The following is a 144,179-nucleotide window of genomic DNA, read 5'->3' as shown; positions in this document are numbered from 1 at the left end:
TGTTCAGGAAAAAGCTAAAGACCTGGCTCTGGAACCAGGCATTTGGGGAGTAGGCAAAATGGAATTCGACCTAAATGCAGCATTACAAATAATGATTATGAGACTAGGCATTATGTTTTAATCTGTTTCAATCATATTTATATGTTTTATTGGTTTTATTGTTCAGTGTGTTGTATTTGCTTTTTGTGTTTATAATGTGACATTGAATTTTGCCATAATCTGTAAGCTGCCCTGAGTCTCAGTCGGGGTGAGAAGAGTGGGGTAGAAGTATAGTAAATAAATAAATAAATGGACCTGCTTCTCAGATATCCCAGTTCTTTGAAGTCTAGTGAAAAAGAAGGATCAGCCTTTTAATAGACCCATAGAAAATACTGAGGAATCAAGCATTTGGTGCCCAGAGACAGCCTCTTATAAATCTCCCTGGGGTTCTTGCTCCTTGCAAGAAACTTTTTATATGGTGTACAGATGATATTTCAGGCTTTCTGCAATGTATAAGGACAACTCTAACAAATATTGAAAATGTGAGCACAATGTTGGGGCATATGTGGTAGAATCATAGAGTTGGAAGAGACCTAGTGGGCCATCCAGTCCAACCCTCTGCCAAGAAGCAGAAAATCACATTCAAAGCACCCCTGACAGATCTCCATCCAGCCTCTGTTTAAAAGCCTCCAAAGAAGGAGCTTCTGCCACACTCCAGGGCTGAGAGTTCCACTGCTGAACAGCTCTCACAGTGAGGAAGTTCTTTATGCTCCAGTGGTGATCTTGAGAAATGGCCCAGAAATATTGAACCCAAATACATTTGATGCGGGTTAAATTTAAGGTGTGATGAGAATTTTATTTCTTGGGAATGATGGACAATTGTTTAGAAAGAAACTTTGGGAGATTGCTACACTATATGATAACTGCTGCAAGAACTGTATGCACCCAAAGATGGAAGGAACCAGTTACCTCAATTCAAGAAGAATGGCCAATGAACATCTGTGAATCAGCTGAGATGGACAAATTGACTATGGCAATTAAAGGGGAAATCTAAGATTAACTTAAAGAAAAAATGAACCCTGTTCATCGCTTTTTCACAACAACTATGGGGCATTTATCATCTGGATGACTGATGAATTAGTAGAGTGTTGCCTAAAGTAGAAGTGTGATTAAATTAACATTTAAAGGAATTAAACCAATAAGGGATGACAAGTGTGAGGTTTGAATTCTTTTTGTTTTGTAGTTTTGTTCAAGTATTTTCTAATTTTTATTTGTTTGTATTCAGTAGTTGTTTAGTTATAGTGGAAAGTTCTACAGTTGTAGTTTTATACATATAAAAAAGTAAATTGTGTATTTTGTCTTTTCTTTTAATTTTTTTTCCAAAATGCATAGGAGTTCTTTTTGCATTTGGTTGCATCATAGCTGGCAGTCCTCACAGCTACTCTACATCAGAGGATGCTGGGATAGGCCCTTTTATGAATGCAGTCACACCTGCAAACGTCTCAAAGCCAAAATGGAAAAAAAATGTGAACAGTGTCTACCAGATACCAGAAATAACACTTTTTTGGCTTCTAGATATATATTCAAATGGCAGCAGCTATCCCATCACATTGATTTCTCATTTATGATGTGTTGTATCTGCATTTATTACTATCATGTGCACTCTCTCTCTCTCTCTGTATATATACACACACTAATATATATGGTGAATGTATATATAGTACCTTACACATAGATAAAGATGTATTGTATGAAGATGGAGGCTTTCTTTCCTGCCCAGATGGCTGTAGCAAACAAATTATCTGTAGTGATTGCCATAGGTATTTTGTATGTCACCACTTATTTGACATATTTATGGTGCCAGAAAATTATAGATTCTGCTGATGGTAAGTAGCTAAAACAACCCATTCACCTTGTGTCATTTAATTCAAGCTAGAAAAACATAGTCAATCAGAAACACAGTGATTGAATACTTCTTCAGTTATTTATGGAATGTGCTGGTGCCTCTTTCAGTCAGCTCTGTAATCGAATTTTTAAGCAGCAGAAATATATTCTAAACCAGAAGACTAAGCATAAATTTGTTCATCAAAACTTCTTATTCATGATTGGTTATATTCTGTATCTAAAATGTGGATTTTACATGATAAATTGACAAATCCCATATACTTTCTTTCTTTAAAATAAACTGCAACATACCTGCATTGATTAATAAAACCAGAATGAATTTGTGGAAATACTTGCAGTAAAGCAGAATGGCCCTCAAATGTATTTCTGCTTTCAATTCTGGCCTTAAAATAAATTGTCAGATAAGCAGCCTCCCATTCTCTGATATTTGAGAGCCAAAAGGTGAGACCTTGTTATTTCTCAGGAACTGGCTCTTGAAGATGGGTATTTTTGATGCGCAATGGAGCTCCAGAAATGTTTCTAGATCAGCAGATTGTAGAAATATGCAGAAGCACAACAGACCTAGAATTTAAGTAAATCCCAGCTAGTCTGGTATTATAGAAACCCAAGACGGAGAGGTAAAAACATCAATATCACAACGACTTAAAAACTGGCCTCTGCAGATTTTCCCTCTAAACCATTTCACTACGGTTGCCAAACAAAAATCGTGGTTTTCAATGCTGACACTGTTCTCCCTGTCTTTCTCCAAATAGGGGTGAAGCAGCCAAATGACTGCATTTACCATCTCTCCGCTCATTCCTCTGGTTTTCATTGCACTTAATGCACTGGCATGCTGGAATTTGTAGTTTGGTGAGGCACAAGCAATGGCAGTGTGCATACAAACACTTTCATTATGAATTATGTAGCCAGCTGGGAAAGTGTGCATAGGAGTGCAATAAGCCTATTCGAATTACAAAGTAATTACAGAGCAGCCAGGCAACAAACTTCCACAAAAGCATGTGAAAGGAAGTCCTTAATGTGCTTTAGCATTTTGTGATTTGTGTCATCACCATCCAGGCCTCAAATTGGTTCCAGGATTTCCAATGTAAAAATATGCACAGTGAAACCACTTTCTTCAATACCTGTTAAATGAAAAGTGTAGATGGGGCCTTAATGGGTTGCCTTCTCTTTTTTAAAATGGTTGTGATATTGGTAGTTCGCCTCCTGAAAGACTGTGCATATTTAAACAAACAATAAGGTAAATTAGTAGAACATAATTTTTTTCAAATAATGCTTGTTCTTTTAATGATCATACTGTACAATTTTACCCGAATTTTCATTGTAAGATACAGGTACAAGTTTTGCCATTTTACTAGTTGTGGAAAACTATCAGAAGTAATGAGGGTGAAAAGACAAATTGTTAATGTTGGTGAGATATGACCAGGAGGGCTAAATTGATGTTTTTCAAAATACCAAATGTCTACAGTTTTATTACATGAAAGATTATTTGTTTTTTATGGTGTGTTGATTGTAATAAAATATCTTACCATTTCTTATTAATATCATTAATTACATTTGATAAGGCATAGAGTGCAAGTGGAACAAAGGAAAGAAACTATTGTGTGTATGTGTGTGTTTTCAAAGTCTCGTGTAGAACCAGAACTTTAAGCAACCAGAATATTATTTGTTTCACACTTGGTTTCTGGAGAGGACTAGTTGTTTCTGTCCCTGGAGGAAATGCCAGTATGAAACTTGAAACGTCAGGGATAATTAAGACAAACTGTGCTTTTTACTCCAACATAAGAAATATATCTCCTAGAATAACTCCATATTGATGTTTCAGAACAACAGCAATGAGAGAGAGAGCTCGCACAGCTCTTTTTAGGCTGCTTACAATGCTAAATCAAATGTCAGCTTTTGCTAGGCTCTGAACTGGTATAGCTTACAATTTCACTGAATCCAGCAGCTATACTATTACCGGTGGGGACAGCTACAGATAAAATGCTGACTAGCCAAATGTGAAAGCAGTCAAGGTAAGAATCACACACACACAATACACATAGACACACACACACACACACACACACACACACACAGAGTTGCCCCATGATTCAAAAAGTAAACTGCTTAGGAAAAAAACCTAAATGTAATTACACAAGGCAAATATGCCTCTTATTGTGGATCTCCTTCTCATACTTTAAAGAGCTTTGGTAGCATCATAACTACGAAGCTGAATTGCAAATTGAAATTCACAAGTTTGAATCTCTCTTTTGCCATGAAATTAAATGGGTGGTTTTAGGCAAACATTTCTGTATCACTCCCCCTCATAGATTCTGTAATTTGAAGGGTAACTTGATACAACAGATGGGATGTGAATGGAGGTTGGATCTGGAGGAAAGTAATACAAACAAAAATAAGGATTTACGATATCCCAGGAAAGAAGGTGCATAATGGTAAACCATTGGGGATTAAAGGTAAACCATGGCATTGGATTATTGGAGTGTCATAGGCAGAACAGGTCTAAAAACATGCTAGTAGTTGAGATACAAAGAGCTGCAGATGTGTGCTGTCATCATATTGATAATGAAACCATGGCATTGAAGAGGACTTAGACAATTACTGACATCAAAGATATTATGCATTTGTAAATTCAGCTCAAAATGTGATTTTTATTATTACTTTCTTGAGGTGTTATAGCAGCAATGGGTATGTTTGGAGCACCAGATACCTCCAGCTCCACACAAACCTTCATTGAGCTGTTTTGAGGGGCCAGGAGTTTTACAATAGGGATGTAATTCTTTCCTAGGGAACTTCCAGAAAGTGCCAAAAAATCTAGGACAAAAATCCTGGGACCTGACAGCAGGTTCACACACAGACCTGTCAGTCCCGGGTAATGGTCCTTCGTCATCCTCACAGCATTTCTTTGTAATGGATCAAGATGGAGAGCAGACGGAGGACATCTGGCAGGACGGGTTTTTTTTTTTTAAATCACTTTCTTATGTGCTGGACCTCATATGTGCACATGAAAATATCTTAATGTAAACACAAGCAGATTCACATGTGTGCATATGAGGTCTAGCACATAACAGAGTGATTTAAAAAAAACAACAACACTGGCACATCTCTCTCTTCACCCAATTATTAATTCAAGCTCTCTTTAATAGTATCACATTTAAAAGAAAGAGTCTCAGAGAGTTCTAATTGCTTCCCCATTCTGCTTCCCTTGAGCCACCTCTGTGTCTGTTTCGGATTTTTAAAAAGTGCATGTGCACTGGAGCAGTCCACACAGGGGGAAGGGAAGAAAAGCACATGTTTTGCATGACTGCAGGGATATACTCATGCAAAGGTGTGCATTTTTCAGGTTAAATTGGGTTTTAAGCACACCTTTTCAACAGTGCTTTTCAGCTGTTAACCTGATTCATTGTTTAACTACCTCACCCCACCTCTTTTAACCCAGTTGCTTCCGGATTCTTGGCCATATGTAGAAGGGCCCCTAGTTTCATTCTTGAAGAAAACAAGGTATTTCTTTTCATGTCAAAAAAAAAGTCTTCAAAAAGACTTTGCATCCTTGAAAAGGGGCATGGTGGAGAATAAGTTTGATGGGAAAATTATGTCATTCAGTTGGGATTTGTTTAAAAGAAATAGGCAAACCACGGCTGAAACTGGTTATTAATTTCTTGGGAAACTAAAAATGGATGTGTAGAGTCATTCTGCTGCTAATAGAGACATGATGCTGGAGAGCACTGCACTAATTGCCTCATGGTCATTAGGTCAAAAGAAACAAGCAGGCTGTCCCTTTCGGCCAGGAATCTGAATGAAATGAAGCAAAGCAAAACCTTTGAGTGATGTGCAATTGCCAATCGAAAAAGAATATGTAAAAATGCAAAGGCACTTCCTGCTTAAAGTTTATAGTATTGTAATGAGCAAGAAATATTAGTGTGGCAGTCATATTTCCCTTCTTCAATAGAAAAACAAGTAAGCATTTGTGGTTATATGGAGCAGACAGCAGTAGCTGGTGGCTTCCATATCACTGTAGTGGTAAACCTGTTTCAACTTTTAGTCTTAACTTTAAAGGATGTATTTTGCAATGCTGAGTCCAGTCCCCCGAATAGGTTGAAAAGCTTTATTTAAATATTGATTAAAATACTGAATGGCTTCACCATTTCATTGAAAATGAGGTCACTTGCTGCAATCAGAATGTTGCTTTTAAGTAGAATGAACATAATGGCATGGTGAAGTCATTCATGATGTGATAATACTTTGACATTGCTTGCTTGAACTGGAAAATGGGGTGGAGGAGAGTGGACACCAGGATCAAAATGTATACAGAAAGTAGAGGAAAAATGTATTCTTCCACATTGGTTTGTCTGATTTATTACCATCCACACTCTGATATTGAAGGGGGAAATCAAACTTATTTTATGTATAAATCAGATTCTGAGTTGAAGACTGTAGTCTCATTTGTTACAAAAAGACTACAAAGGAAGAGAAAGAAGATTGGAAACCTAATGTCTGTAAGTTTTCCTGGAACTTTAAGTTGTTGTTTTGTTTTTCCCCCAAATTAGGATTCAGTGTTGCTTAAAAACTTTTAAAAAATCTAATTCTCTTCCAACGAAGAGACACCTTTTTCAGTCATTTTGATGGAATTAAGCAAAATAATTCTGCTACTAATTAATATCCATAGAACATGCATAAAGTAATCTTGGGTTACATATGCTGAATCTTTAGTAAGGCAAAAAAGTAAACTCTGCATGTGCAAAAACTCTCTTTTGTGTCATCATTGCATGCATGGACTAGTTTTGTAAGGAGAAGTAAAAAGTGAAATAGTAGTTTTATCTAGTCCTATTTTTTTCTTTTGTAAAAATCTGAAATGTTTCTCCAAATATAAATATCCTTGAATGTAATTATGCATGAGAAATGGGCCATGTTTTCTTAATTGAGAAGGAAAATCTGGTATCATGATTTACATCATCAGTAAGGAGAGTATTTCAGTGATATAGACAAAGAAAGCCTTTACACAAGGCAGGGAACTAAAAGCCTTGGAATCATATCAAGTTCTACATCATGTTCCCTGGGGTCCTATTTACTATTGCAAGATTGAAATTCAAAGAAAAACAATTATACTGGAAACATAGCATTTAAAAAAAATTCAGATAAGAATAGACTTGTCTTAAAAGAATATATATTTAGATACTCTCATAAAGAAAGGCAGAATGTAATCCCAAGTGTTTATCATGTGGGATTTACATAAATGTATGTCACAAGTTTCTTTCCCTCCTCACTTCAAATCTTGGGACCACACAAAAGCAAGCTATTGAAAATTTCATAGCTCTTCAGAGACATTGGACCTCATCGCAAAGGCTCGTGGATTCACTGGGGAGAGTGGAGAACCCATCACTCCATGCCCTGCATCACACAATTTACCTTTGCCCCCATTTCATGGGGGGAAGCATCACAACCCGGGTCCCCCCTGCCCCCAATTGCTGGTAAGGCAACATGGGAAGGCTCCTGTGTTGCTGTGTCAGCAGAATATGTCACTTGCTCTCCCCTTTCTGAGTGAAGCCCAGCCAGAAGTAAACATACATCATGTAATGGGCCCCATCCTGAAAGGAGAGAACAAGTGACGTACGATCCGATATTGTGGGGTGAGAGTGGGGGTGCACGAGAGTGTCATTCTCTTTCAGTTCTATGAGGGAATGTCTCCCAAAATGCATCTACACTGCAGAATTAATGCAGTTTACTTCAGTTTAGCTGCTCCAGCTCAATGTTATAGAATGCTTGGACTTGTAATCTGGTGAGGCACAAGCAGCCTGTGGCAGGAAAGGCCAAAAACCTTGTAAAACCACCACTCCCATAATTCCACAGCATTGAGCTATGTCAGTTAAGTGATGTTGAATAGTATTCTACAGCTTACATGCACCTCTACTGGATTATAGCCAAGATAAAAGATTTGAGTTCTATAAAGAAATGTTCACATATCAGCCATATATTGGTTAAACTATGATTCCCATTGTACTGTGTGGCCCTAATCAGCAATTTAACAACTTATTAAACTTTAGACTTGAGTTCAACTGTTTGTTCCAGTTACACTGGACCCATTGAAAACAAATGAGTGGTAAATCAGTACTTTATGAAAATCTAATTGCTTCACTTATGATACTTGGAGTATATTTGCTATCAAGTTGAAAACTAGGAAACAATATTTCCTGGTTCCAGTTATTGGATCAGTAATACAACACAGCTTATTATGGTCACTGTAACTTGACAGCATAGGAAAGAGGCCTTTCTAACATGTTTGGTGAACAATGTGTGCAACTGATCAGTCAGTGAAACTATGACTTGGAGAACTCAAGTTAATTTGTTTTTTATTGAGTGCCTTAAGTGGAAGACAGTAGAGTGTCCCGCCCCAGAGTTGGAAAGAAGCTGTTCTTTTAAAACACCAGCAAGATCCAAAGATGCTGAATCAAAGTGAGTACGGAGACAAATGTGGAGTAACTGGAGATGCATTAAAGTAGGGAATCTAGTGGAAGGACTTAAAAATGGGAATTGCTTGGCCATGCTGGATTCAAAAAAAAAGATCATGGCAAAAATGTGCTGATGTGAGGTGACAAAGACAGATTTGGATAATTTGGTACCAGAAAAAGCCTTATGTAATTCAGCTCAAGAAGCAAACTTTTTTGAAATAACATGAAGAGATTTATCATTGAATATTCCATTCTTCATGTACAATATGATAGGCTCTTATGTAAATATTCTATATTTTTATTACCCCATCATTGTAAATCAAATATTTTTCAAAATCCTAAGGTTTTTTGTTTTGTTTTGTTTTTAATGAGCCAGGGTTGTGATACAAAATAACATTTGTAAAGTCTATACCTGCTTCTATCCAGGTACATATGGAGAAAGGAAAACCCTCTCCCTGAAACAAATTGAGCAACTAATCAACTTAATGTGAAGTATCAATAATTAACTGACCCACTTGCAAGAATTTGGGGACCAAGTGAATAACTGTTAAAGTTTATATGCATTCCCACATGGTAGAAAATCTGTTACAATTCAACTTGTACGTAATTGTGGGAGAACTGTATTGAGTGATGTTACAAGCTGTCCATCTGGAAGCACCCCAGATCATCATTGAATTGTCCCTATTGCATTCTTTGTATAAACTAAGCAAATTATAACAGGAAGCTCCATTAGATTTGACTTGTCAGTGTGTCTGAAATAAAGGAGCTACCAGGAGTATTCCAGCTTCTTGAATTTTGTTGGTCGTAAACAACTGATTGAAATGGAGGATCAGACTTATGATGTCCCCCTGCCTATGGATAACACTGTACACTCTCACAGTGCCATAATATTGTACCTCAGCTGGACCTGCATCAAATTCCCCCATTTCTTTATTTAGCTCCAGACACAATTAACATATATTGGCTATAGGTGAAATAAATGGCCCTTGTTTAATCCATTTTCGATGTCTGGTCTCATCATTTCATGGCTGATCATCAGATTGCAGTCTAGACTGTGATAACTGGATAGACAAATACTTGATATATAGGACATTTCAGTTACTTGCGGATTCTTTTTTTCTGTTTCAGGAGATTACTGATCAGTTGGACTCTTTCATGATCTTATTGATGAAGGTAAAAAGTGAATAGTTTCCTCTCACTACAGTCTTAAAGAAATATACTACTGTGTGCATTGTTATGACCAACACCTGGGATTGCAATCTAGTTATAAATAGCTTTCTTAAGTATGAGTAAATTTGAGCACACTTGCTGCCAGCAAAGCCAGCAGTTAATTCTTGAAAAGAAAGTAGTGTGGGCTGGCTGAAAAGCTTCTGCCTCGCCTTGTCCTAGACTCTTAAGCAATTTTATTTCCTCCAGCTGTTTTACGCTCTATGCCTTTTCTGTCTCTGTACATCTCTATTTCTTGATAGCCTGATTGCTTCTTCCCTATATCAGCGACCTCCCTCAGGTGATTCATACCATTATGTTCAGAGAAAAGGTAATTTTATGTAGTACTCCAGCCTTAGGCTGTAATTTTAAAAAGCCCTACTAGGAATAAAGTCTTATGGATGTTTAATTATATTTATGTCTGTTTAAGCATGGATAGGATCAGGTTGTAAGTCATTTTGAAGTCATAAATTAAGAGCACAGTTCAAACCAAGTCAGTCATTGTCAAGTTCCATTGAAATCAATGGTATATAAATGTGTTTAACTTTAGCTGAATCGTTCTCCGTATAAGTACAACACTTCAGATTGAAAAAACTTAATAAGTTAAATATGTAACTGTTTTTAAAGAAAAGTATAATACACAGTGTAGCCATTTCATTGTTTTTCTTTTGATTTGGGAGATTTAAAAGAAAGTACAGGAAACATTTGCTCCTTAATGACACCATGTTGAAATGTCTGTATAAGATTAAAGGTCAGCTACATGGTCTAATGCCATCGCTTTGAAAGAAATTTGCATTGCTTCTACTAGAAAAGGACATTCAGACCTCTTGTGACCCCGAGCAAATTTGTCACAACATTAGTTGCCATTCTCATCACTGGCATGCCAATTTGGCAGCAATCTATTATGTTCCACCTGCATACGCTTGCACATTTTTTATTAGGAAAGATGAGACACATCAGGTCTGAATTGGCCTCCAGTTGTCTTTAGAGGTGACATAATTTTGCAAGTATCCAAATGTCTCTTCCAGAAAACAAGGTGGCTGCAGGTACAATCGAAGGTTAAAAGGCAATTTGTATGCTGAAGAGGTTAGCAATATGTCATAGTCACCTTGCATGTCAGCCATTGCAGAGCAGGAGCAATGTGGGGAAAAATAAAAGCAATTGTTTAACTCCACATTGCCATGTTGCATATTAATGTGTTTCCCTAATGAAAATCAGGCTGTTTCGAGAAAATTAATGTTTTAAAAACACCAGGTTTGCAGTTTCTTAGTAGAGAAAAGAGATATCCACAGAGGTGAGGTGAAGTGAAATCAAATCAGAAAGTAGCCCCCAAATGAATTTTGAATTCAAATAGTTCTTAGTATGCACAAATCATTAAAACGTAGTGTATGCTGAAGGAGTTGTAAATGTTCAATATTTCATGGGTAGGATTTTGATCTATGATTTATCAACCAGTTGGCAGCATTAAAGACAGAAAGCCCCCCTCCCCAAATCAGAATCAATTGTTCTCCCGATTCTTCTTTCTACCTCCGTCCCACCATTGAAAGCAAGAGTTGGGATATGTCTGTCAACTCAAATAACTTGTTATACATATAATATAAAATGTAACTTTTTCCCCTGCTCTGTAAAGCATGGCATGAGCTTGATAGTAGCACCTGTTTCTTTGATGTGTAAAAGCTGTTGAGTGGCAATGGCTTGTGTGAATTCTACATCTCTTAGCAAGTTTCTACATGGTAGATTTTTTTTTTTTAAAAAAAAACACTTCTACCAAGTGCTAGAATATTAAATAATTTTCACCATGTATCCATAATACCTTTGGGTATCAAACTATACAAGGAATTTAAACTAACTAAAACCATTTAATTTCTGAAATAGTGAAAATCCATACTGCTAAACATAAAACTACACAACAAGCCAAAACAAGAAGTTAAAAACATGTAGATATACAAAGCAGATAAACACTTTAAAGTGTTTAATGAAAACCATGCTTCAGCTTGGCACTGAAATGAAACCAACATTAGCACCAACTGAGCCTCCAAAAAGATGCTATTTAAGGCCCAGTTTGAAGATAGAATGCTTCAACACATTTTTTTTCCTTTTAAAATAAATAAAACAATATAATCAACAAAATAAGAGAAAATATTACCCTGCATGTATTGTGTCTGTTTCACCTAGACAAAGGAAGGGAGATGCTGAGCAAAAACGTAACATGGAGCAGTACAAGCTCACAAATTATCAAAACTGCAAGCGTGATAGTGGAAGAATGACTTTTCCTGTTGAGGCTCTGTACTTGCTCCATTTGAGCCAGCACAGCACAGGAAGCCACCTGTGTTGTAGGGAAAGTCTCCAGTGCTACTTTCACCCTGGTTGGGGGCAGGACCTCCACCAGAATTCACACAATGGTGTGGGGCTCCATCCATTAGATGAGGTGAGAGTATTCTAGGATGCTAAATTGCCTCATCTGATGGAGTCCTGTAATGCTTGGTCTATAATCTATCTTCCATCATCCTCTCTTTGGGATCCTGTTTAGCTATCCAGAAAATAGTGACAAACTAATTCCAGAAAGAGAAAATGCCACCACAAAAACATTATCTTCCTTTTACTTTTGAAAATGCAGAATTCATAGAAGAACCACAGAGCATAATAGCCAGACAACTACATTTCTGTGAGAGAGTGATCCTTCATCAGCTATTGTTCTGAACCACTTAGAGTTTTTGAATGGTGCCTAGAAATACATTGGAAGCTTGTGCAGATATGTCAATGTTGTTTAGATGGCAACATTCTATTAACAATTACGCCATGTTTTGAACAAGCTGGAATTTCTGAACAATTTTCAAGGGCAACACATTGTATACAACTCATTTGGTTGGTTAATGGCTTTATCTCAAAATTCAAGTGTTACTAGAAAAATACAGGTAAATCTAGTTGGCCGGAACACATTACTGATAAAAGTGGTTTGTTTGCATTACTTGTTATCTTGGTTATTGTTGTGAAATTACATTTTAGTTATCTAATATAACTGTACAATATAAATTTCTTTTAAACTCACAAATACCCCTCAAAATCCTCCCAGATTAAAGTTTTCAAGTATCTTTTAGCCCATTAAATATCATCATCAGCCCTTTGTTACAAGGGGGAAAAGCCATGTGTTGTAGGTAATGTGTTATGGCTTCCAAGTTCCATGCAAATTATTGTGTTCCAAATAAAGTACAATGGGTGCATTTGAACTCACTCAAATTTTGATTTTCATGGCCTTCAGGTAGGGTTTAGTTTAGGGTGAATGTGTGTACACTCATCACCAGGTGCTGCAGTGGGTTAAACCCTTGTGGTGGCAGGACTGATAACCTGAAGGTTGTGTTGCTGACCTGAAGGTTGCTGGTTCAAATCCAACCTGCGGAGAGCACAGATGAGCTCCCTCTAGCAGCTCCAACTCAATGTGGGGACATGAGAGAAGCTTCCCACAAGGATAGTAAAAACACCAAAAACATCCAGGCGTTCCTGGGCAACATCCTTGCAGATGGCCAATTCTCTCACACCAGAAGTGACTTGCAATTTCTCAAGTCACTCCTGACACGAAAAAGATCACCAGGTATTTAGAGTATTAAGTAATGTAGAATAAATGTGTTTCAAGCAATTGGTATCAAACTGCAGCCAATGTGGTGAAACTCACATGAGATAATTCTTACTATCCAAATGACTTTTGTACAAGTACTTTCTCAGCTGGAATATTGCTGCAATATGCATTTCTCCCCCTTCCACTCCATTAGACTGGAAAACAGGATGAGATGTCAGTAGCCAGCAATGTTCTTGCAGATTTCAAAAGCAATCACACAACCAGATCAGTTTATAAACTCATACATGCCATTTCTTTTATTATCAAGTGTTGCTCACAAGTCTGAATGACAAAGATGTGGTGTGGTGTATGCTAAGATTTATAAAAGAATCTTTGAGAAGAGAAGGAGGGAGGCAGCACAATTTGGCTTCGAAAATAATGTCTGTGGGTGATAATCTTTGTGTGCTCTATCTTCTTGAAAAAAAGGTGCCAGACCAAAGTCTATGTTCTGCTGGCACCTTTACTTATTTGGAAGTGACCTAGAGACATTGCTCATATTTACTGAGACTGTGGGAATGGGCACCCTGAGGTAACTGTGTGTCTGGCATTTTTAATAATGCCTCACTACTGGTGAAATTGGAAAGTAAGCACTAAGTTTGGGCTAGGCACTCACAGTGAACATCAATTTTAACAATGGCTTGCAATTTCTCAGAGAATTCAATTAAACCAGAGGCTTTTTGACAGTCCCACCACAAGTATAGCCTAAGAGGTCAAAGTGTCCAGGTTGGCAGCCTAGCTTTCTAAAGAGTGTTCTGAAGCCACTGATTGGGGACTATTTTTTCCAATCATTTGCTTTAAATAACTACAACTGTGCCAAGTTTGTTCTGTGCCAGGAAGACGACAAGGGTCAGAATGGTGTGGTCAGAACCTAATAACCTGCAGCAAAACTAGGTCAGTGGTGGGTGTTAAAACAACTGGCTGAAATCCTTTGCAGCTTCCTCTGCTAACTGCTTCTGAGTTGTCAGGGGACTCGGTCACTGCTGTTCTATTTGGGGAAGTAATATTTATGGCAGATGTGTTTTTGACAAATGAATTTGGTCTTCTCACATAAGGTTTCTGAAGCAGGCTGAAAAAATACAGCTGTGGATCTCAAATGATTTGGATTTTGAGTGGATTGTTTTCTGTATAAGCATAATCCTGCATCATTGGATTCAAATAGAATTTCTGATGCCCCAGATTCATTAAAAAAAAAAAACAGCACCCAGCTAGAAAATGGATATCGGGAATGGCAATTATCGGTGATGAAGCAAGGAAATGAGCAATTCAGACAGATAGTCCACTTCTCCCAACTTGGACTAAGTGAACAATATGGAATTCAGTACAGTGTGGGTTTGTAATTCCTACCCTAAGGCTTGTATTTATAGTAAAATTCACTGACAACTCAATTTATATTTAGTCAATTTCTTTATGAACTTCATTTTCTACAATACATTGTGCTCAAAGGAATATTGAAGTTTAAAGTCTGTCATTGTGCTCAAAATTCAATGGTACAATGCACTGGTATTGAATTATTATCCTAAAGTTTGGAAGCTGATTGTGTGTCGCTTTCAACATATATCTTTTTCTGTTTGATGCTGTCTGTTATACATTTAGCTATTGTTACCATGACTGTCAAGGATACCTTCCATTCTGGTTACAGGAAGTCATCTTTCAAGAAACCTCTAAATGATATTGTCATTAATTCTGGACCATAATTCAGTTCTGCAGCATTTTCAGTTTTCCTTGTTGAATAAATCCTTGTATATTCTGTCAGGAAGAGCTGTGGTTACTTCAAAATATTTCACTTTCTCAGAACCTCATTGAAAAGCTTCTAAAGTGTTCCCTTTTAAAAGAAATAATCCTAATGGAGAGTTAAGTTGCGTATGCTTAACAAAATGTTCTTTATTTATCACAGATTGACATTCCATTGTCCTACTATGTTACTTATTATAGTTATAATAAACTGCAATTCATACCAGTTAAAAGGTACCAAAATTGAATTAAAATGAAAATTAGCATCTATTAAAAAAAAACAACATTAATTTTAATGACTACCCATGAATACTCTGCACAGTGGTGTTGCATTTCCCCCTTCATTCTCAAAGGAATCTCTGAGCCTGAGGGATACTCTATAGCTACACCTGCTCATATCTTTGATAGTTTGTCACCAACAGTCTCCATGCCTTAGGCTGAGCTTCTCTGAGTGCCAGTAAGGCACCTGAAAGCTCTTTGAGTCAAAAAGAAATGTGTGATTTGGTGAATGATCAGAATTAATATTTGCTCCTGCTTCTCCCATGTTATCCTTCAGCTAATTCCCAAGAACTCCTCCACTGCCAACCTTCCTGTTTATTTTCCCTCTAGTTTGCTAGGAATTAGAACTAGTAAGGTCCTCATCTCTAGTTGTATAATTGCACCTGTAAGTCACTAATCAGACTTTGCTGAGTGGTGTGAAGTTTGATAAAGAATATTTGTTACAACATCTCAACAATATAGTGCAACAATAATAAGAAAATATATGCACTAGTCATCACTAGAGGACACAAACAGCTAAACGGAAGAGGAATCTCAGATGCACTAGTTCTTGGATGGCTGCATGACGTCACTTGACACACACCTTCCCTTAAGGCACATCTTCTATGAGCTTTTGAAATGAAGCACCAGATCGCATCAATGGATCACATGGATGCATGTTTCAGAACTGAGGTGATGATGACAACAAGCATGGCTCTGTATTGTTTCCTCAGATAAATCAATGGGCATACTCAGTAACTGTTAGCTAATTCTCCAAACACATTCAGTTTTAAATTAGCATGAGTGTTGGCAGCTAGCACTTTAAAGGGTTTTAAAAACTAGTCTGTTAGTAGCTCTAGAATAGACTGCTTTTGAAAAGTACTAAGATCATAGAAAATATAAAATTAAGGCTGAGATCTTACACCTCTTAATCTAGATGCAAGCTCCATTCACATAATGTGACTTGTTTCTGACAAGTTGTTTAGAAAACTAAGGTCATGAAGTGGTCTTCTGGGTTATACTAGAAGAGCCACACTAATTTATAACATTAAATTATGAAATGGTGACAGTAGCTACAAGTCAGTATGATTTCATCTAGCAGCATGGGTGTTATGCCTCTGAGTAACAGTTCCTGGGAGAATGAGCGTTAGCAGTAGGATCTTTCAAGTTTTATTTATGTGCTGCACATGAGCAAATGGTTGGTTATTATAGTGAACAGAATGAATTTCTTGTAGGATATGAATCAAATAAATAAACTGTATTACAAAGGCCTTATTACATAGCTCTTCTCGCATTCTTCTGAGCTTTGATTTCATTGACAAAAGAAATCAGTGTCTTCAGCTTTTTAGTTTTGTAAAAGTGCACGTGAGTTCCAATGCCATAAGCAAAGTTGACCAAGGGCACCTTGTCTGGTGAAATTGAAGGAAGTACAGTCATATTCTCAGATGGTTACTTGAGCTGCATGGCCCTGGGGCTTCCTAAGGCTAAGACGGATCTGAAAAAGGAAGATAAATTAATGTACCAAAGCCATTTTTCTGTTGGGTAAACTAATGCTTTCATCATAGACTTATGCATGGAGCTTGAATGATAGCTAGGAATGTTCTTTAATATTGTATGCTCTTGCATTGATATAGTGATATTAAACGATGCCTCAAAGATATGCAAGTACAGTGTGCTGAATGTTCTTAGGTCACACAGGGAAAAAAGCTATCACATAGTTATATGAGATACATAAACCATTTATATAGTTTATTTTAATAGTAATGTAGGAAAAATAGCTGCTTCATAGTTTGGAGGAGATCATTTATGAAGAAATATCTAAGAAAAAATATAGTACTGGAAGGAAGTAATAGTATTCATGTAATTCAGGATCATATGATTGTGATGCCAGAAGAAGACAAGAGAAAGAGCAAGGAGAAACACATTGACATCCTGTGTATATCACCATAGGCAGAGGGATGAGAGACCAACTTGCCAATATCCGCTGGATAATGGAGGAAGCCAGGGAGTTTCAGAAAAACATCTATTTATGCTTTATTGACTATTCTAAAGCCTTTGACTGTGTGGATCATAATAAACTGTGGCATGTTCTTGGTGGTATGGGGATACCAAGTTACCTTGTCTGTCTCCTAGAAATCTGTATAAAGACCAAGTAGCCACAGTAAGAACAGATCACAGAACAACAGACTGGTTCAAGATTGGGAAAGGAGTGCGGCAGGGCTGCATACTTTCACCTTCCCTAATCAACTTGTATGCAGAACACATCATGTGACGTGCGGGGCTTGACAAATCCAAGGCTGGAGTTGAAATTGCTGGAAGAAACATTAACAACCTTAGGTATGCAGATGATACCACTCTGATGGCTGAAAGTGAGGAGGAGCTGAGGAGCCTTATCACCAAGGTGAAAGAAGAAAGTGCAAAAGCTGGGCTGCAGTTAAACATCAAGAAAACCAAGATTATGGCAACCAGACTGATTGATAACTGGCAAATAGAGGGAGAAAGCGTGGAGGCAGTGACAGACTCTATATTTCTAGGCGCGAAGGTCACTGCAGACTGCAGCCAGGAAAATAGAAGACGTCTACTTCTTGGGAGAAGAGCCGTAGCCAACCTTGATAAAATAGTGAAAAACAGAGACATCACACTGGCAATGAAGGTCCGCATAGTTAAAGCAATGCTATTCCCCATAGTAACCTATGGATGTGGGAGCTGGGCCATAAGGAAGGCTGAGCAAAGGAAGATAGATGCTTTTGAACTTTGGTGCTGGAGGAAAATCCTAAGAGTGCCTTGGACCATAAGAAGATTCAACCAGTCCATCCTCCAGGAAATAATGCCCGGCTGCTCACTTGAGGCAAGGATATTAGAAGCAAAGATGAAGTTTTTTGACCACATCATGAGAAGACAGGAAAGCTTGGAAAAGATCATGATGCTGGGGGAAATGAAAGGAAAAAGGAAGAGAGGCCAACTGAGGGTGAAATGGATAGATGGTATCCTTGAAGTGACTGGCTTGACCTTGAAGAAGCTGGGGGCGGTGATGGCCAACAGGAAGCTCTGGCGTGGACTGCTCCATGAGGTCACGAAGAGTCGGAAACAACTGTGTGATTGAAGAAGAAGAAGTATATCACCATGGCAATCAGAGTCTGTTCCTAAGGAAATATGAATTGCAGCTATGTCCGTGTCTAGAGTTATTTGTAAAACATGATGACACAAAGTTTTAGTAGTAGTTGTGTGCCACTGCCTATGTCATTTCTTATTTATGGAAACCTATCATAGGTATTTTTTGCCCTCCAACCCCCCGAAATAAAGAGCCAACACAAGAAACTTGGGTTTAAAACTGGGCAACTTTATTAAATGTTACCTAATTAGATCTTTAATTTGTAACTTGAATCTAACTCTCCATTGTCATCTATGAATTTGGTGAGGCATAAAGCCCATATTGGTGGTCCTTCCTGACCTACTCTTTAACTGAATTTAGGGTGAAACACCAGGTCCCCAGTGTAACTAAATCTGGATGACCTAAAGGGGAATGTGGTGGAGAGTTCTGCCCCAAGGATGATTGAGGTCATAGTCTCCTGTTTCTAGGCTATAATTATTTACCCTCACCGAGGTTGTTTGAACCCTAGGCGAGGGTTTCCGCTTCTGGCCTACACCAAAACTGAGGTGTCTTGTGGTGCACATCAAAAGTATGTGATTCCCCTATGTATTCCAATGAAAACCCTATTTAATTGGCCACACCTCCCAATCTGCCACTATACACAGTATAGAGTAGGCAAAAAACCCTCCTAGAACATAAGAAGGAAAAAATTCCTACCTGGCCCCACTAGGCAACCACATAAGCTATAATGTTAGAGGTGGGCGGATGGGTTGACGTTCAAAAGGTGAGCGACAGTGGGGGCGGGCAGCTTCCTAGAAGCCCCATCTCTCCAACAATGCTCCCTTCTGGTGGGAGGGGGCAAAGCTACTTCCCTCCCCCAACCTTGCAGGGGGGGGTATTCTTTGCAAGATTTGTTGATGGGAAGTGGTGTTCCCTTTGTTTAAGGCTGAGACCATAGGACTTGTCCAAAGATCAGTCATTGGATTTCCATGGCCAAGCAGGGATTTGAACTCTGGCCTCCACGTTCATTGTCCATCATTCAAACTACTACACCATACTGAATCTAGGTATTTGTCCTCAATGTAAGTGATTTAGAGAGCCACTGTTGCTGAACATTGTCTGTATGTTTCACAAATCCTACTCATCCCTACCTTCACATTGTGGGATTAAGATAGTAACTTTCTTCTGTTTATCTTTTACCACTGTGTTTTGCATACAGTATCCTAACAGCTAGAGAATCACATTTATGGTCATGAAGATGACCCCAAAAAAAACTTTCTTCACAATCTAGCAGTGCCCAGACCAAAGTTCTTTGAGACACTGGACATCAGAGAAAAACAGTTGCAATAGGACCTTGAGGATCACTTTAAGTGCCTGTTCTCAAAGCATCCCATTATCTGGAACCTGTTGAGTTCTGATTTCCAGTATTTCTAAGATGCTTCTGGGCTCTAAACATAGGGGTAAAGTACTGTCAGGTATAAGTATGATAGCAGAACTTTGTAACCACAGTTTTGATGATGCCGGATCTAATGCGATATTATATAGATGCTCTTTTAGAGCAATTAAAAAGTACTACTGCCAAGAAATAAAATGGTCCAGTGATCACTTTGTTGGCAGCTGGTGAGTTGCAGTCTTAAGTTTAAAGAAACTACCCAAAGTGCTCGATCTATTTGGTAAATCCTCATCATGGTGACCTCCTTTGAAGTTTAAGCTAAAGCACCAAGAGATTCATCATTCCACCAATGTAGAAGCTACTCGAAGGTGGGTTGTGTTACAAGCATAGTAGTTAATAAATCTTTGAAGTGTTTGGAAATTAAAAACATCAGCCACAGATTGGCTATTGATCTTCCTTTTGCCTTGATTTAGGTTTGTTTGGAGCAAAAACAAATAGAAATGTTATTATATCCATCCATATGAAAAATATTTGGAATGAGGACTGAGTATAATTTGGGATTATACTTGGTATTAAAGAGTAACAGAGGATATCTGCCTACAAGTAGACTACCTGAGATGGGGACATGAGATGTGAGATATAGAAGACAAATGATCCATATCTCTTCAGGCTTGCAAATGTGGAATTAAAGATCTTCAGTAAGATATTAATTAAAACTATTACTTTCTGTAAGTCATTTCGTTTTTACTTCCTTGTTGACCAAAATGGCAACAACTGCCTAAAACTTGAATGTAGCCCGTGGGCTTATTTTAAACCACTCATATATGGTGATAGTTATTATTATATTCGAGGATCTAAAAGAAACAAAATTGCATTTCATGGGCTTTCTAGAAAATGACTGGTTTTTAAAATGAAGAAAATTGATTTCGCTTAAAATAATGTTACTTTCCAGAGCCATAAATGCCTTCAAAGAGGGACTTAATGAAAATGGCTCTTGAAACATAAATGTGATTTTCCTCCAACAAATCTCCAAGAAAAACCTTGTAAAAGTTTCTGGAAGTGTTACAGAAAAATTTAGGGGGAAAATAATAGTCTAGCTGTTATTCTTCAATTTGCACTTATTCTAATAATTGAACTTTTAAAAATTTACAATATTTGAGTATTATAAAATTATAAGATTTCATAAAGCACATCTCAGGTGTATTTCTCCCTGAAATCTGTATACACAAAACTGTCAGCACAGGGAAAAAAATAATGAATGCACACATTTTCCTCTCTCTGTTGACCAGATGAAGAAATGTAAGCACTTGTCCTTGATTTGACATTCACAGAAAATCACCCAACTTAAAGAGTAATATGAAAAAAAATGTGTCAGCACTTTTAGTGTAATCATGTATTTCAGTCTAGCAAAGTACATTTAGTACGAAGCCCTTCAAAATAAACCATAAGGATCTGGTATTCTCCCTGGCTTATTGCTGGAGACCTATAAGGGAAAGGACAAGTTCCTGCCCATTAAACCACACAAAAACTTTTGATGAAAAAGTAGATGTGAACATGAGAAACTTTGTCAGAAGCAGCTCTACTTAATAATGCATTTATAATTACAACTATATATATATATATATATATATATATATATATATATATATATACACACACACACACACACACACACACACACACACACACACACACTTAATATATTCAGGGTCACACTATGATTCAGAACCTGAAATCTATTGATGTAAACAAAGCAAGTATTTGATCTCAATCTCAATTGGAGCTGATAGTCATAAACCAGCTACTGAATATCCAAGGTTATTTAGCTTTCTTTTACTTCATTTATTTGTAATTTTGTTTTTTATATTTATGAAGCGGGCCTATTCTCTGTAAATAAAGTGAATAGAAAACAAATACTGCAAGATTCAACTGGGAATAGCACATTATCTTCATCTCCCACTGTCTTCGCCAGCTCTATTTGTCTTTTGGGGCTATTGCTTTATTTTCCTTTTACGGCAAGCATCAATTAATGTGATTCCTTCCTTCCCAGAGATGGAAATTTCTTGTGTGTGTGAGTTTCATAACAAGTGAGCAAGCAGCCAAAAATAAAAACCCAGCAAGTTTGCTTCTAATATGTTTTCAACTTTCAATAATTTATTAGTAACTCCCCACCCATCTATTTCCTTTCCCAGTTTTCTTAAGTGTTTTGTACAAAGCTAATTCTACAGAGAGCCAATGCAGTTTGGTGGTGTGAGCATTGAGTATGTCCACTTGGCTATGGAAATACTATTGGCTACTTTGGGAAGTCATTTTCTGCCCAGAAATGTTGCTATGTGCAGAAAACGCAGGAAACCACAATTTTCTGCAAAATGTAACCTTATTTTTGACTAAATGTCACAAACCATAAATAATCATCCTCAAAAATTCTTTTTCAGGTGTTTTTCACAGTAGGACAAAATTGCTGAAATTATGAATCACACCTGCAAAAGCTGGCAAAAATGTACATCCCATTAAATTTCTACACATAATATCTTGGACTGTAAAAAAGACAAGTGTAAGAAAAATTTCAGAAGGACCATTTGACTACACATTCAGCTCCCCCTTCCCTAGCCTTGTTCATTCCCTTGAATGCTCCTCTGAATGGTTAGAGCATCTTGCTGAACTGCATCGGAAGAATCATGGGGCCTCTGAGAGAGGATAATTTCTTCTCCCAATTTTAAGTGAGATTCTCCCCAGCCCACCCAACAATTCACAATCTCCATCACACTTTGTTCAAATGTCTCTCCAATTTTCTGTACAATTTGCTCATGAAGTTGCACAGAAAGTTGAAAAAAAAGATAAAGAACATTCTACAAGCTTTCAAAAGTTGAACTTTTAAAAAATTCAAGCCATTGTTTCCATTTATAAAATACTAGTGCAACATTGGACACTGAAGTGCAGGATACTATCACTAATGGGAATAGTTCCAAGCACCCAGTTCTAGTGTACTTTTATGAGCTGCAGATGCACATATTCAATTATTTTGGCCTGACATGCAAGACTTAATTATTGTCGTTATTTGATTCCTATTATTTATTCTCATTATTGGGTAAAACAAATATTCCTACACAGTATTGTCATTATTTGAATTAACTACAAAGTTCACTGAATCAGGAAATGATAATGGCTAAGATTTCACCTACAACTGGCCAATTTATCCAGGCTCATTCAACAGCAGAAATGTTCTGGACTGGCCACAGAGGTGGTCACACACACTTTCCTAAACCAGTGGTGGTGACACATTGGAATCCAGTTGGTCCAGCAAAGCCAAAACTGCATCACCTGCATCATTTGCTATCCATGCCACTATCACTGCTCCCATATGACCACAGAGCTCTGTGTAAGCATTGCATTCTGTACTGACATCAGCAGAGATATCAACATAACAGTACACTTCTGCCGATGTCAGTACAGGATGCCCACCATATCAGGGAACTCACATCAAATTGATATATGTAATTCCTTTTTGTGTGATATGGATATTTTATGGAATATTATTTTACAATATGTGGTGATGCCTACTACATGTGTTTTTAAGTGATTAGACAATAGATAATTGTTCAAAATGATTTTTGAAGGGTTGTCATCTCACAACCCAATATCTTTCACGGGATTGGTGTTAGGATAAAATAGCAACCTCCTTCAATAAAGTGTAGGAACACAGCATTGAAGTTAATTCTAAGACATATAGTTAATTTATGTCACTATGTAAAGAATCAGTATGGTGTAGTGGTTTTCACTATGATTTTGCCGACTAAGGTTTAGATCTCCTCTCACTATCAAAGTTCACTGGGTGACCTTGGGTAAATCATACTCTCTTAGCCTCAGAGGAAGGAAATGCAAGCCCCACTCTAAACAAATTCTGCCAATAAAACCCCATGACAGATTCACCTTAGGGTCACCTTAGGTTGGAAAAAAATTGGGGGCATATAACATCAAATTAGCTGGATATATTTTGAAATGACTCCTAGGTATTGCAGCTTAATGCACTCTACTCAGCATCCATCTACATATTTTCCCCAAAATGCCACTCAGAAATAAAATTTGATTTTATGTAAGGAGCTGCAACAGGAAGTGGAAATCATTGTCCTAAGTAGTAAAAAGGTAAAGGTTTTCCACTAAACATGAAGTCTAGTTGTGTCCGACTCTGGGGGTTGGTGCTTATCTCAATTTCTAAGTCGAAGAGCCGGTGGTGTCCGTAGACACCTCCAAGGTCATGTGGCCGGCTTGACTACATGGAGCGCTGTTACCTTCCCACTGGAGCGGAACCTATTTATCTACTCACGTTTGCATGTTTTCGAACTGCTAGATTGGCAGAAGCTGAGGCTAGCAGCGGGCGCTCATTCCGCTCCCCAGATTCAAATCGCTGATCTTTCTGTCAACAAGTTCAGCAGCTCAGTGGTTTAATCCGCTGCACCACTGGGGGCCTCTCCATGTCCTAAGTATATACCACAAAAATTCCATAAGTGAAAAACAACATACTCAGAAAGTATATTCAGCTGTACTCTGACTTCATGCAACCACTCTTACAATTAAACAAAGTTGTAGAGAAATAAGAGGTTATTCAATTGAAGAAGAATTTGGAATGTTGTGGAGGAAAAGAAGTTACTCAGTTCAAATCCAAAAGAAATCAGTGTTCTATTCCAAAACATTCAAAAATATTTCCAATGTAATAGAAATCTTGAGTAAATAATAGATGTAGAATATGAAGGCTTGAAATTATTAGGTGCAAATAAAACATTTAGAGGACAGCTTGTTCACAATATACCTGGCAAGGTGTTACCTTGTAACTCTGCTTCACTGATCAGAATTTTAACTGGGATTTTTTTTCTATGTTGAGTTTAAATATTATCATTTAATGAGACTTTAAGAACTAATTTGCATAATCCTCAAGCAAAATATTGTTCGGTATTGAAAAGAGCCATCAGTATTCCTTTTTCACAGCTTGTATTAATTCAGCTTCAAAAAGAGGATGTTTATGACACCTAGATAAGAAAATACAAATACAGTTGTTAATCAGTGTGTAATTACAGAAAGCCCTTCCTTAAAGTCACAGCACAAATAGCAAGTATGTATTTAATTCATATTCAGATGCCAATATTAATGTTCCCTATTTAACCTTTGCAAATGAAAGTTACAATAACTTATTTTGTAACAAATACACCTGAGACAATGAAAGAGATCATCTGCATAAGTCTGGGAAAAGATGGGGCTCATTAGAAGCTAACGTGTTTATGATGGTAGGAGATTTCACTGTCAATCACTTGCTAAATTCTTTGAATGCAATTAGAAAAGTGAGGATGCAAGCCCACACATACACTTACTAGGTTTGATCCCTTTTCTTTACATTTTGAGCTTTTCCTGTTTACTTTGTGAGGCAGGGGATTTGAGATGTTTTGAGAGGAAGGATCTGTGGAGTCGCAAACAAATTTGCCTTCTTTTTCTTTCATATTTTTCAGACAGACAAGAAAGAGAAGAAAGGAAAACTGGGGGAGGGGAGAAAAGGGATGGACAGAAAAGGCTAATCAAACCCACCTTATTTGTTACTGAGGGTTTTGTTTTTGTTTTTTTAAATTAAAAACATATTTGGTTGAGCAAGCTTCCATATTCAATTTAAGCCATCTATTTCTTGAAATTACAAAGCAATTTGAGCATTGTATTCTACAAAGTAAGGAGCCCATCCATCCATCCATCCTTAGGCTTCAATTTAGATCTAATATATAATTCAATTCATGAAGTGACTAAACACTGGACAAAGATGTACATTTTTACCCTTATCAAAGGTGAACACAGGCATTCACTTCAGTGAAATTTCAGGATTGGGGAGGGGGGCTTTTACTCTTAATGTTGCAAATCTAATGGCAACTTGAACTGAAACTTATCACAGGGTTTCCTTGGCAAAATTTGGGTCAGAAAGGATTTGTCTTTGCTTTCTTTTGAGGCTGAGAAATTAACCAAGATCACCCAGTGAGTCTGCATGGCAAAATATGGATTTGAACTCTGATCTCCAGAACTGTAGTCTAACACGCACAACTATTATACTCTTTCTATAGTGGCAAGAAGTACCTATTGAATGTGGTCCGTTCAGATGGTACAGTAAGGATGGACAAAGGGAAACCTTCCAGATGTTGGTAAACTGCAATATTCAGCATTTCTCACCATTACCTATTCATTTGATTGATTGATTGATTGATTGATTGATATACCATATTACTCCTAAAATGGGATTCAGAGCAGCTTACAATATCAATTGATTCAAAATAACTAAACCAATATGTGATATAAAAATGTGAAAGCATTAAATATTTAATTTAACTAAAACACTATATGTATTGGCTATAGCTAATGAATGCTGCATTTTAGTAACATTTGGAGGACTACAGTTTGCCACCAGTATAGTGTTTAACAATAACAACTAAAAAATGAAATATCTCCATAAACTTATGATGTTAAGTAACCTGAATATAAGAGAAACAAACTAACATATGTGCACATCCCTATGGGCACATACGTTAGTTTGGGGTTTCTGGTTTAAGTGAGTAAAGCATGCATTGCGCAAGAGGTTATATGAGTTTTACAAAATAGTCAACAATTCTTCTATATCCCTTATTACATGTGAGTGAATGAGACTCTATAACTGGAAAATAAATGGCTAATTTGGAAGCGCCTTCTATTAAATTAAATTTCTATCCCTCCCACATACATACCCACAAACACACAGATTTAAATGCATACCCACTCAATAAAACCTTTTAAATAAGAAAGTAATGCAGAGATTTTGCACACTTCACTGACTACATTTCAAAATTCCCATGCCAAAACTATTAACTGAAACTTTAAATGAATTAATGAATGTAAGATAAATTCAAGAGAAAAAAAAACCCATTGATGTGTGTTGGGTGCTGGGGAGAGGCACAGAGTAATATTGCAGCATATTCAAATAATATTGATTCAATCCGATCAGGGATGTTGAAAGCATGAAGCAGACGATCATTGTTGAAGAAAGAATTTAGCCTACCAATATATTTAAAACTGTGTTATCTCTGCAGGAGAGTGGGTCTAGATTGATATCATTGTGCTGTATATTTAAATTATATGTGATATTAAAGGCACTGATAGGAAAGCTCCCAACAGCTCGAATAAGAAGTGATTTGGTGTTTACAAGCGTTCTTGGTAAGCATGAATGGCTGGGAAAAACTTTTTTCATGATATTAGCAATGGCAATATTGTCAATTGGCATCAAAATTGATCAGTCCACAGAAATATGTTAAATAAATTCCCTGAGGAAAAGCAGAGGAAAGGTGAGTGCACACTCAGTAAGTGGGTGGAATGAAGAAATGGAAACAACATTCAAAGTTATCTTATAGGTTATAAGTAGACACTATAGTATAAACAAACACCCAGCTTACATACAAATGCCACTTGCTTACAAGTTCATGGACCAAGGGGAGGACTCAAAAATGTTTTGCTTAGATCACGAGCCCCCAGTGCATGCTGCAATTAGATGATCCTAGAAAGAAGACAAGTAATCAGACAGAGTTAGAGAGGAGACATATCTTTTGGTGGCAACAGTACAGTGTTTGGAAATAGACTGGTGGTATTGAGGAAAAAAAATCATTTGTCAGGAAGTTACATCAATTGTATTAGTCAGAACTTGACCAAATCACCAACTAATTTTGCTACCACTCAGAGATTATTTGTGAGAAGAAAGGAAACAAGCGGTGGCTAATGATAAAGGCAAGCCTCCTTGCTTTCAATTGACATCTCCTTTGCTGTAAACAGTGTAGGGAAAAGACAGTAAGGATGTAAATCTACTCAAAATTTATTTCTGAAATAGTGACTTAATTTTCTAAATATTTTTCCTATTATAAAAAACTGCAAAGATTTTGTTTTTTTAAAAATAGTTGAAGTTCAGGTGTAGTCTGTGCATCATTCCCATTCATGTTATCAATATATAAACTAAAAGTAAAGCCATTAGAAAGAAACAAATATTTCTATTTTATTTGCAAAAATGTTTTTTCTATGCAAAAAAAGAGTACACATTAACATTACAGTATGAAGATTGTCATTACTCCAGGATTCTTCTCAGCAGGGTTTCCTAACCCACACAACATACATTTTAAACAATTTTCAAATATTTTTTAAACATTATTTTAATCTCTAACAGCCACTCTGGCAAAATCTAAAAGAGCTTTTATCCACAATGAAAAACGTGATCACTTGTTTGTGTTGGTGTGCCTTTTGGCTAGTTCATCACCAGCTGCCCACTCATCGCGATCTCCCACTGGTAATTTTCTGTTGAAAGTATTGTTGTCTATTAAACTGTGGTTTGCCCTTGAAGATCATTCAAAATCATTAACTAGGATATAATGCAATTTTTAGAATTGCAGGTGGTATGAACAGGTCTTTCTATAATACATCTGCCTGAAAAGAATTAGACTGTATTTGCTTTAGACCCAATTTAAGGTGCTTACCTAAATAGATATCTAAAGATTCTTATTCTTATGTGCCTATGTTTTGAGGTGTTTGCTGAAATTCCTTTCCAACCACATTCCTCATCAGAAGTACTCTGTACAGTAACAAATAAGTAGCTGTTCAGCCAAGGCGAGGGTAGTATTCTAGCTGTTGAATACTTTCTGTAAAGAGGTGTACCTGTTATTATGGCTTCAGTAAAATGCATCCACATTACTGTTTTTTTAATGCAATGTCAGGTCAAGAGATTCTTATCTCCAGGCACACTTATTGAAAATAACATGTTGCATTATTTTAGTTGGTGCCTCGTTTTTATTTTTAATGTTAAGGCATTACAGGATTCCGTAGTGTTTTATGGTATAAATAATTTAGTCCTATTTATTATTTATGTTTGTTGTTCACTGCCCTGAATTGTATTGAATGATGGGCAGTATACACATATTTTAGACAAAATAAAAAGATGAGAATGCAATACAAATGTACATTGCTATAAAATAGTGCATGTTGCAACAAAGTACACTGTGATGACTCATGGGCCTTGTAGTCCTGTTCCTAGTACTATTGTGGCAGACGAAGAGGAAAACATGGGATTTTCGCCGGTTCAGCCAGAGCCGGAGCCTCTCCACCTGGAGGATGTTTGCCCTCAAGAATTCAGCCAAACAGGCCTTGGGCAGAACTCCCCCCCCCCCCCCGTTTTCCCGGAGGGACAATTATACTAGAGATAGAGGAGTCAGGGAGGCTAATCGCCGGAGCCTGAGAATCGCTGCCAAACAACTAGCTGATTAGGTCTGCTTCCCTTGGGAAATTCTAAGGAGTCATGCATCTGGACAGAGTTGGGTTTCGCTTCTCGTTCTCTAGGGAAAGTGTTCTGTTAGCGGGAAAACGAGACCCAATATAGGTGTTTGTCGCAAGGGGAACCTTGCGGAGTCAATTGATCAGCTTGAGGAGAGAGATTGTGTGTGGACTTCGTAACCCCAGTTCCTTGCTTCCCGGATCAAGTTTCAAGCCTGCCTTGTTTCACGTTTTGCCACGGACTTTGTTTCATGCTTCATATTTGCCTCGTTTCAAGTCTTTGATCTAGCCAAGAATCAAGTTTATTTTCCAGCCTTGTTGTTGTCAGGACCCAGGCTGCAGAGCACCAATAACCTTGCACAGAGACCAGTCTCTATCTAATATCTTTATTAAGGAAATATATAAAAACAATAAAAACAAGTGAAGAATATAGTTCAGAAGTAGACCTTTCAGATGAGGTCAATTATAGTCCAGAAATGTATTGTCCAATATAAGATATTAGAGTCCAAAGTTTTAATCCACTTGACCGAAACACACACTTTGCCAAGCAATAGTGTGGGGAAATAACAGAGTCTTTAAAGTCCAATGTAGCTAGACAACAAGGCTGGAAAATAAACTTGATTCTTGGCTGGATCCGTGACTAGAAGACGAGGCAAACATGAAACATTAACAGAGTCCAAGGAAGTCAGTGAGACAAGACAAGGCTGGAAACTTGATCCGGGAAACAAGGAACTGGGATTACGAAGTCCACACACGACCTCTCTCCTCAAGCTGAACAATTGACTCCGCAAAGTATCCCTGGCGCTAAGCACCTATATTGGGTCTCGTTTTCCTGCCAACAGAACTCTTTCCCTAGAGAACGAGAAGCGAAACCCCACTCTATCCAGATGTGTGACTCCTTAGAATTTCCCAAGGAAAGCAAGCCTAATCAGCTTGATTTCTGGCAGCAATGCGTAAACTCCTCCGCTGAGCCTCTCTGTTTCCCCTTTCCCGGGAATAAGATTCTTTTCTGGGAAACGGGGGGGGGGGGGGAGTTCTGCCCAAGGCCTGTTTGGCTGAATTCTTGAGGACAAACATCAACAACCTGCAGGTGAGGAGACTCCGGCTCTGGCTGAACCGGCAAAAATCCCATGTTTTCCTCTTCGTCTGTCACAATAGTACTAGGAACAGGACTACAAGGCCCATGAGTCATTACAGTTGTCAAGCTACATTGGACTTTAAAGACTCTTTCATTTCCCCACACTATTGCTTGGCAAAGTGTGTGTTTCGGTTAAGTGGATTAAAACTTTGAACTCTAATATCTTATATTGGACAATACATTTCTGGACTATATTTGACCTCATCTGAAAGGTCTGCTTCTGAACTATATTCTTCACTTGTTTTTATTGTTTTTATATATTTCCTTAATAAAGATATTAGATAGAGTCTGGCCTCTGCGCATGGTTATTGGTGTTCTGCAGCCTGGGTCCTGACAGTTTGACTCCGCCCCCTTAAGCACCAATTAACCTAAGGCCAGAATGTCTACAGGAACCGGGGCGGAAGCCCAACCACCCAGTTACACCATTTCCCAGGAAGAATTCAACAGGATCCGAGACACACTCCGTACGCAGGAGGGAGAAATACGGGGCTTGAAGGAACGCGGAGTGCGTCTCCCTGCCCTAGCGCTACCAACCAAGTTTTCTGGAGAAGCCTCCAAGGTTCATGTTTTCCGTCGCCAGTGCCAGGCGTACTTAGAAGCCCGCCAAGCCGAGTTCCCCCAAGAAGATGTCAAAGTGGCGTGGATCTACAGTCTCCTAGATGGACCAGCGGCCACTTGGGCGACGGCGCTATTTGATGCGGGTTCCACGCACCTAAGCTCTGCGCACAATTTCTTGAACCACCTTAGAAAGACCTGGGGGATCGAGGACAACGAGGAGGCGGCCGGCCATAAACTCCGGCGTCTCTTCCAAGGGGAAAGGCCGTTGTCCCGGTACATAGCCGAGTTCCGGGTGCTGGATCAGAACACCAGTTGGAACGATATAGCCCTCAGAGGACAGTTCCGCGAGGGCCTTAACTTCGAGATGCAGGAAGAAATCTCTAAGGTGGATCCCCCAGAGACTCTTGAGAGACTCATCAACCATTGTTTACGAGCCGAAGCCCTGCTTGCCAACAAAAAACAGTGGCTCCGAGGCCAGAGTGGAAGAGCCGGAGTGAAACCCCCCGCTTCTGCCAGTATTCAGCCACGTCCAGTATGGAGATCCCCACTGCCAGCCCCAAACCCCATGGGGTGCGAGGAGGAGCCGATGCAGTTGGGCAATGTGCGCCCCAGACTAGATGTTGCCGAAAAGGCCCGCCGCCAACGTTTGAATCTGTGTTGGTACTGCGGGAATGGGGGGCACTTCGCCAGAGAATGTCCAGCCAAAAGAAAGCCCGTCGCCCGCCTGGCGGCGGCGTCCTCCGCGGAGCCGGAGGTGGCCGTGGTGGCTGGAGCCAAGCCGGCGGGGGAAGCCAGCGACCGGGCGTAGAGAGGCTCGACAACCCGGTCAAAAACACCACTCAAGAGCCGCAAACCGGGGTCCTATTTCTTCTGGTGGTCACGCTGTGGTCAGTGAAAAAAGGACCCGTCATGATCCATGCCATGATAGACTCAGGGGCAACAAACAATTTCATCGATAGAGAGTATGCCGACTCTCTGGGATTACAATATCATGATTTCACGAATGCCTGGGTGGTGCAGGCCATAGATGGCCGTCCCCTAAAGACAGGTCCAGTAAGCCAATGGACTGAACCCACCAGAATGTGGATAAGGGAACACATGGAAGAAATTTCCTTCTTTGTTACCGAGGTTCCCCACTTCCCTGTGATTTTGGGAATTCCATGGCTGACACTCCACGACCCAAACATCTCCTGGTCCAACAGAGAACTACAGTTTGCCTCAAGATATTGCCAAAACCATTGTCTAGTAGCCAAGGTCTGTCATGCCACAGACGCTGAGCCCATCATCACCTTGCCCAAGAAATATTCGGACTTTTGGGATGTTTTCAATGAAAAGGAAGCCGAGAAACTACCCCCACATAGACCCTACGACTGTGCCATTGACTTGGTGGAGGGGGCCCCAATTCCGCGAGGACACCTCTACTCCCTGACTGAACCAGAGCAAGAAGCTCTCAGGGAGTTCATAGAGTCAAACCTCCGCAACGGGTTCATCAGACCCTCTCAATCCCCAGCAGCTTCCCCAGTGATGTTTGTGAAAAAGAAGTCAGGGGACCTACGCTTGGTTGTGGACTATAGAGCATTGAACAATATCACGAAGCGGAATCGCTACCCCCTGCCTTTGATCTCGGACCTATTAGACCAGCTCCGAGGGGCTCCAAGGTTTACATCAAGCTGGATCTCCGGGGGGCTTACAATCTAGTACGTATCAGAGAAGGGGACGAATGGAAAACCGCCTTTCAGACCAAATTCGGATTATTTGAGTCCCTAGTCATGAATTACGGATTATCCGGAGCTCCCGCAACGTTCCAGCATTTTGTCAACGATATCTTCCAGGATTATCTAGATCGGTTCTTGATCATATATTTGGACGATTTTTTGGTGTTTTCTAGATCACAATCAGAACACGAGCAACACGTCAGAATGGTGCTACAACGACTGCGGGATCATGGACTATATGCCAAGTTAGAGAAATGCGCCTTTGATCTGCAAGAGGTAGACTTCCTGGGATACCGCGTCTCGCCACTAGGGCTCTCCATGGAGCCGGCAAAGGTTTCAGCAGTATTGGAATGGCGGGCGCCAACCAACAAGAAGGAAGTACAGCGCTTCTTGGGATTCGCAAACTACTACCGCAAATTCATCCCAGACTTCGCTCGCTGGTCTGACCCAATCACCAGCTGCATCCGTGGGAAACAGCCTTTCCGCTGGACGGAGCAAGCAGAGAAAGGGTTCCACCAGCTAAAGCAGTTATTCACGACCCAGCCAATTCTACAGCACCCTGATCCTAAAACCCCTTTTGTTGTGCAGGCTGACGCCTCTGATGTGGCAATTGGGGCTGTACTCATGCAGCCAGTGGGAGAACATCTTCATCCTTGCGCCTATTACTCCCGTCAACTAACAGCCCCAGAGAGAAACTACACTATTTGGGAAAAAGAACTTTTGGCCATAAAGGCAGCTTTTGGAAATTGGAGACATTGGTTGGAAGGGGCCAAATTTCCTATTGAAGTTCATACTGATCATCGAAATTTAGAGCACCTAAGGACCGCACGAAAGTTAAATCAAAGGCAGCAGCGCTGGGCTTTATTCTTTGAACGTTTTGACTTCCAGATCCATTATGTGACCCCGGCTCAGACCAAGCAAGCAGATGCTCTATCACGGAAACCAGAGTATGCTGCAGGACGCAGAGAGACCTCAGAATCTCGATTGCTGCAACCCAAAAACTTTGCCACGCTCACAGTGGGAAACACCAAATCCACTCCAATTGAACCAACTCCCTCTAACCCAGAATCCCTTTGCACTCAAGAAATTAGAGCCAGTCAACAGGCAGATGCCTGGGCTCAAGAACAGATTCGCCAAGGACTACGTTTCCCATTCTCACTTAAGGATGGGCTACTATGCTACAGGAATCATGTTTACATCCCTCCAGGTCCCGGCAGATTAAAAGCACTTCATCTGTGTCATGACAGCAAGCCAGCAGGACACTTTGGGCTATTTAAAACTATGCACTTGATCCTACGAGATTTCTGGTGGCCCAAGATCCGCAAGGATGTGGAGAAATATGTCAATACCTGTCCTGTATGTCAGCGTTCCAAGACACGAAGGGAGAAGCCGTCAGGGCTACTACATCCCCTTCCCACTCCTTCTCGCCCATGGGAGATAATTTCTGCGGATTTTATCACTGACTTACCACCCTCCCTTGGATTCACTACGATTCTAGTAGTGGTGGACCTTTTTACCAAGTTGGCCCATTTCATCCCCTGCGATGGTCTTCCCACGGCCAAAGAGACTGCAGATTTATTCCTTCAACATATCTTCCGACTACATGGATTGCCCAAGAGTTTAGTCACTGACCGTGGATCTCAATTCACCTCTCGGTTCTGGAAAGCACTACAAAAACTATTGGGCATAGACTCTCGTTTATCTTCGGCTCACCATCCCCAAACGGATGGGCAAACTGAGCGCACCAATGCCACTTTGGAACAATACCTTCACTGTTATGTAAACTACCAACAGGAGAATTGGGCGTCCCTATTACCTCTATCGGAATTTGCTTACAACAATGGTGTCCAGGCTTCAACTAAAGAAACCCCGTTCTTTGCAAACTACGGTTTCCATCCACGTTTCTTTCCTTCTATCATTGAAACCTCAGAAGTCCCTGCAGCGGAGGACTGGCTGCAGGAACTCACAGCGGTGCAACAACTCTTGCACCAGCAACTGGATCAAGCCAAGGAGGACTATAAACGCCACGCTGACGGTCATCGCCAGCCGGGCCCCGAGATCAAGGTAGGAGATCGGGTTCTATTGTCCACTCGCTTTTTGCCCTCCCACCGTCCCTGCCGGAAGTTAGATGCCCGTTTCATTGGTCCCTATCCAGTGGTGGCGCAACTTAACCCCATGACTTTCAAACTCCAACTTCCGCGCTCCATGCGCATTCATCCGGTGTTTCATCGTTCCCTGCTCCTTCCGGCGGAAGGTGTACGCCCCGATGCGAGCCGGCCGGCCCCCGCCCCTGTTTTGGTGGACAGGGAGGAGGAATTCGAGGTTCAGGACATTTTGGATTCTCGCTTTCATCGCCGCCGCCTTCAATATCTCATTGACTGGGTGGGTTTTGGCCCCGAAGAACGCTCTTCGGAAGACGCTTCCACAGTCCATGCCCCCGACTTAGTCCCCCGCTTCCATCAGGCCTACCCTGCCAAGCCGCGGCCCCGCGACTCGAGGAGAGGGGCCATGTTTGAGGGGGGCCTTGAGGGCAGGGATAGTGTGATGACTCATGGGCCTTGTAGTCCCGTTCCTAGTACTATTGTGGCAGACGAAGAGGAAAACATGGGATTTTCGCCGGTTCAGCCAGAGCCGGAGCCTCTCCACCTGGAGGATGTTTGCCCTCAAGAATTCAGCCAAACAGGCCTTGGGCAGAACTCCCCCCCCCCCCGTTTTCCCGGAGGGACAATTATACTAGAGATAGAGGAGTCAGGGAGGCTAATCGCCGGAGCCTGAGAATCGCTGCCAAACAACTAGCTGATTAGGTCTGCTTCCCTTGGGAAATTCTAAGGAGTCATGCATCTGGACAGAGTTGGGTTTCACTTCTCGTTCTCTAGGGAAAGTGTTCTGTTGGCGGGAAAACGAGACCCAATATAGGTGTTTGTCGCAAGGGGAACTTTGCGGAGTCAATTGATCAGCTTTAGGATAGAGATCGTGTGTGGACTTCGTAACCCCAGTTCCTTGCTTCCCGGATCAAGTTTCAAGCCTGCCTTGTTTCACGTTTTGCCACGGACTTTGTTTCATGCTTCATGTTTGCCTCGTTTCAAGTCTTTGATCTAGCCAAGAATCAAGTTTATTTTCCAGCCTTGTTGTCAAGCTACATTGGACTTTAAAGACTCTGTCATTTCCCCACACTATTGCTTGGCAAAGTGTGTGTTTCAGTCAAGTGGATTAAAACTTTGAACTCTAATATCTTATATCGGACAATACATTTCTGGACTATATTTGACCTCATCTGAAAGGTCTGCTTCTGAACTATATTCTTCACTTGTTTTTATTGTTTTTATATATTTCCTTAATAAAGATATTAGATAGAGTCTGGCCTCTGCGCATGGTTATTGGTGTTCTGCAGCCTGGGTCCTGACATACACTGACTTTCATGCTCCATCTGTTATTAATGTGGGCTCATGGCCTTAATCTACAACAAATGCCAATTATCTCTTTAACGTGTATGTTCACAAGAACAGGAAGAAACTGCAGTAGATTTGATTAGCGGAAAGGGGAGGGGAGCACATGATTCTTTAGGCTGGAAAATGCATTTTTAAGAAAGCAAGTTGTATGAAAATAGAAGTCCTTTCTTAAATGTACTATTTCTTTTTAATCACCTGCATGAAGTAGACACATACCATTGAACTGTAAGTGTTAATTAACAAAACACGTAGACTGAGAATAATATAAATGTGATGACTATTGGCAAAATGCTGAATATGAATAATATACCAGAGTGGGAACAAGCCACCTGTTTCATGTACCTCTGTTTTGTCAGGGGAAAACATTTATTATCCTGATAAATGATTTTTTTTCTCATGTGAAATTTAAATGAACCACATCTTATTGCTTTCTATGCTTGTTAAAACCGTACTGTCCAGAAAGGGCATGCTCTTACAAGTCAAGCTGTGTGATCCTCTTTTGTTGTCTGGCACTCTGAAATTGAAATAAGTTTGATGCTTCCTGCACTCAAAGGGCTGAACTACTTAGATTTTGTGACTTTGTATCTGCACCGGGAGTATAAAACTGGTATGTGTTTGCCTATTCATTGATTCATAGGATAGGAGGGACCATTAAAGCAATCTGTTCTGTACTGCTGCACCCATTCTTCATCTGAAGACACCACATCATAATGAGCCTTGTTCATATAGTTAGAGTGTCCCAGCAACAAATTGCCTTGATGGATAATGATTTCAATAATTTTGCTGATGATTTCTGTAATCTTTTTTTTTTGCAACAATATGGGCTTCCAGCAGTGCTACTCATTTGCTATCAGCTTGTTCAGAATGTGGCAGCACAGCTGCTTACTACATTAGGCAACTGTGATAATTTCTTATCTAAAACCATGAATAATGTTATCTCAGCAAGTGTGCAAGTGGTTCCATTCTTTCTTGTCTGACCACATTGAGAGTGTTGGTCATTGACAATGCTATCTTGGCCTTTAAGAGTTTTCAGGGGCATTTTCTAAGTCAGATATTGTCACAAATGGTTTTAAACATCTATGTGAAGCTATTAAGAGTTCATTTGCACTTTAGATCATTGGAACAACATTGAATATTCCATTTTAGGCAATTAAGTGTGCCTTCATTACAGCTGGGTGAAATTAATCTAGTTCAATCTAGTTTCATGCCTGGCTACCCTGCTATATGATCTTTACTAGGTAGTAGACCATTGAGAGTGATGAAAAACCTCTTGGTTCTTCTTGGGCCTTTTACTAGGGTATAGTGGTGTTGGCATACATTCAATTTCCAATCCCAACTAGAGTGGACTCTGAACTGAGTATAGTCAGTCCTTCATATTTGCAGGTTTAGCTTTTGTGGATCTGATTATTCATGGATTTGATTAATATGTTCTTCATAGGAATGTCTATGTCCTCCTAGCCATAGAGTTGCTTTGGTAGATCTAGAGATTCCTAGAGAGGTATTTTCTCAGGTAAAAAAACTTTTATTCACCTTTTCACCACTTTCACAAGAGACTTTGCAGCCATATTCGCTTTGAACGTTGAGGTCCTACTTTAGTGATTATTATCAGTAATCAATTCAATAGAACATTTTTAGTTGAGTCTAGTTACAAGTGTGACATTAATTCTGGGTTCTTTATCAGGGATGGGATCTGGTGACACATTTGCAAGAAAGGTGTTCTCTGGTGTTTCTGGTTCCTTCTGAAGTGTTATTCACAGAAAGTAGAGGTGTCCCTAAAATAGATTCTTTCCAGTCTGTCTTCCAACATCAATCTAAATCACTGGAACAGGTCACCCATCCTTTGGAGTGCTTTATCACCTGTAATCTGATAATGCATAGTTAAATTTATTCTTTACAGATGTTTCTAGGGAAGTTACCAATGCTTTGAATTAAAATCTGTAGGTGGTAATGGGCCATGTGAGAAGCACAAGATAGAATTCTCCCAATTAGGAGAATATCTTGCCTGAGATTAAGCATTTAGTCTTTCTTGTATGGCATAGAACTCACCTTTGAATGCAGGTTTGTAGTGTGGGAAAAATTCTGGATTCAGCTCTGCGATGTGCTATACAAGTGATTGCCTGTGAAACATCCCAAAAAATGTTGAAAGATGATCACTTTATGTGGCACACAAATGGTATCAACTGTTTGTTTTTGTAAAGACCTAAAAAGTTAGGATAACAATTGTACTAAAAATCCACATACCTCATCAAAATAAGGATGTGCTTAGAAGGTTTTATGGACTCACAAAGCATTTGCTTGAAGTTACTGGTACAGGCTCTCTTTCAAGGAACATTAAAAATGAGCACTTTTAGACATAATATCCATGAAAGAAAGATGCAACTAATAAATAACAACTCACTCAGTTCAGATGTAAAGAATATTTTGTAAATACATACCAATTAAACCTTGAAGATATGACATAAAAGTGTAGTGGTGCTACACTTAAGGGACATTGCTTCTCTGAAGGGAGACATTTATCTGCGGTAGCAACTTGGTGCCCTATAGTACACCAGCTCAGTTGCAATGTGGTAAGAACACTTTTCACAATGGATGAAAGGTGGTGTAACACAATTATTTGGTCACCAGCTTTGGACTGCAATGTGTCTGCTAATTGAAATATTAATGAACATTGGCATCATTTGGCAGAATAAAATATGTATCTCCTCGCCTCCTTTTTTTTTTACATATATTGCTACTTCTTCAGCAGGACAGCAAATAACAAACTATGAAATGGTACATAATATGTAAAAAAAAAAAAAGCATCTTGAAGACTACTAAAGCACCCAACTAATGAGTTCTGGTTGTCTGTTACAGTTGTGTGCCTTCAAGTAATTTCTGATATGGTGATTCTAAGGAATCATCTACACTAAGCAGTTTAGTCCAATGTAAATCTGCCCCAAAGGAGATATTTTGCCAAACCTGGGGCTGTTGTTCAAACAGCCAAAAGGTGCATTAACTCCAATGTGTTGTCTCCCCTGACATATCGCTACTGCTACTAGCTGGCAGTGGTTATGGAGATCCATGTGAATTCTTAGCAGGGCCGGTCCAATGTGGAGGCTGTGATGCCTCATGGGCCTTGTAGTCCTGTGCCTAGTGTCACTGTGGTAGATGAGGATGAAAACATTGGGTTTTCTCCGGGTCAACAGCCAGAGTCTTTCCAGATGCCTGATGTTCTTGTCCAAGAACCAATTAAAACTGACCTTGACCAACGCTCACCTCCCTTCGCTAGAAAGCAATCCTTCTCGGCAGATAGGGGAGTGAAAGAGAGAATTCGCAGGAGTGCCCGAATTGCTGCCAAGCAAGATACTGATTAGCCATGTTTCCCCTGGGAAAATCCAGAGAGTCTCACACCTGCAAGTTGGGTTTCGTTCCCTGTTCTCTAGGGAAAGAGAACGCAGGACGCCCGTTTGGCGGGAAACGAGACCCAGATAAAAGTATCGGGCTCTGTTGATTCTTTGCGGAGACAACAGGTCAGCTTCAGGAGTGAATTCATCAGGTCAGCTTCAGGAGTGAATTCATGCTTCCAGTGCGGACTTCGCTAAGCCCGCTGTTCCAGTTTCCTTGCCTTGCCTATTCAAGTATCCAGGAATTGCCTTGCCTCTAGCCACGGATTTTGTTCTTAGAATCAAGTTTTGGATTGCCTTGCTTTGTTTGAGCCACGGACCCTGTCACCTAGATTCAAGCCTCATTCCCAGCCTTCTTGTGGATTTACCTTGTGCCTTGAAAGACTCTGGACATTCCCCACACTATTGCTTGGCAATAGTGTGTGTTTCGGTTTATTGGATTTTATCTTTGAACTCTAATATCATTTATTGGACAAACTATTTCTGGACTATATTTGGCCTCATTTGAAAGGTCTGCTTCTGGACTATATTTTCTACTTGTTTTTATTATTCTTATATACTTCCTTAATAAAGATATTAGATAGTTATTGGCCTCCGTGTCTGGTTCTTGGTGCTCTGCTGCCTAGGGTCTGACAGAGGCCCTTGAAGCGGCCGCTTCGGGCGCACGTCAAGGGGGGGGGGTGCTATCAAGGCCTTGTGTAAATTTACTGAGGAGGGAGGAGGGAGGCGGAGGTGGGGACCATCGCCTCCCTCCTCAGTGAAGAGCTAGGCCTCAAATGAGGCCTTCGCTGAGGAGGGAGGCGATGGTCCCCGCTGCCGCCACCTCCTCCCTCCTCGGCGAATGCGGAAGGCATATCTGGGGCCTAGCTATTCTCACGAGGTCTTGCAAGGACTCACGAGACCTCGTGAGAATAGCTAGGCCACAGTAGGCCTTCCCCGTTCGCCGAGGGTGGCAGCAGTGGTGAGACCATCACCTCCCTCCCAGGTGAAGGCCTTCCGCATTTGCCGAGGAGGGAGGCGATGGTCCCACCGCCGCCTCCACCCTCGGCAAACAGGGAAGGCCTACTGCAGCCTAGCTATTCTCGCAAAGTCTCGCGAGAATAGCTAGGCTGCAGTAGGCCTTCCGTGTTCGCCAAGAAGGGAGGCTGCGGCGGGGACCATCGCCTCCCTCCTTGGCAAATGTGGAAGGCCTTCACCTGGGAGGGGGGCGATGGTGCCCGCCGCAGCCTCCCTCCTTGGCGAATGCGGAAGGCCTACTTCGGGCTGGCTATTCTCGCGAGGTCTCGCGAGGACTTGCGAGACTTCACGAGAAAAGCCAGGCCAAAGTAGGCCTTCCGCATTTGCCAAGGTGGGAGGCTGTGGCGGGGACCATCGCCTCCCTCCTTGGCAAACGCGGAAGGCCTTCACCTGGGAGGGAGGCGATGGTTCTCCCCACCGCCGAAGCCGCCGCTGAAACAGTAGCCGAAGCCAGTATGTGCAGGGGGGGCGCAATTTCGGGGGGGGGCACGGCCACTAGGTTCGCTTACAAAGCGAAATTACCTAGGGCCGGCCCTGATTCTTAGTCATTGCAGGTTCTGCTGCTGATGTCCAAATGGAGTACAACACCACCAGCAATTTCCTTTCCTTTTTGATATTTACACGGATGCCCCATTTTGATATCAGCAGAGGTGCATGTGAAGGTTAGAGGTATCACCAGTTAGGAACAGCAGTGGCTTCAACACAGGCATGATCCATTCAATTTCCCTATCCTGGTAAGTGCAGGGAACAACACTATGTAAAATGATTTTTGTTCCGGGCTATAAATGTTGTTTCCTAATTTTTTTTCTATCATAAAAACATGGGAAAAGTTAATTAAACTGAAAAAACTTTGTTTTTTCAGCACATCCTGCAGCACATTTTGCTATAGTTTTTCAATTAATTTCTCATTGAGTCTTAACAATTTCAGCATAGTTTGTGACAGACACAAAAATGAACTTTCTGAAGTATAACAACTACTTTCTAAGTAAATGCCGCACAATTAAACAGGAATAATATTTTTAAACCAGGAACATTTTTTTCAAATTTTGTTACATAGTGTAATAGCAGACATCAGATTGGGCCAAATCAGACTTAATCCCTCTGTCCAAACTACCCCAAAGCCCTAAGATATTCCAATGTTTCCAGCAAGCTCCAGCGTATGTCCTGAAAAACATGTTCACTGGAAGCTGCTGTGTGTCATGAAAATATCCTGCAACCCACTCTCAGTGAGTCCAGGGTTAATGTAAGTAAGTCAGAGGTCTCAAAGGACTTTCTTGGCAGAATTTGTTTGGGGAGGGGACTTGTTCTTTCTTCCCTTTGAGGCTGAGAGAATGTGATCTACCTAAAGATACTCAGTGGGTTTCCATGTCTGAAGGGGATTCAACCTTTGACTCCCAATGTGCTAGTACAGTATTCAAACAACTACATCACACTGACTCTGTGGTTACCTTTCATTGGAGGATGTTTCTCACAATATCTACTGTTACTGTGGTAGAAAATTGCCAGTGCTATAATTAATGTTGTAACTAAAAACTACTAACTTTCTTCGGGAATTATGTCTATATCCTAATTTTCTGGATTACCAATAAATTAGGTTTTTTTTCAGTTAGAAATATCACTGGATGGTTGTTGTTTTTAGGATGCATAGATTATATCCGTTACATTTGTTGTGGAAGTAAAGAACCCTTGTCAGTTTCTCAAAATAAATGTTTCATCTAATTTGAACAGGTTTGTCTTTGGTTCTGTGTGTTAGGAATAAACAGAAAAAAATCCTGCAGATGGGTATGCAATATTTAATAAAATGTGTTTTTGCAGGCAATAATTCTGCAGCTCTTAAAGAGTATTTACATTCTCCAGGCTAGGGATACACCCACAATGCAGATACAAAGTTAGCCAGTCTGAATATAATCTTTATATTATATTTTCAGCAACTAAGAGAGGCTTGAATTTAATTATCATATTATTAACACATTTTATTCTGTATCATATTTGCCTGTTAGGATTGTAATCTAAACATGCTGTACATATGTATGATTTCGTTCTGACACAAAGACCAACAATGATAACGATAATGAGTTATGTGATTCACCTCTCACACTTCTTCATCACTATGATACTTCATCTTGTTGATGAGAAGCTTCCATTTCCGCTACCTTGGCAGCCACCTCTCCACAAAAGTCAGCATTGACACTGAAATACAACACCGCCCGAGCTCTGTGAGTGCAGCATTCTTCCGAATGAAGCAGAGAGTGTTTGAGGATGGGACATCCGTAAGGACACCAAGGTGCTTCTTTATAAAGCTATTGTCCTCCCAACCCTGTTATACGCCTGAGAAACATGGATGGTCTACAGATGTCACACTCAACTCCTGAAATGATTCCACCAGTGTTGCCTCCAAAAAATCCTGAAAATCTCTCTGGAAGACAGTCGGACAAATGTCAGCATGCTGGAAGAAGCAATCAACTTCGCTGGACTCCCCACATTGTCCGAATGCTCAATCACCGTCTCCCAAAGCAGTTACTCTACTCCCAACTCAAGAACAGAAAACGGAATGTTGGTGGACAGGAAAAGAGGTTTAAAGATGGGCTTAAAGCTAACCTTAAAGACTGTGGCATAGACACTGAGAACTGGGAAGCCCTGAACCTTGGGACTCTTAACTGGAGGTCAGATGTGACCAGCAGTGCAGTGGAATCCAAAGAGGCATGAATGGAGGGTGAAAGGGAGAAACGTGCCAAGAGGAAGGTGTGTCAAGCCAACCCTGACCGCTTCTAGATTCAGAATTAGACAAAAAGTAGTGTCTGCTGGAAGCTGAGCCATGTAAGGAGCCCTTGGCAATTTCTACTGGTCAAAATTGTTTCAAACAAGCACAGACCACATCACATCATTTCTGTATGCTACAACTGTGGTTTCTACTCTTTTCTATACATTGCATCATTGATTTCTTCTGTCACCTTAATGCCCTAAACATTTCCAGTTCTCTAAAAATGCCAGCTGTTTCCTCTGCATTAAATGAGAATTAGCAAGAAGATGAGTGCAATTTTGCCTACAGATGCAAGTAAATGAAAAGAAGAAGGGTTGCTGATCCCTGGTCTCCATAGGCGATCTCCATGATATGTTGAAAAGTAATAGTCAGATCTTTTTTGTCTATCTTGAATCTCCTCTTTTCAGAAAATACTGTCACTTCATTATAACCTTGAGGGCCTATCACTCTTTCTTAACACAGAGATTGTGAACTGACTTTTATTTAAACTCTATGTTGGGCCATTCATCTCTGCATGGTCATGAGATGCCACAACTGCTCTCAATCTGCAGCCACTCATAGGGGGTGTAAAGTGCTTTGAGGCAAGGGTGTTGAAACAAACTAGACTGAACTATCCATGGCCCTCCATTGAAACTTTAACGGTTCCTCCTTTAGCTGATCTGTCCCAAGAGCTATCCCACTGAATTCTAACTCTCTTGTATAAGAAAACATTCATTTATGCTTTGCATGTAAACACAGTGGGTAATTTCCAACACTCCAGATATTTTCAAGATATATTTTCCACCAGCCCTATTGAACATAGCCAAACTGTAATACATCAATATATCAAGGAGCAAGCAAACTAGCAACCAGTCAAGGACTACTTCAAATGAATGAAAATGAAATTAGTAATTTAGATTAAGAAATTACAAGAAGCAGAGATTGAAAGAAAGGGGAAGCAAAGAAAATAAGGGAAAGACAAGAGTTTGTCCTTTGTTTCTTTGTAAGTGCGAATTTTTGGAAAGACCACTAAGGAGTAGATGGAAATCAAATACACCCCCACCAGCTCTTTTTCTTTTGTCTTCTCTTTTTCTTTACCTTTTTTGTATTATTATAAAAAATATTTCTTCTCCCCTTTTTCCTCCCAACAATTCCTATTTTATTGAAATATAAATTAACCATGTGTTAGTAATAAAAAATATATTGAAAAAAAGAGCTGACCTTGGCAATCTCTGGTGTAGGTAAAGTAATTGTTACAGAGCGTCTTTACTTCATTATCAGCATTAGAGTCAAAGGTGCCAATCAGACCTAATCTATGTTCTATTTTTATTAATTATTTGAAGAGCAATTTGGGATTGGTTTATCAAATCTGCATTTTCATGGACACAAATAGATTCAAATTAGCATACAGGTTTGTTAAAGTATCCTAATTCTAAGTCAGCTTCAGATATTATTTAGGGGGTTGTCCATTTTAATTCAATTTGAAAATGTGACCTTTATTAATACAAGCACTGTTACACTGGATACAAACGTTATCATGGATGTAAGACAAATGTGGATAACTTCCCACTTGATTGGAAAAGCAACTTGGAAAGTCAGCATGGCAATGTGCAGATCAGACACAATTCTGTCCAACTGGCACAAGGTCTCCTGCCATTTCAGAAAGCTTTTAGTTTCATTATTCATTTCTTCTGCAGACTGCCAATTCTGACTCCAATTCACACATTTGCTAGTAGCCAAATGAATCTAGGGCACATGTTCCCATCCTGTTAGTATTTACAAAGGCTTACATTCTCAGCAGCTGCATTGTGGTGCTTCTGTATCCATTGACTTGAGATGTAAAAGAATATCTGGACATGATTTGCTCAGAATTTAATGGCAGGGGAAATACTGTGCTCACTGAATTAAAAACATAAACATTTAGATCAGTATTTCTAACAAATTTGTCAAGAGTACAGCCTCATACTTGTGTTTGAATTATTGTGAGGTCCATGAGACTCATGATGTAAATTGCATCCTATATCCTTCTAAGAATAAAGGGGCTAGGACAAAAAAGAATACACAGAACACTAGAATGAATTCTACTCATTACTACAATTTTCACATATTTAACTCCCTGCCATTTTGAACTATGGAAAATCATGATGGTCTTTTCAGTTGAACAATCCAGTACTCACTGTTTTAGGTTTAACCAAATGCAGCAGTCTACAATTGGAAATGTTAGGCACAATATGGTAATTCTTACAGAAGGGAGCTGGTTTCTTTTTCTAGTTCACAAGAACTTAAATCAAGCAGTTAAACAGCCTTGAATCATATCATAGTGACACATTATAAAATAAAATACATAAAAACTGGTTTGTTACACTTTATTGGTATTTTCAACCCTCCTCAATAAAAATGACTCAAGGTGTGGACTATTGATTGCATTGTTGCACATAGTATATTTCCCACCTCCTGGATGTACCAGCTTGATAGGTAAGTCATTCTTGCCCTATTAGAAACATCATCTACAAAATAACTTTCTTGAAACAAAAATCAACACAAATGCTAAGTTTAACTTTTAGGAATGTTGAGACCTGGATATTATGATACTCTAACTACACTCCTTTGCATGCCTCCTTCATAGTTTTTAGTAGCAGAAGCAAGCGATTGAGAGCATAGGGAAATTTATTCCAATTGGCTAAGACCTTCAAGATCCATAAGTTTATTATACCATAAGCTTTCATGGATCGAGTCTGGATCAGGGTGAGAAGGGCGGAATATAAATGCTGTAAAAAAATAAATAAAATATTTCATCAGATTCAAGCAGCCTTGTGAGTGGGAAGACACACATGCATGTACATGGAGTGGAATTAAATGTTAGTAGTGCTGCCAAAGGGACTAAAATAAAATTAAAAAGATAGTGATAAATACATTAAAGCTTGAACATAAATCGTGTCTCGATTCTCAAAGCACAAAACAAAGTATATGATAATCTGCTAAGTTTTTTCTGTACTTCAAAAATTATAGCGAGATTTGGAGTTTTAATATGTGCTATGCTATACTTATATTGGGGGACAAGAAATATTGGGGAACACATGTGACCAGCCATATGCACTTTTCTGTTCTGATTTGTTATGTTAGAATTGGTATCATGTTAGTGCTCTACATACACATAGATTCCCTTATTCAAGTGAGTAGACATTTTAGCTGATATATGTTGCGCATAAGCAGATTTCAGTCAGGTCCAACGCAAAAAACACACAAGCAAGAGGAAAAGGAATAGAAAAACTTTACTCTTGTCAGCAGAGTGAAAATATAAATTTGCACTATTGCATACAAAATCAAACAGTCCAACAAACTTACATAATAATAATAATAATAATAATAATAATAATAATAATTTTATTCTTATACCCCGCCCCATCTCCCTGAAGGGACTCGGGGCGGCTTACATGGGGCCAAGCCCGAACAGAAGAATATAAAAACAAAACAATAAAACCAATCAATCAGACAATAAAAGCAAGTCATAAAAAACCACATACAAGATAAAGAGTTAAAATCATGGCTTGGGTTCAAAGGATCTAGGCCAAAGTGCTAAAAGTGCAAATATATCATGTCATCAGGGAAGGGTGGCCACTTAGCTATGATGGCTATAAAGTGCCATTATAATACTGGGGAAGGCATACACTGTCAAATGGACAACAGGTCGATCATACAGAGATCAGTCACCAAAAGCCTGTCGGAAGAGCTAAGTCTTCAGGCTCATCCGAAAGGAGAGGAGGGTAGGGGCCTGCCTACATAGTCCTTGTAAGTAGCACAGAATAAGGTTTCTTCATCCAAATGAGAGAGTAGAACATAAAACAAATAGCTATTCCACCATAGCAAAGTGCATTGCTGTTAGAACATTGTTAATTCAGCATCTCATCTCTAAACTGTATTCTAACATCCATACAGTTATACCCCACCAGGTGTGATCCAAACTTGCAGCATCTGCCCATGATAATTAACATAAGGTTTTCTTTAACACACACACACATACTTGATCCTGATATGACTTACTGTAACAATATAGTTGAAGGCTATGAAACTGGAGAGTCATCGTGTGTTGCTAATATTGTGCATTATACATCATTGCACATTGATTTCATGGTTAGTCACTGAACGTACATCAAGGTTCTTTAACAAGATGCTGTGGTACAACTTGAGATGTATGTTATAATATTAAGGATGGAATTTTTGCTAATTTTTTTCTTGAAGGAAGTAACAATGTTAGTCATTTCTTTCTGTTGTGAGAACATCTTTTAAAATGTCATTTTCAGAGAAAAATAACCATTTCAAAGTTATTCCGCACAAGATTTACAACGCATCCACAAGGAGAGAGTCCGTGCAGCGAGAGGAAGAAGGAGGTGCATGCATGCAAAGCGAGACAAGCAGGGAGTCCACGTGTACCTCTTTCCCTCCTCCTCATTTTGGGTTGCTACGTGAAGAGATGAGTGTCCTGACAGAAAGGTTTGGGGACTTAAAGGACTTTTTTCAACCCCACTCCTTCCCGCCAGAACCCTCACTCAAGTATAAGCCAAGGTGGCTTTTTTAGCCTTAAAAAAGGGCTGAAAAATTCTGCTTATACTCTAGTATGTACGGTATATCTTAAGAAAGTTGAACCCAGTTTAGAATTAGTGCTTTACTCATTGATTCTCACACACAGGGCATCCTTAAAAGAACAGAAAGTAACTAAGTCATATCCAGCACAATTGATAGTGCTGATATGCAATTCACAGTGGCAAAGAATATAGCTATTTCCAAAGAGATATGCCAATATTACAATATACTAGTATTTAGCAACTGATGATGCCAAACTCTGACTTTGTTTAGTGGTAGATTCTGCCACTACCTTAGCATATCTCAATGCCTTAGTTACTTTTAGAAAATTTAAGAATGGCCTGTGTGTTGAAAGTCTGACATGGCATAAATGTAGTACTAGTGCCAAAGCTATGGGTATTATTTAAAATATTTTAAATAAAAGATATTATTTAAAATATTTCTTATTCCTTAGCCTTCTCTCCCAACTGCCCATTCATTGGTTCAAAACCAGACCTCTCTACCACTCTCTGATGTACATAAGGTCTCTTCTCTTTTAAAATTTCCTGATGAATTGTTTTTGTGCATGAAATAAACCCATCAACTGCATATAGAGAGATGTCCCTACATTACTTTGAGCCCTCAACAGATGCAATTTTATGCAAGGTAAATATAGTATTTTAACCAAAACTATGGATAGTCCCAATGCCACCACTCTATTGGACGCGGAAAGCTTTCAGCAGTAGAATGATGATCCTAAGTCCCATAGAATTTATACAGATGGTACTACTACAAAGTTGAATCAATGAGAAAGGAGCTTGAATTGCATAAAGTGAATAATGTACTTGTACGTCATCTACAATGTACCATGTATAATGTAAATATTATTCATATTATTGCAACACTTTGGATCTTGAGTGTACATAGAAAGTCCTTAACATGCAGATCAAAGGGCAAAGTAATTGAACGTGGAATATAACTGTTTATCTATTGTTATTTAAGCAGCCACCAGTTCTCCAAAGAATAGTCCTCTGAATCTATCATTTGAAGAGACCTGAAAACATATCCAGGTAAGACTTCTATAACAAAGAGTTAATACAGTATCTCGCACTGCTAGTTTTTTTTTCCCGTCCAAGAATAATTTGTGATCTTCTTAAAGTCTGTTTTCATGTTGTAGGAGCTGTAATAAACCAAACTTTATGCCGCTACTGAATCAGGGGAGAAAGTCCTTGATATATTTAACACCGTACTAGGTGGTCACTGGCTCCATCAATATCTCTTGTAAGCTGCAAGACTGACCTGCCACAGTACTATAAAAATAGTTAGTTTATTGACACATATAACTGCTGCTGCTACTCTATTCAATAGAAAAGTGCCATCATTTTCAACATGTCACCAGCACATGTATAACTCCATCAGTACATATATGTAGAGTTGTCTTTGAATACTATTCCGACCCTGGAATTAATACAAAATATTGCTACTAGTCTATAAAATGGAACCAGCTGCTCAGATCGTATCTTACCAGTGCATAAACAGCTCTCTGACTCCCTGATCCATTTGTCGACAATGGGAAATATTACTGCTTCTTTTCAGACTCATGAACTGAAAAAAAGAAGTGTCTCACAACAACCTGCCTGCATTCATTTAAAAAGACAATACAGAGTACCTTAAGGACTGTCTGCCTTAACCTCAATTTACCTATATATTAAGGTCATTTTCAAAATGCTGCTTGGAGGTGAAGGTGAGGCAGGTAGCAATAAAAGACAGGTACATGTCAGTTGTGAAAAAGTCTTCTAGCATCTAGAGTGTCTTTCAACCCTACCCTACCCTTAATTTCAACTTTTTAAAAATTATGCTCCTTTTAATATTTTTGTATGGCTGCTCAGGAAAAAATATTTACTAAAGAATGAGATGAAATCCTCCACAAATAAAAAATAATAGTTATACAGTATGATCCACGTTCCTGTGGGACCAGTACCAATGGTTTCACATACCCACACTCTTTCACCATCTCACCAGAGGACCTAGAAAATTCCAAGAGAGTTTATGTGCTTCAAAATCCCAAGGATATTAGAATGCTAAGAGATAAAATATATAAACCAAAAAGATTTTTGATTTTTGTCAAAATTCTATTAAGTCCTTGAATGTTTGAGATATTCTAAATTGATTTCAGACTTCACTTTTGATTAAACTCAATTCAGAATCCTTATTTATGTTCATACATGTAATGCCCTGCTTCCATAGCTTCAACTCAGGGCAGTTAAAGCTCTCTGGACACAAAATATTAAATCCTTCATACTGTAAATGCAATATCTCTTCCTTCAATAAAGAACCTTACCATTTTGTTTATTTTTATCAGCTGTAGCAATGAGGAAGCCTAGACAGGAAGCCTAGACATTCTTCATACTAGACAGGTGCGATCCATAAAAAATGGTTCTGAACTCCTTCCAAAAATAGGGGGTGTTCTGTCACGCACTGGGCCTGTAACTGATTGTCTGTTATATAGGACGTACACTTTACGCTCAGCGGGAAGCCAGGGTGCCTAAAGAAAGGTAGTTGAGGATTTCCTTAAAAAGATGGCCTTGAAGTAACAAAGTCTTTATTGATGAACAAATAATAAATCTTCAAGGAGTCTTGTCCCACAGGACAGGCGATTGGCTTTGAATAACTGTGAAAACCCTCTTATAACCCCTCCCAGGCTATCTGTTATCTGGGCCTAGCTAGTCTGGGACCCACTGCCAACTCCAAGTGCATCTGGTTGTTGAGTGGACCTACCAGCCAATGGCTTGCAGATGTTTCTGTGCTGTTGTCCTGTATCCCCGGACAGTCTTTATCCCTGGTGTTCTTGAAATATGAAGCTTTTTACGGGACGAGCTGGTCTACGTCCTATAGATGAGCTTCCTAAGTAAGACTAACTTAAAAATGGCTCCTTCCCTCCCAGAGCCCTGAACAAGGGGTGGAACCAAACTTAATGGTGATTGATAGGTGGCCTGTCCTATGATTGCAAACATTTGCAGCAAGAAAGTAAAGTAGAAGGTTCTGGTACAGCTGTACCAGCACAGGGGGTGCTTCTATATTATTTCCGAAATCTTCTTTCTCTCCCAGCGCTTTCTCCCTTTCTTCTTTCTCTCTCCCCCCCCTAATATCTCACCCTAAATCACTCTCTCCCAATCTCTCTCTCTCAAAAACCTCACTTCCTTCTCTTATTTTCCACCAAGCACAGCACCCAGCAGCAGCCAACCACCCTCCACCACCTCTTGCCCTGGAGCATTGAGACTTGCTTGCCATGTGGTTGGGTTTTTAAAGGCTAATGTTGACTGGACTTGCTGATAACCCCTCCCCCTCCCTCCAATCTCAGCCCTCATTGGCTGAGAGGCAAGCCTTCGTTAGGCTTCACCTCCTAAACAGCAGGCTTGATTGACTTGCACAGTTATAGCTGGGTTATATATCCAAAGACATCCAAGAGATTAAAGAGGTTCAAAATCTAAATATTGTGGTGGATGCATGCACGCACGCACATTGGAACCCCATTCGAAAGTGCTAAACTTCTGAATAAACATATGAGTTCTGAGACTTCCAATTCAAATGCACAAGCCTACTTCATACACCTTGAAATTTGTTACTCATATAGTTTGCTTACTGGAAAGCAATGAAAAAGATCATGATATAAGGGAAACTGGTAGTCAAATTTATTAAAAAAATTAACTTCAGTGAAATCCCACCAAATTAAGCCATAACCATATATTTTTGTATTTGCCAAATCCCATCAAAGAATCTTTTGTTCACTCTGAAGTCATTTGCAGAACTAATTTGCATCATTAACTGCAGATTACAAAAATACTGGAATAATTCCCTTAATCATTTGGCCAAAGCAGGTGGAAGCTGCTTTTATAACAATCCATTGTTCCTCAGATCAAAGATCTACATCTGATAAGCAAAAATGTAGCTCTTCACTATTTTAATGTTTGAAGTTTTTAACTTCATGCACTAATTCAATGATGAAAGGCATCTAAAGATAACTATCACTTCTCAATTTTGGTTCATTTTAAACACTACATAAATGATCCAGGCTGCAATTCCATATACATTTACACAGAAGCAAGTCATTTAAGTCCAATTAAACTTACATGTGAGTAGATGGGCACAGGAATCCATTGTTAGCAAGGGATCTACCAACCAAAAGAAACAATTTCCTCAAATTAGAGCTCAGCATTAGATACTGTCTATAAATTGGGGAAAAATTAAATGAATAAGCAACCGTTTTAACCTTTTCTTTACCAGGGACCTCTTTAACTATATGTTGTTGCCACAGACTACCAAGACTTAACTCAAGATTTAAAACCTTAAAGGTGCATAAATATTTATTTAAATTCCTTGTTAAAGGTCTTCATATTTGGAGAGAAGGGAGAAATACAAGTAAATACACTCCTATTATAATATTTTATTGAAATGATTCCATACACATTTATAACAACAAGCAACTGTAACATCTCCATGATTATTTTCCCACTCTCCACTTATGTCAGTATATGTGATTGGTAATTCCTTCCTCGGTGTGATAAGACACTTTACATTCCAGAACAAATCAAACACTTCACCATCCACTGTCACAGGTGCTTCTATCCTTTCCAGTCACAGATTAATATTACTATACACACTCAAACCTACTAACTAGAGATAACTGTCCCCCATTAATCTATCAGTTGCCAACCAGGTCTCCGGTTAAGCTCTTTGTACCAAGTGAGCTGGCCTTCCCTGCCACATGATTGCTCCAACACAATCGGAAATATATTCTGTACATGTTTGAGGGATTCCATCCTTAGCTTGTTACAGCAAAGGCAAAATGACTTGCAACTCTTCCAGAAGCCAGATGTAAATGTATTGTGGCATGAGCTCCCCCATTCCCCCAGGCAAGAATTTCTTTCTCTCATGAGATGCCTTGTGACTGACCTTGCTTCACCTCCCCTCTCTTTCCACCCATTCATTTCTATAAAGTTCTTCATATATCAAACTATGAGCAGTCACATAAGTAACCCTGGGCACCTAGTGCCATGCAGCAACCAAAGCAGATTCTCCAGAATCCACCCATGCCTGAAATAGTGGTACAAGATAAAACAGTCCATTATATTTGGGGCAAGGGAAAAGAAAATGAGAAATCAGTTGGGTGTGGGTGGGAAAGAAATATAACAAAAAGAGAAGTAACAGCATGATTATGAGTCAGGAGAGAAAACAGCAAGCAAGCAGCCCAAGCCCTAAAGAAATGTTTACCACCCACCTTGCTGGCCAGCTGTCTATCTTCCAAAACATTGTAAGAGGCTGCAGGAAGGGGCGATTGTTGTCCTGCTTACTGAGGCTAAGCTCTTTTTGTCTAGTTTCCTCTCTCAAATACAAATCTCCCATTCTTTTGATTTTTATCCCCTTTTCTTTTGCTTCTTTCATGAGGTGCATGTTAAAATTGGTTCCAATTCCTGCATTTTCAATGTTGCCTGGGAGTTGAAGAGAAACAAAGTGGAGGGAAGAAGGGATAGAGACTGAGTGTAGCACACTTACATCAACCACTGAGACATAAAGGCTATGCAAATGGTTTCTTCCACCTCTCCCGTTGCCTACTACAAATCATATCAGGGGCAGGTAAGTATCAAAACATGGTGTCACAAAGGCCACAGTGGCATAGGCACTGTCATTTTTTCCACCTTTGATTAGATATTATGCTCAGACCAGGGGTAGAGTCCAACGAAGAATAATTTTGAAGTCATTGGAACATGGATTCTTGGTATCTTCATCAATTGATTTGTTTTCCAATGGTTGAAGAAGGGGACCACTGATATCACACACCAGAGCACCTCAGGCATTTATCTGTCTGTTCAGTATGTAGTATGCATATTGCTGTAGTGCAAATTTCCTGTACTAAAGCAGAAAGAGGACACAATGGCAGTTGATTGGATCCTGTTCATTCAATCACTAAGGAAGGAGATGCAGGTGATACATCTGTCCTGTCATTAAATAAGAAATAGTATTTTATTAGATTATTACTACCATGTGACATGAGATTGTGACTACTTACTCTTTTGGGTGCATCTGTTAGACCTTAGCAATAACGCAAGTACCAAGAGTAACTCATTTTCTTACACCCATGTTTATTTATTTTGAAGGATGTGGTATCAGCATTTAAAAGCTGTTGTGTAAGAAGCTTCTTTATTAATAATTCTTTTTCTGTGATACAATACAGTGAGTATCTATTGATATAAACAGCCTGAGAGGCTGATGGGATTAATCGACATAAGTCAAACCTCAGGTGAATTTAGCAGCTTTATTCAAGAACTATCTTTCCTTCACAGAGAACAGGAATCAATGTGAGTAGATATTAGCTTGGGAAACTATAATTATCAAAGCTGCTGATACCTGATTTTAAGACACAGTAGTGTGCCATCTCATTCTTCTTTCTGCAAACTGAGTAGGAGGATTCAGCAGATAAAGTATTTATTTATTTATTTATTTACAGTATTTATATTCCACCCTTCTCACCCTGAAGGGGACTTAGGGTAGATCACAATGTACATATACATGGCAAACATTCAATGCCATTAGACAAACGACATATATAGACAACCACATATAGACAGACACAGAGGCAATTTAACATTCTAGCTTCTGGCTTCATGAGGGTATGCTCAATTCTGGCTACACGGGGAGCTGCTTCATGAGGGTATGCTCAATTCCGGCTACAGGGAGATAAGAGAAGAATGAGGCCATGATGTGTTTCAGAAGAAGAAATTGTCAAAACCACTTCTGATTATTCCTTTATGAAAACCAAAACTGGGCAGGTGATTTGAAGTATGTGCACATGTACAATGTTATTGGAAGTTTAAGTGACAGAGTCAGCTGTGACTTTTGATAAAACTAAATCAGTTGAATTCTAACATCTGGCTGGAAAGTTCATGCCATCACTAGATCTTCTGGTGGTATTGTAACATTAATAAGCACTTCTACATATTCATTGTAGAGTCTCACTTATCCAACATTCTGGATTATCCAATGCATTTTTGTAGTCAATGTTTTCAATACATTGTGATATTTTGGTGCTAAATTTGTAAATACAGTAATTACCACATAGCATTTCTGTGTAATGAATTACTTTTTCTGTCAAATTTGTTGTATAACATGATGTTTTGGTGCTTAATTTGTAAAATCATAACCTAATTTGATGTTTAATAGGTTTTTCCTTAATCTCTCCTTATTATCCAACATATTCGCTTATCCAACCTTCTGCCGGCCCGTTTACGTTGGATAAGTGAGACTCTACTGTACTTTGAACTTATAATTAGAAATTGCAGAGTCATGTGTGTCTATATTATGTTGATATATTGTACTGGCCATCAAGAATAGCAGGATTAGTCTATAGCTCTATAATCATATGTAATTATCCTGTTACTCATCACAGAACTTTCTCCTGAGTAAAATAATCTCATAGGAACACTCGTATAAGATGTTTCTTTCTGACCTATATCTCCATTTAAACTATATACAGTAGAGTCTCGCTTATCCAACGTAAATGGGCCGGCAGAACGTTGGATAAGCGAATATGTTGGATAATAAGGAAATATTAAGGAAAAGCCTATTAAACATCAAATTAGGTTATGATTTTACAAATTAAGCACCAAAACATCATGTTATACAACAAATTTGACAGAAAAGGTAGTTCATTACGCAGTAATGCTATGTGGTAATTACTGTATTTACAAATTTAGCACCAAAATATCACAATGTATTGAAAACATTGACTACAAAAATGCATTGGATAATCCAGAACGTTGGATAAGTGAGACTCTACTGTAATTCAAATGATCTATTTTTGAAATGAATGTGTTTATATTTCTAATAAGCTTGAAAGATTTTTTACTTTGGTTTCCAAATTTATGTAATCAGAGAAAAATAAATATATACGACAAGAATGACAATTTTTATGGATAGTTTTTCTAACATAATGATCTTACCCCTGACATATAGGCTAAGAACAGATATGTTTTAGGCTTAATTGATAAATAAGATAAATCCCTGTATCACAGCTTAGTGAGCTTTTGGGTCATACTCCCTATTCCTTCAATAGGAATCTGTTGGTTAATTGAAAATCCACCTTGAGGCAGCATTCTTTCAATCAGGTTATGATAAGATTTTATTTATATTCATTCCATTATTAAAATACAAAAGGATTATTATAGATGCAGAATATTAAAGACAACAATTCAGGATCATTTCCTAACCAGAAATTACTCTAGAGATTAGTCAGTGATGAAGATTGACTTCTCTTGCTGCATGTCATCAGAAATCTTCATTCATATTATAATTTGTTTTGTAATTCTCTGCTTAAGATTGCATGCAATTCTCTGGTTGAAAATTTTCTTCGCATCCTTATGTTTTCATTTTAATTGGCCTTGGCAGCCTAATATCTCTGCATCCAAATATACAAGGCTACATATCAGCAACCTGTTTGTTTTAATGTTCTAAGTATGCAAATTCCTAATATGTCTGGGATTTATAGTGTCCCATTGAAAAGAAAAAACAAAATATAGAAAAACATGAGAGTTATTTTGATATTGCAGCTTCATGGTAGGCTCAAATGGACATATGGCACCCCAGTGCATTTTGTTTTGAGGGCAGAACCAACATACTTTGCTGCCTGAACTGAAAGAAGAAATGTTCTTCTTCGTCTACAAAAAAGTTTCATAATATCAATTTTTTAAAAAGCTCAAAAATCCCTGTGCTTGAGGATAGATATGCCATTCATATTACTCTAATATGCTATTACATTTTATCTAATTTTTGTCTGCAAGACTATTAGGAAAGCTTATGAATATTTGTCAATTTCCTGTCATCAGGATGAAACCACAAAAGCAGCCCCCTCCCCCACCATTTGAATGATATGCAAAGAAATATAAACAACTCGAAGAGAGTATATTTGAGAAATGTGCATGAATACATTTAGCTCAATGCAGGAAATACACATGTACATTGAGAGAACAATTGTGTACATTAGAAAAGGTACATTTCAAAATGTGAAATGCACATATAGGCAAAATGCAGATGGTACTCAAGGAAACACAATGCAATAAAGAAAAATATTTTACATCCCTCCCTGTGTTGAATAGGTTCATAAAGCCAATGGGAGAAGCTCATGTAAAGTTCTATAAAAAACAAATCCAAAACATAATCCATGGCTGGCATGAAAAGACTTGACAAGCAAAGAAAAATTCTTGTACCATTATTTTCTATCACTATCCTAAATTAACACTAGCCCAAATATTTTCCATACAATACTGACTATGGCAAAGATTGTCATGGATTCTCTGTGTGATCAAGTGTAGTGGCAACCTGTCGGTGCAACTGAATGTGTCATGGATCTCCCAGCTGAGACCAAGCCGTATTTGACAAAGATGTGTGAATGAAATGTAGCTTAATGCAGTTTGATAATAGAATGCCAATTAGGAAAATACTATACATCCTTTCATTCTTTCTGAGAAAAACAAACCAAGCAGTAGAAGGGTTCCTGGTAAGACTTGTCTTGGTCAAGTCAAACTGACAAGAGAGAGAGAGTCGGGAATAAAAAGAACAAAGCCATGCTCCTAGTGCAGGCAGTCTTTGAGTTACAAATGTCCAATTTACAAACAATTCAAAGTTACAAACAGGGGTGAGTCAACAGGAAATAAGAGAAATCTACCCCTAGGAAGGGAAATTCACTCTTGAAAGACTTATCATGTCTCCAGTGAAGCTTTCTCAGCCATTCTTGTTTCCACAACAAGTCATTTTTTCAAAATCTAATTATGACAAAACAAACACCAGAGGGGTGTTGACCCTTCCCTATGGTATCCAAAAAGTGTGTGTATCTGGTTACACTTAAAAATGTATCTGTTCTGACTGACAAATTCAACTTAAGAACAAACCTACAGAACCTATCTTGTTTGTAACTTGGGGACTGCCTGTACTTGAAACTATGCACATAATGATGTTTTCTGGACAATTTGTTGGTATGGCAAGCTATAGGAAAAAAATATTCAAAATTAGTCAAGCATGTGTTTCTTGAGCTTTGAGAAACCTTGATAAGGAAAATACTGACTTACCAGAATCTTTGGAGTATAAGCCTTATTCCATACAATCTTCATGTGTATCTATGTGGTAAGGTGAGGTGGGATGGGGTTGCACAATGATTTCTTTACACAGAAAATAACTTTTCTGCACAGAAAATTATTTTCTGCATTCAAATTGCTGTTCTCCATAGAGAAAATGTTGTTTCTTGTCCAAAATAATCACATGTAAATTTGACAACAAATATATCTGCCATCCATAATTCAAATATTTATTTTAGTGTCTGGAATGTCCCTAAGTAAAAAAAATCCCTTCACTTTTTCATAACCCAAGATTACTATAAATTGTTCAGAATTAGATTTAAACTATTTTAAAGAAAAATTAAACCCCAAGACTAGTGAATAGTGTCACCATAGATTAGAAAAAAAGAGTGTGGTTTATTTATTTAAAAATAAGAGTTATTGGGAACATCACAAAGCCTTCACACATATATTTAATTTTAGCAGTCAGAGTAACTTATTCCTCTTGGTTTATCTATTATTATTCTGTTGTTACAAATTACAAGCTAACATTTCATTTCTCTGCTCCAGGAGCTTCCATTTGGTGCCTGTGACAGCTTTATTTCACTGGCATTAAAAAGAGAAAAAAGGCTTTGGTTGATGTTTGTCAGAGGTAACATAGTTGTTAATAACCTTCTGTCCCTACAATGTATATATTTCCTACTGGAATTGAATATTTCATTTGGAAAAATGTTGTTCAAGGTACAACAGCATTTGAAAAATGGTAATCAAATTTCTAGCAGCAAAGGTTTTGTAGAACCAAAATTAAGCTGATATTCCTGAATTACAGTTTGACCTAAAAGGTACAGTAATACGTTCTGCCCAGATGTCATTTAGCATTGATGCCCTTTAGCTGCCAAAAATAAAACCAGGAGGGAGTGCAGAGACCAAGGTTGCAATATCTTGTGAGGACTGATTAACATCAAAGTCCTTGTAGCCACTTCTGAGGTGGTGATATTATACTGAACCTATATTGTTCCCAAGACAGTAGGATGAATGCAGAAGTGTATTGTCATCGTGATGCTTTCATCCAGCCTGGCAAAGATTCAGTGTGTAGTGCAGTTGGAGCTGCCAGTTTTGTGTTTTCTACCTTTATCACAAGGGATATATTTGTGAAAGAGAATATTTACCTCGATAAATATGAGTTATTATTACCAATTAAAGGGAGATGTGAGTGTGATATCACCCAGTTACAGTGAGAATGCATTCTTCTTAATATCTTATTTTGACAGTTGGATCCCCCAGTTTCTCTTGGAGTAGGGCTAAAACGAATTTGGTCATTAGCCTTAACTGCCATGGGAATGGACTTAAGTGGTGAATGATCAGGAAGAAACTGTGATTATATTGGATTTGTTGTTGTTGTGTGTCTTCAAGTAGTTTCTGACTTGTGGTAACTCTGGGCTTATCTACATAGACCATTTGGGTTGGTGTGCAGTTGGATCAGCCTTGCAGCTGCTAAACACTGCATGGGGCTCATTTGACTTAACCTAAGACAATGAAAGCTTTATGTTACTCCAGTTTTTGGGCCATCAAAACAGCTAAGATGATCCCTAACTAGAACTGAACACAGCTATCTTGACTACCATCCTATGTTCCTGGACTCAGACAGCCCAGAGACACAAAATAGCAGTCCCGGACTCACCGCTTCCCCATGTCTCAGCTGTTGCTAGCCTTGACACTCCACCTACCTAATCATCAGTGCTCTGGCTGACAACAGCCAGAGTGCTCACATGCCAACAGAGGGGATAGAGTGGGTCCCCCCTCTTAGCATGCAGTCACTTTGCCTGATGTCAGCAAGAGCACTGAAGACCAGGTAGGTGGAGTGTTGTACTGTAGCTGGCAACATCTAAGCACAAGTCTGAAAGGGGAACCTTAGGGTGGTTTTCCAGAGGTGCCAAACAGTGTTCAGCATGGCTGGGCAGTTGGGACTTCCTGCCTTCATTGAGGCAGTTCAGGCAATCTTTATCTGGCTGCCATGTAGACCTGATTTAGAATCCTGGATGCCAGATCAGGCCCACATTGGTGGTGGGCCTTCAAAGCCAAAGCTATCACAGGGGTTTCTGGGGCTGAGCGTATTGTTTATTATGTGTTTAATCAATAGGAATGAAGGAGGATAAAGAAACACATGTTTTCCAATGTCATATGTAATGGGAAGCATGGAGTGAGGGTTAGCTAGGTAGGATTATGGCCCATTGTTCCATAATCCATATGTCCTTGTTTGTGATTTGATTGTGGTCAAGAAGACCTTTTTACATCATGTGTTTATAGTGTTATATTACATGGCAACATTCCAGGGATTTCTAGTTTAGGCAAGCTTATTTACAATTACCTACAAGAAAATTCTTCCAGTCCTATCCCTGTGTAGTGTGAATAATAATAATACTCCCCGAAGGGACTCGGGGTAGCTAACAAGGGGCCAAACCCGAAGAACAGTAAACAGAATAAAATGCATATATAACCAACATCATCATACAAATAAAGTAACCAGAATTAAAACCTCAAAATACAAAATAATACAATAAAACAATAAAATATAAAATGATAAAAGCAAAACCACCAATTAAGGCAATACATAAAATGAGAGGGTGGTCTGGAACAAAGTGCAAAGGTATAAATTGTAAACACTGTTTGTTTGGGTAAGAAAACAAAGTGCTAATATGATCCCTAGGAGATTTGGAGCAGGATAGGAAGTCACATCATTTCCAACAAGGGAGAAGAATAATGTGCAAAATATAGTGATTTTCATTTAGATGGGGTCTGTCATGGGGATTAGTTAATCAAAGGCACACTGGAAAAGCCAAGTTTTATTTTTTTTTCTAAAGGTTGACAGGGTGGAGGCTTGTCTAATCTCCCTGGGGAGGGAATTCCAGAGCTGGGGAGCTACCATGGAATAGGCCCCCTGGTATCCTTCACCAAAATGAAAATAGAAGTACTATAGGTGATACATCTTCCGCAGTTTTGTCTACCTAGAGCTAGGTGCAAGGAAAGTGAGTCTTGCAGGATGATGATGATGATGATGATGATTACTATTATTAGTAGTAATATTCTCAAAATATTTCCTGCACAGTTTCAGGTCTAGAGATTTTTATATATGAGACTTTATTAAGCCTACATGCAGGGGTGGTTCACCCCCCAGGCAAATTAGGCATTTGCCTGTGGCGCCATCTTTTTGGGGGTGCCATTCAGGCAAATCCTGGCTCCACCAGGAAGGTGTTCCTCGACCCTCTGCAGAGCAGAGAAGCAGTGCCCGCTTCTCTGTTCTGCAAAGGGCTGAGAAACGCCTTCCTGCCAAGAAGGAAGGAAGGAACGGCTTCCTTCTCAGCAGAAAGGTATTTCTCAGTGCTTTGCAGACCAGAGAAGCGGTGCCCGCTTCTCTGGTCTGCAAAGCACCAAGGAATGCCTTCCTTCTTGTTCCTCAGTGCTTTGCAGACCCCTCCCCTCCCTGCTGCTCAACCCCCCTTGTTTGGGGGGCGCCAAAATTCTGATTGCCTACTCTAAAAAATTACCTAAGGACGGCTCTGCCTACATGCATATGTCAGCGTCTGAACCTGGAAGCATTTTCCTTATAAATCTTGTGATCTACCATTGAGCTACAACTAAACACAGAATAATATACTCTATCATTGAGCTACTATTGCTTGTAAATGTTGTATTCTACCATTGAGCTACAACTGAATACAGAAAAATATAACAGCCTCACAAAACCAATGGCCCTACTTCTTTAGATGTATGGTCAAGTGTAATTGTCTAAAACCATGCAAATATCTTCCCAAAAGCTCTGTGCCAACCCTGGAGGGAGAAGGAAAGTGACTTTGTTGCTTAAAAGATAGAAATGTTTTGCTTTGGGTTTTTTTTTTAAGTGGCAGGTGTATGAAATGGGAGTGTATCCTGTTCCTTTCATAGCATATTCTTGTTTGACACATAAACACATTTTATGTTGATGTCTTAGATATTCTGCAGAAGGAAAGTGTCATTACACTTTTCTGTTTTAGAAAAAATGTTTCATTTCCCACTCAATTAGTAACTTCTTCATTGGCTTTTAATTCCATGTAGACCCCTCAAAAAACAGCTGCTGCAATCATCTGAATTTAAATTGACAATGTTAACACATCAGTTCATCAGATTCCATCTAAGTTGTTCTTTGGTACCAATGGCTCTTAGATTTGAAAAGTATTTTGAGGTTGATGAGCCATGTTATATGTCAATGAGGCATACTAGCACATCGTGATGGGTAAATTAAGTACATTTGGTTGTCATTTTGTTGCAAAATGTGTAGTGTGAAATGTGAATGGTTAAGTTCACTCCTGCAGTAACCATTCCCACAAGGCACAAGAAAGTAATATTTGCTTTTATTGAAGCATTACAAAATGAAACAAGATGATGTTATCTCCAGCCACTTCCCTAAATTACTGGATAGCATGGCAGCCAATAAGACATTGCTAAAAATAAGCTCGTTTACAGAAGACACTAAAATCCATAAATTCTTGATTTGACTTATGAAGTTGCTTCCCTTGGCTCATAGATGACATAGTGTACTAAATTATAAAATGCTATTTATGTTAAATATTTTTGGTGTGATATGGAGGCCATTAAATGTATACCTTCCCCATGGTCCCATTTGATGCACTAGTATAGATACATATTCACCACAATACAGAGAACATGATCTGTATGCAGAAACTGACTCCTGTGCACAGATTGGATATTCTGTTTGCAGTTTCACAAATTTAAATTACAAGAAGACAAAAAAAACTGGGTGCAAAATGCTCGATGGTGTCTACTGAGCTTCAAAGTCACAACAGATGGGTGTCTGTTAGCATACTGGAGTTTAAGTGTGCTGCCAGACACCATCAAAATGCAGGACAAATAAGTGGGGCAAAAAATCATGAGGCCTGACAGCAAGTTTAAACACAGACCTGTCAGTCCCTTTAAATAGTCCCCTGCTTTGTTCATAGCAGATTTTTTTAAATCCTCAGGATGGACAGGGGACAATTGGCAGAAGTTTTTTTAACTGACTCTCCAAGATGTGCTGAACCTCATGTGTGCTTGTGCGGATATCTAAATGTACACACAAGCAGATTTCTTATTTCCTCTTCTCACCCTACTGTAAATTCAAGCTCTGTTTAATTTCATAAAGATCAAAACAAAGGAATGATTGCAGAGAGTTCTCATTGTAGTTGCTTTCCATTTGTGCTTCCATTTAGTCACCTGAGTGTCCAGGACCCCATTTGTTTACAGCCCATATCAGCTGTTTCAGGATTTTAAAATTTGCACATGTGCTGGAGCAGTCCACACCATGGTATAGGAACAAAATCATTTATTTATTTACAGTATTTATATTCTGCCCTTCTCACCCTGAAGGGGACTTAGGGAGGATCACAATATACACATACAAGGCAAACATTCAATGCCATTTAAACAGAGAAAGAGACAGAGACAGACACAGAGGCAATGTAACCTTCTTCCGCTTCCATCTTCCTGAGGGTATGCTCGATTCTGGCCACAGGGGGAGCAGCTGCTTCATCATCCACTGTGACACCAACTTCCTCATTTCAAATGGCAGCTGGACGATTTTTATGGTGTCGTAAATTAGTTAAATTAGCCTCCCCACAAATAAGTGGTACCTAAATTTCCTACTTGATAGATGCAACTATCATTCAAGTCGCTTAGGTCAACAATGAGCAGGGCTATTTTTTATTTTAATGGTCGGGTGTTCACTCTGCCATGGGCTGGCTTCAAACTCTTGACCTCTTGGTCATAGTGATTTATTGCAGCTGGCTACTAACCAGCCTGTGCCACAGCCCAGCCCTAACTCTGCTGATGTCTAGTTGGCAAGGAAATCATGTGTTTTCCTTGACTACAGGAAATACAGTGATGCTAATATGCACATTTTCAGCTGAAATCAGGTTTTAAGCACACCTTTTAAACACATTTTTCAGCTGTCAATCCAAATCGGTCAGCATTTTCATGAAACATCTTTTGATCTACCCCACCCCTCTTTTATCTAATTTCTTCTGCATTTTAGGGCCTGTGTAGAAGGGCTCCAAATTAGTGAGTATTTTATTACTACCAGACTATGTCTGAAAGATGCAAATGAGATATAAATTAATTTCTTGTTTAGACTTGTGGCCCATATATGCTAACATTCCAAAATGTGAAATGCAGAACAATTCTGGTCTGAAGAATTTCAGGTAAGGGTTGCTCAACCTGTATCTGCATTTTAGTGAAGGGGGAAGACTATTAGTGAAGGGGGAAGACTATTAAGAAGATTAAAATTAGAGTAATAGAGAAATTAGGACATTTTCCATGATTCTGGAGCAGGGATTTTTTATCTTTCCATCATTGCCATATACCTCCTTGCCTATGGATAACTAAATTGGAGAGTTTCGCCTGTCATAAATATGCCCCACAGCAGACCCATAGCCAGGATTTTGTTTCAGGAGGGGCTGGGATTTTGGTTCGGGGGGGGGGGGTGAGTCTGAGCAGGAGAGGGTCTACCCTAGCAAACCTTTTGTATCATTATCCCAATACCCCCATGCATATGGGATATATTGAGCATGGTGATCAGATCATAATATGAATAAACATAACAGTTTAAATAATAAATATAAGGCCTTCTCATGGACCACCTTAAGAATTTCGGGGGGGGGGGGCTGAAGCCCCTCAAGCCCCCCCCCCCCCCCAAGCTACATGCCTGCCCCACAGTATCCTCAGAGTGCTAAATCCAGGGCTGTTGTTCTGACAGCCCGGAAGTGCATCTGCTCTACTGGGACAGTCCACATTTCTCCACAATGTTGCTACTGCTTCTAGTTGGTCGTGTAGCTGCATATGAGTTTCTGTTCATCGAGTCACCCATGCTGATATCAGAATGAGGTGCCTACATGATCCCTTTTTCTTCCTGGTTGAGTGGATGTCTCTGCTGATATATAGTTAGCTAGGATTGGTGGTGACTTGAGAACCTTATCAGATGAGTTCGGCAGTGTTTGTAGAACACTTTCACTCCAGTTGAGCCACTTTGTCCCATGCCACCCAACAGATGATGCAGGCTCACTTCCAGTAGGGCTCAGTGGCTCAACTGAGGCACAAGTATCCTATGGCTCTGTGCCCAGAACATGGGAGGTTTCCCATGCCCAGAACATAGGAAGCTTCCCATGTTCCACTGAAAACAATGGGGCTGGCACGAGGGAAGCTGCAGGCTATGTGGGGGCCCAAAATTGCGCTGCTGCCACACCAAATTGCCATGGAGACCCACAGGACCTCATCAATGTGATGAGGTCCATTAACACAATCCATTCCTGATTATGATGAGCACAGGGAATGAGTGATGGCACCAGTGTCTGGTCTGGACAGCAGATCGGGATGAATTAGCCCTAAAGCTGCGAGATACTTTGGAATTCCAGCTAACTCCAGAGTATTTTCAGACTTTATCAAAAGTGGACAAAGGTAGAAGATATAAAAAACATCCAAGGATACTCACCTGAAGATAGCTAGCCTTCCATTTGGTGAGAGTTCAGGGGGTTTTTTGGAAGTGTAGACATGCCCTAGGTTTGCACAGACTAACCATTTCATCTTTTCTGGTTGCTATTCTTCATTCTGTAAACCATTGTGTAATGTAAATATCAGAGGAAAAGAAGAGGGTTGGGTGAGATATAGCTCAGGTTTTTTAAAATCAATCTTCCCCTTCCCCAACATTTCAGAACAAAATAAATAAATAAAGCTGAACCCATTTCAGTCACCTTCTTATTTATTGAATACTTTCTCTTCTCACAGGTCTTCATACTTTCCCCAGTATAGTCTGCATGTACTTAAAGATTATATGTGGTAGATTAATATTAAAATTCTATCTGATGTAATTCCAACAATATTAAAATGTTATTGGAAGAGTAGTCTTTAAAACTGCATTGTGGTTTTAAAGGGAAATCTCACAAGATGCTGTTCACAGATTCAGCTCTTATAAAAAAACTTTTCCCTCTGCTTCATATCTTTTCATTTTCTTCCCAGACATAATTAACCTCTGAGGGTGATGACAGACTTGAGAAATGGTAAAGTTATTAACGAATATCATGATTCCCTATTATAAATGCAAAAGATCATATTCAGTAGGAAGTTCTTATCAAAATCCAAAGGGTAAGTTGCTAAATCTGAATTTTGTCATTTCCTCCTGTACCTAATAGATGAACTAAACAGATAGACGTGGTAGAACAGTAGCATAACCTTGTTAGAAATTCTGCCAAAACATTTTCCACCTCTTGCCATGGCAAATAAGCACAGTGATAATCAGAAAATATATGCCTGCTAAATGGCCCAATGATTTATCACTGGCATATCATTTAACTATCTATACACACGAGTGAAATGTGAAAGAATTTAAATATGACTCTAAAATCCGAGAAAACAAACAGAAGTAAAGAAAAAGTTCTTAAGAATGATTCAAGAGTGTTGTAGGATATTTGATATTTTAACTGTTCTAAAGTGTTTTAAAGGATTCTAATTGTTGTTTAATCCTATTTTAATATTTGTATGTTGTAGATTTTAAATTACATATATCATGTATCAACCAACATGGATGAAACTTTTCTTTGACAGATAGATGCAAGTGTTATCCAATGCACCAATCATTCTCAGTCTTTAGTTCTCCAGCTGTTTGGAATGACCATTGTATTGTCAATGGCTACAAATTTTAGAAGCTAGATGACAATAGAGTGAAAAAGATACATAGTATCCTTTAATATGACACCTGGTTTCTTTCTGTATTAAAGTAACTGCCTAAAACAATTTTACATTTAAAAAGATAAAATCTCCAAATAATTTTGTATTTTGTAGCAAAATTATTCTTCAAAAAAATGCTATGCTTTTTTTTCAGTTATGCCAGGCATGGGCAAAATTTTTTGCTTTGGGACCGCATTGCGGGCCTGGCCAAAAGGGCCGGGCCAAGAGAAAGGACAGCTGGGCACATGCTGCTCACCCTCATCCTTATGCTTGGGAGGAAGGCGAGACACACAGTGACTGCCCCGATCTTCCTCCCAATCCTCTTTCCCCAATCTTTGGGCTGTTCTCTTGGCATTATACAATACAGGCAGCAGCTGAGATTGCCCTGTAGTCACCACATGCCTTCCTCGAGCCATCCTCCTGGCATAAGGACAGGGTCGCTCACACCATCCTTATGCCGGTAGGAAGGTGAGACACGTAGTGGTTGAGAATGCTCCAGAGGGTTCTCAGCTGCTGCCTGCATTCCTCTCCCTATATTTTTTGGCATAAGGATGCGGTAGGTCAAGAGGACAGCAAAAAATGAGAAGGGCCTGCGTTAAGCACTCAGGGGCGGGGGGGCTCATCCGGCCCCCAGGCCTTAGTTTTTCCATGCTTGAGTTATGCAGATGCATCTTTCCATATTAATTAGCCATGATCATTGCATTTTATGATCAAGTATCCCAAGTTCTAACAATTGCATTAAAATCTGGAGTAATTGGCCACAAGTGTATCAATCTAAAGAAGTAAGTAGACCATTAATATAATACTTTAAGTTAATCAAAGTTGTTCACTAATAAAGTTAGCTACTGGCAGAAATGTGATTTCAAGTTCTTCAAGTTCTTCAAAAATATACAAATAATATTCCTTAAAATCATGTACTTAAAAAACAACAACAATGAAAGACATTTCAGGTTAATTTGTTTCACAAATTATACAAGTGTGGAATCAAATAAAAATATTTAATGAGTAAGGTTGTCCTGGTTCATGCACGAAATAAATATTACTAGGTAATCTGTCTTCTCAGAGCCCAACTAGAGAGCCATTCACCACACATTTATGGTGTTATACCACTTTAATGGCCATGACAACATCCTGTGGAATCCTGAGATTTGTAGTTTGATGAGATTATCTAGAACTCTCGGACTGAGAATTTGAAATAACCATCCTAAACTATGAATCTGAGTTTTCCATAAGTAGAACTACAGTGCTATGAGCAAAATGAAAAGGCCCCAGATGTTACAGTGGAATTACCAGAACAGATAGATTTCTAGTTATGTGAGGACAATAATCATATTTCACCCTATGCCCTAGACATCTTAGGTGGGGATTCAGAATGTTTTAAACAACTTAAAATGATTACAACACAGCCCAGAATACTGTAATGGAAAAAAAGGAAACACACAATATCTAGTACAACAATAAAGTTGTAAAAGGTTGTATGGAGAGGCAGGTTTTACCTTGGCACCAGAATTGCTGCCAACAAGCCCTTTAAAAAGAGTGTGTTTGACTATCCAAGTGCTACACTAAAGATCCATAGCCATCTGCACATAATTGTTTCCAATTATGGGGCATATAGATGGTTCTCTCCAGCAGAGCTCAATGCTTAAGCAAGTATATACAGTGTTCCCTCACTTATCACTGGGGTTAGGTTCCAGGACCACCCACAATAAGTGAAAATCCATGAAGTAGGGATGCTATATTTATTTTAATATTTATACATTATTTTAGTAGTTATACACTATTTTAAGTCTTTATCAACCAATCGTGTGTTGATAAATCGCCTCCTTCTCCTCCCGTTGCCGCTTGGGCTCCTTTTCTCTCCCTTTGGCTTCTCCTTCCTTTGTTCCTTAGGCTGTACATTGCAATTTTTATGATTTATAATAGTCTTTTAGAGTTTATTGAAAAACCACAAAACAGCGAATCTGCAAAAAGTGAGCCGCGAAGTAGTGAGGGAACACTGTATAAATAGAAGCACTCCCCCATATATTGAGCTCCCCAGTCATTTGAGGCTATAAATAGAATAACCAGCTATTTGAAAGTGAACTGTAATATATTGACACACAGTGGTTTGGTTTTGTTTTTATCAAAGTGGGTGCCCTATTTCCTTCATGACATTCTGGGTGACTATTTAGGCACAAAATTGTATAGTAGCTACGGATTCTTTGTCATCATTAAAGATCGTCCCACATAACATGCCTTCCCATTGTCTAAATGTGAGGTGTTATAGCTGTCCAAGGATAGTCATGGTTGGACAAAAGTACAAGGAGCCACTCAAAGCACTTGAGCTTCCAATCACAAAGATGCATCCAGGAAAGCTCTCAAGTGACACATCAGTTCCTTCAAAATAAGTGTGATATCTTCAGAGACAAAGTAACCTACACAATTCTGGGCTCAACTCTACATCTTCTATTTTATTGTGATTCAGCTTCAATTTTTTTGTTTGTTGTTCATTACATTATAGCTGCCAGCCCATTACGCCACCCAGGCACCAGACTAGAACCTGCACGGTCTTGTTAGATTCCGATAAGGAGAAATAGACATTAACATATTAACAATGCTCAGGTCAAACTTTCTAATGACTTAGCAACTTCATATAGAAGTTAAGCAACATGGGGAATGGGATGGAATGGAACCTTGTAGCTCCACACAACTTCGTAATCATGCATATTTATTAGCCAGTTTGTGATATAAAACCGGAGGTATTCTAGTTTTTTCTACTTCATCTTGAAGTTCCATCTGGTTTATTCTTCTCTCTCCACCACAACAGAACATTGCATGCATTTTTTGCACATTATTCAAATGTATACATTTTGTCCTAGTTTTAAAATATTGCATGTCACACATTTTTGCGTGCATTTTCTCAGATTTTTCAACATGTATTTCTATACATACGTTTAAAATGCTTTTGTACTATTTTGAGTTCCATGCATTTTAAATAAAAAGTACATACAATTTTGCTTTCAAATGAACAGATTTCTAATTAGAAATTGAACTTAATTCTGTGCTTTAAGTCTGGCACATGCACATTTGTTAAAGCGATTTAAAAAATTAAATTGGACATGTTTGTTGCCGATTCTAGTAATAACCAGTAGAGAATTATCCCATTTTATTTTTGTGAAAAGACAGTGAACTCAAAAATATATTTAATGTGTGAAAAAATTAATGTGATGCATTATCCTTTCAAATGATTATCAATTTCCTTTTTCTCTGCTATCCTCATATTGTATCCCACATTTTTTATAATAGCTCACTAGTGTTTCAAACCTAGAGTGATGTTGGAAAGGATGAAAATATGCTATCTTCATATGGTATCCCACATTTTTTAATGATAGCTCACTAGTCTTTCAAACCTAGAGTGATGTTGGAAAGGATGAAAATCTTCATTCCTGTCTTTGGATCCAAGCTATTGTGGATTAAGTACAAGTTAAAAATGAATAAAATAACAATAGTATTTTTAAAAATAAAATGATGTAAAATTTGAAAGCTCCTTTATGTTTATGCATCATTTCAGCACAAGGTGCATTGACACTGGTGAATTTAGGTTCTCATCCTGTATTTATTAGATGTGTCTTTTACATTCCATTGAGTTTTTCAGACTCTGAAACACACTACTGGCCTTGAGAAGCCGAGAGCTCAAACATAATTCCAAAGGCAAAATCATAAAGTGAAAAACTGTCTGGAGTCACTCTTCTGTGCTTGGGTTTTGTGGGATTTGTAGATGTGTCTGAAGGGTATATTATGACGGTCTTTGCTGCTGCTTCTCTGTGAAGAAATATGAGGAAAACCTTCAAAAGGGAAAAAGAAAAGAAACTTCCTTCAACATCAAAATTTCATTTGTGTCTCAGGGAAGAAAATGTAACAGTCAAGACACAGAAAGAGAGAAGCAAGAGAAAGAGAGTAGGGTATCTTAAGAAGCAAGCATGAATTAACAATTAATAGAACTATGTTGGGTAACAAAGGAAGGCCGTAGCAGGGTTCAGATATTCACTAACATAGAGATGTCATTCTTCACTAAGTTTCTTTTCAAAAGTAGTAATGAGTAATTTCAACAATTTTCTTCCCTCTTCTAGAAAGCCTTTAAAAACCATGCATTTTTTGAAAGCTGCTTGCAATTCTGGTCTGTACAGAATTCACATGTATTGTTTTGCACAGAAAGCAGCAGTTTTCTATGCCTATCAACCATTTATAGATTTTAGAATAAATCTATTATTGCAGCATGTTTTGCACAGGAATTAGTACACGTGAGAAAATTATTTTTTTTCATGCAGAAAATGCTGCTTTCTGTCTAAAACAACCATATGCAAATTTTGTATGGAATAAATATTGAATTATGAAGATTTTTGTCAACCTAAGATTTTTCTCATCTGGGTTTCTCAACACTCAAAAGTAATTTTAATCTTTTTTTGAATATTTTTAAATATTCTTTCCATCCCTAAATTAACACTTTCATTTGTTACACAAAGATATTTTGCATTACCCCTTTCTACCATTACACATTTTCTATGTAATGGTCACAAATGGGAAGGTGATGTAGGGTGAAATTTAAACCATGTGGAAGAGGTGATGTAGTACTTAAATACAACACTTTGCCATGAAGTTCCAAAAGAGACTACAGCATTGTGACAAAAGTGACAGATTCTCAGAGCAACACCTGGTGAAGCAGCATCCCTCTGGTTTAGAGTTTTTGCATACTTCAGAAAATGCTAATCAGCATTCACTCTGATATAAAAGGCTTATGAATTCTAAATAAAGAACAGGCAATTACTTTTTCACCATTATAACACAACATAAGAACTATCTTTTGCAATTAAAGGGGATTGTCTCCTTACACCTTACGTTGTATGCAGCCATGCAACTGTTCGTGTGAAGGCACCTTAAGAATTGGGGTGACATGCAAGTATTCCAGTGCAGGTTGGAAAGATTTTGGATAGAAATATGGAATAATATTCTCAGAAAGGTTCTAAAACATTATAGGGCATCATTTTTAAAGAAACTGATGCGTGTCCAAATGAGCACTAACCTCAGTTTTTGAACACCCAGTGAAAACAAAATGGATGCATATACTTTTATTTAGGCACAGATTTTGTTTTTAAATGTTTGTATAGACAGGGCTTTTAAAGAGGTGAGCTCTGTTTCTATCCTTTTATTATGTATGCAATCTGTTCAAAATTGTTTTTCATTTGTGTTTTTAAAGAGAATTGGTTTTAATTGTTTTTCACTTTTGCAATAATAATTTTTAGCTGCACCTGGTTTTATTTTCCTGCAAACCACATTGAATCCTGTGCTGGCAGAAAGGATATACATTAAACAAACAATTTAATCAGCTAATGATATGTTTTCCACTTGGTTTCAATGCTTCCTGCAAATTACTGTAAACTAAAAAGAAAAAAAATCCAAATATATATATTTAGCAATCCTGCATCAGTTATTTATTCTAAACAATTATTTCCAAGCTTTGGTATGAGTTCCTGAGACTTTATAGTAGTGGGAAGGATAATAAAATGGCTAGGATGTGCATAAATGTATTTCAAGCATAGTGTTGCTCCCCTCACTTTCTAAGAAGAAAGAAATTACATTTAATACAATCTGAATGTCAGGATTTTTTATAGTAAAGAACATCACTCTCATGAAGCTTTTGAATTGGAGACTGGGTATTTTGTATTAAGTGCTCTGCAATCTTGTCATTGATAGGTTAATATTCAAAGCATTCACTATGATTAATGTGTGTGTGTGTGTGTGTGTGTGAGAGAGAGAGAGAGAGAGAGAGAGAGAGTTGTAATATCTGTGTCAATATTAGCAATCTGAATTAGAATAGTATCTATGTATTTAAAGGAAAGATGTCTTGCTGTTAGCATGTCTTCCTAGTCAGGTGGGCAATCTTTATGTTCATAAAATAGCCTTTTAATGTACAAAACTTGCAAACATAGGATCACTCCTCACAAGTTCTTGACCATAAAAATGTTTCTCTTCACTAATTTCCTCCCTGAATAACTAATTTCAGCCATTTCCCCAAGTGAGAGAAAGACTTCAAAGGCAACAGAATTTTTGAAAGCTTTTCACCATTCAGGACATTCCGTGCAAAGCTTTCTGTATAGAATACAGCATGGAAAACAGTATTTCAATGCAAAAATATTAATTTCTACAGAGAAAATAGTGCTTTCTCTGCAGGAAATACAAATCAACATTGTGTACATTTTACACACAGTAAATTTCAGCATTTAATTATGTGGAATAAACATTTTTGTCCATTTTCCAAATATTTTATAATATTATTTGTATTCTTACTTGACAGCCACAAATGTGCCTTGGTTCTATTCCACTATTCCACTGTTCTAGTTCACTTGTGCCAGCTGGACTGCTGATCTGAAGGTTGGGTTGCTGAACTGAATGTTGCCGGTTCGAATCCGTGAGATGGGGTGAGCTCTCATCTGTCAGCTCTATCTTGCGCAGACATTAGAGAAGCCTCCCAGTAACACATCCGGGCATTCACTGGGCAACATCTCTTTACACAGCCAACTCTCACACCACAAGCAACTTGCAGAATGTTCTCGTCACTTCTGACATGATAAAAAAACTGTTCTAGTTAGCTAAAATGTAGATACTAGCTATCAAATCATCTATTCTTTTACTTTGGTCCTGAGATTGTGGCAGATGCATGTTAACTTTAGCACACATACATACAAATGGACTACAGGAAAAAATGGATTGTTCTGTTCTTTTCCCATTCCATGTAATATATATACATATATAAATTATGAATGAAGTAAGATATGGTTGTACCTGTTCTATTTCATTTAGATCTACAACATTACTTTAATTTTACTATCTTCTGACTGTATATGAGATTCATTACCACAAGATGTAATCAATTTCATTGGTTTTAAGTGTGTATTAGACAAATTCATATAATAATCATTGGCAACTAATTGTAATGTAAGAAAATGTATGGCATTTGCATTTTAGCTTCACATATTAATCACAACTTTATTGAGGAATAGTGAAAAGGAGGAATGAAATCCTTTGGAAAATGAAGTTACACACCCACAAGTACAGCCAAAACAATTATTTGAATCACACACATTTGAGTGTTGGCTTTCTTTAGTACATGTTGATTTAGAGATGAAGTCTATAACACCAGAATTTGTTAATAAAGTTGAGTCAGTCTCTGAATTAATAATGGTTTATATCAGGAGTAGGCAAGTGCACAAATACCAAGGACAAAAATTACATATAAGCATTGACTCCTTATAGACTTCCCAAGATGAACATATTTAAACACCTTATGTTATTTCCATTTCCCCTCAAAATGGTAAATATTGTCAATTTGAAGAGAAAATGGAAGGAAAGCAAGTTACTTGAGAGAGATGGGAGTTTGGGAGGGACTGTGAGGTTGGGAGACTCTGGCATGTTTGCATGTATTTGGGTAAGATTTGGACAAGATTTTAATGAACTTTTGCTGAAAACAACTTTTTCTTTTAAAAAAGGTAAGGAGGTTCAGGGCTTTCAGACACTGATAGAACGTTTAAAAATAGTAAAGCTAGTATTCCCAAAGGCTGCATGTAACTGGAACTTTATCTCCCATCACCCCTGGTTTATATAATCCTTCTTATTAAAGACTGAAATACTGAAATATTTTATATTAGAAATAAATGAATTACCCATCAAAGGGCATTATGAAATATGGTGTTTAGACTATTACTTTATTTGGGGACCATGAGAAAATGATTTGTGATTTGGCCCTTTCTAGGCAGATTTGCTCATTCATCCATCAGAAATCCTGTTCATCTCTCTCTCTCCTTCCTTCCTTTCTTTCTTTCTTTCTTTCTTTCTTTCTTTCTTTCTTATTAAAAGTGGGGGCCAGCTGTCATCTCTATCAAAACTACATATGTCAATATGGATTCTCTAATGAGAAATTATGTGTCTATTTGTAAGGGGTGATTTGGGCGTCCCCCAGACACTTATACATACCGGGCGTGTCAAGCCGCTTTGAGACCACTCAAGAGCCCAAAATAGTTGAGGACAAAACACCTTTATTAGGTAGCTACCGACAGACAGAGCAACACGGGCTGTGAAGCTGATCAAAGCTGTCTGTCCAGAGCTAATCAGCCCCGGACAATATATACCCTACTTGTTTACCACATTTCTAGTTCCCCTTTCTGGGCTAGATTTACTGGAAATCCCCCAGTTCAGTTTGTGGTTAGCTAGAACATCCTGTGTTGTCAACAAGTCCAGGATGTAGCTAACCACAAGCTTGACCACAACTGATTATTGCTAAACTTAGAACACATGCCATCTGTCGCAAGACAGCAAGTTTTATCTTTAATTCAGAGAGGAGACTGATCTAGTTTCCAAGCAGACAAGCATTCTAAAATGGAGTCACTTTGATTCAGTGACCCCTTCATATTGTGGTGTTTCAGTGGCCACAATATAACATTTAAAAAAAGATTACCTTCTGATTTGAGACCCTCCCTGTTGTTCTTACCACTTCAAGGTAGTAAAGATGAGCATGATTCAAACAGAGCCCATCAGTCAGGAGGGCAGGCAAATGAACTGGTACAGCACCGACATGATGGTAAAAATGAATGCTATTTTCTAACCCCAGTGATGTAAAAGCAACAGGATTCTCCCTGGTTCAGAAATTGGCAAGCCTTTCTTATAAGGGAGGCCAGCCATTTATAAAGAAGGTCATCTTTCTATTGGCTGTATTTGCAGAGGAAGTTTTACAAAATTAAAAAGAACTTTAAAAGCTTTAAAAGAAGGTTTAAAAGGAAGCAAGCATTCTTCTTTTCTTTTCTTATTTTTTTCAAGCTAAAAGGAAATGCTTTCATGCATCAGCAGAAGATACAACTCAAAGCAAAGAAAAATGAAGGATAACAATAATACCTTTTAACATTTTCAGGCACATGTACAAATGAAAGGTAGCACTATCAAATGAGAGATAAACCTGGGTAGTTATCAATTGTCCATTACATCAGAACACATTAAACTGTAATATTTTCCTTTATGGTCTGGAAAAAAGGCTAAACAGTAAAGTGCCCAAATTTGCAGATGCAAGAGTACACAAAGCAATTAATGTCCAAAGTGGACTAAAACAGACTAGAGAAATTAGTCACCGAGCACAAATATATGCAGAAAGTAATAGCATTTTTCTTCTATAAAATTGATTAAGATGTTGCCGTTTTTAATTAATTAAAAAGCTTTCAGTCTAATCAAAAGGGTGCCAAATTTGGGAAATGCATGGCAGTGTGCAGAGAGGAAGAAGAAAAGAAGAAAATGATTAAAGTTATCCATAACCAAGGCTGTTTTTTCATTTCAAAAAAGGCATTTCAAATCTAAGGAAGCTGAAAGGAAAACAGGAGATGAAATAGTGAGATGTATCAGAAAACTTCCACTGGCAAAGCTGTAGGTCCTCTGCTCTGCCAGGGTACAATCAAAGAAGACAGGAAAAACAGCAGAGAGCTAAATGATTTATTGGCACTTGTCTTTGCTATAGACAATACTACTATCCTCAGATTACTTTTAACAGGCAATGAAGCAAAATAACTATCCAGTGTTGTGCTTTCAATGTAACAAGAGAAAGACACTATCAAGGTAGAAAGATCCACAAAAAGAGTGCTGTTGATTGAACAACTCAGGAAACAAAATGCCAATAAATCAGAAAAAGAAGATACTGTTCATCTGATATTTGGGGAGGAGTAGACCAGCAAATGAAAGAAAAGAAAAGAAAAGAAAAGAAAAAAGAAAAGAAAAGAAAAAGAAAAAGAGCCAACCCGCAAATGCAATAATTATTTGTGAATAGCACTATGTAACATGATTTTTGTTCCTAGTTTATAAATATCCATTTCTTAATTGATTCTATCATAGAACATGGGAAAAGTTGATTAAACTGCAAATTTGGGGTTTTTTTTGTGGGACAATTTGCTATAGTTTTTCAGTATCTCACGGAGTCTCTGAGCCCTTTCACACAGCTATATAAAATCTACATGGAAATGGATTACAGTGTTCCCTCACTACTTCGTGGTTCACTTTTCGCGGATTCGCTGTTTCACAGTTTTTCAGTAAACTCTAAGAGACTATTATAAATCATAAAAATTACAATTTACAGCCTAAGGAAGGGAGGAAGGAGAAGCCAAAGGGAGAGAAAGGGAGCCCAAAAAGCAATGGGATGAGAAGGAGACAATTTATCAACACACGACTGGTTGATAAAGACTTAAAATAGTGTATAACTACTAAAATAATGTATAAATATTAAATAAATATAGCATCCCTACTTCGCGGATTTTCACTTTTTGCTGGTGGTCCTGGAGCCTAACCTCAGCGATAAGTGAGAGAACACTGTATATGGCAGTATGGACTCAGATAATCCAGTTCAAAGCAGATACTGTGGATTATCTGCCTTGTTACTCAGGGCCCTCGGTCAAGTCACGATAGCTTGTGTACTGCTTTCAAAGTAAGTACCACACAATTAAACAGGAAATAACACTTTCAATTCAGGAACAGAAAATCTTTCAAATTATGTTACATAGTGTAATTCTCCATCTGTGGAGAGCAATTATGGAGCAGATGGGTAGCTCACTTACCTCCTAACATGTTTATTTTTAATACATCACAGAATACCTGAAGAAGATTACTATGTTGATTTCTAACAAAAATTCTAATGAAGAACAAAGAACAATAAATTCAATTGCAGAACATTAATAATAATATACTTTATTTATATATTATCTCCCTGAGGGGACTCAGAGCAGATTACAGATACATATATGGCAAACATTCATCATTTATACAATTGACAAAGACAGACAGAACATACATACATAGAGTCAAGGGTTTCCTCTTTTCATCTCTGGTACTGGAGACTGTGCTCAACTCGGTCATGGGGAGGTGCTGCTGTTTCATTTTTTTTTTCCACACCAAGGAGCCTGTCATCCATGGATACCTTTCCTGATCAGATTTGCAGGCATGTTTTCTGGGTGCCTTTACCTCCCCGACAAAGCGGTACCTATTTATCTATTCATATTGTTGTTTTCGAACTGCTAGGTAAGCAGAAGCAGGGGCTGGTGATGGGAACTCACCCCGACCCATGGCTTGAACTGCCAACCTTCAATTTGGCAAGATCGTCTGTACTAACCATGGACCCATTAGCACTGCTCTATAGATTTTCACCTTTTTGTACCACTTTCTGGAAAATTCCTTTTTATAGAAGAGTGGTAAATATCATTAAAAGAAGTTTCAATCATCCTTGTTGAATATCCCTTACTCTGTGTTGCCAATAAATAATGTAAACTCTGCTGTTTCTCCATGATTGCTTATCATTTCCATAGGCACACTGATTCTACTATATTCTATGTAATATATTTCTATCATTTTTCCCATAGCATATTGTAGTATAAAGCAACACAGTTTGAAAAATGACTAAAATGGTTTACACTAAGGACCTAAAATACAAGCATCATACAAGATAAGTTAAAATCCTCACTAGAGTAGAGCTGTTGCATTAATCGAATTTACACGAGTTACTACTTTTTTCAATGGGAGTACTCAATTGGGTTTGGACTTCAATCATCAATTAAAACACTGAAATCAGAGGCCTAGAACACAATTAGCAATATATACTGCACACTGAATTAGCTAATACCTAGGTGAAAAGCTTAACCTTTAGTGGGACTCCAAAATTCAACACAGAGAAGACTGCCCACTTCCAAGTGGCTACCATATGGTTTACTTCCTTGCCTCCATAACTGTATAAAGGTAAAGGTTTTCTCCTTGACATTAAGTCTAATTGTGTCCAACTCTGGGGGTTGGTGCTCATTTCCATTTCTAAGCCAAAGAGCCAGCATTGTCTGTAGACACCTCTAAGGTCAAGTGGCCGGCATGACTGCATGGAGCACTATTACCTTCCCGCCAGAGTAGTACCTGTTGATCTACTCAGATTTGCATGTTTTCAAACTGCTAGGCTAGCAGAAGCTGCGGCTAACAGCAGGAGCTCCATAACTGTATAGGGCTAGTTTATTAGTCCAACAAGTATTCAACAGGCACTATTGCAATAACAGAGGACTCTATGTATATTTGTCTCTTGCTAACGTATATGACATGTCTGTCTAATGTAAACAAAAGCTGAGAAATAGCTTTTTGAATTGAGTATGATAAATTGCCTACACAGAAGTAAATGTTCCAGAAATTATGCCAAGCAAGTTCTTGGATTATATAAGACTCTGAACACATTGAAGCAGAAATTTCAGCTATTCATATTATTTAGATGCATTTCTCTCAAACTAGAGCAGAAATAAAAAGCCCTGTATTTTATGGGGCTTCTCATTGTCCTCTGTGCCAGAGAAATGTCTGCCAGCACAAATAAAGTCCCTGTGAAAGCTGTGGAGTGCTTCACTTACGTAGGTAAAATATGGAGCATTGGAACCAATAGGTCATACCTAGCATATCATTGTGTTTTAGTTTTGGAAAACTATATCTATAGAGGGCCTTCACTCTTATATCCTGTACACCTTTCCTTAGATAAAAGACTCTTTGTGTTCTCTACCACTCATGATGAAAAAAAAGAGTAGAAAGAATGGTATCTTAAGAAAGAATCAGAAGAGTGAGTATATTACCTTAAATTAATTAATAGGATTGAGCATTTTCCACAAACGCATTTCTCCACTATCCCTTAAATTAAAAGGAAATGAATTGGAAACTTGAGAAAGTGGCTTTAGCAGTAATAGAGCTTGTTAAAGAGCTTGGAGACAGGGGATATTTAAACGGTTCCCTCCTCTAAAAAGTTAGTTTGTGGTCTCATGCATAAATAATATGTGATAATTATTTTCCAAATAACCTTTCAAAATGAATGGCACCCACAACACTTAAATGTGAAGGCCAGTAAATTATGCTTTTAAGGAAACACCGTGTTTTCTTGGGTTCATTTGGCAGGCACCTGACTTATATATTATTTCTTTTCAAAACGGGAGCTTCAACATTTCATTCCTTCCCTTTTATCATTAGAAATCTACAGCTTTAAAATGATTTTCCCCTAGAAAATGCAAATATCATCCTTTGTAGTGAGAAACCATATTATATATGCAGCATGTAACTTTGAAAACTTTAGTTAGAAGTAGCAAAGCAAGCTGTCAGACATTTCAGTAATTGAATTTCCTTGAGAACTGCCTTGGTTTGTCAGCTCTGACTTTGCTGTCAAAAGAAAAGAAAATAGCCAGGGAATTCATCTGAGATAACACCAGGGGTATTTTGATAATGCCAAGACACAAACATTAAGTGTTTTCTCTAGAGATATTCTGAGCTGGAGTTGCCCACCATAGTCTCAGCAAGTTCATTTAAGCCTTGAGTCATTATTATTGTGGTGTTGAGTTCTGAGACTTTACTAATGACCCATCAAACTGTAGTACAAGGAAGCCTTTCTTCCTGTATTGAGATGCAAAAATATCATTGCTTAAAAAGCCCAATATACCTTTTGTCAATTACTTCATAAGGGCTATTCATCTTTTTAGTGCTTCCGCACTTGGTCTGCTTGTAAAATGTTTAGTGGTTAATTAGCCAAAAGGAAGTCCAAATTGTAGGGAGAGGAAAAGTGAAGCGGGAGGGGAAAACAGCAATAAAATTAATAGCTTACTCTCTGGTCTTTAATTTATAGGGAAATGGTAATCAGATCCCATTGGAGCTTTACCTCTGACTAGCACTCATTTTTCCCTCCATAATCAGCTTCAAAATATGCTATTCCGGATGTTCTCTGTTGGCCTCTGCTTTTCTCCAAAGGACTTGAAGGCATTGCCACATGATCTTCATATCCCCATAGAGCAAGATGCATAGGAGAAGCAATGCAAGGTTTAATTTCTTTTGGAAGAGAGAGCATTGGCATCTGTGTCATATCAATTTCATTTACAAATAGAAGCCTCCTGGAAAACAAACAGGCTCATAAAACATGCAGCAAAACTGCTGAGCCAGTGTTATGTTTTTCCAGGAACAATGGTGTACCCTTTGAGTCCAGCTATACTCAAATGTGTCACTGTGAGTCTTCTCTGTGAGTGCATCTTCTATGTCTCATACTCCTTGTCCTTTGTCCACTGTTAACTGATTAATGCCAGAGACTACCAAGAACAGTGCATAAAAAACCCAATCCAAATAACTACATCAATGTTCCTTTGTCAAGTCTCTGAAATTGTAATTTTCCAGAGAAAACCATAACAATAAATCCATTCACAATGCTAGACAATGACTGTCTTCCTGCCTATGGTTGTGGCAGTGGCAAATGTAACTTCCCCCTTCTGGAGAAAGTACAATGCAAGTTAATACTGTGACTGTATTTAATGGGGACAAAGTAAAAATGGGCTGCCACAAAAAGCAAACATTATCCAACCCAGAATTTGGTTTTTTGTTTTTTGTTTTTTTAGAATAGCCTCAGATCTTCCATTTCAGAATGTGTAGCATGGTATAGTATCCCAGGCAGGGTTCCCAGATGTCTCTCATTGCTGAAAACGGAGAAAAAGATTTCAGATCTTCCACAGCTGTGCAAAACTGTTAAGCTCTTCATACTGAATATGAATACAATCAGACGTCCATTCCCATGGATTCTGCATCCATAGATTCCACCTCTATAGCACGAAATATTTTTAATCACAAAAGAAAATCTTGATTAATATGAGGGACACCATTACTCTACACTATTGTATAAAATATAATGTGAGCATCCACATCCACCAAACCCCAGCAGATACCAGGCACCCACTGTTATCATCATTTCACACATCCAGGGTTAATATTAAGAGATATGTACACAAATTCATAGATCAGTAAAAACTATTCCAATTATTTTCCTTCTAAAAATGGTTTCCACATAAATCTGTCAAATTCTTTTCCAAAGGTATGAGTAAATGTTCAAATGGATTGTACAAGGAAGTAGCATTATCTTACTTTTCTCCTGGCTCTCACCTGCAGTGGCCAACTGATTAATTCAATTGCAGTAAATTCAGTGAGTTTAATCAAAAGCACAAAGTTGTCCAGTACTTAAGATAGGTAGGTCCTATCTATTTTATTTCTAGTTACTTTCCTCTGCTCTGACCGCAAGCATGACCAAAACTAGCAATGTATCTTTGCTTCCTATAACTAGAAGAAAGGTATTTTTAAATCCTTTTAAATCAAAAATTCAGGGTGATTAGGACCTGAATAACAAGTATCAGAGGACCACAGATTAAGTGTGGTCTTGTGGTCTGAGTGCTGGACTCATATACTGGGAGATTAGTTTAAATTCCTTGGCCATTGATAACCACTTTGCGACCTTGGTAAATCGCACTTTTTCAGAAAAAGGCAAAGGCAAACTTTCTTTGAGCAGATTTGCCCTATGCTAGTGTGCATGAGAGTCACCATGAGTCACAAATGATCTGAAGGCATACAGCAACAATAATGAACAATTCCCATCACTATTGAAATAATGTCAGATATTTCCTTTATGTGAGCATGGAACAGTATGCTTCTGCCATGTTGTCAGGAATTGCTGCATAGGAAACACGACAACATTATGTTTTGAGAAGAAACACACTTGCCATATATACAAATTTTGTACCCTCTTGCGAAGGTGAAGAGATTTTTGAAAGTTTTTGGGTAGTATGCTATGTGATTTACCATCACACGATGGCCTGAAGGATTTTTTTATCCCTCCTTCTTTTTTAAAGAATTCACTGCCTTTTTAATCTGCAAGCTTTCTTTTCAATTTATGCCTTTACTTAACAGTTTTTGCACACTTTGCAAATGGGTCTGGAAAAGACTCAAGGAATAATATTATGTAGTATCATCCCCAAGACGATTTTGGTCCCATTTGAAAGATTGGGCAACATCCACACTGCCAAGCACAAGAAAGCAACAGCTTTCCAGAGCAACTCTTGGCTTTAAGTTTTTAAACAAGGACTGGAAAGGAAAGAATTCCTTGGGGCACCTCATAACTGTAAGCAGAAAACCATTTAAACCTTTCACCCAATCCTTTGCGCTTATATTTACAAAAGTATACTCAACTGTGGAAATGTTTTGGCTCTTCTAGTGCTATCAGCAGCAGCAGCAGCCCTTGTCAGAGATGTTCCAGATAGAAGTTGAGATCAGGCTTTCTAGATATACACATTGGAAGGACAAAATATATAGCCACTACTTGTAAGCATTTTCAGAACAACTAATATTGATCTTGCTTGCTATGGAGGAGGATGTTCAGGCAATATATACATGATGCATGTGTCCATAATGCTAATATTTTCAAATCAGGAAAGGTCGTAATTCAGAAGTAGAGCATATGCCTTAGGGGACATCTACAGTTTAGAACTGATGCAGTTTGACACTACTTTAACTGCAACAGCTCAATGCTATGGAATGTTGAGATCTGTAATTTGGTGAGGATCCAGTACTTGTTTGGCATAGAAACCTTGTAAAACTAGAACTCCTGTGATTCCATAGCATTGAGCCATGGCAGTTTATCAACCTCATCAGACTGCTGCCAAGGTCATTCTGCTTCCTAGAGGGGTGTGGGAAATTGAGCACCCCATGCCCCAAATCACCTGGCTCCAGCTGAGGGTGATCAGATGGGGAGAAGTGTGAGCACTTGAGGTGCACGCAACTTCCCCCCATGCATTCTACGGCAAGACAGGAGCCCTCCCATGTTGCTCTGCTGATGGCATGTGCCGGCTCCACCCTCCTTCATCCACAGAGCCAAGCCGGCGTCATGTGATGGGAGCCATCTGGCTCCATGAGAGACCTTTGCTAAAATTGGTGCATGCCATCGATTTTATCCATTTGTGATGAGGTGGAAAGTGGTATCAAACTGCATTGATTAAATTATGTAGGTACACCATTAGATGCAGACAGTCCAAACTTCAATCTCAACATCTCTATGAAGACCTGCTCAAGAAGGTCCCTGCAATTAGTTTAGAGGCATCAGCGATCAGACAGTATAAGGCAGCATTGTTGTTCACAAGTTCTTATCATCTTCAGAGTCCAACTGTAGTCTGGCCAGCCTGTTATCATGTGCAACTTCAATTCTGGGTATATGTTATAACAGCCTCAACCTGTGTCCAGTCATTAGTACCACGGAAACTTTGAGGGCTTTTTGTTCTTCTGTTCTCCAGTGAGTGAATACAGAAACATGGAAAAGTTAAGAAAAAATGGCAGAAACATAGAATGAAAGATGGTGGTATCAGAACAAAATGGGGAGTAGAAGAAGGGTCAGAGCACATTTCAGACTGGCATCTGAACAAAATATTTCTTTCCAGTAATTGTAAAAATTCTAGCAATGGAGAATCAGGTTCCTTGTTTTTGGAGAGGGTGCTTGCTCACCTCTGAAGAAGAATATAGATGCAGAAAGGAACTTGTAGCTTTTATCCTTCTTTTCAAAGTTACAGGCATCTACTGTCATATAAGCACTTTATTCCAAGTTAGTATTTGAAAAAAGAATGAATAGCTTTGTTGTTTAAATTATCTGCATGACTACTCTAATCTAAATTCAGTCTGCATGGTTAATTATTATTTTGCTTAGAAGTGATGGCACTTACTACCTTGCATAAACTTCACTAACATCTGATTAATACATTTTGCCTAAATTTTGTGATCATTTTTTTCCAAGCCAAGTTATTCATGTCAATACTAATGCCTCTCTCTCCACCAGCTGCTCTTATTTTCTGCACCAGTGGATGATTTCTGTCAAACAGGTACTTGGAAAACTCAGACAAGCAATACTTGAAAATGAGTAGTTTCAGGAAAATTCAGTGTCAAAGAAAAATACATGGATCTTGCAACAAGAAATACAACTAAATCATGTTGCCTGCCATTTATAAGAAAGCATCCTATTGTTTATCTCAGGCAGGAAAAGAAGAAGTTGATATCCACCCTGAGAAACGTACAGTAGAAATAACAGACTACCTTACTGTATATGTACAATACTAGTCATACTGCTTTTTCAACTGACAGAGAAGAAAAAATGATGTCACTGCCTCATGCAGATATTATAAATTAGGATAAAATCAATATGCAATGAGATTGCGATTGTGTCCAGTAGCCTTGCTTCATTGCTGATCAACACTTGTTAATCTAAGGATTTTTGCAGAACCTATATCTTCACAATGCAGTAAACATGAAATCAGCAGAGATGACCCTCCACCAGAGAGAGAAAACTGTACTAAAGGAAATATTCTGGCCTGCCTTGGGGATAGCTACACAGTGACAGCAGAATGGCGTTCCAACCATCCCTTGGGCCAAACCAGGTATATCCCCACTTGACAGTAACCCTTACCTTTTCTGTCAGTTTTCACTGTAGCAGCAGCCACAAACCTCCAAAGAGCTCCTGGCTGTCAGAAAAGGACTTAGGCAAAAGGATAGATGTCCATACTAACTTAAAGTACAGGTCTCCTCCAGAGTTTTGGCAAAACTTTGGAGCAATCCCTGACTTCTGCTAATTCAGAGTAGAATTGGGTTAATCATTTTTATTCCATAGTAGCTCGAGGACCAGGCGATGCCCAGGTTATTTGAAAAGGACATTTGTCAGCTGGGTTCAATGCTCTCTGGATAAGGGCGAACCCCACCTGTATGCACAGTGGGCCATGTTGGATCAGTGTGCCAAGTTTGGTCCAGATCCGACGTTGGCTGAGTTCAGTGCTCTCTGGATAAAGGGGAACTACAACTCCCAAAATTAAGGTCAATCCCACAAACCCTCCAGTATATTCAGTTTACCATGATGGTGCTGTGTGCCAAGTTTGATTCAGGTCCATTGTCAGTGGGGTTCACAGTTTCTCTGGTTGCAGGTAAACTACTGCTCCCAGAAATTGACGTCTATCCCTTCCAAACCCCTACAGTATTCAAATTTCAACCTATCCGGCATGCATGCATTGTCATTTGAGTTCATGGTGCTCTCTGGATGTAGGTGAACTAAATTTCCCCCAAATCACGGTGAATTCCCCCCAAAGCCCTCCAGTATTTTTTGTTGGTCATAGGGGTTCTGTGTGCCAAGTTAGGTCCAGGTCCATCTTTGGTGGGGTTCAAAGTGTTGTTTGATTGCAGGTGAACTTTAAAGCCCAGTATCTACAACTCCCAAATGTCAAGAGCAATTCCCCCCCCCCCCCCGCAAAACCCATCAGTATTCATATTTGGACATATCAGGTATACATGCCAAGTTTGATCCAGATCCATTGTTCTTTGGGTTCACAGTATTCTCTGGATGTAAGCTACAACTCCTATAAATCAAGGCCAATTGCCCCCAAAGTATTTTCCATTGGTCATGGGGGTTCTGTGTGCCAAATATGGTCCAGGCTCATTGCTGATGGGAGTGCTCTGTCTTGCTGCAGGGTGAACTACAAATTCTGTCATGTTGAGTCAGTCCCCCAGGAAAGGGTTATAGGAGAGGTAGTGGGTGGGATCATGCAAATTCCACACCAATGGAGAGAGTCAGAAAGATGAAGATGTTTGTGGTAGAAGAAACACATAAAAACTAGGATGAAATTGTCCCCGTATGAAAACCTTCACTTGGTTGGTGGCCAGTCTTGTGTTTGTGGAGGACACTGGCAGGGGTTGTATATGTTCACGGTGCTCATTATAACCTTCAATGTGTGTGTATGTAGCTGAGGTTGAATACTGTAGGGGTTTGGAAGGGATAGACGTCAATTTCTGGGAGCGGTAGTTTACCTGCAACCAGAGAAACTGTGAACCCCACTGACAATGGACCTGAATCAAACTTGGCACACAGCACCATCATGGTAAACTGAGCTTGACGCCACGGTGATGCAATCTCCGAAGATGTAGCAAGAGCACCTGCTTGTCCTATTTTGATGGATTCATTTCAATCTGTGCAACCTGAGGACGTGGACAAGGTCCTTGGAGAAGCGAGAGCGACCACATGCATCCTAGACCCCTGCCCATCCTGGCTGGTTAAAAAAGCCAGAGGGGGGTTGGTCGAGTGGGTAAGAGTGGTGGTGAACGCCTCCCTCCGGGAAGGCAGACTTCCAGCCGGCCTCAAACAAGCCGTAATAAAACCGCTGTTGAAGAAGCCATCACTTGACCCCACTAATTGGAATAACTTTCGGCCTGTTTCCAATCTCCCCTTTTTGGGCAAGGTCGTGGAACGCGTGGTTGCCTCGCAACTCCAGGGATTCTTGGAAGCAACTGATTATCTGGATCCGGCACAGTCTGGCTTCAGACCGGGGCATGGAACTGAGACGGCCTTGGTCTCCTTGGTGGATGATCTCCGCAGAGAGCTTGACAGGGGGAGTGTGTCCCTGCTGGTTCTCCTGGATCTCTCAGCGGCCTTCGATACCGTAGACCACGGTATCCTTCTGGGTCGCCTCGTGGGAATGGGCCTTGGGGGTACTGCATTGCAGTGGCTCCAGTCCTTCCTTGAGGACCGTACCCAGAAGGTGTTGATAGGGGACAGCTGTTCGGCTCCACAACCGTTGTCTTGTGGAGTCCCACAGGGTTCAGTACTGTCCCCTTTGTTGTTTAACATCTACATGAAGCCGCTGGGTGAGATCATCCGGAGTTTTGGAGTTCGGTGTCATCTGTACGCAGATGATGTCCAACTCTATCACTCCTTTTCTCCAGCTTCCAAGGAGGCCGTCCAGATCCTGAACCGGTGCCTGGCTGCTGTGTCGGACTGGATGAGGGTGAACAAATTGAAGTTGAATCCAGACAAGACAGAGGTCCTCCTGGTCAGTCGTAAGGCCGAACAGGGTATAGGGTTACAGCCTGTGCTGGATGGGGTCGCACTCCCCCTGAAGGCGCAGGTTCGCAGTTTGGGTGTCCTCCTGGACTCATCGCTGAGCCTGGAACCCCAGGTTTCGGCGGTGGCCAGGGGGGCCTTCGCACAACTCAAACTTGTGCGCCAACTGCACCCATACCTTGGGAAGCCTGACATGGCCACAGTGGTCCACGCTCTGGTTACATCTCGTTTGGACTATTGCAATGCGCTCTACGTGGAGTTGCCTTCAAAGACTGTTCGGAAGCTGGAACTAGTCCAGCGTTCCGCAGCCAGGTTATTAACTGGAGCGCCGTACAGGGAGCATACAACTCTTCTGTTGAAGCAGCTCCACTGGCTGCCTGTTAGCTTCCGGGCACAATTTAAAGTGCTGCCTTTGGCCTACAAAACCTTAAACGGCTCTGGTCCAACTTAGCTCTCCGAACGTATCTCCCCCTATGAGCTGCCCCGCAGATTAAGATCTTCCAGTGAGGTCCTGCTCTCGGTCCCGCCGCCGTCACAGGTGCATTTGGCTGGAATGAGATACAGGGCTTTTTCGGTGGTGGCTCCGCGGCTGTGGAACTCCTTGCCAAGGGAGATTAGGGAAGCCCCCTCACTCATGTCTTTTAGGAAGCAGCTGAAGACCTGGATGTGGGACCAAGCTTTTGGCCCATCCTAAGATACGGTTGATATAACCTGATGTATTCGCTGGATTAATGTGTAATTGAATACAGAATGGCTCTGACTTTTGGCCCAATGCTACTGGCCCTGTTGTAATGGCCACACAGTGTTTTACTGTTTTAAATGGGGTATGATATTGGTTTTTAAGTGTGTTTTTACGATCGTTTGTTTTACTATATTTTGTATTATATGTGGCATTAATCTTGCCATTATGTAAGACCGCTCTGGGTCCCCCTGGGGGAGAAGAGCAGTATATAAATATATAATAATAATAATAATAATAATAATAATAATAATAATAATAATTGGAGGGAGAGCCATTGTGTAGTGGGAGCTATATCTATTTGTGGAAGTAGGAGCCTGTTTGTGTAAATGGACACCTCAGCTACATACACACATACATATTTTCATTTTTGTTATGTGTATAGATTAAGGGCTGGAAGTCCCTGAATGCCATGCTGATTTCCAGGTGGGGCTTCTGGCCTGACTTGCAGTATGTGGCACCAAAATGGCTTTTGTAACTCTGGATAGCCTCATTCCTCTGAGTCATCCAGGTATTAAAGCCTAGGCAACGTTCTGGCTCCATAAAGTATCCAAGAGGGGCAGTGCTGCATTTACCATTGTGCTGAGAAGTACTTAAGCACAGAGCCACATTGGCCAAGGGAGCCCCATCTTCCTGCCCAATTATTTTTTACAATGGATTTTGCTTATGTGGTGCAATTCTAAATGTGAAGGCTTTCTTTTTCAGAGTGATTCCAGACATAATTATGGAATCAATAATCTATGGGAGTGTGTCACAATGCAGTCAATGTATATGGATCCTAACTCTTTCTGGGCCCAAGTAAAGGACTTCATCACTTAACTAACACAGGACCTCATTTGTATTAAACCTGGCACTGGAGAGGGACAGTAAGGCATAAATGAATAGGGTTGTAATTGAGTGTTGAGAGATGAAGGGATGGGTAGAAGATAGTAGGACTTCTCATTCCATGATAGGTGATGAGAAACCCTGGATTGCAGGTAATTGTAAAATCATGTAATTAGTTTCTCCCAAATTTCTCAAGCATAAGTTGTTTCATGTACGGTATGGTCAGCTTAGTCTAAGTTGACAATAATGGAGAAGGAAGGAGATATAGAAAATTTGTCAACACCACATACACCAAGATGAAGGGAAACATTTTCTTAATTTACCTGAAATGGAAATATACTTGGTGTTTTTCAAAATTAGGAACCTATGTGAAAATTCAGTTCTATAGAAACAGCAAGGCTGAACAGAAAACCTGATCCTGGGGGATGAAATCAAAGGAGGAAGGTTTATATGCATATCTGTGTCCATTGGAGCCAACATAGGTGGCCTCCCATATCACCTCATGATAATCTACAAATAGAATTACAGGACAGGGACAAAGACAGTTCAATGATGCCTTGGAATCAAATTACAACATGGAAGTTATACCTCCAAATGTTAAACTCCACTTTTGTTCTTAGTAAGCAGTTACTTTTATATGTTTTTAACACATTTCAATTTAGGATTTATTATGGGAGGAATGGAAAACAGGATCTAAATAATGTTTTTATAAAGCAATGCAAATCCATAGACTTTAGAAAAATATAGGTTATTTCCTACTTGTTTGGTATATGCTTTTGGTTATCTAATATCTGACTATCTATTTGTCTTATCACTATCTATCTATCTATCTATCTATCTATCTATCTATCTATCTGTTCCTAAGACAAAGGCATCAGTAACTCCTCTCCCACCTAAAAAAGAGTAGATGTAGTAATCAGATATCTAATGACTTGGCTACTACATTAATTCTGCATTACTTTGAAAGCAATGTTAATACCTGTAATTTATTGTTTCACACACACCATGTATATTTCCACAGGGCAGAGATAAAATAAATGGTATTTTAAGGATTAAAATAGAATAAGAGGTTTGATGATGTAAGCCAATTGTTAAGGGTCCAAGGTTCATTACTAAATATGTTTGCATCTCATACAGTCTGTCTATTCATAACACACTAGGACATTAAGCATTTACAGATAGGTGAGGTTCTGGTCTTTGTAATCCAGGATTTCTTCAAGCTAATTAGCTTTACAATTAAATGACAAAAATAAATGTATGTTTTAGGAGTTTAGTCCAGCAGATTACGTAAATCGTAAAAGAAAGGATTTTAAAATGGATTTAGTAAGCCTCCTAGCTCAAATAATTGGATTTTCCTGAAGCAAACTTCTCTGTTAATAATGGAAGTGCCAAGAAAGCATAAGAGCAGGAGGATTAAGAACTTGATTAACATATGAAAGTATTAATATATAAATATAACTTCCTATTTGGCCTTGAATCTGCCAGGTTGAAGAACACCAACCTGGTGTTCCAACAAACCATGTTGTGACTTTATGTTTCTTTAAGGAGATTATTTCAAATAAATGTGGGATATTTCAAAACCCCAGGTTGCATGCAGTGTTATTAAGAACTTCTGGCAACCCAAACGAAGATAAAGGTGTTCATTTATCAGTGGGAATGATATTTAATAAAGTATAATATCCCTTGTGGGATTAAGAATAAGGCAGCAAAACATGGAGGTATCACACCGCCTTAGTATAGTGCTGATGATCAGAAACAGAGGTTAGCATAGAAATTCTTGCTCTTCATCCCCACTTACTTGTTAACAGCCTTTAAATGGAGCAGACAGAAGCATGTCAATATGTAGCTAAAACTGAAATCAATGGTTATGCATCTTTGCCTAAAGAAGATAAAGCTGAAAGCATCTCTTCTTCTCCTTGACCTTGTCCTTCTCCTTCCTATTGTTTATTTGTAGGGTAAATTTGTTTACACAAAACTGAATATTGCCCTCTACAAGGGGTTGAATTATTCAGATTAGCCTTAGTCCATGGCAGAATTCATTATAAAAAGAAGCGTTGTGACCCATATTTCATGAACATGTTGAAATGCATGCAAAGATTATGGAACACCATCCATTCTAATGACAGGTCAGCCAGCAATATCCTATTCATTCTTGTATCAAACATATCTATTTGTTTTTTCTAAACAAATCTAATAGCCACTAGTGAATTTTATACCAGCTTTTATCTGTGATGACAATGACTTTATGACCTTAACCAAAAAAAAGCTCTTTATTGAGTCAACCATAAAAAACCAAATACATTATGCTAACTTTTGAAGCTTCACAAAGGTCTTCTTTGGGCAAAAATAGTATATAGCATCAGGGAAAAGAAAATGGTAGTGTTGTTTTGTGATCATGGTGTTTACATTTTGGATAGAGTAATCAACTCTTCAATATATCATCGGAAGTGCTGTATTACAACTAAATTTTTTGGATAATCTCAGTTCCCGTGTTGTCCTTCTATTTTTCACATATATTTAGAAGTATAGGCTCACTTCACGGTCAACCCTGATGTGCTGGATGATACCACACATGCACACACACCTACATAACCAAGTGAGGGAGGTCTGGAGAGGTGCTTTGGGGAGAGTGGATATGGAGAGGTGGGTGGACAGATAAGCCACCAAGGAGGGAAGGAGGAACCCACACATGAGCTATGGGCTTTTCCCTGATTCCCTCATTGAGGTGTGGAAAGCATGGTATGATCCCTCTCCCTGCCTCATTGTAGCAGCTGCATGGGCAGCTGAGGCCTGCCACTTGCTGGCTAAGACCAAGCCCCACACTTGCAGAGCAGAAATATGTCTTATGTGGTTTCCTCTCCTACCACATACCCAAGCAGTGACATCACCAGAAAGTAGAGGAGGAGAAAGAAGGGAGAAGGTGGAATAAGGAGGAGATGAAGAGGAAGGGGAGAAGAAGAAAGACGAATGAAGAAAAGAGGGAAAGAAGAAACAGAGAAGGAAGGAGGAGAGGAAGAGGAGGGCAGAAGAAGACAAGAGGAAGGAAGAGAATGGAAAGCAGAATAGATGAGGAGGAGAGAAATAAAAATTGAAGGAGGGGAAAAGGAGGATAATGGGAAAGAAGAAGAGGAGGAGGAGTGGAAAAAGTAGAAAAGGAGGATGTGGAAAAGAAGAGGAGAAAGCTGTGAATAGTGGTGCAAAAAAAAAAAGAGGAAGAGGAAGATGAAGAGAAAGAGGAGGAAGGTTATCATGTCCCCATAAATTTTTCATTAAATGAAATGATGACCCTCTGTTGGAGGTGTTTTGATTGTACTTTTCCCAGGAGGTTGTACTAGATGGTCCATGTGGTCTCTTCCAGTTCTATGATTTTATGAAACAACAATGTGCATTCCAGTTCAGTAAGTCTGCAGCTAGTAAACAAAAACAGTTGGGACCTTCCACAGAATTCTTAAACATTTCTAAAAGGAATCCAGGGATGACTTCAATTTCACCACCTTCTTTTTATCTTGTTTTGTCACCAACGCTCTGGATCTATTTTTTAAATATGCTTGGGGGAAAGCTGGTGAGCCAGACTTACCTGCCCCCCATCTCTGCGGCCACCCGATCTCTGGTTAACATGAACTTACACATACCAGTTCTAGAGGCAATTGCTATTCACCTTGCCTCTTATAGTCAAGCACGCAAAACTGCAATAGGATTGGTTGGAGTGGAATGTTTATTGCAGAAAATGCTGCTAAAGCCTGACAATGAATATTTGTGTTTCTCCATCCCTACTTTGCAATCTTCCCAATGTTTATGCTGCTAAGAAACATCTCGCTAGACAAAGCGAGTGATAACAGACAGTAAAAGCTGAATGTATCTCCTCCTCTTTCTCCTCCTCCTTTATAAAATAAATTCATTATTTCTTTCTGCAATAGTTAGATGTCTTTTCCTCCAGAAGCCATAGCAGAATAATGATGTATGTTAATGATACTGACCAAGAACATTGACTACATCCCTTTGGCTCCTCCCTATTGTCGCTTCTGGTGGTTGTTCATTTAAATATGTCAAGTGTCAAAAAAATAAAATCATCTTAGAGGTTCTTACAGCGAACAAATTAGAGGCTATGTTTGGATTTAAATACGCTATGAAGAGGAAACCAATTTTTCACCTTGTATTTCTGTACAGCCATAAAGCAGGATAAGTAAAGGTAGAGTTTTCCCCTGACACTAAATCTAGTTGTGTCTGACTCCGGGTGTTGGTCCTCATCCCCATTTCTAAACCAAAGAGCTGGTGTTGTCCGTAGACACCTCCAAGGTCATGTGGCTGGCATGACTGCATGGAGCGCCGTTACCTTCCCGCCAGGGTGGTACCTATTGATCTACTCACATTTGCATCTTTTCAAACTGCTAGGTTGGCAGAAGCTGAGGGTAACAGCAGGAGCCCACCACACTCTCCAGATTCAAACTGCCAACCTTTTGGTCAGCAAGTTCAGTAGCTCAGTGGTTTAATCTGCTGCACCACCGGGGGCAAGGTACAAAAAACAAAATGAGAGGCAGAGTGTGGCGCAATAAAAACATTATACCAGACATGATTTCAGTGCTGATTTCATTTGGTATCCGTGCCCTATGAAAAGCGGTTTAAAGAACTGGGCATGTTTAGCCTGTAGAAGAGAAGGCTGAGAGGAGACATGATGGCCTTTTATAAACATGTGAGGGGAAGTCATAGGGAGGAGGGAGAAAGCTTGTTTTCTGCTGCCCTGCAGACTAGGACACGGAACAACGGCTTCAAACTACAGGAAAGGAGATTCCACCTGAACATCAGGAAGAACTTCCTCACTGTGAGGGCTGTTCGGCAGTGGAACTCTCTGCCCCAGATTGTGGTGGAAGCTCCTTCTTTGGAGGCTTTTAAACAGAGGCTGGATGGCCATCTGTCAGGGGTGCTTAAAATGCTATGTTCCTGCTTCTTGGTAGGGGATAGGACTGGATGACCCAGGAGATCTCTTACAACTCTATGGTTCTATGATTTTATATACACATGTGGTACAATTTACCAGACCACTGGGAACCAGTTTTCAAATTACATAGGAGACCAATGCATTTACAGCAATCTCTCTGATGCAGAAGTCCTTCTTCTGACATGCTAAAACAGGACTGCAGTGCTGCCTTGATTGAATCAAAGAGCACTGGCAAATCTATGTTTTATTGAATCCAGAGGTTTCCAGTTCAGAGGAAGGAAAGCTGTAAATAGTTACTTTGGGGCCGGTTTGATAGCTGAGTTGGTATTCTTCTCCAACACAGGCTTCCCAACACTGCATGAGATATTCACTTCTTATTTAAAACACATCCAGCACATAACTCATCACCTACAACATAAACTGATACCATAAATTTTAGTGATTCCAAAGGGGAACATCAAATAATAATAAAATGAGTAAGAAGATCTACAAATCCAAGAAATAGCATTGGTTAAGAGGCTTCAGCCATTTCCTTCCTTTGCACTTCAGGGAAATGAAAGCAAACAGAACTGGAAGTGCATATTTTAAGGAGGACGGACACAATCTAGCTAAATTTAATAGATTTTGAGCCTCACTGATTTCCATGGGAATTTTATACACATGATTAAGCTTGTCCTAGTAAAAGGAATGCATCAAGAACTGCTTTAGACTGACTGGTTAATGCTAATATCACACTTAACTTTACTTTGTATTTATACCATTACCAGGCCTTGTATCAAATAAATTATGGATTCATTCAAACCTTCAGTCTATCACATGGATGATAATCCTTTTCTCCTTACTTAGAACTCTGGTGGTTGTGGTTTTTATTTTAAGAAACAATTTTTACCTGCCTAACTAAAAGTACATAAATGTTCAATAATTAAACTTACTGCCTTTTATTTATTATTTTATTATTATATATTTATTAGCGACATTTATATCCCGCCCTTCTCACCCTGAAGGGGACTCAGGGCGGCTTACAAGTTATATGTACATACAATACATTATATTATTAGCATAGCACAATATAAGCATTATATATTACTATATTGTACTATAACACTATATTGCAATATTATTAATAATATTACATGTAATATAAATATTCAATTATAATAATGTATTATTATATTGTATTACATTATAATATCATTATCAATATTATATGTATATATAATATATTAATTTATTAGTATAGCATAATATGAGTATTATATATTATTATATTGTTATATTGACACAGAAGACATGGTGGAATGATGTCTTCCTTTTTGTTTATTTTTGGGTAAACTGCTTTCCTTCACCATCTCTCTAAACAACAAACACATTTTAAGGCAAATAAAGTGATGCAACTATTCCAGATTGCAGAATTAATGTAGTTTGATGCCACTTTAACTGCCATGACTCAATTTATTTATTTACAGTATTTATATTCCACCCTTCATACCCAGAGGGGACTCAGGGCGGATTACAATGCACATTATACATGGCAAACATTCAATGCCATTATCAGACATACAACATATACAGGCAGACAAATAGAGGCTATTTAACATTTTTCCAGATTCCGGCTTCATGAGGGTATGCTCTATTCCAGCCACAGGCGGAGCTGCCACTTAATCATTTATTTACTACATTTACTACATTTATATGCCGCCCTTCTCACCCCAAAGGGGACTCAGATGGTAGTAATTTTGCATGTTCTTCGCATGCTGTCGACAGTTTTATGGTGTCATAAATTAAATTAAATTAGCCTCCCCGCATTGAGCGGTACCTAGAATTTTCTACTTACAGACAGATCTGTTTTTGAGCTGCTTAGGTCAACAGCAAGCTAGGCTATTAACAGTCAGGAACTTTAACTCCGACCTGGGCTTCGAACAGTCAGTGGTGATTTATTGCTGCTACTTACCAGCTGTGCCACAGCCCTGCCCCAATGCTATGGATTTCTGGGAGTTGTAGTTTTATAAAGCCTTTAGCCTTCTCTGCCAAAGGGTGCTGGTACCTCACCAAATTATAACTCCCAAGATCCCACAGCATTGTGTCATCGCAATTAAAGATGTGTCAGACTGCATTAATTCTACAGTGTAAATGCAGCATTCAACAAGTCAACTCCATAGTTATATGGAGGCATATGGATCTGATCTCATTAGTTAGTCCACTAAATCAATTGTGGATGAAGAGCTAAATCTATTGATTCAATGGTTTGCTCTACTTGAGACTAACTAAACAATTCAGTTCAGGGTGTCATCACGTCCACAAATTACTTTTTGAACTTCTTCATCAAATTTATATGCAGAAAGGTGATATTTCACCAAGCTTTTTGTGTGGAGAGAGGGGCATAGTCTCCAACCATATGTCATGGATTGCATTTACCAGTAGCAAAGGGAATAGTAGAATTTCCTTATGTTTATGTAGAGTCTGGGATCATGCTCCTAGATATAGTAAAAGTAGCAGTTGTGCTACTTGAGTTTTATTTTGTTTCACAATGTTCCTGACTTAGAATAATTCCACCACACGTGTGTGGTGGCTGTCATACATTAAAAGATGTGCTCAGAATATTTGGAGAACATTATGAAAACAATATGCACATAAGAAACAGATTTTTAGTAAGCTATTCAACCTCCTATTGTTTTCTCTGTCTGACAGCAGCCCTCCAGGATTTCAGGAATGATTCTTTCCTAGCTGTATCTGGTGATCTAGGATTCTCTTGAGATCTTCTATTCAAGTACTAATGATATCAACCCTTATTTTTTAAAAGAAAAAAAGAATAAAAACAAAACTAAGAAACAGACAGACAGACAAATGGACCTTCTGACCTCTTACTCACTGCATGCTGATTTTTATCTCTATTTACTCTGTTCCTATTAAACGATGTTATATAATCAACATTCTACTTTTAATAACATTCCATGAAATCCTAAAAATTATGATAAACAAATATTCCCCAATTATTAAAACTAGTAAATCCTAACCTTGCTTTTAGTTCAACAAATATTTCCCTTCATCAGTTTAGTTAATTTTGCCATCTCAACAGATTCATTAATCTTCATCAGCCATTGTCATTATTCTTGGTCTTCCCTCCTCTATGCATACATTCCTCCTGCTTTTCTCTTCCCCTTTTTATGTCATCGTTTTTCCCCAATCTCTTTTCTAATAAAATCCACTGATGAAGAATTAGATCACCAATAAGACATCTTATAAGGTTCACCACTATATATCTATGAAAAATTATCTGATTGCTCTCATAAAGATCCTATTGATGAGTCTCACAACCTCATCAGATGGGGTACTTTTCAGCAAAATGTGCCAGTTCCTCTATAGTTTTGTGATGGAGTCCGCTGGCCTGCATTCCATGACACAGAACTATTTCCAGCAGAGCTCTGTCACAAAACTATAGGGGAACCACTACACTTCTTTCCTCAGTAGGTTACTAAAACCAAAAAAAGGAGGAGTTCTGTCTCCAAAGTTCTGATATTTTCTTCCTGTGTATTTTTCAGCCTGGAAACTTCATTTTGGTTTTGAAGCTGGTGATTCCATAAACAAATCTTAACCTTTTTCAAATTGCTGGGGTTGTAGCTCATAAATGTTCCACTCTTAACTCTTAAGATTTGTTAACCTTTAACGGCCTTCCTTAAAGTCTGTTAAACCATCTTTAACGGGGAGTTCCTTGGTAGTGACTACAATTTCTCTACAGTATCTCTTGCTAGATTCCTTTTAAGCTCTAAACAAAAAATTACTCATGATCTCAGGTATGAAGAAGGTCATTCATCCGAAAGGGAGAATTCTTAAATTAATATGCAGGAGTGAATTTCACAAAATTATTTTCAATTATTCTTCATTAAAAATAGGCTGAAATTGATTGTGTTGTGCTGAAAACAATGACCAACTACAGCAGATCTTTCTTCTTAGTTTTGGTTGTTTCCATGTCATGACAGATAACGAAACAAATGCTGAAACAGCATTAGAGAGCAAAAATGGAGCTTATCTGAGGAATTTTCAACAATCTCCCCATTACCAGGGATGAATTTCCACCTGTCCAAAAGTGACCCAAGCTGGTGAGTCGAGGCAGCAACCCCCTTGGAAGCTCAATGAGGTAGCAGCTGTTCACATTGCCATCTTGCCAAAGACTCAATATCCAACAATCCTGAGGTTCTAAATTCTGAAGTGTTAAGGGTAATACGATGATATTCAGCATGGTAGGGTCTCTTTCTCATTTAGCATATATGTGGAAATGACATCCCACCAGTCATTTTGTGGCCCTGAAGACCTCTCAACCTAGGGTCCAAAGAATATTGACCCTAAACATAGTGAGATTCTGCTACCTCAAATCCTTTTAAGCAAAAAAGAAATAATTTATTCTAACAGAAAATGATTCAGATGTTGATTTTGGGGTCTTTTAGACTGTGAAGAAAAGGCCCCTCTTGACCTAAAATCACCCAGAGGAAACAAAAAAATATGGTGTAGTGTCCCGAGGGACCATTTGTGGATATGAAAATGTTTTGGCTTTTTTGTGTGGGTGGCAACAGGACAGGCAGCCCTCAAATATCTGCCAGGGACCAATCTGCCCCACAATAGTTGCACACCTCTGCTTTAGAGGGACAAGGGAGAAAAGGCATCCAAAACTTTCTCAGAAAAAAAAGTTTTCTGGGAAATTTCATTTGTATCACCAGGGTTTAAAAACATACAGGTTTGTGACTTGTTAAAGACAAAAAAAGTGATTTCTTAGTCATAACATTTGTACAATGCAAAATAATTGTTTGATTGTGCAAGTGGCTTAAGAAGGACTACATTGGAGAAAACAGCTTAATAAAGAAATTTCACTAAAGGATCCTATCCTCTAACCATGGCTGTTAGCATGAACAGACTGGGACATTTCTAATATGTTATATAAATGGTTGTTATGTGCCTTCAAGACATTTTTGACTTATGGTGACCATAAGGTGAACCTATAATGAGGTTTTCTTGATAGACTTTGTTCAGAGGGGATTTGTCCTTCTCTCCCTCTGAATCTAAGAGAGCATAATTTGCCCAAGGTCATCCAGTAGCTTTATATGTGTGAGAGAGGATTTGAATGCTTGTCTTCTAGTATCCTAGGTCAATATTCAGACTACTGTACCAGCTAGCTCTATAAATTGAGGCATTCTCAAAGTCACTAGTTTTCTCCACTTAATTTGCTTACCTTGCATTGGACGATATGGTTAGGAAACTTTTCTCAAGACTAAATTGAAAATATTTCTCTGGTGATGAATTAGCTCTGTTCTCATCTAGCTTTATAATAAAGAATGGGGAAAATATGGGGGAAATAAAACTTTAGGAATTGTATTGTTTTTGCATTTCCTAGGAGGTACATCAATTATGTATATATTGCTCCGCATGATTAGTTTCTATTTAACTTAATAGCAGGTCTGTGTATAGCAGCTAGTGAGAAGACTTAATTATTACTATTGACTCATCTCTATTTTCCAATGTTTTCATAGAATATCATCTGTTGGGATATTGCTTTCTAATTACTGGTTTTTCAATAAAATCCCAAATGCTAACAAACAAAACAATAATAAGCAGAGATGAACAGATAGCCCTGGTTTGATTCCACTCTTTTTTTCCTAAGGGTTTGCTTGGCCAGTCATTCTGTTCTGTTTTCACAATATTGTAGCATGGATAACTTCCAAAATTAATTTCAGAACTAGGTATGTGCAATTTGCCATTAGTTTCATGGTCTCAGATTTATCTTTTTATTCCTCTGTTGGAAGGTGGTGGAAATTATAAACTTTGTAGCAACTATTTTTATTTATAGTTATCATGGGTGATCACTCGTGGCCGAGTATGATTGTCTTCCAGAGGCAGAGTCATAGCAGTGGATCCATAAAAACTGTGAAGACTTATTCTTGAGCCACATAATCTTTCAAATTGAGAAAATGGATTTCCATATGGAAGGTAGTCACAACAAGTATTTACTTGATATGCCTTTCTCTTGGCATATTTCTTCCTTTTGTCCAGTATACATGCCTCTTCAAAAGGATAACTTCAAAGTTATATTATAAGAATACCGTCAAAGTTATACTGTCTAAATTTCATATTTAGAGCCTTTTCAAACATGAAGAGAAAAGTACATTAAGGAGAAAATAGAATTTGATTCTATGAAATAATCTTCAAAATTAGAAAAGTGTTTTTATTTCCTTCCTGGTATTAATGAGAAATAATAAATGGGATATATAAAGATTTTAGACATCGTAAAAGGATTTCCTACCAATACTTGGGAAGAATATAGCATCTACACTCAATGCCTTTGTACAGTGATCCATGAAATCTCCTATCCAATGCAATGGAAAATACTTTCATCATTTCATCTCAATGGTCAAGCATTCCCTTAGGACCACACCACGTGCAATCCCCCTCCCCATTTCCACACATTTTTAAAACAGTTTCCTGATCAAGCAGCACAGAGCCCATCAAACAACATTGTTTGATGGGAATAAATCATCTTCCGAGCTCATGATTCATGTGGAAATAGAGGAAAGTGGGGAAAACATATGGGATGGGATCAGACAAATTTGCCCATGTTGAATCACTTCAGCAACATGGAGTAATGGGTGTTTGTCATGAACCTTGCATGGTATTTTTTAAAAAAATAATTGAATCATTAGAAACACCAACATTTCAAGATATCACCACTATGTTTTTCCTGTCATTTCTCCTTCATAGTAATCTTGGCTTTCGAAATTGCATTACTACTAGCTTTTTAACTTTGTTTCAGACTTCGGCAATAGTGAGATTGGGAGGAAAGGATAAGAGCCCAGAGAAGGAGTATGTGCCTTAAGAAAGATGCCCCTGTCTTCTCGAGAGTAAATAGATTGGGAGAGAATGTAAAGGAGCTGAGAAGTGGTGTCTGATTGAAGAACAGTGTTTTGGGTCTCCTGTAGAGTAAGTGGATTGAGAGGGAGTGTAAAGGAGCCCAGAATGATGCTTTGTGTCTCCTCTAAGTGGGTGGCTGAGGCGGGAGAAAGCAAGCCTGTGTAATAGGGGTAAGTAAACTCTCCATTTTCTTTAAACTACAGAATCCCACTTAAAGAGGATGATTCTACATGCAAGAAGATGCTTTCCCCCACTTTCCCCAACTCCATCTAATGAAGTCCTTTGTTAGGGTGCATGAATAACAGAGGTCACCTGGCAATTCAAGACCAACAAAACAGGAAGTGATTCTATGATGCATGGAAATATATTGTAATAAATGTAAATAGTCATGTTTTGCAGGGTTTTGCAGTCATTTTTTAAAAAACTGTACATTTTAGAACTGAGCTATTTGTTTCAATATCTGAAAAGTTGCTTCCTGGCTGCAGCACAATGACTTAGCTTTCCTTCTTTGAGATTTCCTCTCCTGGCCCTTTGTGTGTAGATGAAGACCTTCTTGATTTAGGCAAATCTTTATCTTGAAACTGCAAAGTGACATAAACTAGAGAAGTCATCCCATCTGTTTTCTCCATATCATGATTTATCCTTTAATCTGTTGCCTCCCAAACCAACCCCTGAAAAATAGTTCACCTTCGACATTTATTGTGATATAGATTCTGTTGGACAGCTCATTTCACTGCCTAACTATTCTCATTTGGCTAGCCATTTTCATAACATTTAACCTACATTTTCCTTGCATCAGTTTAGATATTTTAGTTCTTGTTCTGTCTGGGTTGACTAATGAGAATAATTTATCCCATGCTTCTATATAGTTGCAGGCAGTTATCCTTCTTCCCTTTAGACTTTGAGATTTAACATGCCCAGCTCCCTTGTTAACCTATTTTTTCCTCAGACCTTCTATCACTTTCTTGATCTCTCTTTTTATTTTATGCCACTTTGCTCAAATGATAAAGGAAGCAGACAAAACCTGGGGAACATTTTAAAAGCTTTTGAAAACAAGGCACCAAATAGAATTTGTGTTAATTTAATTTTTAAAAAGAGAGCTTCAGAGAACTTTTTATTGCCTCCTCAGTTCCACTCAACACACAATCCCATGAAATCACACCCAAAATTGGGTTAAAAGAAGACAAAGAGGAAGAAGTAATGCTTATATGGGTTTTTCCTTTTTTTCTTTTTCAGATTAGTTACTTCACATCGAGATCTAACAAGAAAGGATTTTTAAAACTTTTTTAAAAGAAAGAATCAAACAATCCCTTGTCTATTCAACTAATTTGTCCTTGTCTCTGTTGTAAGTCTCCTGGTTTTCAAAGACAGAAGTTAAATAGAGAAAAGAGAGGGAGACACACACAAAGAGAAACAAACAGTTTAACTTCTAAAAGACAAAAATAATAAAGCAGAAGGCCTAGTGCTTTTGAGGGGCATGTTACCTGTAAACCATGCCTTTAAACTATGAACTATACTGCAAATACATGCTTTCAAAATCCTTTTCTTTCTGGATAACTTTCCCTTCCCTTTTGCGCTAACATGGATTGGGATAAACTTGTTTTCTTATTAACTACTCAATCTTCTAATTATATTTTGTTGCAATTTTCTGATTTGCATGAAAACCACAGTTTGCATTAAGCATGATTTGTAATGATGCACATGTTAAATGTAAACATGTATGAACCTCAAAATCAGAAAAATATACATGGAATTAGAAAGGAAACCCATGTACTCAGTGGGCACATCCACATTAACACAATGGGCCTTATAACAAAGGAAAATAACCTGTCTCTGATGACCCATACTCATCCTAAGGGGATGATCACATTATGCACTGTTTGTTTGTAATCTGTAGGCTCTAGGCTTGTGCACAGAATTTGTTTCTTCTGTTTCCTTCAGGACCTTCGGTACTTTGGGAACCTGTAATGGTAAGGGTCCTCCTGGTATGAAAACCCACCACAACAAAAGCAAGCAGGAGCTCATCTCGGTTCTTCCTCCCCTATTTGGCATCACTGTTGAATCTTTTTGATTTTCCTTGATTTTCCTGATTCCTTTTATTTAATGAGACTGACTGGGAGTTGGAGATTGGAGGAATGGTGGGTGGGGTGCACACACATGCGTTTGGGGGCTTGGAGAGTCACCCTTTTACTTTAGCATCTTTTTATTCTTCTTCCCTTCCTCTCCTTCAGAAAATACTTTTAAAAGATTATTATTATTAGTAGTAGTAGTAGTAGTAGTAGTAGTAGTAATCCCAGCTTTAAGGAAGCATTAAACTGAAGCAGAAAAGAGATTGCAGGTACAGGCAGGCAGTAGAGAAAACAACTCCACTGAGCTCCCAGGTCATCGCTCTTCCCATGGGCCTCCTTAAAATGCCTTGGAAAGCTGCACGTGACATGTTGCTGCTGGTGCTGGCCCTGGCTGAGAAGAAAATGCATGCATGCCTCTCTTCTAGAGTAGAAGATGAGGAGGAGAGACCAGGTTTACCTGCGATCTCCTTTCTGGTCTCTCCTCCTCTACAAACATAATTGAAAGGATCTAGAAACTTAAGATTGATGCTTTTTAAAAATCTAGATCTTAATGAAGAATATGGAAGTGGAGCCTGTGTGAAGTCCCCCCCTCCATAATGGGCTGGATATAGATTGCTTTTTTAACCCCATTGCTGACACCCAGGCTCCCTTGAAGGGAAGAAAGGAAAGGCTCCCAGGGGAAAGGGGAACATTGTAAGTTCCCCATTGCTGCCATTGTAAGTTCTCCATTGCTGAAAATGAGGAATTAAAATTTGGTAGTATCCCCATTTTTGGGAGGTCAGAGAAAGACCCCAAGTAAAGTCATACATGATTTCTACTTTCACATAATTGTTTCCTTTTTATTTTATTTTTTATTTTATGAACATTTTTGGAACGGCACAATTCTGGAGGGACATAAAGTTGTTTTTATATTTTCTCGTTGAGATGGAGGTTATGAACTTGCACAGTGGTGCAAAATTTGCCCCCCCCCCCAATGGAATACAATGATGTTGGCATGGCTTCTTAAGCCTTTTTACATTTCAGATATTTAAGGGAAGATAGTGATTGATGCAAGTTTCATTACATCTTCTGATTCCTACTGGATTTTTTGTAAAGTCTTTTAATCCAGCTGAGTCAAAGATCACTTCAAGGAAAGTTAATGTAGCATGATGGGATATGTGAGCTATGATTTAATGCTTTAAACCATAGAAATGGATACCTGTCCCATTTCATCCAAGAAGGTGAAAAGCAACTTTGTTTTTATGTGTATGCTAGACCAGTATTTCAAACTTAACAGGAAAAAAGGGGAGGAGATACATTTTCAAGAGTTTGATAGATGCTCTTTTTTCTTTGAAAAGTCCAATATGTTTTGCCTGTGCACATATTTCAATTGTCTTTTTCTGGGACAATATGCAATCTAACAACAGAAATTTCTGGAACTGAAAATCTCATTCCATTTGTGGTCCAATAAATGAAATGAGATTTTCAGCTCCAAAAATTTCTACTGATAGATTGCATATTGCTTCTGAAGATGACCATTAAAATAAATACATAGGCTGAAATATAGTGGACTTTTTCAAAATAAAAAGGATCATTTATTGACACCTGGAAACATATCTTCATTTTTCCCCTGTGGGTTTTGTTAGGTGTTTTCTAGAATCCTTTCTCTTTCATTGTTTCAAATTGACACAAATACAAGAATCAGGAATAATGCTGTCTTATTGAATACAACTTTCATATAATGTAGATGAAATGAAGAAGATAATTAAAGATGTAAAACACTGAAGCAATGTTTTTCAAGAGCATTTCAACTTTAATAGGCATTTAACCTTTAAAAATCAGTTTAAATTGGAAAAATGGAATTATGCAAGAAATCTCAAACATTTTAATCACACAGCTATACTTCCATCTTCCAAATTCAGAATTATTTGATGATCATTTATCTAAACTCAAAGAGCCTTCAAACTTAAAAAGTTGTGCCCTTTAAGAGGGAAAAAGAATCATGCTATCACAAGCTTCCCATATTACTAATATCCTTTTAGTATAAGAACATCTCAGTTAAAAAAAAACAAGAGACCAATTAAGAAAAACTAAGCTGGGGAGTTAATTAGTGCTTACTCTCTTGAATCCATAGGACTCTAGGCAGAGATAGCTCTTCAGTAGCTGTATTTAGACCTTTGGCAAATGTTGATTCAGTTGCCAGTTGGTCACTTTTTCAAACTCCTTAAATTTATGCAAAATTTCACAGAACCTATCCTCATGAATGGATTTTAATGGACTGCCTTTTACAGAGTTAGGGCCCTTCCAGAAATGCCCAAAATCCTCAGGTAAAAGTAAATAAATCCAGAGAAAACTGGGTTTTTGCATATGTATTAACATTTTTCTCATGATCAAACACATGCACATGAAGTGGAAGCCAAACCCCTTTCTCTGGGTGCTTTCATTCTTGTTCTAACTGAAAGAGTTGGGAACAGAAATTTGATATTGAAGCACTTTATGACATAAGTTAAAATTAAGCACAAAAGTGTATACACAAGACAGCACTGGAAGCTATCAAACGTGTTTTCTGTGTGGTTGTGTATCAAAAAAAGATGGAAATTATAAGACTGAGAGCTCAATAAACTGCAATATTCACACACACAATATTCATACACACACATACACACAGACACAGATACCCTATAGATGGCAGTGATTGAGGTCACATGAAGACATTACAGGTTTTCCAATGTTTTGGTTTCTTCAGAGAAAATAATTCTTTTTTTTTTCAGAATTCTTGAAGTGGATGGTTCATTATGGTGAAATGTACACAGTATGTTACAAGGTTATGAGCTAAAGAGCACTCCACCATGTTTCTTTTTCACTACTTGCAATCTCAGGGCTCTTTTCAGAGCTTCACCCTCCAACCCCAAGTAGAAGAGTTAACTTTCTTTCTCCTAACTTTTATATTATCTCAAATTACTGTTGTAAAAATCTCAGATTTCAATGTTGTGGAAATTACATACTCAGAAAGATGAAATTATAACAAAGGAAGACTGTGATAACCAGTGTGGTATCGTGGTTTGAGATTCTAGGATTCTGGGAAACCAGATTTGAATCTCTTCTTGGCCATGAAAATCCACAAGTCCTCTCTCACCCTAAGATCAAAGAAAATGTAAAACCCCCACAAAAACCAACCTTCTGAAGAAATTTTTGCAAATGTTGGTATATTCCAAGTTGCTCTGAAGGCAATACAATAAACAGCAGTGCAAAAATGTGATGAGATATTCTATTTAATTCTAAAAATTCAAGAACTAGCCTGTGAATTGGATTTCAGGGAGAACAAGAAAATGGACTTATAAATATACATTTAGGGCACATGCTTCTCTTACAGAAAATCTCAGGAATATTGAGGGTGGCTTGGGAAAGACCACTAATGAAAGCCCAAACAACTACTGGGTTTAGGAGTTTCATCAGAAATCATTGGTCTGTATGATGGTTTCAGCAAGATGGACCCTGAAATGAGTGTCACCAAGGTATTTGCTGCAAAGAGGAAATGATCCCACAGATTTAGGGGTTGGTGTGGCCTTAAAATGCAAAATCATAGAATCATAGAATAGTAGAGTTGGAAGAGACCTCATGGGCCATCTAGTCCAAACCCCCGCTAAGAAGCAGGAAATCACATTCAAAGCACTCCCGACAGATGGCCATCCAGCCTCTGCTTAAAAGCCTCCAAAGAAGGAGCCTCCACCACAGTCTGGGGCAGAGAGTTCCACTGCCGAACAGCCCTCACAGTGAGGAAGTTCTTCCTGATGTTCAGGTGGAATCTCCTTTCATGTAGTTTGAAGCCATTGTTCTGTGTCCTTGGCTGCAGGGCAGCAGAAAACAAGCTTGCTCCCTCCTCCCTATGACTTCCCCTCACATATTTGTACATGGCTATCATGTCTCCTCTCAGCCTTCTCTTTTGCAGGCCAAACATGCCCAGCTCTTTAAGCCGCTCCTCATAGGGCTTGTTCTCCAGACCCTTAATCATTTTAGTTGCCTTCCTCTGGACGCTTTCCAGCTTGTCAACATCTCCCTTCAACTGCGGTGCCCAAAATTGGACACAGTATTCCAGGTGTGGTCTGACCAAGACAGAATAGAGGGGGAGCATGACTTCCCTGGATCTAGACGCTATACCCCTATTTATGGAGGCCAGAATCCCGTTGGCTTTTTTAGCTACCGCATCACATTGTTGGCTCATGTTTGACTTGTTGTCCACGAGGACTCCAAGGTCTTTTTCGCACATACTGCTGTCAAGCCAGGCGTCCCCCATTCTGTATCTTTGCATTCCATTTTTTCTTCTGAAGTGAAGTATCTTGCATTTGTCCTTGTTGAACTTCATTTTGTTAGTTTTGGCCCATCTCTCTAGTCTGTCAAGATCATTTTGAATTCTGCTCCTGTCTTCTGGAGTGTTAGCTATCCCTCCCAGTTTGGTGTCATCTGCAAACTTGATGATTGTGCCTTCTAACCCTTCATCTAAGTTGTTAATAAAGATGTTGAACAGAACCGGGCCCAGGACGGAGCCCTGCAGCACTCCACTTGTTACTTCTTTCCATGATGAAGACGACGCATTGGTGAGCACCCTTTGGGTTTGTTTGCTTAGCCAATTACAGATTCACCTAACTGTAGTTTTGTCTAGCCCACATTTTACTAGTTTGTTTGCCAGAAAGTCGTGGGGGACTTTGTCGAAGGCCTTACTGAAATTCAGGTAGGCTACAACCACAGCATTCCCTGTATCAACCCAACTGGTTGGAGACGCTGTATCTGCCAGATTTTTAGAAGAGTTTAGGAATTGAGAAGAAAAAAAAGTACTTTCTAGAAATGTATCACTACTATAGAATTAAAGCAGTTTGACATCATTTGAACTGCCATGGCTCAATGCTATGAGATCCTGGCATTTAGAGTTTGGTGAAGCACCAGCAGCCTGCATCAGGAGTCATGTTTCCCCCCAAATTAGCTTAATCTGGGGCAAGGCCACACATTTAGCCACTGCCAGGCTAATCTATTTGCACACCAGACTAAATGATCAATGAAGATGTGGCCTACATTAGAGTATATACAGTTCTTCTTTAGAATGCTTTCTCATTCTCTATTCAATTAATATATAAAATTAAATGTGCCACTGTCGACATATCTAGATTATTGTGAGAGGCAGAGAAGCTGGTAAGTAGCTATGTGGGTGGAGGAAGAGAAGGGTGTAAGGAAATAAATTGTTTACTCACTTTATTCTGAGTTTTCTCTAGGGAAAGATATTATTAGAGGTTTTGTGCATTTTTAGTACATTTTTGTAAATCAGGATGTTTTTCTAGAAAAAAATCCTGTTCAAACCAAACAAAATTGTTTTCTTTCCACAAATCTCTTGGATTTTGAGGAAAACCATGAGATTTGTCCAAAAAATGCATGGCCTGACTCACCAGGCCAGGCCTGTTGCGGGGCTGGCCGCCCCCACCCCTGTCATGGCGGCCGCCATGGACCTTCTTCTTCCCAGAGGCCCTTGGGGCGACGGGAAACTTTCCCGCCGCCAGTCCTCTGGGCCAATTGATTGCGGGACCGCCCCTGCTTGCCATTGGGCAGGCCACATTGGGAGGGCGGTCCCAGCTGCTGCCCAGGCCCCAGGAGGGCCAGGGCAGGCATTCGGCGTTTTCCGCTTGCTCCTCTCCTTCCCTGCAGGTATGCCACCACGAAAGGAGGAAGGAGACTAGCGAAAGGCGAGGAGTGGGGACCAACAACAACCGGTGGAAGGGAACTTCACAGCGCGAAGGTGTCCAGAAAGCTGCCTAGCCGGCCTGGAGGGGATGCTCGGGCGATGGCGAACGGTGGCTATCAGACAAGGCGGATGGTTGGACTCGAACCTCATCAGAAGCGGCATGGCAGTGTGCTAGGACTCAGCATCATGCTCTGGACACACGGTTGCAGCTGTTGGGGAATTTTAATTTTTGTTGGTTACGGAAGGTAGGGTTGGCGGCAAGGAGAGCAGGGGATCCTGCCCTCCTTTTGTGGCGTTTAGCATGGGCCCGGGATCAGCTATGCTTACTCCCCCCCCATTGGCAGGAGGGGGGAGTATCATTGCGTACTATGGGCGGCACTTTGGTACCGATTACCGGGCTGGTATCGGTTGCGCCTTAGTTTTGCTTTGTGATCAAGTAACACCGGGCTGACCGATCGATGATCCAGGACCCATGTGTGGTTGCCAACCCTCGTTCCTGTAACCAATAAATTGTTGTTATACCCAAAAACATGTGTGGTGTGGTTTTTGTGTTAGTACACCAAGGCGGAAGCATGTCGCCCATGCCCAAGCAAAATGCATGGCCTGACTCACCAGGCCAGGCCTGTTGCGGGGCTGGCCGCCCCCGCCCCCATCATGGCGGCCGCCATGGACCTTCTTCTTCCCAGAGGCCCTTGGGGCGGCGGGAAACTTTCCCGCCGCCAGGCCTCTGGGCCAATTGATTGCGGGACCGCCCCTGCTTGCCATTGGGCAGGCCACATTGGGAGGGCGGTCCCAGCTGCTGCCCAGGCCCCAGGAGGGCCAAGGCAGGCATTCGGCGTTTTCCGCTTGCCATCCCGCCCACCCTACATTCAGTTATTATTTGAGTTAGCATTATTCCATGTTTATTTGTCACAACTCTTGTTTTGGCGTTTAACATGGGCCCGGGATCAGCTATGGTTACTCCCCCCCCTCATTGGCAGGAGGGGGGAGTATCATTGCGTACTATGGGCGGTGCTTTGGTACCGATTACCGGGCTGGTATCGGTTGTGCCTTAGTTTTGCTTTGTGATCGAGCAGCACCGGGCTGACCGATCGATGATCCAGGACCCATGCGTGGTTGCCAACCCTCGTTCCTGTAACCAATAAATTGTTGTTATACCCAAAAACATGTATGGTGTGGTTTTTCTGTTAGTACACCAAGGCATGTCGCCCATGCCCAAGCAAAAGGAGCCAAGAAAAATATCTAATCTGTAGCTTTTGTAACAAACATTACAAAACCGTTCATTCATGTGCCCTTGAAAACAAAACTGGCCTTCCATAAAAATACATAATATTCAAAGAACCACTAATCTCAGACAATCAAATTGACAGGTATTCCATCTAAATAAAATGAATCGATTTTCCCAAGTAGTTAGGCAACTACTTCTACTACAGTAAAATAATTCCTTCATATGTTTTGTATTCTTTTGTTAATAGCATCAGCCCACCAGTTTACTTAACAATGGAGGAATCATGAGATGTACAAAACTTGTTAATTACAATGCCAATACCATTAACACCTCCCTAAGGATACCAATGCGTCCCTCATTCCCTTCAGAGCAGCACATGTTAATTGTTGTTCAACTGTTGATATGCAATTAGCACATTAATTTTATCATTTGATTAATTGTAATTAACACATCAATTAATTGACTAATCCTTTTATGTCAACCTCAGCTATTCTCTGCAGATATTATCAAAGTTTATGCACATATTATAATTCATCCATTGACTGCTATATCAAGCATAACTGAGGCATTTACCCCCAGTTTAATATTAGCCTGGCCCTTTGGTTTTCACTCCAGGTAAACATGAGGGAATGGCAGCAGATATGCTTTTGAATAGCATTGAAACAAATGCCAACTATTAAAAGGAGAAGGTAATTTACTCAAGGGTAAACAATATGCTAAGATGAAGAATGTGCTAGCTTTTCTGTTTGGTTAAGAAAAATATTATCCAACACGGCATGCATAATTTAAAGGTGTTTAAACATATTCTAATGCAGGTAAAGACTTAGTTGTCAAGCAGACACTTTGAATGTAGAGATGGGAATGATTATCAGAACTTTCTAGGAACTTTCTCACACACAGGGCCAGAATCGCCATAGATTGCTGCAGATTGTGGCGATCTTGGCAGCATCCACTCAAGGGGCGTGGGGACCTGTTACCCCATTCTCTGTATAGGGCCGCTCAGAAGTACTTCTCTGGGGTGTGATGGGGGTCATCAGAATGGTTGAACATCCATCGCCACCACCAAAAAATAGCCCATGTGAAGAGATGCTAGCTCTCCTCAAACTGTTTATTTCCTCGTTCACCCTGACAATTGGCCATGCTATCTTGCTAAGGGAGTATAACCCAAAGACATATGGAAGGCACCAGGTTGAAAAAGGGAGATGTACATAATATCAAGTTTCATAGGCTAGGATTGTGCTAAGGAATTTAACAATCTCTTGGTCCAAATTTTGTTAAGCCTTTTATTTTTTCTGTACACTGAAATTTATGCAGACCTTTATGTATTTTAAAATTTGTACACTTTTATGTATTTTCTTAATTTGCACATTCATTCGCACAATTAACCTAATGCAAGCAAATTTTCCCTATTAAAATATGTATTTCTGGATATATTTTTCAAACTACATACGTTTTTGTTGTTTACATTTTCAATGTTTGATGCTGTTTTGTAGGCACTTTATTTCTGATAAAAGTCCCTTTAGTCTCACTAATATGAAGACAATTAAGGAAATGCTTGGATTTCATGAAAGGAATATTGGGAGATGTGAACAACTGCTGAATTCAGCAACTTTTTTCCCATCTCTAGGTGAGATTCATACAAAGCAAGTTCTTATGATCACCATGCATATAAAGGTGAATAATCATCACATTTGAATGGCATTCCCATTGCAAACCATTTCCCTTGCATCTGAATCTTTGTGCAGGTAATCATAAATAAGCTTTATTGTGTGTGTTTGTGTGTGTGTGTGTGTCATCTAGGAGGGGTATTTTTTCAGTCTGTTTATTCCCCCTTATTGCAAATACATGCTAGCGCCTCAGGCCAACGTTTCTTTAGCATGTGATGATATATTATGTAGTGCAATATTTTTTGTGTGTGTCAGGAGCGACTTGAGAAATCACTTCTGGTGTGAGAGAATTGGCCGTCTGCAAGATGTTGCACAGGAGAAGCCCAGATGTTTTGATGTTTTTACCATTCTTGTGTAAGGCTTCTCTCATGTTCCTGCATGAAGCTGGAGTTGGATTCGAACTGGCAACCTTTAGGTCAGAAACCCAACCTTCAAGTCATTAGTCCTGACGGCACAAGAGTTTAACCCACTGCACCATAATGATAATAATGCAACCCCCTGCAGAATGGCAACATTGTGCAATAAATATCAATGACAATACATGATGCCAAACTGCAACATAAAGACATACAATGTATGGGATGCACAGTCACAGTGCAAAATATGGGATGGACAACCACAATGTACAATGTGTAATCACAATACAAAGCATAGGATGCACAACCACTGTGAAAAGTATCGATGCACAATTGCAACAGGTAATGCACAATGCATAACTTGCAAACCTGAAGGCAAAATAAACATACTGTCTATCTGCATCTCCACTTCTTCTGCTATCAGCAAATATATATTCTGAAACAAACCATGATTTTTGTTACAAAGTAAAGCAAGTTGGTTTTTTAAATTATAACACAGTGACTTTACATTTAAAATAGAATTGTAGTTGGAAGTGATCACATGGGCCATCTTGTCCAAACCCCTGCTATGCAGGAAAAGCACAAGCAAAGCACCCCCACAGATGGGGGTTTAAAAGCCTTCAGGGAAGGAACTTCCACCACACTCAGTGGCAGAACGTTACACTGCTGAACAGCTCTTACAGTCAAGAAGATTTTCCTACTGTTAGGTGGAATCTCCTTTGCTGTAATTTGGACCAATTGGTCTCCAGGGCAGAAGAAAACAAGACTGCTCCTTCTTTTTTATGACATCCTTTCAAATGTTTAAACATGGCTATCATGTCCCCTCTCAACCTTTTTTCTGCGGGCTAAACATACCCAGTTCTTAAAGCCACTCCTCATAGGGCATGGTTAGACTGATTATTTTAGTCACCTTCCTCTGGACATGTTCTAGATCAGGCATGGGCAAACTAAGACCCGAGGGCTGGATGTGCCCTCCTCATTTTCCCTGTCCTCTTGGCATAAAGCCATGACAGCCTGCAACATCCTTATTCAGAAAAGATGGGGGAGGAAGGCACACAGCAGCTAAGAGCCCTCTGGAGTGCTCTTAGCCACTATGTGTCTCACTCTCTGCCCAGCATAGGGATGGTGTGAGCAGCCCAGTCCTTATGCCAGGACAACCTGAGGACGACCCACCCTCTCCTGGCCCTGCCCTCTCCCAAGCCCTCACCCCCTGGGTCCCTCCCACCCAGCATGTGCCTGACCACCCTCTTTCCCAACCTGGTCCTCCCGGCTGAGCCCACAATGCGGCCCCAAGGCCCATGCCTGTTCTAGATTGTCAGTATCCCTCTTGAATCATGGTGCCTAGAATTGGACATGGTATTCCAGATGAAGTCTGACCAAAGCAGAATAAATGGGCACCATTACTTCTCTCAATCTAGACCCGTGATTCCCAACCTTTGATCCTCCAGTTGTTTGTGACTTCAACTCCCAGTAATCCAAGCCATCTTAAAATGTATTAGGAAATGTGGAAGCTGAACTCCAAAACACCAGGAGGATCAAAAATTGGGAACCACTGATCTAGACACTACAATCCTTTTAATGCAGCACATTCACCATGCAAAATTTTGGTAGCTAAACAAAAACTTTCCTATACAACATTAATTTCAGCTCTTGCAATGAACCCTCATTGAATTTGGTGGGACTTAGTTTTAAGAAGGCTTACACTCTTAAGTTCTCCTTTCTCCAATTTACTGCTAGCACAAAGAATCCTGTTTCACACATGTAACATTCAAGTCCTTTTCATGTTAAAACTACATCTTGCAAGAAGTGATTTGCACAAAAATAACACTGTTGTGTAGATTTTTAGCTGCACTGTTTTACAATGCAACGAAATGGAGTGAATAGAACCTTTCACCCTAATTCTAAAAACATGTACATGGAAGTTAGCTTTCCGTTTGCTATACTGCCAAGTTCTTGCTTTAGATCTGAAGTGGAATGTTTGATGGGTATTCATCAAGTGCCTGAGCACAGTAATGAACTTAGGCCAACTAGTCCCAGCTTGGTTTATTAAAACAGACTGAATGGATTCAGTAGTTGTAGCTGGGGTATTTGCGTGACAAAGGTTAGGAAATGGAAGTAGGAGAGAGAACTCTAATAACTAAGAGTAAAGATTTCCTACGAAGTGATTCTGCAGGTTTTTCAGAACTGGAGTTTAGCCAGGAAGAAGAAAAAAGAGAGACAACTGTCAAAGTCCTGAAAAGAAATAGGGGTCAAGAAGAAAGGTTAATAGAGGAAAGGGACAGAAACTGGTGTAAGTGTTAAAGTCACTTGAAAAAGGAAATGTGGCTTGGAAATGTGACACTCCAAAGAATAGCTGAATAGATTGGATTTCATGGGATGCATTCATTAGTTTAATTAGTAGTAGTAGAATACCCAAGACAAACAAAATGTGTGGAGTCAAGTAGGCTTAAGATTTAGAGGGACTGTAATAGGAATGACATATTGTGCATTAAGAAAAGAAATAGGGCTATTTTATTTGGGCAACAGAAATATTTGGAATAGATTGCTTATCAGCAGTGAAGGAGTTTAGAGATTTTAGAGGAAATGGGTTGAACCAGATAAGTAGCTAAACTAGGATAAATCATACAGATATATGGCATTTTATTTTTATGGGATTGCAGTGGAGTGCAAAAGGAAACTGAAAAACCTGCCTAAAGTGAAATTTCAGAGAAGGTTAAAGTTTCAGCAAGAGCGAAGCACAACCTGTGGCCCTCCAGGTGTTTGACATTTGTGTTGTTGGTCTTATTTTAATTAATGTGATTTGCCTTTTTGATTTATTGTGACTGTTACTCTGTATACTGTTTTTGTGTTGTTAGCTGCCCTGAGTTGCTCTGGGGAGAAGGGGTGTGATATAAATTATTATTTTATTGTATGACACAGCAAACAAGATAGATATGCTGGATTTCGTTTCACAAAATCACAAGTCGAACACTTCCCAAGTGTCTAGGACTGTGTGATGTATTTTCGGATGATGTGTGCAGATCCCAGCAGGGTGGCCTTTTGCAGTTGACAGATTGTAATTTTGTCAATGTCTATTGTTTCCAAATGCCGGCTGAGATCTTTTGGCACGGCACCCAGTGTGCCCATCACCACCAGGACCACCTGCACTGGTTTCTGCCAAAGTCTTTGCAATTCAATCTTGAGGTCCTGATAGCGGCTGAGTTTTTCCTGTTGTTTTTCATCAATGCGACTGTCACCTGGAATGGCAACATCAATGATCCAAACCTTTTTCTTTTCCACAACTGTGATGTCTGGTGTGTTGTGTTCCAGAACTTTGTCAGTCTGGATTTGGAAGTCCCACAATATCTTTGCATGTTGCGATCCCACCAGTTCTTTGCTGCTGGGAGGTGGTACTTGAGGCATAAGTTATTATTATTATTATTATTATTATTATTATTATTATTATTATTATTTTATTTGGACTTCAGCTCCCAGAATTCCTTGCCATTGGACAAGCTGGCTAGGGCTCCTGTGTGTTGGAACCCCAAACACCTGGAGAGTTGTGCAGGATTGCTCTAGAGCATGTGCATGACACATGTGCAGTTCCAGAAGTGGGTGAGCTATCCATCAGCCTTAGTCAGCATAGGAAATTATGAATTATCTAAAAACATAGGAATAATAAGACATTCCCCACTCCAATCTAAGGATTTTGATGAGAACTTTGTGTGTTTCTGAACTAAAACTATTCTAAAACTACATAGGGTGACCTATTAAGATGACGAAACCACAATACTAAAAGCAAAATGATCCTAATCTTTAAAAAGAGTGAATCATGAAAGGAAAACTTCTTCTGCCATATTTTTACAGTCATCCAGACACCAGCACACACATATCTATGGATAGATATTAATGCTTACTGCACACAGACTCAATTTTATACATATAATGCACATCTATACATGACTGTTCACAATTTATTGCATCATGTGGAGGCAAGCTGCATGCATACACTTTGTACACAAATATTTCCTTTTTTTAAAGTTGTGGGGGAGGGTTGCCTGGTTTTATTTTGGCCTTTACAGTAAAATTCCTCTTGGAAATTGCTTTAGGAATATGACTAAAGGATTGTGTAAAGCTATTGACAGTGAATAAATTGATGGATGATTGATAATAGTCTACTTGAGGAAAGGTGACAATTGTCACCTTGTCATTGTGAGGGGGCTTGGGTATTCCAATGAACCTGTGGGTGTAACTACTGGAGTCATGCACTCCCGGGGGGGGGGGGGGCAGGGGAGGTTCCAGACTGAGAACAATCTGAAGACCTCAATGGTGGATCAGGCACCATTGTTACAATGGCTGTGAAGGCGGAAAGAGGTTGGAACAGATTGAGAAGCCACCATTGTTGTGTTAACCATGCCACTGATTGGAACCCTCACTCTATGAAGATTCCACACATTAAAAAAAACCCCACACACAGGTGTTTTCCAAGAACTTGGAAGGCCATCATACTCGGACAATGAGGGATCGCCTAAGTAAGTAAGTAGGAGGAAAGGAGAACCTAACATATTGCTGACCACATTTTGATAAACTACAAGTCATCCCTATTTATAGAAAGGCTAAGCAGATACTGGTAGAAACTAAAGTCCAACCTCTGTAGAGCTACATGTTCCCTGAACCTTATCTAACATCTACATAAATGATAGTTCTCAGACTTGATGGTAAAAATCCTACTTCCTTTGCACTTCAGTTCACAATGAATGTCCATTCATTCAGAATACCCCACTGTGCAAATGGAATCTGTGCAAATACTGTGCAAAGTATTAATGGCATTTTAATACATGTTCATATGGGAATACTTTTGGCTCTTTCAAATACAAACACTTTAACAAGATTCCAAATATACAAAAGCAGTAGTCATGTTTGCATTTAAAACTCACATCGGGGTTTTTTTTTAAAGTATTCCTTTGAGGTATCTAAAACTTTGAATAGTATTTTTTCCATTGGATTTTTAATCTCCCCTCTGCCATTCCACCCCATGCAGAGAGGGGAAAGTTTCTGATTTTTCAAAGAACAAGGGACTGAACTATACTGGGAAAGCTCATAATGTATAGTTATTGCACTATGATTCATCTTTAATTACTACATTCCATAGAATCCTGTGGAATTCTAAATCCCTCACCTTAAATTGGAAATCTGACTCCATAAGATGATACAATGGCAGTTAAAGAGGAATCATACTTATTGACTGTGTAGTATGAAAGGACCAATGACTGACCTCTGTGAACAACTAGACACTGAGTTTAGTATGGATATTTCTTCTAACCAAACAGGGCTTGTATAACAGCATATATTGCTAGAATGTTGGAAACTTTCCAGGGTTCCATTGTAATCTATAACTTTTATAACTGATACATAGAGTTGCTGCAGCTAATATTTATTTGATTAAAAATGTCCCCATACATATATGCACACTTTCTTTTCTCCAAGATCTAAATCAAATATTTTGGATAATTATCACACGAACCCATCTTTTGCATACAGGCAATCCCTTATTGAAAGTGCACAAACATAATTGAAGATCATAATTACATGTAATCAAGAGAAAGTTTCCCGTTCTTTCCTAAATAATGAATTATTTTCCTAAATACAATGATCTCCTGGTCAAGCCCGGGTTAGGGTGAGTTCCCACCGTCAGTCCAGCTTCTGGTCTCCTAGCAGTTAAAAAACAGCAATGTAAGTAGATAAATAGGAATCACTTTGGTGGGGCGGTAAAAGGCGCTCTGAAAAACATGCTGGCAAAAATCCAACCAGGAAAGGCATCCATGGATGACATGGCTCTTCAGTGTGGAAAATGAAACAAGGCCAAGTCAAGCACAGACAGATGCCGGAGATGGGAAAAGGGAAGCCTGCCTCTGTTAATGTACTATTTATCTATGTCAATTGTATAATGGCACTGAATGTTTGAAAAATATTTGCTCTGAGTCCCCTCAGGGAGATAAAGAAAAATATAAATAAAGTATATTATTAATGTTGGTCTTGTGGATCAATGACAGCGAGGAAGGAATAAGAAAAAGAAAGAAAAGAAAATGTCCATCAAATGAATAAAAAGCCCTCAGGGTAAAGCCATTAAAACAAATGTTTGAATGTCAACGCTTGAGGTGGGGTGGATACTTCCTTCAGATCGCCTTTGTGAGCTTGGGCACAAATCTGGATCATATTTGCTGCATTTTTTAAATTTTCTGACCTTTATTTCATAATTTCACATGCTTCCAAACCACTTTAAAAAATAATTCTACCCTCCCATTATGGCACATTTAGTAACATTGGGATTAACATGATGCATGTAGCAATGAAATTGGTTAGCTGTTACACAAGTTAAAAAAGGAGATGAGCAGCCATTCCATCCACACTATGAGTTTGTGTAATCCCTTTACAGGAAGACGTGCTCATTAGTGTTAGATTGATAGTTGTGGACTCAAAGTAAACATGGGCAGGAGTGGTGTTGACTTTCTCACACTGTCATCACTAGGGCACATTGATGACCAGGAAAGGTCCTTGCACTCATGTAGGTTTTGCCCTACCTGGTGAGATTTCCAATTGGGGAGCCAATTAGAGTAAGCTTGGCAGTGGTCCCTTCCTGTTACCTGGACACCGCTCTGGCAGAAAACAGTGCCGGCATGTAAGGTGCTTAGTTAATGAATGTGAAAACAACAGTTGAAAAGCAGCTTTCCTTCTGTTAGGCATATCCTATTTGACTCATCATGTCGACATTCATGAAGTTAAAGAATAAGCTACTGTCAATGCGGCTGCAACTTACTGATTCATCCTGAAGCACAGAAATTTTGCCTTGTTCATGCTACTGACAAAAGATTGTTATTCCTCCCCTCAATGGGTGTTTGCTAACATCTTAACCATTCTATAGCTTCAAACTAAAAGAGCAGACAGGGGGTCATTTTTCTACCAGTCTTTGTATGGCTCACCTTCAACCCGCCCACATCCCTTTAAAACCAGAACATTATTTCTTCAGAAAAATAGTTTTATCTACTTTGTCTATTAACAGTTTAAATATCATCCCTATGATGTAAGGGAGATGGCACTCATATTTTTTAAAAAAGCTCTATTATGTTGTTATTCTGTCAAGATTACAAAAGGTGTGGATATTTCCTGGCATCTGAAAATGTAAGATAAGTTTTGATATTAACTCTCTTTCTGAGCCTGACAAATGCAGCACACAATTGCAGTGGTTTAGTGTTTCTTTGTGACAACATTCCCTTTCCCACAATGTCACACAGTCTGTGATATTTTGCTGTTATAATTTTATTGGGAGCCTGCTTTCAAAAGCAGACGGCTCTTGTTCTTAAAGCCAGCACAAATGCTGAGTGTTTTGCCTTGACTCACATTCAGGAGAAATTAATATAAATGCAGGGTTGCTGTGAAACTACTTGGCAGCCACAGTCAACTTCCTGGTAAACAAGATTCTCATCAGAAAACAGGAATAATACCTTTTTGTTGTTAAGCTTGGCCAGAAGGCTAAAGATTTAGTGGGCCTAAAAATGCCAGCTCTAGACCTGGAACGATGGACAATTTCCAGGGGCATTGCAGAGTGAAGTGCCCACTGCTGCTTGATGTGTGTTTTTTAAAACACAGGAATTAAATTTCAAGGTTGTTATTCAGTGGGTTTTATAAGTCCCTTATGCTTCAATTTCTGAAAAGAGGCAGAGGTTTCAGAGGCAGATATAGAATTCTATCACTATGGCAGCCTAAGAAATCTATAGGACTTCCTTGAAAGAGTCAATAAACTAATGTGGATAAGGGTGATTATGTCAATATTCTGCATTTGGACTTTCAAAAAGCCTTTGACAAGATCCCCAATAAAGATTCTTAAACAGCTAAACAGTCATGGCATAAAAGGGCATGTCCCTGCACAGATCAGCAATTGCTTGAAAAAAAGCTTGGCTAAATGGAGCCTGCAGAGCTGCTTAAATTACAATTGCACTTGGCCCCGTGGCTTCCCAGTGAGCAATCAAAGACCTTTGTGACATTTTTTGCCATTTCACTTTATTTAGCAACATTATGTTAGTACTGATGTAACTGCAGCACAAACAATTATGTTGTCAGTATTGCTGGGTTTTTTCTCCAAGTTTTCAAAGTATCTGTGTCCATTGATAGTTCAGGCTGCATTCTGGACATTATCTATGTTCAATAAAAGTACCAGTGAGACTTAGCATTGATTTTAACAAGCTAGGAATCCTATAAAATCATGCTTTTGTTGTGCAAGATATCATAAGAACAATGGCTTTGAGTGCTTGAAATGTCAAAAATGCATAGCTGTATACTCATATTGAAGTTATTACATATAATTGATGAACCTACTGTATTAACATTTGACAAGGAATTGAGATCAATTATAGCAGATTTAATTGCTGCATTGCTTGCAGTGTGTTGAGCATTCCATCACTGGGAGAGGGTATATTAGATGTATAACTGCTATAAGCAGTGAATCCGCTGTAAAGGTAAAGGTAAAGGTTAATTGGTTGACCAGATCCTCTGCAATGGGTGGTTTTTTGGAGGCCTCTGATAGATTTGTCTCTAGATTGCCCTCTGTTGTATTCATAGGGACCTCAACCACATCTTCATTGGGCGATGTTAAAACATGCCTCCTGTGCCCCCTCCAAACATCCAAATTATCCAAATTTTCAGTAGCGAAGGCAAACTCCTCAGCTATACTTATGCCTGAGTTCTCATAAGGGTTAAAAATTACCTGACAGTGATCTAAGGTCCAATCCAGAGGCAAAGCTGAGGGGGTGTTCTGTTCTTGCTCCGGCTCCTGTATTTTGACTATGGGAGAGAAGTAGGCTTTTATCTCTGTTTGTTTTGTTTTCTTTCTTTTCCCAGGCGGGGGAGATGATATTAATGGAGACAGGGGTTTGTCACTGTTTCTGTAGGTCTGCCTTGTTCTGATTAGCATGGTTTTTAAAAAATAAAGTCACAGAGTCTTTAGGCACTAGTTAATAGCATTAGTTGGTGTTTGATAGAGTTGCTGCAATGACTTTGATAAGGCACGTCAATATAGCTTGATGTTGTGTTTTATACTTGGCCTTTATCTGCAGTCCTTATATCATCTGCTGTTTTGTTCCCTTGCAATTCATACCAACTTAGCGGAGACTTGTGCTTCGAAAGGACTCTGAAGTAAAAACAGCTAAAAGAGTGTTCCTTGAGTCATCAGCCTTTGCAAAGTAGAGGCATTCTGCTTCCTAGTATGTACTCCAGGGTAGCAGCCAGCAAACAAATGGAGACCAGATAAAAATAATAAAGTAAAAGAAAAAGAAAAAGATATATAAAAACCTTTGGATACCTTGAACACTGTAGAGCATTGCAAGCCTCTGGCCAGCCGAGAAGAAAACAGTTTTCTAAAGGTAAAGGTTTCTCCTGATGTTAAGTCTAGTCATGTCTGACTCTGGGGGTTGGTGCTCATCTCCATTTCTAAGCTGAAGAGCCAGCGTTGTCCGTAGACACCTCCAAGGTCATGTGGCCGGCATGACTGCATGGAGTGCCATTACCTTCCCACTGGAGCGGTACCTATTGATCTACTCACATTTGCATGTTTTCGAACTGCTAGGTTGGCAGAAGCTGGAGCTAACAGCGGTCGCTCACTCCACTCCTGGGATTTGAACCTGAGACCGTTTGGTCTGCAAGTTCAGCATCATCGCTTTAACACACTCCACCACCGGGGCTCCATTACTGGGAGAGGGTATATTAGATGTATAACTGCTATAAGCAGTGAATCTGCTGTACTAATGTTCTATAACTAAATCCAAGGTTCAGGGAAAACGTAGGTCATTTCCTCTTGTTGTGGTTATCTAGGACCGCAGTTAAAGAGGATCCATGGCTGGTGAGCCATATGTCCAGATAGGCCAGGACAGAGGAACCAAGTTGAAGACAAGCCACAGAGGTTTATTCAATAGAGGCTGGCTAGGATCCATGGCAGGATTGGTGGGAGAGGGGAATGACAGCCAGGGATTGGCCAGAGTGAAAGACCAATCAGCTACAGAGACATCCCCCTGGAATGGCACAGTCTGGGAAAACAAAAGGTAAATATATGAAGATGGGCCTCTGATGAGCTTGAATGTCAAGTTATGTGTCAAACAAAGATAGAAACTTTTTAAATTAAAGGTGCAAAATTCAAGGGACAAAAGGTGATGATCTCTGTAATCAAGGTCTGAGTCCAAAATAAAGGAGGCCAATGAGTATATTTTCGAGCTTCTGCAGGCAGCAACCTCTCAGCTTTGAGTGAACCATATAGCTAGACAAACAGGTTTGGATTTATCTAGGTTGATGGGAAATCATCTATCTCTGCATACACATTAACAATGGGCTTGTTAATTGTCTTGGCTTAGAAAAAGGCTCAGGGGGTTTGCTCACCCTTCCTGTCCAGGAAACCTTTCAGCAAGGAAGTGAATGTCTCTGGGCTTATCTCATTATATTTTGGTCAAGAAGTTTATACATTTTATAAATGTGAAATAGATACAGTATACAGAAATATAAAAGTTATAGAGGAAAAAATAATATATTTATTTCTGAGCACTTGATACATTTTAAATCTTTTTTTGGTGGCGGGGGGGGGGGGGGACCATGGTCCAATAACATTCTGGCATTTTATTGTTTTCTTGAAGGAATTATTTTTCACAATGGTGTGGATTTAAACATTACAAAGAAAGGATTCCCTGAAATGCACAGGCAAGAGGCCACTATAGCTAGAAATGTAATCCACTAATATGAACTATAAAACAGTAATTAAACCAAAATATAATCCATGTGTTACCAACACACATATATACATAGAAAGTAAAACTCTATATTCAGAGTTTGTGAGTCCAATGCCCACCAGAGTTCATGTTCCACATGGAGGACTGTATAAGTCACTAATTGTAAGTCCAAATTTAAACGTCCAAGTAAGTGAATCCTTTTATGAAATCCAATGTTTTAAACAAGTCCAAGGTTAGTCACCATCCACGACCGGTTTTGACTGTGTAGTCTTCCTCAGGTGGTGGTTATGCAGGTATGGAGAATCTAAAGTAGACAATTCCGTTCTTCAAGTATTTAATTTCAATGTGTCATTATCAATGACGGAGTGGACCTACAGGGAATATATATGAGTGGCTAGAAATACTTGTACAGGATAAAAATACAAATTACAAAGTATAGTAAAAGCATTGAGAACAGGAGCATGTATACTCACATAAACTCTCCTACATAAACTCTCCTACAGAGGTGCTCTGCTACTGGTTTGATTCCTTAGGCAAGCACAGGAGAAGCAGGTAGAACTCACTGTATATAGGAAGAATTTTAAAGGGGCCCAGTATGGATATAGGTGTGGCTATGTATCAGCCATTTGAAAGAAGTTTTACATAAAAAGAACCTATTTTAACTCCACCACAGGTATACACCAAGCTCACAGAAAACATTGAAATGAAATAGAATCATTGAGACCCTTAGGGTGAACTGTTTTAAGAGTGAATATCCAGAAGGCTTCCCATTATTGTAGTTTGGTGCATAAATCTGTGTTTGAGGAAGAAGTAACTACTAGGGTTGTCCATATCGTCGTAAAAATTGTCATACCGTTATAATTTCGTTATGTTCCCGTTTTTTGACAAGAGTATTGAAACGTTTTCCCTGGGCGCAACTGGCAATGTAATACGATCCATCGTTGGCCCATTCTGTAATTGTGTCTTAAAAATTTCGTTAATTTTTTTCCTTCCAATATATATATATATATATATATATATATATATATATATATATATATGTTTCTGCAACCTAACATGAACGGGAGCCTAGCACAGCCTAACAGGGCTCCCGCTCCCTGCCAATCAGAGTCTTCCACGATGGCTAAAAAAGGTGGGGGCTAGCGTCCTCCCGTCGACGTGTAAAATCGCTATAAAAATCGCCTCCGCACGGAGCCAAGCCATTCTCTGGGTTGGGATACCAAGGAGAGAGGGTGGTTAGCGCGCGCGCCGTGAAGCTGAGAGGGCAAAGTGGCTGGTTGTTGCCGGTTAGATATTGTGTTGGGGGGAAATTGGCTTGGGGCTTGGGGCAGAGTCCTTGCTGTGGATGTTGGGAATTTTTATTTTCCAAAGGAGTCTGCGTCCCTCCCTGTAACCGCTAGCTTTGGGGCTTTTGGGGTGCTTTTTCTTTTTGAGGTAGACTTTTTGCCTTTCCTTTGCAAAGTTTTCTGGAAGAAAGCAATAAAACCCATATAAGGCTTTCCAAGCCTGCAAAGGAGTGTGTGCACTGCTTCTTTCCCTGTAACCCCAGAGATTTGGGGTGCTTTTCCTTTTTGAGGTTGACTTTTTGCCTTTCCTTTGCAAAGTTTTCTGGAAGAAAGCAATAAAACCCATATAAGGCTTTCCAAGCCTGCAAAGGAGTGTGTGCACTGCTTCTTTCCCTGTAACCCCAGAGATTTGGGGTGCTTTTCCTTTTTGAGGTAGACTTTTTGCCTTTCCTTTTCAAAGTTTTCTGGAATAAAGCAATCAAGCCATATAAGGCTTTCCAAGACTGCAAAGGAGGGAGCTTGAAAATTATAGTTTTCTAAGCACGTCTGCGTCCCTGTAAGCGCTGAGCTTCCCTCACACTTCGTTTATAATCCCAAGCCCCCGGGCTGAGTGTTATTGCATCAATTACAAAGACACACATTGTTTTCAAACCTTGGAATAAATAGTTTCCAAAGGACGTGGGGCACCCGCCAAGGCATTGCTTCCCTCACGCTCCATTTCTATTCCCAAGCCTTGGGCTGAGTTTTATTTCTGCAATCACAAAGTCAGACATTGATTTGATTCAATAGAGGGTCCACAGCAATTTATAGTTTCCAAAGGACGTTGCCAATCCTGTCAAGGCATTGCTTGGCGTGTGCTGCATTTCTAATCCAAAGTCCTCAGCCAGAGTTTCATTTTTGCAATCACAAGGTCAGCCAGTGGCACCATTGATCAAAAGGTTCAAAGGCAATTTATAGTTTCCAAAGGACGTTGCCAATCCTGTCAAGGCATTGCTTGGCGTGTGCTGCATTTCTAATCCAAAGTCTACACAAGTAGAAGAGGGACTTTTACAGTGATAAGAACCCAATTGAACAGGAAATAAGACTTTTCAAACCAGGAACAGGTTTCTTCAAATATTGAAAAATAGTGTATTATAAAAAGTTATGAAAATTCGCCAAAAATCATAGGAGACAGGAAACATTCTGCAATTTGTTGAGCAAAGAGTGTGGAATGTGTTCTCCCACTGTACCAAATTTGATGAGAATAGCTCAAGAAATGAGGGCGGGAGACCCCCAGAAAAGTCCCCCCCCCGGTTTCCTGTTTTTTGGCGATTGCGCATGCGCGTCCGCCATTTTAGAAACATTTTAGAAACATTACGAATTTTCGTAAATATCCAAAAATTTTGGGTGAAACATTTAGAAATAATTTCTACATCGAAGAGCCGGCACCCCCTACTTTAGAAACGAGAATTGAAACAATTTTTCCATCGATCGGACAACCCTAGTAACTACCTCTAGGAGTAGAACCCTGAATGATTCAGGACTATGGTTCATGTCATTTAAATGTTTATACAGGCTTGAGTTAATGGCCCGATTCCTAATCTTACTCTTGTGTTCTGTTACACGGAGTTTAATTTGTCTACTGGTCTGGCCGACATACATCAAGGCACAGGGACAAGTAATAAGGTAAATGACTCCTTTGGTAGTGCATGTAGCAAAATGTTGCAGTTGATGAACTATCTTAGTATGAGGATTCTGAAACAACTTAGTATGAGTAAATTGGGGACATATGGCACAATGGTGGCAAGGAAAATTTCCTACCAAATTAGGTCTAATTTTCATACTTTGAGTGTCATGGCCAATATTTGAGTGTACCAACATGTCTTTCAAGTTGTGTGCTCTTTTATGTGCCACAGTGGGGGGCCTTTCACATCCCAGTATATCACGAACAAGTAGCCAATATTTTTTCACTGTTTGAATAACCTGTCTAGAAAAATTGGTTAATGTCAATGGCCAGACCAATCTATTGTTTGTGGACACAGATTTGTCTGCCAACAGGGTGGTGCGGGAGACTTTGGATGCCCTGATGATGGCATTATCAACAATATGTCCTGGATAACCCTTGGATAAAAATTGCTTTTTAACCGATGTTAAATGTTGTTCAAAATCTTGTTGTGATGTGCAGTTACGTCTAATTCTCAATATTTGAGAATAAGGTAGATTATTTTTTTAAGGATGGTGAATGGAAACTGGAATAATGTAGAATTGAATTTTAATCTATGGGTTTACGATAATTATTGACCACCAGTCTATTATTCAGTTTGGTAACCAAGACATCTAAGTACGGAATACTATTTGGATCAATGTGTCCAGTGAATTTGATCTCTGGGTGGATGGTATTGGCCCATGTCAATAAATCATATGCAGATTGTTGATTATTCATAATGATAAAGATGTCATCAATGTACCTAAGGTATGTAGTCATGTGGCTATAGACAGGATTCTGTGTGGGGTTCAATACACATTTCAATTCCAATTCGTCCATGAATAAATTAGCAATAGAAGGAGTGATTGGACTGCCCATGGTGACCCCTTGAATTTGAAGGTAAAATTGACCACCAAATATAAAATAATTATTTTCCAACTTGCCACCTGAAATGGTACAGTTCTGATGTGGGTTTTCCTTTTAATCTACCACGTGTAAGAACTGGATAAAAGTAAGACACAAATTCACCAAGAACTACAAGAGATAAGGAAATTAAACCAAAGACTAAGGCCCTATCTACACTGCCATATAATGCAGTTTGAAACAACATTATTAGGCCAGTGTAGAGTTATATAACACAGGTCAAGCAGCTAAACTGCATTATATGAATTTACACTGACCATATAAGTAGTTGTATACTGCATTATATGGCAGTACAGATGCGGTGTAATAGATCTGTGTCTCTGATTCAGCAAAATAGTTATTTGCAGTTGGAATTAGTTCAGTCTAGATAATCCTGGTGATGAATGCCCACTGTAATAGCCAATGCTGATAAAAGAGGAATCCAAGAACAATAAAATAACTGCCCTATGTTTTTCTTTTCCTTTGTCTGAGCACGTTCTTTCCATTTGGCATTATGAAAATCAAGCAAGCTTTAGCAAAGACTAGGTTCACTGTAGAGGATAATTTTAACTGTGTTAGTAACACTGCCTACACCATGAAACTGTGAAAATTACAACATCTTTTAAGCAAAGTGAAATAAAAATATTGTCAAGTTAGATAATAACACTCTGAAGGAAGATCAGCTGAAGCCTAGATTTGATAGGTTATAATACTAAGGTTCAATAGATGAAAAATAAAATGTTTGATGCATAAAACCTGATTTCCACTTAATATGGGCAAAGCCATGTAAAATACATCTCTAGAGAATAGTATGGCTGCAGCAAATGGAAAGATTACTGAAAAAAACAAGTAGTATTTGGACTCAGGTTGTACACACCATATTGTTACTAATATTAATCCCCTGACAAATAGACTATGATATTTTTAAAGTATTGATTAGTGATCTCCTTACCTAAATAGCAACTCCAGAGAGAAGAACCAAATTCCATTGCTTCAAGTTAATGCTCAGAATTTTAAATGTTAACAACGAGGCTTCAAATGTTGCAACAAACTTCACACAAATAAGACTTGAGGTGGGAATTAGATTTGGATGATCATATATTGGATTAATAAATGGAGCTAAGCATGAACTTTTTCTCTGTAAATATAGCCTAAATTCATGGTAAAGCTTGACCAGCAAAAAAGCAATTATTATCTCCTGATTTGTTTGAACTGGGAAACTGGTGGCCTGCTTCAGAAAAACCAGGACATTAAATAATCTTTAAAATATAGTTTAATTATAAGACCAAATATTACCTCAGTATTCTGCTTTGCATCATGAGAAAGAACCCAGAATCATGGTTCTTTCAGCATGCCAAATTTCCTTATTTGAGCAACTGGTGCATTTTCATGGACTTTCTTGAGATGTTAGTATTTCTTACTAGTTAGGTAGTAATGGTCCAGTTTCTTATAAGGAATTAGGTGGACTCATTTTAGGAAATGTGGATTCTGTCTGGTCTTCTGGTGTTTCTTTTCTGTACGCTTCACTGCTATATTTCCTATCAGTTCCACTGCTAGACTTGCAAGGTTCCAGCACACTATAAATCGGCTAGCTATAGGGTCCCAAACTTCACAGAACTGGTAATTCTGATTTATCTAAATTTGCTGGTTTATTTGGGGACCAGGATCGGTATCTTGGGTAATCACTAATAGTTTAGACCAAATCCCAGAATTGATTTACTAGCCCATTCACTAGTCCATTGATACAACCACCATTGAGTTCTGCCTGCCTTTAAGTAAATGGAAATGTTTTTTTTTCCAACCCCACCTCGCTACTATCTGTTGCTTCCTGCCAAATTACAAAACCTTTTGAAACATGACAAATATAGCATATGAATTACAATCCCTGCAAAACAATGAACTGGATAAAATGCCAAGACCTTGAACAGCTGTAAGTCCTTGAAAATATTGTAGGTAAGAATTAACTGCTTTTGACAAAAATGCTTTTCAGTTCCCCCATTGCATTTTTCTTTTCCTATCTCCCTGTGTCAAGACTCACCATTGTGCTGTCTAAGTGACAGCAAATCTTTAAATTCAATCTTTTCATATCCCTACACATTCACATAGCTTTTTAAAAAAGATACATGTAAAGGTAATCTGGATGTAGAAACTAAGAAATGCCATGGCTATATAAATGCATATGTATTTCATGGATTGTGCACAACTGTTTTATTGTTCAGGCTAACAATGGCCTGCATGCTTTCAGTTGCCAAACAGGACACTTGTGTTCTTCCTAGAAAAGGATGAATAGTATCTTATTTAGGAGTAAGATTCCCTGGCACAGTTCCAGGTTTTTCCTATCCCCTCTGTATTATTCTCCCCAAAAAACTGAAAGAGACTTGTATTGATCACAGATCTCTAGCCAGTGTGTATCGTTCTTGAAAGCTCATTCAGTTTCTTGTAATAGCATTAGACTTTGCTACTATCTGTTTAAAAGAAAGAGCTACCTGCGTGTCCCCAGACTGTGCTATCTAACACAAGTCTTTGGGCTTATTGTCTTTGAATCATCACTATCATCATCATCATCATCTCAAGAAGAAGATCAAGCAAAGTGGCAATAGACTAGAGGATTGACAGGTTTTTTTAAAAAAAGTTTTTTCATAGGGATATGAACATGATCAAACTAAAAGGTTTTCTTCAGCATGGAGGGAACAGCTGATCTTTAAATGTCCTTCCATTTGTGTTGTGAATCTGTTGTTTTTGTCAGAATCTCACCAGCATTTTCATCCCAGTCAAGTTGCATATTTTGCAACTGTGCATATTTTGATATGCAGTGTTATTGATATATACCTTCTTTGCACATTTTTCTTACTGCACAGTGCACACAATGATATGCTAAACACTATGTATACATTTTCCAAATAGATGTATTTTCAGTTCTCCACATTCCTCACATATAATTTAAACAGGAAAAGGGGAAAAATGATAATCATGAAAAGCTGAAAGATAACAAACATATTTTTGTTAATATTTTTCAGACCAGTTGGAAAAGAACACGTTAAAAAATCTCAGTCAAGGTGAATTTCTGCTACATCTTCAGAAACTGGAGATTATTTTGATAACGCCAGATTCTCCTTGACAGTATGGTCAGAGATTATGCTAGTTGCCAGATTCTGGGAGCTATACTTCCAAAATGTAAATGTTATAGTTTGCTTCTACTTTTAATTATGCATCGGCTGATTCTAATTTTGTATAGCTGATCAAATACACAAAAGTTCACAAAACCATATGCCAAATAAAAGAAGTGACTTTTTAAGATGTCACAAGATATTTTGTTGCTTTTGCTATAACAAAGTAATACAACTATCTATATAGTCAATTAAATATATGTAGCGGGCTGCACTGGATGGCCATTGTGGTCTATTCCAAATCCGTGTTTCTTTGATGCTAAGTAGCTGCTGGTATAAACTGCATTAGATTTCCTTTCATTGACGATGGTTTTGGATAATTACAGGAAAATAGTATTTTCATTCCTTTGCAGCATCATGACTTAGCCCCTGTCAGTGACAAGGTCCTGGACATAGTGAAGGATATTCATTATTATAACAAAATCAATATTCTTAGATGAGGGTGATTACACTCTATTCACACAAAGTTTGTTTGACCAGCTTCCAATAGCCCCCAAGGTGCTTATATAAGTAAATAATATACAGTTGGCTGGTAACACTACATTATAGAGTGAAAGAAAGATTCATTGAGCACTAAATGCTGGAAGCAAGCTAATGTAATCCTTTAATTAGATCCTAATTGGGAATACTTTGACAACTCAGACTATTCCCACCACACTGTGGATAATGCTTTAAATGTTTCTATAAAAACGACCTCATGATATGTGTTCTTGTTAAAACCAACCTGTTTCCACCAATTCCTATTGATTACCATGGGATAGGAGATATGCATGTGCATTGTTTAGTCCTACTGACATTCATGAAGCTGAAAAGTCTTTGAGTCTGGCAGGGTTAAAACCCGTAAAACTAAGGTATGCATTAGAATGTCCAATGAAGTGTCATGAAGAAAAAATAGAAAGAAAAGAGATAACAATAACATACACAAAATAATTATGTATTTATTTTAACTATGAAAAAGGGGTCTTGCAACACTTTTAACACCAATTCATATTTTAGCATGAGCTTGTGTAGACTTCATCAAGCACGCAGATAGAACTATATGAAAGCTATAGTTTTTTTTTTAAAACTAATTACACAGTTATGAAATAACCACACAACTGTTTGGTTATACTTAATTTTTTTTGTTTTCATAAAACTATGTGCATCTGAAGAAGTAGATTGGCATCAATTAATTGTTGTTCTACTTATTACTTTCTGTAAATTTTTTAAAGGGTAGAAACTTTGACATTTAGAAGAGAACCTGAGGGAAATTATGTCAAAGGCCCTCTAAAATGTCTTTAAAGATGACATTTTGAAATAATGACAAATTTGTTACTCATAAACGAACTTCATTGTAACTTAAACGTTTTCATTTTTAACTTTGTTACAACTTTATAGACCCGCCCAACAGGTAACTGTGTTCTCCACAACACATTACTTCCAATCTCTGGATCTGATAATGAATAAAAGAAAAAATAATTCTAGAGAAGAGTCTGAAAACAGTTAATAGTATTTGGGAAATAGAAAGGATTCTGAATAACAAAAGAGAACATAAAAGATTTTGAAAAAACATAACTTGAGTATATCACATATTTCAATCACAACCCTGAAAGTCTGAAATACTTCTTGCTTGCAATGAAATGAAGAAAGTCACAGTCCAAAACGAACAGTAAAATGTATCCTGGGTTTAGAAGCCCAACTGACCTGGCCTTTCATTCTTTCTCCCTACTGTCCTACCTAGACATTTTCACAGAAATCAGTAGCATTTTTTCTTTTCCTTGCACAGTTCTATATTTCTAAAACCTGAATTCTGTACAAAGCATTGCCCTGCATATAAACCTGATTCTAGTAGCTTCAGTGGGAAGTTCATATCATCTTGGGAAATAGTGGGTCTAATAGGAAGAGGCTGAGTTTCACTTGGTCTATAGGATTTGTCTGAACCAATGCATAACTTTTCTTTCTGTCTCTGCACACAAAGATATCTTCACCCAAACAGCAATGGTTGTCCCTCGGTGCTACTGTCAGTACAAGTTGTGTATGCCTTAGCTTCAATTTTCATAGTTTTGGGGATTTCTGTCATATTCTGAACCTGTTTTTCATGTTAAATGCTAATGTCCTTGCAGATGCCTAGAGGATTCAGACTTTGAACCTCTAAATTCGGTTGGCACACGACCCACAGAATGAATAAGAAATGTTCTGGGAAAGAAGTTTGAGGATTAGTCTGCTACTAGTTTGGAAAGAAACAAACAAGAACAAAATGCAAAGCTCTGTTTTGACATTGTACAATTTAATTGCCCTCCTCCCCCAAGGTCATGTGAATTTTCCTGTTGGCAAATTTAGGAAATGCTCCAAGGTTTAGAATAAATATAGATCATCAGTGACATCCAGTGGTTACTGCAATAATCACAAATATGTAGCACCAATCTAGCAGTCTCATTCCAGGCAAAGCAGAAAAATTGTATCACAATTTTTTGTTTATTACAATACTATTGATATCTCTGGTACTTTATAGAATTTTTTAAGGAAATGATAAATTACTCCTTGCTCAAAAGAATTTACTGTCTGAAATTTGAAATGGATTCTAAAAAATAAAAGTGCATCACTACTCTGATGTAATATGAAAATTACAGCTTAAGCTTTAGTGATAAATGTTCCTGTGCTAAGAAATGCTTTCCACTAAATCTCCACTGGACATTGTTCTTTCTTGAAGATTTACAATGAAGCATATGTGTGTCTGAGAGTGTATCGAGATCAACCTAAGAAACTGACACAAAAAAAATTGAACTTCAGTTATGAAGTGCCATTGTTTTACAACAGTGAAAATACTCTTTTTTTCTGTGCAGTTGGTTGCTGTGCTGGGAGATAAACACTTTTGATGATTGTGATAGACATCTAGAGCCGATCATTTCAGAAAATTAGACCAAATCTACCTCATTGTCTCATCTATATTGTCTTTCTTCAGGTGACCTAAAAGCCTGCTCTTCTTCAATGCTTCTAGTACTCTAATGTACCAAAATCTGTTAAACCAAAAGTAGATCTTTAAAAAGGTCTACATAATCAAATGATGTTGATACACAAATTAAAATTAAGGCTATGCCCAGGTAGCCTTTCAAACCAGCTCCCTGCACTAATGATGGAATTCTTCATTAAGTTATTTCTTGGAGGTTGCAATAAGTAATTTTAGCAATTCTCCCCACTGTGAGAAAGTCTTTGAAAATTATACAGTTTTTGAGGAGTATTCACCATTTGGGGCTTATTGTGAGAAAAACCTCATGTTGTTTTCTGAAGAAATCAGCATTTTCTGAGCAGGTAGCAGCATTTTCAGTGTGAAAATAATATTTCAGTTCAGAAATATAATTCCTGCACAGGAAATGCTATTTTCTGCATAGAAAATACTGCAACTGGAGATTTATTATATGTGAAATTTGTGCATGGTTGAGTTATGCAGAAAACCACAATCTCTTCACAAGAATTAATATTTCTGCATTTAAGTATTATTTTCCATATAGTAAAGGTCATTTCACAGGCTGAAAAGGTTAATTTCTGCACAAAACAATAATGTATGAATTTTGTGCAGAATATGTCCCAAACTGCAAAGATTCCTGTCAATCTAAGATTCTTCTAATTGCAGTTTCTCAACCATCAAAAATCATGTTTTCTGCTATTCCTCAAATATTTTTTTAAATCATTGCTGCCCTTCATATACAGGAAAAGATATTGGACAGTGTGAAATTTCATTGATTTTCCTCAAGAGGAGAAGGACCTATTTACCAAATGTTTTTAGAAATGGCCCTTGAGATCAACATTATCATAGTCAATCATCTTTGTTTTTTCCTGTAGATGTTTTCCTCAGCTGGTGCAATTAAATTGGTAGTTTGATTAACTTATTGAATCATTACTGTGCTTATTATGTGTCATTGGAAGGAGTAGCCACTAGAAAAAACAAACAAATAAGGGGAGGAATGCAATTGTTTTCTGTTTGGAGGAAGGTATACAGAAAAATAAAATCTCAAGATAGTTGCTGAGAAAATATCTTCTTTGTTGATCAATTTGCTCAAATTCAAGTTGCCATTCTTAGGGTTTAACACCTTAGCCTGCCTCTTAAATATTAATTTTTTAATGACTGGCTGCAATGCTACTTGTTTTCAATACAGCTGTTTACAGTATTTGTCTTTTACTATAAACCACTGTGGTTGTATTGTGGCTGGCAGATTTAGGGAGGAGATAAAACTAGCACTCTGTCCTCCAATTCTTGGGATTTTGCTCATCAATAAAAAATTGTTATAATCACCCATATTTATGCCCCATCTTTTGTCGCAAAAAAAGGACTCAAAGCAAAACTAAAATAGGCTAAAAAGTTCTATATGTTCTATCTCATTACCAGGGAAGAATTTCATTGGGAGGTTCAAAGCAATTTTGTGGATGCATTGTATGTCTTGACGCTTTTTTGCTCTGCAGCCTTCCTAGTTGCCTGCACTTTAAGAATAAACTATGAGAGATGAGATACCATCAAATTTCCACCAGATTCTAATTGAAGTGTAGGAAGCTGGTGATGCTGCGTACTGCTGGACTGGAATGGAATGGAAGACTAAATTGTCATCCACACATTCTACAGCAGCATGATACCCCTGAACTTGATCTATGAGAATTCATAGACTGCCAAATGGTTGTGTTGTCACAAAGGAGCTCACTTTCAGGAGGAAGTTGGGAACTTTTTCACTCACTGCCCTGCTCCACAATGTCCTTGAAATCCCTCCATTAAATGATTTTATAGTAGGGGTTTTTTTGGGGGGAAAGGGGGGTCACATTGGGAGATGTTGCAGGATGACAGAGCTCTGTCATTGTAGCTACAACTCTCAATTCACAATCTTGGCTTTTATTTATAAAATACCTCTGGGACAGTAGATTGCAGAAGACTCTCATAAGTCTGCGAAATATAACTAAAGACCATCATTATCACAGAAAGACTCAAACAAAATTTGTCTTGGAGAAAGATGGCATGACTTCAAACCAAAAAAAAAAAAAATCTCCAAAGACTTCCTGAGTATAAAACGACATCAGACAAAGAAACTGCAGGAATAGTTTACACGGATGTCTGTTCTTCACTAATTCTTTTGGTCTGGAAAAGCAGAAATTTAATTCTTTTTAGCCAAATGAAAAATATCTCTCATCCCCATAAAAGCAAGACAAAATTCCCTTTTGTCGCCTTTTCCTTTTCTTTCAGGTACATGAAACAACTTTGCTATTAGAACAAAAGAAGTTCAAAACCATGAATATAGTTTGATGAACTTTGCACAGTACAAAAAAAATAAACTGCACTTCTGATTTATTAAATAAAAATGTGCAAGCAATTTATAATGTGTAAAGCAAGAGGTTTTTTTTAAAAAAAAGTCTTATGTTATCTGTGCCTTGCCTTTGAATAAAAACACTGCTCTTTGACTATTATTGAAACTGCTTAAAAGTCAAGATACCCGCCCGCAAATTAAACTTGAATCATATTTTGTTAGTTTCAGTTTTCAGATGGCATTTCCTCAGATATATATGCCAGTTCACAGATTAAGCCCTTGCTTTCCTGTCAATCAATAAATGAAGAATGCTAAATGCAAGATACATGGTGAGAAAATCATTATGTTGTAACAAACTATCTGTAATATATAAGGTGATTAACTACTATATTCTGAAAATGTATATGCTAAAATATATTTTAGTTTGAGACTTAGATAAGAAGTCACATTTCTTCATCATTGTTTACTCGTTCAGTCACTTTCGACTCTTCGTGACCTCATGGACCAATCCACAGCAGAGCTTCCTGTCGGCCATCGCCACCCCCAGCGCCTTCAAGGTCAAGCCAGCCACTTCAAGGATACTGCCCATCCATCTTGCCCTTGGTCGGCCCCTGTTCCTTTTTCTTTCCATTTTCCCCTTCATCATTCTCTTCTCCAAGCTTTCCTGTCTCCTCATGATGTGGCCAAAATACTTCATCTTTACCTCTAATATCCTTCCTCCAGTGAGCAGCCGGGCATTATTTCCTGGAGGATGGACTGGTTGGATCTTCTTGCGGTCCAAGGCACTCTCAGAATGTTCTTCCAACACCACAGTTCAAAAGCATCTATCTTCCTTCACTCAGCCTTCCTTATGGCCTAGCTCTCACATCCATAGGTTACTATGGGGAATTCCATTGCTTTAACTATGCTGACTTTCTTTGCCAGTTTGATGTCTCTACTCTTCACTATTTTATCGAGGTTGGTCATTGCTCTCCTCCCAAGAAGTAAACGTCTTCTGATTTCCTGGCTGCAGTCTGCATCTGCAGTGATTTTTGTGCCTAAAAATATAAAGTCTGTCACTGCCTCCACATTTTCTCCTTCTGTTTGCCAGTTATCAATCAATCTGGTTGCCATAATCTTGGTTTTCTTGATGTTTAACTGCAAACCAGCTTTTGTACTTTCTTCTTTCACCTTGGTGATAAGGCTACTCAACTCCTCCTTGCTTTCAGCCATCAGAGTGGTATCATCTGTATATCTAAGGTTGTTAATGTTTCTTCCAACAATTTTAACTCCAGCCTTGGATTCTTCAAGCCCCACACGTTGCATGATGTGTTCTGTGTACAAGTTGAATAGGTAGAGTGAGAGTATACAGCCCTTTCCCAGTCTTGAACCTGTCTGTTGTTCCATGGTCTGTTTTTACTGTTGCTACTTTGTCGTTATACAGATTTCTCAGGAGACAGACAAGGTGACTTGATATCCCCATACCACCAAGAATTTGCCACAATTTATTATGATCCACACAGTCAAAGGCTTTAGAATAGTCAATAAAACAGAAATAGATGTTTTTCTGAGACTCCCTAGCTTCCTCCATTATCGAGGAAATATTGGCAATTTGTTCTCTCGTTCCTTTGCCTTTTCTAAACCCAACTTGTACATCTGGCAATACTCGCTCCATGTATTTCTGAAGTCTGCCTTGCTGGATCTTGAGCATTACCTTACTGGCAAGTGAAATAAGTGTGACTGTACGAAAGTTTGAACATTCTTTAGTGTTTCCCCTTTTTGGTATGGGAATATAAATTCATTTTTTTCCAATCTGATGGCCATTCTTGTATTTTCCATATTTTTTGGCATAAGGCATGCATCACCCTGACAGCATCAGTTTTCAAGATTTTAAACAACTCAGCTGGGATCCCGTCGTTCCCTGCTGCCTTGTTATTAGCAATGCTTCTTAAAGCCCATTCACCCTCACCGCTCAGGATATCTGGTTCTAATTCACTCACCATACTGTCAAACCTATCCTCAATATTATTATCCTTCCTATACAGATCTTCTGTATAGTCTCACCACCTTTTCTTGATCTCTTCGGCTTCTGTTAGGTCCTTGCCATCGTTGTTTTTGATCATACCCAAAATATACCTCCAATATTTTAAATTTTCTGGAAGAGGTCTCTTGTCCTTCCTATTCTATTGTCTTTTTCCACTTCCATGCATCGCTTGTTTAAAAATAGTTCCTTGCCTCTTCTGGCTAACCTCTGGAAACATTTTCTTACTTTGAGGAAAAAAATAGAATGAAAGTAAAAAGTAAATACAAATAAAACAGATTGTTCTTTGTTAGCATTTTTAGATTATAAACATGGAGCACTTTAATTCTGATATAATCTTTGTTTGAGATAACAGTAACAGTTAGAACAATAGTAGCGATGATGGAAATAGAATTCAAAAAGACATTGATAAACCAGAAAACTGGGCTGCAATTCTAGTAAATAAGTATTATATTGCAGGTATTTAGTATAGCTACATAATAATATACTAATTAATAATTAATAATGTTTGCTACTACTTTGCCCAACAAGTAATAAATATTTTGATGAACAAATGGTTTCAAATCATTCTGAATAGCCCTTCAAAACTATTACTCTGGAAGAATTCAATATTAGTTATTGCACTAAAAGATATCTTCCCAAATACTAAAGAATATTATGTAATTATTTTTAGAAAACATAATCTCTCCCTTAAAAAAATAATATGCTGCAGGTACCATTGTTAGCTGTAATGTGTTTCTTTCCAATTGTGTTTAAGGTAGTTACCCCCAGAACTCAAAGCAAACTAAATGTGGAAAGCATAAAAACAGAAAATGGAAACAGGAAGGGTATTTCTATCTTTCCTCAAGGCAAAGGCCCTACAAGGCAAATGAGCTTTGCAAAAGATGCTGAATTTAAACAAGAAGGATGAACTTTGTGAAGGAGGTCATTTCATAATACCAGGTAATCACTGAGAAAATGCTTCTCTTTACTATTGACATTTTAACCTCCTCCAATGGATAGTCATGAGAACAGAGTAGCTGATGATGCCCTTAGAAGACAAATGGACAATGACACATCGGTCCCTGACCATGTAGGCCAACGTAGGTCTTCAAAGGGCAGAACCATCTCTTTAAATTGGGGGCAGAAGCTCACTGGCAGGCAAGGGAACTGCTGAAGGATAGGTTGAATATGTTCTCTGTGTATACATTTGTTGCAGTGTTCTGCATTCATTATAGTTTTTAAACCATCTTCAAGGAGAGTCCAGCATAGCTCTTATTAAAACCATAAGCTCTTAAGGCTGCAAAATATGTTGTAAATGGAACTCCCACAATATATACAACAAAGAAATGCAGCTAGCATTAATTCAGTGTAAGATTATCAGGGGAAACCTCTGTGCTAGTAGATTTTTTTCCTAATTACACAAGTGATCTTCTGGTCATTCAGTATATTGTGTCTTAGTTTTGCAACCAATTGCAAATTTGGGAACTGCATGGTTTCCCTCCTTGTGAATAGGTATGCAACTAGGTGGCCATGAGAATTTGCTTTTCTCTTCTGGCAAGCCTGGGAGGGGAGGGCTATTTGCCTCCTCAATGAATTGAGGCAAGCAACATAAAAGAAGTTGAAGGTAGAGCCTGCTCAGGCAGATTGGTGTGCCCATTTTACCTCTTCATTCCAGCCCACTCATCCCATCCTTTAACAGTGTATCATGATAGTAGGGGGTCGCTTCGGGGCCAGGTAGGAATTGCCCCCCCCTTTTAAAGTTTTTTTCCCTACCCTACATTGTTGAGGGTTTTCATGTGGGAAATGGGGATGGAATTTAACATCTCGGTGTGCAGCTATGGCACCCACTTTGGTGAAGGCCAGGAATGGGATCCCCCACCTGTAAGTTCGCTCAACTGAGGTGGGGGCAAAGAGGAATGGCCTTGGAGCTGTGTTGGGAGTTCTAATCCTGGAAGTATTACAACTGTTGGTTTGAATTATCTATACAGTTTCCCAAGAGTTGGCCTGGTTAAGACTCAGTTGAATTATGTGGGGAACTCAGGTATCTCGCCCAAGTCAGCTAAGGAGTGGGTCTGAGATGGCCACTACCTTGGCTTACACAACATAATGTTGAAACCCCCACTTTAGCTTGTTGCAGTTCATGAAGAATGTTTAAATAGGTAACAATTCAATAAAAGTTGCCCATCATTATCCCAACTCAGTTGACTTGTCTCATTATTTCATTGTGGGTGGGCAACAGCAGCATTTGCACTTGGAGAATGACACTATTTTTACCCAGCAACTTGAAGGGACCTGGGAGGATGCCCAGGGGTATATGGATTTGGATAAAGCAATGTGTATAAGAAAGCCTTAGGAAAAGTCATAGCCAACAAACAACCTGAAGGCACAAACACAGAGATATATCACCACAAGGAGGTAGTTTACATATACTAAGAATTTCCAGGTTTCCTAGTAAATATCCAACTATCCAATTATTCTGCATCACTGCACCTTTACCCAGTTATGGATTAAGAAAACATATTTTAGAGTTATAGTAATTCCCTCTGTTTAAAGACTTATAGAGATGTGTGCAATATTAAGTATAATAATAATAACTTTATTCTTATACCCCGCCCCATCTCCCCGGAGGGACTCAGGGCAGCTTACATGGGGCCAAGCCCAGACGTAACAATATAAAAGCGAACAATGCAATAAAACAAACAATCAACAATATTGATAAAAACAGTCATAAAAAGTCAGCATACAAGAGAGATATTAAAAAACATGAATTGAATTTACGAATCTGGGCCAAGGTGCAAAATATGTCGACGTCATCAGGGAGCTGGCGTAGTCATTTAAGTGCTAAGTGTAATACTGAGAAGGCATACCTATGGATCTATGCTCAATGGGCAAATAGGACGGACTTACAGGGGTCAATCAGCAAAGGCCTTCTGGAAGAGCCAGGTTTTCAGGCTCCTCCGAAAAGAGAGGAGGGTAGGGGCATGCCTGATCTCCCTGGGGAGTGAGTTCCAAAGCCGGGGGGCCATGACGGATGAAGAATTATAAAATTATGAAAAATTATAAAATTAAAGTAAATTATTACCGTATCCAGTAAAGATCCTGATAGTCCCAGAGTGTTCCCCTATAACTGATGAGCTATGCATGGTTTCAATATGCCATTATTTATTTTATTGTCATTCAAAGTAACTTTCAAAGGTTTCCCCACAAATCTGATTTTTCAAGAAATGGCATTCCATTTTTATCCCCTCCTAAGTAAGGATTTGAAAAATCTCGCATAGAAGTCCCAAGACCTTAAGAAAACATGCACAAATTTTATAATCTCACCCAGCAATGAAGAAACTTTTGAAGGTTTTCCTTCTTGATTATGAGAAGGAATGTATCCCTATTTTCAAATCCCTCTACCATAATGTGTGCGTACTTAAGATAAGGACTGTCCCAAAGACGAGAGAAATAACATGTTTATGAAGAAAAGTTAGTTCAGTGTTGATGTTTTGGATGATACAGCCATATGCCACCACATTCAATGTCACTGAAGATAAGGAGAAAGAAAAGGGAAGTATTTCTTTAATCCACTTCTGGACAACCAACTCCTTTCCACGACCAAATCAAAAACCAATTGTGGAGAAAGAAGGAAGACTGCCTTATCCAGGAAGCCCTGGAGTTTTGCTGTCATGATACATTCAATCAACTTTTCTCCAAAGAGAAGACTGAATACCACACTGAAGCTAGATAGGATCATCTTGGGGAATGGAAGAAGCAAGTACATTTCACTTGACTTCACAACAGTCAGTTCTGGCAGGTAACCATGCTTTGATGAACAGGATATGCATAATCCAGCCAATTATGCATTTTTCTATAGTTCTTTGTGCAATCTCAATGAGAGTAGTGTATAGTGCAGTTTTGCCTACTTGCTGTTAAGTGAAAAACTTCCATACACATAACTACTTGTAGTTGTATGGTATGAGCTTTTTATGCAAGCTAATTTTAGAAGTAGAAATAAGGTACCTTAAACATTGCAAGAAACATGTTTATTAATATGCAGCTGGTGGTTGCAACCTTTCTTCTTATTAAATGTTTCAGTTGTTTAAGGTAACTAAACGGTATTTGTTTTTAGCAGTTAATGGGTTGAAGGGCTCCAATGAATAATAATTATATGCAATGTACAATTAAAAACATTATGACCTTTCCATGCCACCACAATAGTTACTTCTTAACAAGGTAAATAGATCTGAGACAAATTGTGTCACAACTGTACTCAGCAGCTGTCTGTTTGAAACTGCAATCTGTTAAACAGGAATGGATCTCAAATACAAATGATACGTTTGGAATGTTTAAATAATTTGTCTTGTTTACAATGAATCATCAGTGAAACAGAATTGAACCAGCACCGCTAGTCTCAGTGCAGCTCTATTTAGGTTACTGAGTGGTTCAAATTATAATCTGTCAGATTGTTCCCAAGGGAGACAAGACATATTGAAGACATGCATTTATTTTTCATGGATATCATCACTCGACTGCCAGTTTTGTTTTATTTTATTGTGACGAACTAACCAGACTTATATATCTGGGCTCCCATATCATGTACCAAACCTGATGCTTAGTTCTGTTTGAATTAATGTGCTCTGGTCATATTATATATTGTTGTTTTGTTGTTTATTCATTCAGTCACTTCCGACTCTTCGTGACCTCATGGACCAGCCCACGCCAGAGCTTCCTGTCAGCCGTCGCCACCCCCAGCTCCTTCAAGGTCAAGCCAGTCACTTCAAAAATACTATCCATCCATCTTTCCCTTGGTTTGCCCCTCTCCCTATCTCTTTCCATTTTCCCCAGCATCATTCTTATCTCCAAGCTTTCCTGTCTTCTCATTATGTGGCCAAAGTACTTCATCTTTGCCTCTAATATCTTTCCCTCCAGTGAGCAGCTGGGCATTATTTCCTGGAGGAAAGGAGTTTCTTTTATGATGTATGCCATGGTTTTAGCTCTCATCATGTATGCCATGGTGTTAGCTCTCATCACTCCTAGGTTTTGGTTAATTAAGTAAGTAAGAATTCACATTTTGTCAGATTTAATTCTATTGGCTGTATTTTTCTTTTGTCTTAAAAATCAGATTAATTCCAAAGACACCCATAATTAATTCGTTAAAAAAACAATAAATAAATCCTGTCTGTGGATTGTTAGTATGAGCTGCTAAGCCAATGCCTTTCTACATGTTCTCCGACACATCTAAATATGGACATATTCTCCTGGATCTTTTCTGACAGGAATAAAGGGGAAAAAAACAATTGTTCTCTATTCTTCATCTGTTCTTATTGGTTCCCAAATGTAACTTTTCCAAACTCTAGCAAGGACCTTAGGATTTCACAGTAAATCAATTTAGACTCAAGATGTATTAGGTACAAAGGGATACTAGTGCCTTACTTCCAGACGTTGCCAAATAAATTGTTTCTTGCTATCTTGTATTCAATTTCTTTTTTCCATTTCTCTTACTTATTAAAAAAAATCATATAGCTTCTGTGGAGAAAATGAAGATATATTTTGTCAAAATTAAAAGTATCGCTTAGCCTGTTCAACTGTTTTCCTTATTTCATTCTAATGAGAATATTAATTTCTTGGCCTTCCACATGTAAAATGATATATTTTATGGCTTTTTTACTTGGTGACATAAGTGTCAAAACTGAAAGGGCATGCAATTGGCAAGAGATAGTCAGATTCAATGACTTTATTCCCAGGGAGTGGTAGTCAACTCTACCATAATCCCATTCATTAATTGTGAAGTAACTAAACAGAAGACATCATCCCAAGCTTTATCAGTCAGTTGTCAAAATGGCATTAGAGTGAAGATGATCAATCATTTTCAATTGCACGAAGAAACACAGTCCCTGAATACATATTTCTCTTCTTTTCTCCTCCTTGCTGCCTTTTTTTCCCCTTTGATAGTTGATACACTACATCTTGGTCAAAATCATCTGAATGCTTCCTCATTTAGGCAAGAAGGTGAAGGTTCAGCCCAATTTATGGATTATTATTTTGCTGTAAAGATAGGAAGTATTCTTTGGTACACAATAGGGTAACCTAGGCAGTAGCAATTATATGTATGTTTCAGACTAATGGTTGTACATTGAATGAGAAGAAAACATGCAACATTGTCGACACTTGCACATCCCCTCGAAATGTTGATCCCTCTTATTGAGGTTCTTGCAAAAATCAAACCTATGGCTGCTTCAAACAATACATTATTAGATCTCATTCAGTCATGTGAAAAGGAGAAGTGTGTATATGGATCAGATAAATGACAGATCAGATAGAGTCTTAAGAAAAGTGAGGAGGATTCAAATATATGTATTTTGAAACACTTTTTGAATAATATAAAAGCCATTGTGTTTCTAGCTCAACAGTTCATTCTAAAGATAACAGTAGCCAGTTTTGGTCTTGCCCACAATGAAAAGGGATGTGAAAGGAACCTGAGGGGAAATAGACTGGTTTCTTTCACAGCCTACAATGAGTTTTATGTGTGGCATTAAGACGGTGGACAAAGGTTCCAAAATAGAGTCACTCACTTATAGTGAGCAGTTACCCCCTAAAATGCTCTTATACTCCATTAGCAAATTCTTTTGTACTTGGAAACATATAGAACCTGTCCCTGTAAAATTTATCCTCAGTTTTTGAATGTCTACTAGAGCATGAATGTGAAATGGGAAAATAATCCCTAGTTTCTTGTAACTCCAAATAAAAGTAAGTACAACCAGCCCTCCACATTTGCTGGTATTGGGGGCTACTATAGGATTGCATTGGAGGACATAGAGATTTCTAAAGAGGCGTTCTCTCTGGAAATTTCTAGATCCTCCAGCATGAGTGGAAGAAGCATACTGGAGGATCTAGAGATTTCTAGAAAGAACAGTTTTAGTCATAACTGTGAATAATCAAATCTGCAAAAGTTAAAACCACAAATATGGAGGGATGACTGCACTCCACAAGGCCTGTTTGTAAGACATTCCTGACACTGAAGACATTTGTATAGAAAGAAGAGCAGGGCTGCACAAGTGAGCCTATTCATAAGGTCATATGAATTAGTGTCACTCATCCTCTAATGTCCATACATAATATTACACATGGGGAACTTCCATATGCAAACTGCTCTTCCATATGCAAACTGGCCAAAAATGAAGTGGCCTCTTAAAATTCTCCACATTGTTTGTGGGTGTAAGAATGGCCTGGAAGGCATTCCATCTAACACTCTTAGAAAAAAGTGAAATTTTCCAACTCTGGGAAAAAAAACTCATCTCTAAGAAAATGTGGTCTCTTTATCACTGAAGGCAGCTCTGCTGTTAATTCTTGGTGTTGCATAAAGTGATCAATATACTAAGGAAGAGATGTGAAAGGATTAGAAAGCAACATCATTGCTTCTTTCGGCGAAATTAAAATAATATCAAGCAATCTTAGAACTGGAGCTTATTTTTCAATAGAATGAAAATGTTTAAATTCAGATGTCCATTTTGCTGAATGCTCTCTAAAATTATTCTCTTTCAAATTAGAAAGTATCAGGAAAAACTGATTCAATTTGTGGGTTGAAAGCTCCAATTGCCCCTGTTTTTCACTCTGAAGGCCAAGGGAACAGTTTGGGAGGGGGGGTGTAGTTGTCCATTGGTCTA

Source organism: Anolis carolinensis, chromosome 5 (genome assembly GCF_035594765.1).
Source record: "Anolis carolinensis isolate JA03-04 chromosome 5, rAnoCar3.1.pri, whole genome shotgun sequence".
Lineage (NCBI taxonomy): Eukaryota > Metazoa > Chordata > Lepidosauria > Squamata > Dactyloidae > Anolis > Anolis carolinensis.
This window is presented reverse-complemented; position numbering follows the sequence as displayed.